Below are 133,111 nucleotides of genomic sequence, written 5' to 3' on the forward strand. Positions count from 1 at the left end.
CGGCCAAATTCTCAAAAGAAATTTCCTCCCGGTCCCTGTTAGATGATGAGTCTACCCAGCAGGAGAACATGGAGATATGGGGTGAAGGGAATCTAGTTTATGATAACCTACATGTGCCCTCTACCTAGATGTCTGATGGTTCTGGACATGATGGTGAAAGCCTCGACAGTTAGGAGAGGGATAATTCGGAATCTGACTTTGAAGAGAAGGTTAAAAGATTTCTCCAATCTGGACAAACTGAGGACCCTTCCTAGGCTACTAGAAGAAGTGAATGGAGGAAAATCCCATCCTCAAGATGGAACGAGGAGGCCGGCTTCATGCCACAGCCACCCAGATCCTCGAAAAAGAAGGGGACCACAAGCTTGACACCAGAAGATACTTCTACAACCCCTCTTCTTTTAAATGACTGGAATGACTTGCAATTAATTAATAATTGCAAAGCGTGTGGTATTTCATTTGATTCTTCGCATCATAGAGATAAATGCTTATTATATTTATGCATGCTCGAGTCAACTAGATCGTCCACCTCAAACCCTGTCGTAGGACCCTCTAGGTTAGGGGCCGCCTCTAGCTCTATTTAGTTTCTTCATGAATATTATCAACTGGAATGTTAGAGGTTAAGGAAGTCCCTCCAAGCGCTTCCTAGTTAAAGATTTTCTTAACATTCACCATGCTGATATTTGTTGTATTCAAGAATCAAAACTAAGCTCTATCGATCCGTCCGTCTAGAGGTCGATTGGTGGCTCCCGACTTGATCAATTTTGTCTCACCCCCGCTTTAGAATCAGCAGGGGGGATGATCATTAGGTGGAACAATAGTTTGTATGAGGGTCGTTTGGCTTTCCAAGGCAATTTTTGTCCCTCAGTGGAATTTAGGAGTAAATCTAATGGCATCCACTGGTTTTGTACCACTGTCTACGGACCAAATTCTAGTCATTTAAAATCAGATTTTTGGAATGAAATTAGACTTTGCCTTCTAGGGGATGGTGTCCCGTGGGTCATCTGTGGGGATTTTAACTCTATTTTCTCCCCTGGAGACAAATCTAATGGCGGCCCTAATATGGATGATATCAGGCAAGCACAATTACTAATAAGGGATCTTCACTTAGTCGAGCCTCCATTCTTTGGGAAAAGATTTACATGGACCAATGGTTAAGCCAATCCAATTTGGATTAAGCTTGATCGCTTCTTAGTAAACCTAGACTGGAATTCTCTTTTCCCTAAAACGTCTCAACATTGTCTTCCTAGACTGGGCTCTGACCATGTCCCCATTAGACTTGAATCAAGGGATCATACCTCTGTTTAGCGTCCATTCCACTTTGAACGAACTTGGTGTTCAGTGGAACTTTTTCAGGAGCATATCCGCCACTAGTGTAGCTCCTCTCAGTTCCAAGGTTGTGGTGCTTATATTCTGGCCAAGAAGATTGCCAATCTTAGAAATCATCTTAGGCACTGGGCCATGATGGACTTTGGATTGATAAAGCTCAAAAAGCTAGCTTTATTGCACGAGATCGAACTTCTGGATACTTTAAAAGAAACGCGCCCTCTCACTGATGTGGAATTTTCCAAGGACTCTTCCTTGAGATCTGATTTAGCTCAAATTCTTAAACATGAGGAGATTTACTGGAAGCAACGAGCAAGGGTTTCCTAGCTCCAAGAGAGGGACGAAAATACTAGATTTTTCCATTCAATTGCCAATGATCAATGTAACAGGAATTTTATTCCTTGGATCACCCATAATAATGTCTAGGTATGTGATAGAAAAGTATTAGGGATTCTTTCACTAATTTTTATTAGAATCTTTGTGGCTCTACTCAAGACTTCCATTTCAAAATTAACTGGGTGCATTATCTGGGGCCCAAATTTAATCATGATCTTTCCTCGCTTGAATCTTCCTTCTCTCAGGATGAAATTAGAAGAGCGGTATTTGATCTTAATGCTGATAAAGCTCCTGGTCCGGACAGATTCCCTATCTTTTTCTTCCAAAAATATTGGAATATCGTCAAGACTGACATTTTCAAACTTTGTGATGATGGGGGAGGGAGAGAGAGCCAATTTAGAGAGAATCAATTGGGCTAACATTGCTTTTATCCCCAAAAACCAAAGTCCTGAAAATCCCTCGCACTTTCGACCGATAAGTTTGATTAATTCCTCCCTCAAAATCATCTCCAAAATCTTAGAAAACAGATTGAGATCTAAGATTGATACCCTGGTTGATGAGACCCAGTCGGCATTTATAAAGGGGAGATGTATCACTGATAACATTGTTACTGCTAATGAGCTCATCTTCTACATGCAAAAGCATAGGCTCTCAGGATTAATTCTCAAAGTTAATTTCGCAAAAGCTTTTGACATGGTGGATTGGGGTTTCCTGTTGGAACTCTTAAAGGCTAGGGGCTTTAGTGATAAATGTATTGGATGGATTAATGCTATCCTTGTTTCATCCAAAGCTAAATTCCTTATTAACGGTTGCCCAAGTGGTTATCTTAAATACAGTAGAGGACTTAGACAGGGGGACCCCCTTTCGCCTCTCCTTTTTGCCCTAGCGGTTGATGTTCTTAGCACAATGTTTAATAATGCTCTTAGTGCTGGTATTCTCCATGGGGTGGTCCTTGGAGACTCAGGAATAAAGATGCGTCATCTGCAATACGCTAATGATCTTCTCATTTTAACAAATGGGGGTGTTGAAGACCTGTGTATCATCAAACTTATTCTCTACACTTTTGAAGGAATCTCGGGGCTCAGTGTAAATTCGGACAAAACTTGCCTCTACACCTCTCAAAGAAATCTCACACCCCACTTTGCCCAGTCTAGAACGATCCATTGTAGCACAGGTTCCCTACCGATTACTTATCTTGGCATCCCAATCTCTGGGGTAAGGCCAAGAAAACAAGATTGGGAAATCCTGCTCAACAAAATTCGTTCTCGGCTCGCCTCTTAGAAAACTAAATTAATATCTTTAGGGGAAAGGCTCACACTGGTTAACTTTGCGCTTACGGTTATCCATACCTACTGGATGTCAATATTTAAGCTCTCTTCTTGGGTTGCTAAGAATATTGACAAGATTCACAGAGACTTCCTCTGGTCGGGCCCTAACATTCACCAGAGTAAAATCAGACTAGTTTCCTGGGATAGACTATGTCGATCGAGAGAGCAAGGAGGGTGGGGAATTCTTAACTTGCAAACCTTTAACACCACCCTATTGAGAAAATGGTGGTGGAAGATTGCCTAGGGGTACACTGGTGTGGGGAGGACATTCTTCGTGAAAATTATTTCCGAATTTCCCCAATGTGGAACCTTTATCACAAGCAATGCAGTAGGAGATCTTTCTTTTGGAATGGCATCTTACAAGCCCTCCCTGCGTTTAGGAAAAATTTATCCTCTCTTGTCTGTAATAGGGCTACCACACTTTTTTTGTTAGAAAACTGGGCTGAGGGACGCGCTCCTGCGGATATATGGCCCAATCTGTTCCAACTTGCCTAATTTAAGGAGGATTCGATTAGGGATTTTATCATTAGAGGCCTGGAATTCCTCTGAGTGACTTCCCTTATTGGAACAACCTTATCAGTAACACCATGGCGCGCATCTCAAATGGGAAGGATGAAAAATGTTGGACTCTTACTGCAAATGGCAGATTCACTGTATAATCCTTCTACAATTTCTTGAATAATGGTGGTCTGCGATGTAACAAAACACCTGTCATTTTGAAGGGAGTTTGGCCAAAAAAAAAAATTAACCTTTTCAACTGGTTAGCTTGGGATAACAGGATTCTAACACTTGAGAATTTAGCCCTGCGTAGATGTAATTCTCTTCAATCTACCACTTGTGTGTTGTGTCATGCGGCAGTAGAAACTGCTGATCACCTCCTTCTTCTTTACCCCTTCTCCCTGCATATCTGGAGCTACTTTGGGCAGCTCTTTGGGGATTGTTGTCCTCCTAGGTCTCTTAAGGACCTTTGGGGAGACTAGAGGAGCAGGATGCCTAAATCTCGGTTTCTTTTTTTGGGACATGCTTGCGAGAGCTATTATTTGGAATATCTGGATTGAAAGAAATGCACGCATTTACAATTCTAATTGTCTTCTATTTGTCTCCATTATCTTAAAAATTGAATGCATGTTAATTTCTTGGTTCAATGCAGCTCCTGAGTCAAAAAAAAGATGAAGCTTGATGAACCAGTGTCAAAGATTAAAAGGAGTCTGGATTTTCTGAGCACAAGAGAGTCGGGGCAGGTCGCCCAGTTGTCGTACCCATCTTCCCCGGGTGAGATCTAGCTCTTGCTTTGTTTGTACCTCCCAAAAGGATCCCTCCTTTAGGGTTTTTTTTTTCTCTTCTTATGCTTTTTGGTCTGTTGTTTTCTTCCCTTACTACCACTGGTGGTTATTTTTTGTAGAGCTTCGGCTCCTTCTTTCTTTAATGAACGTGGTTTATCCACTTTTTCATAATATTTTAATATTATTTAGCACTAAGGGTAAAATATTAATTTTATCATATCTCCTTTTTTTCTAATTACCAATAAATTTTATTTTATTTTATTTTATTCATTTTTTTTAAAAAAAATTATTTTAACCAAACACACAGTTTTTGTTATTATTATTATTTTATTTTCATTATCATTTCTTGTTCATTTCATTTTCATTTTTATGCAGCAAACCAAACCGACGCTGCGCTTATTATTGAAACAACTAAAAAGTTATTGAAAAGATAGGCACAGTATCAGAGAAAAAAACAAAAAAAATGCAGATGCCAATTCTCTACTATTCTCATCCGCACAATTACAAATTTTATTTAATTAATTAGTTTATTTATTGTAAAGGTTGATAGACGATTAGATTCTCTCTCTCTCATGACCACATTTGAGTGGTACACCTGTTTCCATGTGCAATCCGTGAGACACAGGGCACTACCGCATGAGAAAAGAAAATCTGTTATTAAATTTTTTAAGGTATAATCATCAAAATAATTTATGTATTTTTCTCTTATTTTTTTGTCCCTCTATTCAAAAATATTTCTGATTAATACTCATAATTAGTCTTTTTAGTTGGGCTATTTTTAAAAATAGAGAGACTAGTTAAGAGCATTTCTAATTAAATGAACACATTTTTCGGGAATATTTCTGAGTAGAGGGATAAAAAAAAAATAAAAAAGTAGAGAGACCAATTAGAGTATTATACTTTTTTTATAAAAATAAATAAATTATAACTTAAATTAATAAAAGAAAACACTCGCTATCGAAAGTAAATCTTAAAGAAGTCGGTGTTGAACATCTGGCCATTTTCCATCAAATATATCTCTTTTTGTTTTCATCTAGTTGTAATCTTTTGCTTTTATAAAATATATGATTTTTTTATAAAAACTGCAAAATATATAATTTATTTATTTTAAAAAAATGCAAAATATCGAAATCACACTATTGCCCCAAGAACTGACCTCTCTCCCCCTTGATATATATCTATACTCATTGGTTCCAAGTCTATCCTCATTGGTTTCAAGCCTGGAACAAGTTAATCAACTAAAAGAGAAGAATGGCAAGCCATAATTACCTTCTTTCCTATTCTAACCATTATGCTCCAATGAGCATGATGATCAGAATACCATTCGCTGCTGTAAATAATGGCTCACTTGTTACTCGTAGAGCTGCCACCAATTGCTCGTTCACCACCGCCACTACCCCCTCGCCAGAGCCACCTTTAAGGCGGTCTGCTAATTACCAGCCGAACCAGTGGGATTACAACTCCATCACGTCACTAGACAGTGACTATGATCAAGTGATCATCACTGCTGAATAATAATTTCTTCTTATATGTTCTTGCATGCGTACGTGCATGATGCTATTGTTCTTGTAATAATTTATGTGAAATTTATACAGGTTAAGGCACTTACAACAATATTGTTTGCAAAGATGAAGGAGGAGGTGAGATCTTTAATCAAGCAAGAGAACGAGTTCGTAGCGCGGCTTGAGTTGATTGATGATATTGAACATCTTGGTTTGGAACATCACTTTGGAGAAGAGATAATGGATGTACTTACTTCCATATCTGCTAAGAGTGATCATAACTTAGTGGTCATGAAGGAAGACCTCCACGCCACGGCTCTGTTATTCAGATTGCTTAGGCAGCATGGTCTTCATGTCTCTCAAGGTATATATACACATTGAAAACAAGCTCCACATGCAGGTTGTTTTCTTAAATATATATATCTGTGGGTTGGTTAACTTGTTTTGGGTGATCATGTTTTCATGCATGCACAGATGTATTCAGTCATTTCAAAGATGAGAAAGGGAGTTTCAGAGTGTCTCTTCTTGAGAAGGATGTGCAGGGATTGTTGAGTTTATATGAAGCTTCATTTCTTGGTTTTAATGGAGAGGAAACACTAGAAGAGGCAAGGGATTTCACTACTAAACATCTTGTTAATCTTATCCCATGCATGCATCCACACATGAAGGAGAAAGTGCAACGCTCAATGGAACTTCCATTACATTGGAGGATGCGGAGGTTGGAGGCGAGATGGTATATTGACCAATATAAGACATCAGAGAACATGAATCCAGTTTTGCTTCAATTTGCCAAGCTTGATTTCAACCTGGTGCAGAGCACACACCATAAGGAACTGAAGAAAATGATAGAGTGAGTGTGACAATTATTCATTTTGTTTATATATCTTATAATTTATCTATAATTAACTTTGCTTTGTGTTTAATATTAATCAGGTGGTGGAAAAAATTGGGGCTTGGAGAGAGATTAAGCTTTGCAAGGGACAGGTTGGTGGAGTGTTTCTTTTGTGCGGTTGGAATTGTGTTTGGGCCACAACACGGGTTCTGTAGAGAAGAAATCACAAAAGTCATGGCTCTGATAACAACATTGGATGACGTTTATGACGTTTATGGATCATTGGATGAACTTCAGCTCTTCACTAAGGCAGTAGAAAGGTGGCAGTGTGATGGAAGTGAAGAGCTGCCAGAGTACATGAAGATATGCTATAATTCTCTCTACAACACTGCAGAGGAATTGGCTAATAAAATTCAGAAACTCGAGGGATGGGATTGTATGCCATATATTGGAAAAGCTGTAAGTCCTTAAATTCTTCTTCTAACAAAAGCAGAGAGCTAGTGATTGACTTGATTGTTTTTTTTCCTTGTACTACAGTGGGCAGATCTATTCAAAGCTTTCTTAAGAGAAGCAGAGTGGCATTACAGTGGTTATAAACCAAGGCTTGAAGAGTACCTTAACAACGGTTGGATATCAGTGTCAGGGCATGTTATATTGGTACATGTGTTCTTGTTATCAGATCGACGAGGAAAAACAAAGGAAGGATTGCAACACCTGATGAACTATCCAAATCTCATCAAGTCTTCCTCCATGATCTTTAGACTTGGCAATGATATAGCAACATCGGCGGTAAGCATGGGATGAACGAACTTAAAAGATTTCAACTTAATGCGCATGATAATTAACACATTTAATTCAATGAAATTGCAGGCAGAGTTAGCAAGAGGTGATACTCCAACATCCATGCACTGCTATATGAGCGAGTACAACACGACTGAAGACCAAGCACGTAGAGAAATATGGAATCTAATTAGTAAATCATGGAAAGATCTCAATGAAGGGCTTAGTGATTGCAGTCCACTATCACTGTTCTTTGGTAAGACGGCCATGAATCTTGCAAGGGTGATGCATTGTGTATATCAGCATGGTGATAGCCATGGGGCTCCAGATCAGGACAAGGAGAACCAAATCAAATCTCTCTTCTGCGAGCCTATGAAGCTCGAGTAACACATTTCCTTGTACGAACATAAGACACTTAATAATCATTTAATACTCTAGCTTTATATTAATAAGACAAATACATGAAGATAAATCAATAAGTGTATCTCTGTTTACTTTGTACCTCTTCACCTCCGGTGAGAAATGACTCTTCTCCTGTACCTCTGTTTTATCTTTGTACTATTGTTTTTTTAATAAATCTGTGATTTATCCATATTTTCTTAAAAAAAATGTATCTCTGTTTGTATGTCGTCACCCTCCGGTGCCTATGTCATCTCTTAGTTAATATTATCTCTTGCCTCTGGAAGTGTAATGTCTTTGTTTGTGTTCTCATTCCTTGTAATCATTTTTTTTTAAATTATTGTCATAGGTGGTAGTTATTTTTAAAAAATCACTTTTACAAGAAAAGTATGGTTACCAACAACTATTTGTGTGCTATGTCATGCCGTAAATGGATTAGCAAAACATTGGTTCTTTTTATGCCTCATGGTTGATCGCATAAGGAAATGTTTTACATGGATATTTAGTTTATCTAAGCCCCTTTGACTCTTTGAAGCAATGGTTGGATTTAGACGATTATTTTGAGAGAACATTGTAGACCGTGTTGGTAGGAGGCACTGTTGAAACCTACTGTTTTCTTCTTCTTTTTCTCGGCTTTTTGATGGTTTGTTGTCATCCTTATTTCTGCTTTTGTTTCCATTTTGATGAAGCCATTTTAGCTATTCTAATTTTTTTCATTGTTGTTTCAGATTCCACCACTGATCGATTGTTACATTTTTTTTTTTTTGTGTTTTTCTTGTCACCATTAGTCTTTTTAATGATTTATTTTAAATAAAAATAAAAATAAAAATTGTAATCTATTTCTTTTTTTTGTTTTTTTTTAAAAAGTGGATAAACCACGTTCATTAGAAAAAAAAAAGTACAAGAACAGAGGAACAAACATGAGTCAAGGCTCGAAACATCCACCACTAGGAGTGGTAAGACCAATACAAAAGAAAAAAAAAAACACAAACACGCCCCTAAAAGTACAGACCTTTAGGGGGAAATACATCAAAGAACTAAATCTCAGGCGGGACCAAGGAGAGTTAAGAGTTTAATCCCTCATTAAATATTTGTTATAGAATACAACTCATCCACATTTATTTATATATATAAAAACTTGTGAACTGTATTGCTTCCGTCATTATTTTTTTTATTTTTTATTTTAAATAAAATAGATAAATTATAAATTTATTAAAAAAAAATACTGCCCACATTTTTATCATGTGAGTGAAAGAATTCTCCAACAAATTATGTAAAATAATTTTAAAAGTCCTTACTAAGGGAAGTTGTACACGTCCTTTTCGAAACACAGACAAATGTACAAAACATATGACTCACGGAAGAACTGACAAATCCATGAAAAAGAAGGATCACTTGCCCTTGCAACACCTGAATCATGCATGCCTGCGCTAGAGGCCAAAATTTTTAGAAAGGATTTTATTTATTTATTATTTAAGCAATTAACACAATTCACTTGACACACGCTAAATGCTCACCCAGACCTAGGAAGGCAATTAAACCCTCAATCTTCTATGTAACAACTAATGAGAGACACCATACCAGTCATTTAGTTGAAGGAAATCCTCTCACACAAAAATACAAGTGGACTAATAAATTATAAATAGATTATTTTAAAATTAATAAATTATAAAACAATATAATAATATAGTGTGATTTATTATTTAAAGTTTGGGAGAAGCTCTGGCTTATTATTTAGGAGAAAAAAAAGTTAAGATCTGGTAATCTCTGATTTAAGAGATAAAATCCCACTTAATATATATCACCGGTTCATTAAATTTTAATTATATATAGTGTTAACAATAAAATGATTAAAATAATAATTTATTTTAAAAATATTGATGTGATGATGAGAACAGTAAAATATATCATACTTGGATCTATGTAATTAGACTTAAAGTTTGCTCTCACTTCTTTCTTTTTAATAAATCGTGGTTTTATCCACCTTATTCAAAAATTAGCTTAAGCTCCATAACATGGATGATATAGAAAACACCCATAGAGATTGAACGTGCATTAATAAATGTAAATTAGTAATTTTAAAAATCATAATTAAATTAAAAAATTAAAAGATGAGTCAATTTGAAATCCAACAAGCTTGGTTGGTGGATGGGAAATTGAAGGTTTTGAGCCAGAAGATGTCCCAAAATAATAGATGAATCACATTAATTAAAAAAAAAAGTTACAATAACCCCATTAAACTGGTGAGAAAAGACCTCACAGATCCATTCCTATAAAAATAACTTCAGCCATTTTAGATGCAAATACGCACATGAGGCCGTCACATACACCTTTTAATGCTAGATGACCCATATGAATTAGATGGTGACGTGTGAGGCCAACATAGGATGTATGCGAGATAATTCTTATGAAGACAGTGACATGTGAGGACAAAATATATAGTATGTATGAACATGGTGTGTTACGTTAGGCGAAAATAATAGACGTGGATATCTTACGTTGTCGGATGTTATATTTCACCGAATTAATAAATTTTTTGGGGTCGAGAAGTCATTGCAATTGGTGGAATTTTTTATTTAACTATTCTTAAATAGAAGGCGTTTGTGATCTATTATTATAAAAAAATAAAAATTAAAAAAAAATGAGCAAATTCATTTGCTAGCCAGTGAAATCACAAGTTAGGTTCTCTTTGATTGTCCTTGTTTGGCATGGAGGATATTTTAATTCACAGTTGTGCATATGTCCATAACTGTGGCGTTTGTAGCATTTTTAAAAAATTAATAAAAATTTAAAAAAAAACAAAAAACAAAAAAATAGGAATGGTGTTCAAAGAGGTTATATTCGATATCGCAGAGGACTTTGGCAGGGGACCCTTTATCCCCTCTTGTTTTTGTCCTCGCAATTGACGTTCTCAGCTTCATGTTTAACAATGCTCTAAACTCTGGTATATTGCATGGCGTGCCACTTAGGGATACTGGAATTAAAATGTGCCACTTGCAGTATGCTGATGATCTACTCATTCTTACATCTGGTGGGGGAGAGGACCTTCGTATCATCAAGCTCATTCTCTACATTTTTGAAGGTTTATCGGGCTTTAAAGTTAACTCTGAGAAAACTTGTTTAATTGCCACCCAAAGAAACCTCGAACCCCATATTGCTCTTACTAGAACAATTCACTGCAACCCTGGCTCCCTTCCATTCACTTATCTTGGGATTCCTATCTCTGGGAGACAACCATGTAGACAAGATTGGGACATTCTTTTAAGCAAAATCCGTTCTAGACTTGCTTCTTGGAAATCCATATTACTTTCCATGGGTGGTAGACTAACTTTGGTGAACTCTGTTCTAACTGCTATCCCCACCTACTGGATGTCTATTTTTAAGCTTCCAGTTTGGGTGATCAAGAGCATTGACAAGATTAGAAGGGATTTTATGTGGTTTGGACCAGATATCCAACACAGCAAAATCAGACTGGTTAACTGGGCAAGACTATGCAGATCACCTTAGTAAGGTGGTTGGGGGATTTTGAACCTTCAAACTTTTAACAACACCCTCCTGAGAAAATGGTGCTGGAAGATCAGCTCCGGGAGTCATTCGTGTGGGGAGGATATCATTCGCGAAAATTACTTTAAAAGTACCCCCACATGGAACTTACACCACAAGCAATATAGACATAGATCTTTCTTCTGGAATGGTATCTTGCACACGCTACCGGCATTTAAAAAAAAAAAAATTCTATCTCTATTGTCAAAAACGGGTCCTCCACTCTGTTTTGGCTTAACAACTGGGTCGAGGGATGTGCACTTGCTGACATTTGTCCTCACCTTTTCCTTTTAGCTCAGCCTAAGGAAGAAACTATTGTAGATTTTATGAATAGAGGGCCTGATCCAATTGTTTATAACTTGTCTACGGTGAGCATCGTACTCAACACTCTCCATTCCCAACCCTTTTCTGGGATTGATGAAAGGCGCTGAAAACTAACTTCAAATGGAAGGTTCTCAGTCAAAACCCTTTATAACTTCTTGAATGATGGAGGTGTCTGTTGCCATAAGACCAATGTCATCCTTAAAGGAGATTGCCCCAAAAAAATTAATCTCTTCAACTGGCTAGCGTGGGATAATAAAATCTTGACTCTAGACAACCTTGCCTTGCGTAGATGTAATGTTTTGCCTACGACTACTTGTGTTTTGTGCCATGCGGATGTCGAGACTACTGAGCACCTCTTGCTACACTGCCCTTTGGCTACTCATATTTGGACCTTCTTCCCTAATTTATTAGGTATCCGCCACACTCCTAGGTCTCTCCTCAACCTATGGGGTGGTTGGCGACGCTTCTTTCCTAAATTCCTGCTCTCTTTCTGGGATTTTCTTGTGAGGGTCATCAGTTGGAACATTTGGCTTGAAAGAAATTCACGCATTTTCACTGCTAAATGTCTTTCGACTGTTGCTCTGATTCTTAAAATTGAGCGTATGGTTCTCTTGTGGTTTTCTGCAGCTGCAGAAGCTAAGAGGGCAAAGATTGAGGAACCGTTGGCAAAGGTTAAGCGAAGCCTCGAGTTTCTAACTACCAACGTTGCGGAGCATGAGGCTCCTTTAGAGCGCCCCCCAGTTCAGGCGAGATCTAGTCTTCCGGATGTTTGTACCCCTCTTGGATCCTATTCCTGTAGGGGTTGTTCTCGTCGCTTTCTCCTTTGTTGTATCTCTGTTGTTTTAGTCTCTGTTCACCACTCCTTGTGGTTTCTTCTTTTGTAGAGCCTCGGCTCTGTCTTTATCCCCCTTTTGTACTGGTCCCTTTTTTTCTTAATGAATGTGGTTCATCCACATTTTTTTTTTAAAAAAAAAGGAATAGAGGTTGGGATAAAATTAGGTTTATATCCTTAATACGTATAAATAAATGATATTAATATGTAAATTAGTGAATAATGTTTAATGATAATTTTTTTATTATTTATAAAAAATTTCAAGATCATCCTTCAAAATAATTATTATAATCAAATATTTAAATTGACACTTTTATTATTATTTATTTTAAATTAAATCTTCACGAAAGACAAAGGCGTCATTTCACTATCAATTGTTAATTGTCACTCTGTTCCTCCAACTTTGAAGTAGTAGAATTTTTTGACGGTAGATTGTAAAAAATCTCATTCTATGTGATATCCATTATTTATTTTTTTTATTTTTTTATTTTTTTTTAAAAATGAATGAACCACAATCACTTAGGTAGTATTTGGATGGGGGTAATAGTTCCTTCCTTGTAGGATACATTACCTATTTCTATGTTTGGCCCATTTTTTAGGGTAGTAATTAACCCCCATGGGTAATGATCCATTCCCCCTAAATTGGGGGGAATGAAAATTGATTGACTCGGTTTTATACCTGGGGGGTCGGCTGACCCTGATTAACTCGGTTTTATCTGCTATTCCAACCTACTGGATGTCAATTTACAAGTTTCACTGTTGGGTCCTTAAAAGCATTGATAAGATTAGGAGGGACTTTTTGTGGTCTGGCCCTGATATCCATCATCCCAAGATTAGGTTGGTTAAATGGGCAAGACTATGTTGACCGAGAGAGCAGGGAGGTTGGGGTTCTAGACTTAGCTACCTTCAACATGGCCCTCCTGGGGAAGTGGTGGTGGAAGCTTGGGTCTGGCGGCAGATGGTGCGGTGATGTTGTTTTTCATGTAAACTATTTCAGAAGGAATCCCTGTTGGAATCTGTTTCACAAGCAACCTAAGCGGAGGTCTTTTCTTTAGAATGGCTTTCTTCAATCCTTGCCGGCCTTTAGGATGAATCTGACCGCCACGGTGAAAGATGGGTCCACCACTTTGTTTTGGTTGGATAACTGGCTAGAGGGTCGGGCACCGGTAGAGTTATGGCCTCATAGTTTCTTACTGGCCTCGGAGAAGGAAGGAACGGTGAGGGATTTGGTTGGTAGAGAGGATTGGCTTCCTCGGGGTGATTACCCCTCTTTGAGTAGTTTACTTACGGGCTTGGCCAACCATACGAAGCCGGGAGAGGATCTAAAGCGGTGGAGATTATCCTCAAATGGGGTGTTCTCGGTTAAGTCTTTTTATTCCTTCTTGGTTGATGGGGGATTCGATGTCCCTGGACGCCCGTCATCTTGAAGGGAAGCTGTCCGAGAAAAGTTAACCTATTCAATTGGTTAGCCTGGGAGGATAAGATTCTCTCCTTGGAAAATTTAGCTTTTAGAAGATGTAATTAGCTATCGTCGACCACTTGTGTGATGTGCCACTCTAATGTTGAGTCAACTAATCATCTCCTTCTCCAGTGCCCTGTTGCTTTACATGTGTGGGGTTTCGTTGGACACCTGTTTGATGTCCGATCAAATCCTTCTTCCATGAGAGACCTGTGGGGTAATTGGCGAAAAAAATATTAAGAGGCCTCTATCCACCTTTTGGGATCTCTTGATTAGGGCCATCACTTGGAATATTTGGATCGAAAGAAATGCACGCATTTTCTCATCCTCTTGTGCTTCGAATGCTACAATTATTGTGAAAATTGTTCATATGTTTCTTATGTGGTTGAATGCAGTTCCTGAAGCTAAAAAGGCTAAGCTGAAGAGCCCATGAAGAAAATCAAGAGGAGTCTGGAATTTGTGGCGACGAGGGAGGTGGAGCTCAATGTCCCTCCGGAGCATATCTCTTCTACGGGAGAAGTGTAGCACTGGTGTTCTGTGGGGGGCTCTCATTGTTGTATGCTTGTGGTGGCTTTGTTTTGGTTCTCTCCCACTGCTGGTAGGTCTGGATTTCAGTGTTGTTGTCTCTTTTGTAACCTTGGCTTTTTAATGAATGTGGTTCATCCACTTTTATCAAAAAAATAAAATAAAATAAAATAAAATAAAATAAAAAAATTGATAGAGGGTAATGGGTATAAAATACCCATTTTACCCCTACACTATATATTAATATATTAATATTAAAGTAATTAAAATTTAAATATAATAATCATATAATTATATTAAATAAATAAATATATTTAATATAAAATGCATTAATATTAAAATAATTAATAGCTAATTATAATAATCATATAATAATTATAATAAATATTTATTTTAAATATAAATGTATTAAATATTTAAATAATTAATATTTAATTATAATAATCATATAATAATTTTATTAAATAAATATTTATTTCAAATATAAATCATAAAATAAATAAGTAATTTAAATAATTAATTATAATCATTAAAATTTATTTAAAATATTTTATTAACAACAAAATTGATTTATTTATATTAAGAGCATAAAAGTAATTTTACATCATATTTTTTCAATTCCCAACAAATTACTCTTCTACTTTTTCCATTCCCAATGAATTACCTTTCCAACCAAACACTTTTTTCATTACTATCCCTTACGTATTCCTTTCCCTTCTCCTTCATTACTTTATTCCCTCTCATTCTATTACGGCAATCCAAGCGCACACTTAGAAGAAAAAGGCCAACCAAACATTGGAAAGTCTTTCCTTTGATAAAATTCCCAGGAAACTAACCATTGTCCCACCTACCAAACACACCTTTTAATACCCATTCTTTGTGGAATTCATTCCCATTTTAATAATACATTTAAATATAATAAAGGAAATATTATCATAGTTCTAATTCCAATAATACCCATTCTCTAAATTAAAATGACTTCTTGATCTTCGTAATTCAGGAAAGCCTCCGGAACTAATACTAAGATAGGGATAGTTGTAAATAGAAAAAGAGTATTTCGTCATAAAATTCCAAATTACCTCATGATCCGCTGTTTTTTAATAAATTATAATTTGTATAATACATGGAAGTCTCCGGAAGCAATACAAGGAGGGATGGTTAACTTGAAAAAAAGTGTTCCATCCTAAAATTCCAAAATCTAGAACCATCCCCATGATTTGATTTGAAAAAAAAATTGGGGAGACAAATTGTTTCTTTCTCCAACATGTGAACAAGCGAGTGCATCCAGAAAACACACACTCACAAATAAAATTAATAAAATAAAAAATAGAAGAATAAAAAAAAATTAACAAAAGCTGCATAACATCAAAACTGATAATATTGTCAACCATCGGATAAATTTCTAAATGGTATGTACATTAAAGTGTAAGCGAGGAGGCCATGGGCTCAAATCTCTCCCCAACAAGATCGCTTCGTGAAAGTGTCTCATACACTCGCTCAACGGATTTCTATACTATTCTCATACATCAGACATCCGGCTCCAAAGATCGCTTAAGATCGATATATTTATAAAAAGTGCCATTGCTCTATTATTCAAAAATTACAAATCAATTTGCCACAGAATTGATCACACTTTTTTTAAAAAAAAAAATAAAAATAAATCACATTCATTAAAATGATCACACACACATTACATACCCTCATCAGCTCCCAAGCCAGCCTTAAGTCACTCAACTAAATGAGAAGATTGGCAAGCCATAATTACATTCTTGCCTATTCTAGCCTTTATGCTCTAATGAGCAAGAAGAGAATCTGAGAATGTCATTAACTGCAGTAGATAATGCCTCACTTGTTAAATGCAAGGCCATTGATCCCTCGTTCACCGCAGTCATCGTCACGTCACCAGAACCACCTTTAAGGCGGTCAACTAATTACCAGCCGAACAAGTGGGATTACAACTCCATCAAGTCATTAGACAGTGGCTAATGTTCATGTGATCACTGCTGAACAATTTGGTCTTATTTTTTTTTTATTTTTATTTTTATTTTTTTTTGGGGAAAGGAGCTCTATGAGCTATTTTATTGATAACAAAAAAGAGTTTACAAAGAGTTCAATATTACAGACCCAGAAAACAGGAAATAACAAGAACTAACAATACAAACCAATAAAAAACAAAACAAAGAACACAGGAAAAAATTAACAACTCACTCCAAATCTACTAATGCAATTCATTAGCCACTTAGGCAGATCCTTACCTTGATGGAAGAGAGAAATATTATGATGATCCAAACCATGAAGAGCAATAGAACTAGTTGCCTGGTTCCAACATCTTGGGATAGTATTCATCTTAGGATCTCCAAAATGAGCAAGCAACTCCTTGACTGCAAAAACTTGCCAATTCAACCTCCAGCAATCAATAAAAAAGCCCTGCTTGAAAGCTTCAACCAGGATTTCATTCGACGCTAAAATAGTCTTGATGTTTGTCCCTCCACTGCGACAGCAATGTAGTCCAAAGCAAAGAGCCATCAATTCAGCTTCCAATTCTGAGGCAGCAGGACACCAGCAGCTCCCCGCCATGATGAACTTAGCTTGGTGATCATAAACCAGGAAACCACAGCCAGCCGATGAAGTCTCTTCATTATAAATTACTGTAGAAAACAAAGTTGGACTATCAGTAATAGATATATTATAATTAATAAAGGTCTTACCGATATAAGATGAGGATGAGTAATGATACTCCCTGGCATGACCAATCGCCTGAGAAGAAACTACTCCAGAATTGAAAGGAGTAATGCTAAACACTTTATTACATCTGGCTTTCCATAAAGTGACTGATTTCTCAATCTTATTTACCATATTTGAAAAATAAGAGAGTGCCAATTTTTTTGGTGAAATAAGAATACCTAAGTAAGTGAAGGGAAAAGAACCAATCTTATAGCCCAAAATGCTAGAAATGCTATGTTTGAGTCTGCAATTAAAACGGGAAGGGAAGATAATCTCTGATTTAGCGATGTTCACTTTTTGGCCAGTTAGGTTACCATAAATGGACAGACACACTTTCACATATCGGGAGGCTTTCCTAGAGGCCTGAGTAATGAGAATTAAATCATCTGCATACATTAAGTGGTTGAAATTATGACTAAGTCTAGAGTTAAAACCTGGAATCATATTGTTAGTCATAGCAAAATTCAACATGGAAGTCAGGTTCTGAGCAACAAGAATGAACAAATAAGATGAAAGTGGGTCACCCTGTCTAAGGCCTCTAGTGGACTTAAACCAACTAGTAGAGGACCTATTAATGAGGAGAGCAAAGGACACTTTACTAATACAAGCATAAATCCAGTTAATCCATCTGCCAGGGAAATTCATTTTAGTTAAGGTTGCAAGAATTGCATTCCAACTCAGGGAGTCATATGCTTTCTCAATATCTAACTTAATCAACATCCTAGGGAGGGAAGATATATCTCTATCAAGAGAGTGGGCCACTTCTTGAAGAGTAATGATGTTATCAAAAGGGGTCCGACCACTAACAAAGCCACATTGCTCCTTACCAATCAAATTTGGGAGAACTCTTTTTAATCTATTAGCAAGAATCTTAGAGATGATTTTATAACACACATTGCACAGTGAAATAGGTCTATAATCCGTGGCATACTTAGGGTTAGGTTTTTTAGGAATAAGAGTAATAAAAGTCCTACCCAACTGTTAGGCATAGTTGAATGCTCAAAGAAATGCTTAATCGATGTAAAAAGAGTATCACCTATCTCATGCCAATAAAAACGATAGAATTCTGCATTTAACCCATCTGGACCTGGACTTTTACCAGTGGGAAGAGAGAGCAAAGCCTCATGAACTTCGTTAAGAGTGATGTCTTTAATCAAAAGCTCCCCTTCAGAGTTTGAAATTTGGGGAAGATCCGAGGGAAGAGCCTGTAAAATTCCCTGAAAATCACTAGTAGAGCTATTATGCCAGAGATCTGTAAAGTAATTGATAAAAACCTGATTTATATCCCTTTGATCTAGAAATACATTACCATCAGAGTCCATAATATGAGTAATGGAATTAACATGACTGCGAAATCTAACAGAGTTATGAAAGAAGGAAGAATTGTTATCACCACAGTGTACCCACATTAACCTTGCCCTCTGTGCCCACTTGATGCTATTTTGCCTTTGCAAAGCTGAGAGTTTATTATACATGTTAGAAAGAGACTGAATGGAAGAATCTTCCAACTCACCCGTATCATCCTTGAGTTCAGCTTCAAAAATTGCACTCTCCAGTTTATTAATATTAGTTTCCAGAGGATCAAGACCTTTGGATTTCCACTCTAAAAGCAAGGATCTAGTACGTGCAATTAAATGAGAGACAGTATGCATAGGATTAGATCGGGACTTAAAGAGCCAAGCTTTCCTGACCACAGAATGACAGCCAATGTAATTTAACAAGTAATTATCAAAACGAAAAATTCTTTTTTTAGTTAAATTACGAGGGAAAATCGAAAGAAGCAAAGGTGAGTGATCAGAAAGAAAACGCGGGAGATGTTTAACTAAACACGATTCAAAATGATTTAATCAGAGCGAGTTAGCAAGACACCGATCAAGGCTTGCCCACCGTCTGGCTAGTCCACGGCGATTGTTACACCAAGTGAATTGAGAACCTACATACTCAATATCCAGAAGATTATTAGAGGTAATAAAATCCGAAAAAACACTAGCCTTGCGACTATAATAATAATGGGAACCACCTCTATGCTCATCCTGTGTAGTAACCGCATTAAAATCCCCCATAATAATCCAAGGCAAGTTCAGAGAATTCAAACCTGATAGTTCTCTCCAAAGAATATATTGACCCTGCAGAGTATTGGAATTATAAACCGTGGAAATAATTCAAGTATTGGAGTTACCTGTAGTGACGACTAGGTGAAGAACAAATTTAGTTTTAACCAAGGGGGTAACAGACCCAATATTTTTGTCCCAAATTACTATTATACCCCCTGAGTAACCCTCGGCGACGATCGCTGCCCATTTCCACTTGGATTTTAATCTATTGCAAAAACGATCCAATCTATCATCGTTGGCTCTTGTTTCAACTAAGCAGAATATAGATGGATTAAACTTCTTCAGGAGGTGAAGAACTCTGAAGACAGTATTCCTACTTGATATGCCCCTGCAGTTCCAACAAATCATCTTAGTAGCTTCCGTAATCATAATCAAACTATGGTAAAAGCGAAGACAAATAAAACCATGAACAAATTTGGTCTTATTAGTTCTTAAGTGATTGATACTGTTGTTGATTTTTGTACTATTATAATGTGCAAAGTTTATGCAGTTTAAGACAATGCAACAGAACCACTAGAGAAGCTGAAGGAGGAGGTGAGATGCTTATTAATCAATCAAGAGAACAAATTGGCCGGCTAGACTTCAGTTGATTGATGATGTGGAACGACTCGGTCTGGGCCATCACTTTGAAGAAGTAATCATGCATGCACTGACTTCCATATCTGACAAGAGTGATCAAGTTTTAAAAGTCATGAAAGAAGACCTCCATGCCATAGCTCTCTTCTTTAAATTGCTTAGGCAGCATGGACTTGATGTCTCTCAAGGTATAAATACACATTGAAAACTAGCTCCATATATACGCAGGTTGTTTTCTTAAATATATGTGCTGGTTAACTGATTTAATTTGGTGATCATGGTTTCATGCATTCACAGATATATTCAGTCATTTCAAAGATGAGAAGGGGAGTTTTAGGGTGTCCCTTCAGAATGATGTTCAGGGGTTGTTGAGTTTGTATGAAGCTTCATTTCAGGGTTTTGATGGAGAGAAAACACTGGAGGAAGCAAGGGATTTCACTACTGAACATCTTGTTAATCTAAATCCATGCACGCATCCACACTTGAAGCACAAAATAGAAAGTTCATTGGAATTTCCATTACATTGGAGGACTCCAAGGTTGGAGGCGAGATGGTATATTGACCAATATAAGAACTCAGAAAACATGAATCCAAGTTTGCTTCAACTTGCCAAGCTTGACTTCAACCTGGTCCAGAGCACACACCAGAAAGAACTCAAGAAAATGATAAAGTGAGTGTGATAATTAACTTTGCTAATAATCTTTCTAATTCATATAAAATTAACTCTGTTTCATGTTTAATTAGTTGGTGGAAAGTGTTGGGACCTGGAGAGAGAACAAGCTTTGCAAGGGACAGGCTAGTAGAGTGTTTCTTTTATGCAGTTGGAATTGTGTTTGATCCACAGCATGGGTTCTGTAGAGAAGAACTCACAAAAATTATGACTTTGATAATTGGATGATGTTTATGATGTTTATGGATTATTGGATGAACTTCAGCTCTTTACTAGGGCAGTTGAAAGGTGGGATTGTGACGGGAGTGAAGACCTTCCAGAGTACATGAAGATATTGTATAATTCTATCTATAACAGTACAGAGGAATTGGCTAATAAAATTCAGAAAATTAAGGGACGGGATGCTATGCCTTATATTATTCTCATACTGTATATATATTGTACATCCGGGTTCCAGTACTGTTTGGTACTGTTTATATTCATAAAAAAGGGGCTTGTCGTCTATTATTCAAAAAAAAAAAAATATTGGAACAGCGGTAAATCCTCGATTTCTTTTTGTAATCAAAGCAGAGAGCTAGTAATTGAATTTTTTTTTGTACTACAGTGGGCAGATCTATGCAAAGCTTTCTTATAGGAAGCAGAGTGGCATTACAGTGGTTATATTTATTCAAAAAAAAAAAAAATTACAGTGGTTATAAACCAAGCCTTGAGGAGTACCTTAACAATGGTTGGATGTCACCGTCAGGGAAGGTTATATTGGTACATGTGTTCTTGACATCACAACAGGGGAAGACAAAGGAAGGATTGCAGCACTTGATGAACTACCCAAATCTCATCAAGTCTTCGTCCATGATTTTTAGACTTTTGAATGATATAGCGACATCTGCAGTAAGCATGGGATGAATGAACTTAAAAGCTTTCAGCTTTATGCGCATGACTATTAATGAGTTTATTTCTGTAAAATTGCAGGCAGAGTTAGAGAGAGGTGATACGCCGACATCCATACACTGCTACATGATTGAGTACAACATGACTGAAGATCAAGCACGTAAAAAAGTATGGAATCTGATTGACAAATCATGGAAAGAACTCAATGAAGGGCTTGCCAATTGCAGTCCACTATCACTGTTCTTTGCGCCTATAAAGCTTGAGGAACACATTTCCTTATATGATCATGCTCATTTAACTTGGGTTTGACTATCAGCTAGCATGCATGTCTTTATAATGTAAATGCCATAATTAGTTTCAAAAATCTAATTAATGTAATTTTTATTAAATAAAAAGTATATACATTGCAATATTCTCCTGCTAAGCATCAAAGAAAGGGTACAATTCATATCTAATGTTACAACTCCCACCCATAAGTCTTCCGTCCTGCTTCCCATAAGAACAACTAGGAAGCTCACCAATAGCATTCTCAAGGCACTTCTTGCAATCTCCTCCAGAGAGGTCTCTTGTACACTGAACCAAACCATGAAGCTTCTCTGATTCTCCAATCTTTATCTCTCCGGTGGCATACAGTAATGGTGAAAGATGAGCTGCCAGTGCTAATCTATGCATCAACTCAGTAACTTTCATATTAAATGCCACAGAGTTAACGGATGCATTGAGAGTGTTAGTCATGCAGAACTCGTTGCTATTGTCTAATTCACCAAAGAATTTATTATTCGAGTAGCGAAAGAGGCAGCCATCAAACCATATGGTGGCTTCCTTTTTGAAAGGACACAGTTTTCGGACATGGCCTTCTGCAGCACGGATGCATGTCGAGCAGGCTACAATCTTGAGATCACCACGGCAAAGAACAAGACCATTAACTTGATTCTGGCCCTCACCAACTGATTCAAGACCGAAACCAATTGCCGGAGCTCGGTTAGCAAGAGTATACATCAACTTGTTTAAGTTGTGTTTGAAGGTCTGGGAAGCAGAATAGTCATTAGAGCTTGAGCATATACTAAAGAGAGGATCAATGCTGATGACACAAGGTAGTAGAAGAAGAGCTAATGAGAGGAAGAGTTTGGGATTACGATAATGCATGATGTGTAGAAATTGGAGGTGAAAAGCCGAAAGGAGTTGAACGTGTGGTTATATAAGTTCATAGTAGAATTGTTTTCCTCTCATAAAAGAAAAATAAATGTAGAGCTTTTTCAACGCAGCAGTTGGAAACTTTCTTGCTGAGGGCTTTGGTCTAATTCAATGGTTAGATGCAAAGGCTTATTGAAACTTTCAGCGGAGTTCTAGAATGAAACTTTCTGGTTGAATCAGGCCATGGGAAAGTACTATGATTTTTGGAATAGAGTACTATGACTTTGGTATGAAGTCAATATTTGCAAGCAAATGCGGTTGCCCTTTGTTGACTAAATTATTTTCCTTGTTTTACCATTTTTTTTTTTGAAAAAATGGATAAACCATGAATGTATTGCAAAAGGGAAAACCGAAATACAAAACACACACAATACAACAACCTGGTTACTAGGAGTGAAACCCAGGACAGAAAGAAACAAATAGAACAACAACTAAAGGAAAAAAAAGGAGGAACAAAAATCATCCACGAACTGGATGGAGAGGAATAGAAGGAGCTCAGACTAAGGAGGCGCCATCGATGGAGAGTCATTTGGCTCACTTGTTGGAGCTGAAGGTACAGGGAGGACTGGGATCCTGGCTCCCGCAAAAATGAGACTGCACTTGATTGAGGTGAATGACTCCTCAAGTTTAGATCTGGTCGAATTAGAGGCTGCATTGATCCAAGTAATAAGTAAACAATCAATTTTACAAATAAGGGCACACACATCAACAACAACAAAAGTAAAGATGTGACTATTGCACTCAACCCAAATAACCCAACAAATAGCCCTTGTAAGGAGAATATTTAGTGGCTTAGAGTTATGCAACCACCCCCACCCAACCAAAACCCACATAATCCAAAGAGGTCCAAGCCTCATGAAGGGTGGTGGGAGCCACTAAATGGAAAAGTGGAAAAACACAACGAAGTGGGCTCAAATCCTAGCAGAGTACAAACAATGAATCATAAGGTGATCTACTCTTTCCTCCTAGAGGACACAATTGTTAGTAGAAATTCTATTGCAACCTTGGTGAGCCAAATTTTCCTGAGATAAAATTTGTTGTTTAGAGCCAACTAGGAAAAAGCTTTAACTTTAAGCGGGCAAGGACCCTCCCAATGGGTTTTGCCAAAGGAGCAATGAGCACTGCCATCATTGAGGAAATTGTAGAAAGATTTCACCAAGAAGCCCTTATCGCTCCATCTCCATGATTTAACATCTCTTCCTTAGGATAATCCATTAAGCAAAGGCAGTCTCAATGGAAGGAGATCCACCAAATTTGGATCCGGTTATGAAAGAAAGAAGTTTGCGATTGAGCTGAGGGGATCCTTGCATTGGGTGAAAAGATCATGCCATTTGTATTAAAGCGTGGATCCCTCAAACCACTGATCAAACCATAATGAGGTGTCTTTCCCGTATTTGATGGAAACGTCAATGCTAGAAAGGAAAGTAGCTCTACAGTTAAGGAGACCTTTCCCAAAAAAAAAAAAAAAGGATTTAATCCTTGGAGTAGCGTGAAAGAGAGAAATCGATCCTCCATTTGGCGCATAATTGAAGGTAATGATCTTGGACCAACAGGGATTAATATAAGTGGAGAATTTCCACCACCATTTTTCCAATAGAGCCTGATTAAAATATGCTAAATTAGGAATGCCCCATCCACCTTAGTCTTTAGATTTACAAATTTGTGTCCATGCTACTAACTGGCACTTGGGTTTGGAGATATCCCAACCACTCCATAAGAAATCACTCCTGATGCTTTCTATATTCTGACACACCCATTTGGGTTGCTCAAAGATAGACATCCAGTAGGTAGGCAAAGTAGAAAAAACCACGTTGATCAGAATGATACGTCCCCCGAGAGAAATAGAGCGATTTTCCAAGCCACAAGATAATTGTTAATAGAATGTGTAAGTTAATGCCAATCTTGCTTGTGGGGTTGTTTGTCTAAGAAAAGGACACCAAGGTAGACAATTAGGAACTGGTCCACTGAACAGTTGAGAGTTAAGGCGTCACTCTTTGCAAGAAGAGTACCAAGGGCAGTTACATATAAGAAATTTTTCTGAAAATTGACCGTCAACCCTAATAGTCCTTCAAAACAGAACAGGATTAATTTGAAAATTCTAAGGTCTTCTGGGCCCATGGTTATGAGCAGCAGAAGATCATCAATATACTGAAGATAACACATACTACCATGAACACCAAGGGGAACCCCTGATAGAACACCAGTAGAAAGCGCATAAGATCATATAGCACTAAGAACATCCGCGACTAAGACAAAAAAAAAGGGGGGAGAGTGAGTCGTCTTGTTGGAGACCACGCTGATAACGGCCATAACCTGACGATGAATTATTGATGAGAATATTGGCCTTGGAAGTAACCAGGATGGAATGGATCTAGGAAATTCAAGGAGAGCCAAAACCCCTAACAACTAGAATGTCCAAGAGGAACCCCCAATCCACCATATCAAAGGCTTTAGAGAAGTCCACTTTAAAAATTTGGCTATTCAGGTTACGCTTTTGGATACTAAAGATCAGTTCCTCTGCAACAACAATGTTGTCAATGATACTTAGACCCTTAATGAAGGTGTATTAGACGTTGTCGACTAAGGAATTAATCACATGACTAAGTACGGTTGCCAGAATCTTACAAATGATTTTCAAAGGGATGTTGATTAGGCTAATTGGGTGGAAGTCCCAAATCTTAGTGCGCCATTCATCTTGTGAATGAGGGCAATATTAACCTTGTTGATTCATTCCAAATTCGTCTTCCCTTTAAAAAAATCAAGATAGAGGCGGGTCAAATCTGGTTGGATCGTATCCCAATGTTTTTGGAAGAACGCTAGAGGGAAGCCATTAGGGCCCGGAGCTTTATCAACCCTCAGATCGAAAGTCACTCTTTTAATTTCTTCTAGCAAAAATGGGACTTCTAAAACACTGAGGTCGATATGAGTTTTAAAATTAAAGAGATAGGACCAATCAACTAAAAAATGGAAGTCCCTTTTAGCTCCAAACTGCAGATGGAAGTGATTGGTGAAAGTTACCCCAATATCCTTATCTCTCTTTAGCAATCCACCTGTCGAGTGAATAGTGTGGTAATTTGGTCCATTTTTCCTTGCTTGTTACCTTGTTATCTTGGTCATTTTAGTCGTTTTCTCATTGTCTTTGGTTTGGGGCATCTTGCCTAGTGGTTGGCGATGTGTTTAGGGTTAAAAAGTGGTTTTCAGGGTGAGCACAGTCGTGCTCAACCCGTGTTGGTCGCCCTGATTTTCTCAGGAGAATCCCAGCATTGAAACTTTGAATTTCAGCTCCGAAACGCCCATGTCAGGAGCAATCAAACCGTGTTCTTTCTTTAGATCAGTGCTACAGTGTTTTGCTATAGTACCCGTGCCAGCTCTAGCACGCCAATAACCTGGGAAAATCAGGAGGAGGAACACGGTCGTGTTCAGACCGTGTTCCACTTGATATATAGGGTGTTCATCTCTTTAAAGCCCCGTTTGAGCCTGTTTCTTCACTTATCCTCCCTTAAACCTTCCCATTCTCTCCTACTCTCTTCTTCCGCCATTCTTAGGGTTTAATGGGTGATTTTGGTGGAATTTGTGGGATTGTTCTTGGATCCTAAAGAGTGATCATCCCTTGACTCAAGGTAAGTCATTTTCCTTGCTTGTTCTTCCTTGTTCTTTGGATGAGTATAGATAGGGTTTTGTTGTGGATTCAAGTGGGAGTTTGATTCTTTCACCTTTTCTTGCTCTTTGATAATAAAAGCTTGAGAGGAGTATTGGTGTTGGTTTGTAAGACCTTGTTATCGAGAAACCCTTGAACCTTCTTCTTCCTTGATTTTGGAGTTACTGTAGCACAGAACCAAATTTGGCTTTTCTTGCTTTCCTTATTGGTTTTAAGGGTTATGAGAGATCTATTATTGTTAGATATTTTAGCTAGCAAGTTTAGAAAACCCTAGAAGCGATCATTTCCCCATTTTGAGCATTTTTCCTTCATTTCAATTGATCTAGTTGTTGATGTTGTTCGGTTATTTGTTTGGTTTATTTAATTGCTTCTAGTAGGAGAAACTTCAAGCAAGGGGAAAGAACTGGTAGAGAAGTAACACCGGAGGTTCCTGGCTCGCCAAGTTTGTGAGTGGGATTTACTAAAGTTTGGACTATGATTCACGCATGTTTAATTAATAATTAAGTTGCTTGCCTTTGAATGATAGACCCCATATTACTAAATCTCTTTAAAAGTTTTACCTGGAGTTTAGAAATCATGGTGATTTATGATTTGGCTTATTGCATGGGTATTTGCAAAGTGTATATATATTGTTGTGGTTTGGAAACCCTATGTCTTGAAATATATGTTTCAAATTATACATTTTTAAGAGATTTGACGTTCTTGTTATGATGACCAAAAAGGCATGTGAAAACTGAGTTAAATTTTATTGTGATGATGAAATCCTTGAAGTATATTTTCAAAAGATACTTTTGTATGATGTTCTTGATGAAAATGATTTCATGGCAAACGTTGTAATCAAGCTATTCACTCTTGGAGTAAGAATTGCAATTGTGAACACTTGTGATCTCTTAAATGAGAATTTTGTTACCATGTTGATGTATACTAAGCCAACGGGCTGGTTTATAATTTAAATATTTTTTTATGGTGACATGGGAGCCAAGCTCCAGTACTTACGGTAGTAAGAAGTGGATGGTTTCCACAGGCCGACCTAGTAGAGGTGGCTTGGAAAACCGTCAAACCGGTTATGCCATTTCAGGTGAGAGCGTAGAGCTTGACTTGGATATAGTTGGGTTGTTCAGAGTCACCACACGAACTTCCCAGTGGCCAATTCCAAGATACGCTCATCTTGGTAGCTCCAGACCTAACCAAGGCCACGGTTAATGATGGAGAGTTTTTGAGGCCATTTGGATACTATTGATTAATGTGATTGTTGATTTATTTATTTCTAAGCATTTTGGCTCCTGAAGCTATCAAAAAGACGGTGTGAATATTAGACTGCATAATTGAATATATTTCTTGATGGTTTCAAAGGGGTTTTATTTTGCATTTTATTGAGAAAGAGTATACTCTTATGTGATAATTGTTATTAAAGTAATTTTATACTTATTAACAGTTGAGACATTTTTTTTATGATATTTTATTTTCATATGATAATGCTGGAGTTATAGTCCCATGTTTAGCCCCTCACTGAGTAACCTAGTTACTCACCCTCTCTTTCTTCCTCCCAGGTGATAGCACAGTGTAAGGGTGAAGGCGTGAAGTGCTTGGCAAGAGTTGTATCTGTCTTCCCATTTTGTGTTGTGTATGTTGCTTATTCCTTTGCATGTATTATCAGGGATCCACAATGTGTTATCGAACCCTATTACATCTTTCCTTATTTGAAATACTTTGATATGTCAGTCTGGTTTAGGACACTCAGGAGATGGTATACTTTGTGTTTTTGGACTTGTTGTTGTTGTCATTGTTGTTGTTGCTACCTTTATTATAGTGTGGTTATTTATACTTATTACCTGGGTGTCAATCCATTGAACCTGGGGAAAATTATTGTTGTAAGTATTTATTGTAAAGTTATTCCTTGTGATTATTGTGGTATTGTGCAGGGAACAAGTTAGCCTTACGGCAATCTAGGGTTGAGACGGGTGTTTGAACTCCCCTGGGTTGTCGTGGCGGTATGTCACGTGTGGTACCCGCGGGACGGGGGTGTGACAAATAGGGATAACACATGGCCGACCGGCACTTAGCTTCTTTGTCCCAAGGTGCTCCAGGGTCTGTTCATGTTGTGTTTCTTTGTTTCATTTTGCATATTGTAACTATTTCTTCCTATTATTGTGTTTGTTTTTATGTTGTTGTTGTAGTTTGTTTGTAATAGTTTTTTTAATGAATGTGGTTTATTCATTTTTATAAAAATTATGATAATGATAATAATAATAATAATAAGTTAGGTAGAATGTCCTAGTGATATCCACTTTGTAAAAAAAAAGTTCAAAGAGGTCGACTTTTTTTTTTGGTAAAAGATGGATAAACCACTAGCATTAAAGAAAAGAATGGACAATTGAGAGGTTACAGAGGGAACAAAGAGGAGGATGAGAGGACAAAGGACAAACAGAGGAAAGGAGCATAGATATAGGGATCCACTAAGGGGGGAACAAAATCACATACAACACAAATTACCCTAAGAGCATAAGGGCAGGGTGAGAATGCCAATAGAAGAGCTAGCTTGTGTCCTGGGCATAAACCTCATTGTTGATAGCACTTGCATCATTGGCCATGGTAAGGGACTCTATGAACTCTAGACTGTGTTGCACAATTGCCATGAAATTCTCCATCTTTGATTGCTTTCCTTTGGTATTTCAGAAGAAACACTAGGCCCATTTTTTTTCTTGGTTGAGCTGGGTGGTTGAGCTAGGTATCCAACTTCCTTGTTCGACCTTGAAGATGGCTTTTTCTATCTTTCACTGTGCCTGGTACCTGGTTTGTCCCTTGGTGGAAATAGGGTCTTCAGAGCGAAAATCTCGCATCAATTTTCTAATGGTTCTCTCAATTAAACTCTGATTTAGAGTCCTCAATCACAAAGTTGTCCTCTTCCTAGTCTTCGAGTGGTTCCCGTACCTCAACCTCCATGGAAGGGTCCCCTATAGTAAACTTGAAAGGGTCAATCTTCCAGGGGAAGTCTCCTATGGTTTCCTCCAACAGGTGATTGCTCTCTAAGTCCTCAAAGGGATCCCCACTTGAGTTTCTAGATATAAGTTTAGGTCTTTGAGTTTATCAGCATGCTTCTTTGGTCATCGAGTAAAAGCCTGAGACAAAATGCCCTTGATTGCCCTCCAGGTCCGAGTAAAATTACACTCTTTTGCTGGTTGGCAAGAAAATAAATTAACTCTTACCAACCTTGCCAAGAAAGGCTGCAATGTTCAAAACGCCACTAACACTTGTGTTTTATGTCATAAAAACTCAGAAACAGTGGACTGCCTTCTACTTCATTATGAATTCTCTGGACGTATTTGGAGTTTTTTTAAACATATTCTTAACTTCCAATCTCTCCCATATTCCCTCACAAAGGTTTGGACTACTTGGATTCCATCTTTAAAAGCTTGCCAGCGTGCTATCAGGGACATTCTTTCTAGAGCAATTTTCTGGAACATTTGGCTCGAAAGCAACCATCTTATTTTTAACTATAATGTTCTTCATCCAGTTTCTGTTATGTTTCAAATTATTCACTTGCTACTTGCTTCGATTTCCGCAGCTGGAGACCAACCTCCCAGTGATTTTATCCAGAATATTAAACGCTTTCTTGGCTTCTTAAGTGCTAGGTCAGCAGATTTTGCTATTTGTAGTCTCTAGATGTGCATCATCTCTGGTGATGTTCTCATAGTCTCCTTTTGTGTTATGCTTTTTTCTCTATTTCTGCTATTCTTTGTCTTTTCTTCTCTCTTTTGTGCTTGTTTCTATTTTCTTTTGTTTGGTACTCGTTTGGTTTTTAATAAATTTGTGATTCATCCACTTTATTTTTAAAAAAAAAAAAAAATACCCTTGTGGAGGTCTTGGGCAAATGGGTTTTGGAACCATCACAAAATCATCCTCAGACCTAGATAAGCCATCAACAATGTTCTCGGATAAATTAGAGAGGATACATTAACATTGTCATTCAAGGGTGAAGTAGCCCCATTAATTAGCCCAATTTCAATAGATTTCACGGGCCATTTAACAATTGCAGTTCGCTGAAGTTAATCTTGACTAACTGGCTGAACCAATTACGGTTCAAGTTCAAACTGTGGTAGTCTTAGAGACTAAGACAACCATATGCGATCAGATTGGGCTCGGTTGCAGGTTGGTTTGGATTTGACGGGAGCTGATCTGGTTTAATCGGATGCTTGGGCTCAGCAGTCTGGTTTGGCCCAGACATTTGAGTTTGAGACCGATCCGATTCAATCAAAACCTTTGAGTTAGCGTTAGTTGAATTGGATCCCTTGCCCCCACTCCGCAGCTCCACACAGGTCCTCTCCCCAGAAGTATGCTTGGTATTTGAAAAGTAATGTCCACGTGGTCAACAGTGAAATTAATGTCCGCGTGGAAAAACTCTAGTTACGAAGGGTCACAACTCACAAGTCTTGCTAGAGGACTTGTGCTATTATACGAGTCTCTTATGGAAATTGAATGCAAACCACCTCAAGACGGAATGCAAGCCAGACCTTTAATTTGTAGTCATCTTCTTCTTCCCATAAGTGAACACAATGAGCAAAGATACAATGCCTTCTTGCTGCTTCCTTCTCATCGCCATCATCTTCTCGTGCATCCCACATATTTTTCTCTCTGATGCTGCTCAAATTTGCTCTTCTGATTCGAACTACACAAGCAACAGCACTTTCGAAACCAGCCTCAATCTTCTCTTCACCTCCCTCATCTCCAACACTCCGGCCACTGGCTTCTACAATGACACTAAAGGTGACGCAACAGAGCATGCCTACGGCCTAGCGCTATGCAGAGGCGATGTCTCCATCGATGTTTGCAACAATTGTGTGAATTCATCAGTGCAACAAATAATCCAACTATGCCCACAACAGAAGAGTGCGATTATCTGGTTAGACAATTGCATCCTAAGATACTCCAACCAGAGCTTCTTCTCCTCTGTTGACACTTCAGTGAAGTATTTTATTTGGAATACCGGCAATGCGTCTGAACCTGAAAGGTTTAACAAATTGCTTGGGCAACTCATGTACGGCCTTGCTGTGAAAGCCTCTGGATCAACCCGTTTGTTTGCTATTGGCTCCGTTGACTTCACAAGCTTAGAAAAGATCTATGGGTTGCTAATGTGCACTAGGGACTTGTCCAAGGAAGACTGCAACATGTGTCTTAGCAGTTATATCCCACAAATTCAGAATTTGGGCAATGGGCACCAACAAGGTGGGGTCCTTCTTGGAATGAGTTGTTATCTGAGGTTTGAAGTGTATCCCTTCTACAATTTCTCTGCAATCACTGCAGACACTTCTCCGCCAGTTTCTTCTCCACCCGGTAAATCTTGCTTAATTAAAGCTTTTCATGTACCAATCACAAAACATTTTCCCTAATTCACCATCCATTCCTCATTGCAGATGCAATTGTAAGAACATCCCCACCTGTTTCTTCAGTGCCAGGTGCAGTAAGCAGCCACTGCTTTTGAGGCATTCAAGAATCACATAACATAAAGAACTGTTATATACCTTTCATGCAGGGAAAAGTAACAAAACAGCAACAGTTATTGCAGCTATTGCAATTCCTGCAGTTGCTGCAGTTGTGCTCCTGCCAGTCACCTGCTTTTGCCTGCGTAAAAGATGGGTGAACAAAAAGAGAGCAAAAAAAATCAATGGTGAGTTCTCCAAATTGTCTGCCTTGTACCTGATTCTTTTTGGTAAGCAAGAATTATTTTAAAAAAACTATATGAGCCAAGCTGCCATTAAACAAAAGAACTAACAGATGGCCACCAAAAAACCACAAGAAAGTATTCAAGGGTCATAGCAAACAAAATTTTTTTCCCTCCAATCTGATATTCTGATGTTTAGAAATTTTTTTGTTTCAATCCATGTTTTGTATCCAGCCAAACACCGTCCTGTTGTACTAGATGGACGAGATGAACAAGAGCTCCCAGATGCAGAATCTTTATTATTTGATTTAGTTACACTCAAGGAAGCCACTGATGACTTTTCTGAAGCTAACAAGCTGGGACAGGGTGGATTTGGACCTGTTTATAAGGTCAAAGTCTCTGCTCAAGGCTTTTCTTTCTGTTTTTTTTTTCTTCTTTTGAAGGATAGTTTTTTGTGTGAAAATGTTTTATACTGAATCATTGATTTGAAACAGGGAGTTCTGGATGATGGACAGCAGATAGCTGTGAAAAGACTTTCAGGGAATTCATCTCAAGGACTAATTGAGCTGAAGAATGAGGTGTTTTTGGTCGCTAAACTTCAACACAGGAATCTTGTCAGGCTTTTGGGTTGCTGCTTACAAGAACAGGAGAGGCTACTTGTTTATGAGTACCTTCCTAATACCAGCCTGGACAAATTCTTGTTTGGTACTCACAAGGCACTTTTCAGTTTCAACATATTGGCATATTTTATCTCTAAATAATTACTACAGTTCTCATATAAACATTTGGTTTTATACAGATTCTGTAAGAAGGAGACAACTGGACTGGAGAAGCAGATACAAGATCATCGAAGGCATTGCACGGGGGCTTCTTTATCTTCATGAAGATTCACGTCTCAAGATAATACACCGAGACTTGAAAGCAAGTAACATTTTGTTAGATGGCGATATGAATCCCAAAATTTCAGATTTCGGTCTCGCTAAGCTGTTTGATATTGATGAAACACAAGGAAACACCAGCCAAATAGCTGGAACATAGTAAGTGCAGTGCATACTAATCATGGTATTTATAGGGCATCCCAGAGTATTAAAAAGCATGATTTGACATGCAGTGGATACATGCCTCCGGAGTATGTTCGGCAAGGCGTGTTCTCAACTAAATTAGATGTTTATAGTTATGGAGTGTTGGTTCTGGAGATCGTGACAGGTCGGAAGAACAGTGGCTTCCAAGCATCTGAGAATGCTCCTGATCTTCTGACTTATGTAAGTACTGACACCATCACTTAATTAACATTGTAAAGAACAAATATGGATAACTGTTTGGCTTGTGAATTGAAAAGGTGTGGCAGCACTGGACTGGAGGAACGCCATTGGACTTGAAGGACCAGAGCTTAGATGGTGATGATTTCAGAACTGAAGAAATGCTGAGATGCGTACACATTGGATTGCTTTGTGTCCATGAAGATCCAACACAGAGGCCAAGCATGACATCCATTGTTCTCATGCTCAATAGTTACTCTTCTTCTCTTCCAGCACCTTCTCCTCCTACTTACTACTTTCCAAGCTACATGATGAACAGGGTTCAGCCAATGATAGATGAATCTTCTTCTCAGAAAAGTGAGAAAACTGGGATCAACTCTGTGAATGATGCATCCATTACTGAAATGGACCCACGCTAGTGGTTTTAAAGCCGTAAGTTCTTGTAGTCTAAGACAGCGAGTGTGACAAAAACTTTTTTTTTCCCTAAAAATCTTAGCCTTTCCTTTACTCATGATGGCTCTGCTTCATGTAAGCAAGCATTTGTTTTTTTATAAATAAATATGAATAAACCACTAATTCAAGTGTAGGCAAACATTGTTAATTATTGGATAGCCCAATGATATAATACTGATAGTCAAAGAGATGCTTTGTATGTTGAGACAACTATTCTTGGTGCAACTCCTTATCTATCTGTCCTTTTAAAAATCCCTTATAAATGGGTGACACTTGTTACCTATTGGTAAAAATGTTTAGCCAAGCATTCAATGGATTAGTTTTTGTATGCTTGCTTTGATGCCATCAAGGTATTTAATTAACATAGTCTGAGTCCACTTTAAAACTATTGTTGCCATTTCAAGCTTAGTGTATTTTTAAATGAACTGGATAAAGCACACCTGAATTAATAAAAGACAAGGTATAATAAAGAGGGTACATAGAGGGAAAAAAAAAGGAAAAACATAAATTGAGAAACAACATAGTCGAGGATGAACGGAGACGTTCGTCTCACCTTTAATCCGAATGGCGGACGGGTCCTCGTGCCTTTATGCTTCTCCCCTCCTCCCTTGGAGGATGATAGGGAATCTTTCTACCCCTTTGATGACGAGGAGGAAGATGAGGGTGTGTTTTCTTTGCTCTGGGATTCGATGTTTGGGGTGGAGTGGTCATCATCGGCGCCGGGTGCAGATGGTCTGCAAGGGGTAGAAGGAGATAGTGGTGGGCCATTGGTTTCACGACCGTGTGAGACGGTGGTTCTTCACTCCAGTTCAAGCGAGCGGAACTGGCGAAATCCACCAGTGGGCTGTGTTTCAATAGGGGTTGTAGGAGATGTGGTTCCTATTCCTGGGAAGTGTGCAGCGGTGGAGCTTGGCTCCCACGATGGTGGGCTAGATGCTGGTCCAGTTGAGGCTATGGTAGAGCGAGGCTCCCACACCGGAGTGGAGCTTGGCTCCGGCGATAGAGGGCTGGATGCGGTTCTAGTTGAGGCTATGGTAGAGCGGGGCTCCCACGCCGAAAAGATGCTTGGCTCCCGCGATGGGAGGCAGGATGCCAGTCCAGTTGGGGTTGTGGTGGAGCGAGTCTCCCACGGCAGTGTGAATTTGCGATGGAGGCCACATATTGGAATGAATCTGCGACAATTTCAGTTGCTGAGATGTCAAACTAGAGGTCGGACCAAAGTTCGGAGAAGGGCCGGTGGTCGGGAGGTTGAGAACTCTGGCTTGCTTGCGACAGCAGGTTGTGATAGGGTCGGACAGGGAAAGATGGATGACGGCGGGGCTTTGGGTTTGTTGGGGAAGCCGCCGGTGGTGGTTGAGCTCCGCTCCCACGACGACGACTCAGGGCTGTCTTGCGATCAGCCGAAGGTGGTGGAGCGTTGCTTCCACTGGGCTGGAGATGTGCTTTTGGGGTGCCGGTCGGGTGGTGGCGCCGGTCGGACCTTTGGTAGGAAGCGGGCTCGGTCCCCCGTGCGAAATCGATCAGAGCAAAGTGATGGGGCGCGATCACAGATCTCGAAGCACCTACGTGTCGAGAATGAGAAACCTCGGTTGTTGGTTGATTCGAATTCTGTGAGGGTGACAAGTGGCGCCCAGCAATTTGCCGAGGTTTATGATCACGAGATCTTGTGGTCACAGGTTGCTCACGTGGTGGTTGTAGGTTTTGTTGACCCATTACCAGTTGTTATTGGGCTGAGTTTAATGTTGGGCCAAGCTGATGTTAGAGTTAATTTCATTCAAGTTTTTGAAGATTCTTTTCTGATTTTGGTTCCACTTCTCAAAATGGTTGAGCCATTTGTTGACTTTGTTCCAACGGAGTGGTTGCATGCACTGGAGGGCAGGGAGGCTCTCTCGGTGGTGGTGGATCTTGGCTACCATGCCGCTTTGTTTAACAAAGTTAGGAAGGAGAAGCTCGAGCTGAGTGATGGCTCGATGTGTACCATTCAACACAATTTGGAGTGCTTTGGTCCTAACTCGGAGGAGGCTTGTGGCACACCCTGGTTGTTTGAGCTCCGGGTGGACATTATCAAAAGACCGATAGTGTTCTATGGGGAAAACCTGATTCAGGAAGAAGGCTAGTAGTTCCCTGTCTCCTCTCCATCCGGTGGGAGCCGCTTTTCGCCGGCTTATCTTTCCTTTGTTTTTTTATGTTCTTTGTCTTTTTCCACGTCTAGTGGATGTTTTGTATTAGTGCTTTTTTAATTAATGCATGTGGTTTATCCACCTTTTCATTGAGAAACAACAAAACATCCCTTTAAGGTAGGCGAAGGAAAACATCAAACGAAACAAATACAAAACCCGCAATAGAACGGCTGCCCTCCTAGTAGAGAAGTGGTCTATTACTTGGGAGGCACCACCAAACAACATTGGCTCAAGTCACCGAGCATTTTTAATGGAAGATGTCTTCTTTGGGTTGTCTGTATCACTCTCAAAGGATCTCAAAAATCAAGGTCCCTATTTACAGTTGAAACTATATCTCCTTAAACAGAAGATGTCTTTCCTAACTCAGCTCAATATATAGTTGCCTTCAATTTTTTAACTGATTGAACTTTCACCTTGATCTTCAATATGAGTACAAAATATTGGTCACGTGTTTCGAACAGCCTTGCGCAAATCAAATTAATTATTAATGTAATATTGTACATGTTATAGCACTTAGCAAAAAAATTTTGCATAATGTAATTTTTTTAAAAATATATATATTTTTAAATAATTTTGGTAGGTCATAAAAATTTAATATAGATTTTTTTAGAGAAATATCAACAAGCTATTAGATGAGAGTTCCTGTGGTTTGGGCCGGATATTGATCACCCTAAGTGTCGTCTAGTTGGTTGGAAGAATTTATGCCGGTCGCGTGATCAGGGGGATGGGGTGTTTTGGACTTGCGTGTTTTTAATTCGGCGTTATTGGGGAAGTGGTGGTGGAAATTTTTGATGGACACTAATTGGTGCGGGGCGGCAGTTGTGCAATTCAACTATGGGTTAGTCAGATGGCATCTTTTCCCCAGGATGACGGGTAGGATGTCTTTCTTTCGGAAAGGGGTTCTTGATTGTCTACCGGCGTTTAGAGGGTGCATCGAGCGCTGCATCAATTCGCGTTAGACAACTCTTTTTTGGAAGGATCGTTGGCTTAATGGCGTTGCTCCTAGAAATTTGTGGCCGGAGGAATTTCGTCGCAGTAACCTACCTAATGGCATTGTTTGGGAGCTGTCCTTCCTACTTGAGGGCTTGCCATTTTCTGCTAGCGCCTGTGCCTCACAGGTTAAGAAGCTTTTGCAGGTGCATAGGGGGGATAGGTGTGATAAGAAAAGTTGGACACTAACGGGTAATGGTCTTTTTTGGTTAAATCCTTCTATAATTTTCTTAGTGACGGCGGGGCAGATGTCCAGCTGCGGGGTTCTTTTGGCGCAAGACCTGTTCTTAAAAGATCAATCTTCTTAACTGGCTTGTGTGGAAGAACAAGGCCCTCACCTTGGAGAATTTAGTGCGGAGAAAATGTAATAAATTGCCTACTGCTACTTGTGTCTTCTGTCACTCAGCGATTGAAATGGCGGATCATCTCTTCCTGCACTGCTCTTACTCTAGAAGGATTTGGGACTATTTTGTTATATGGTTTAAGTTGCCTGAGCCACCTTCCTCGGTGAGCGATCTCTGGGTCGCGTGGAGGTGGATTGTGCAACCTTCGTTCAGGATTTTTGGGGATTTATTAGTGAAAGCACTTGTGTGGATTGTATGGCTGGCTAGAAATGATATTATCTTTAATGCCAATGTTGTGCCTATGCATATTCTCATTATCAAAATTGATCGATTGTTATTATCCTGGTACTCTAACTGTGCAGAGGGAGACAAGGGGAAGCTTGATGAGGCCATGGGGAGTGTCCGTCGTAGTCTGGAGTTTCTTGGTCTGTTCTGAGGGGGTTCTGAGGAGCCTCTGGCCGAGGAAGCGCCGGCTCTGCAAATGATCTAGCTTCTAGCAAGGCTGCTGTGTTACAGGGTTGAGAGGAGGCCTCATTCCTCCTTTTTCCTTGTGCTTCTTGTGTTTTTTGTTGTTGGTTTTTTTTCTTTTGGTGTTTTATGTACCACATCTAGTGATTTGTTGTTCTCTCCTCCTCTGTTGGGGGATGGTCTGTATTCTGTACTCGCTTTGGTTTAATTAAAGTGGTTTATCCACCTTTAAAAAAAAAAAATATCAACAAGCCACAACAACTCTTTTCCAAGTACTTAAGGATCTTTGGCCAACACTATTCAATGACTGTTCCTAACCATGGATTTCCCTTAGACATTTCTCGTACCTTCGCAACTCAGCTGAAAGTTTTTTTCATTCCGCAACACGACAAGATTTATCCACTATATTAAACTTAATTCCAGACTGTTCTCATGATCAGACATGATTCCATTACCTGGACATTGGAAAAGAACGACATTTATTTTTAGACTGTGTCTATTCACTCCGTATTTGGTCCTACTTCTCCAACATTCTTGATCTACAATCTCTACCTTCCATAGTTTTAAGCATCTGAACCTTATGGTTACCTTCATTACATTCAAACATTAGATTGCTGTGGGACCTACTTTCTAGAGCAATTATCTGGAATATCTGGCTGGAACGAAACAACCGCATCTTTCAAAACACTGCATTACCTTTTCTCAAAGTATTATTCAAAATTACTAATATGCTGCTTGCTTGGTTTTCTACAGCTTCTTTACCCCACCAGCAAATCCTCAATGAAGCCTTCAAGAAGATAAAACACTCCCATGGACCGCAGATAACACCGACAATCTTGACATTCCATTGATTCAGGAGTAATCTACTCCTTGCAGCTCGGACTGTCCTGTGACTCCAGACGGATTTCTTCGCTTTCCCAGCTGCCTTATTTGTTTACTTGTATTTCCTTTTCTGAGTTCTTCACTGCTAGTGAGAACTCTTTGCTTTGTTTTCCCTATTGGTTGTACTTTTGGTGTGCTACTCTTCTTTTTTCAATAAAGTAGTGGTTTAATCCACTTTTCTCAAAAACTCTCCTAGGGTTCTCTTGTATTTAGTGGTAATATAGATTTGCTTATACATGCAATATTGTATTTTCAATTAAAAATTAATGCTTTAAAAATTTTATTCTATGCTATTAGATGTCATCTCATACGATTATTTTACTTGGTAGATTAATATGTTTGGGCGGCTTACAATGAGATGAGCGGTCTCCATGAGCTCTTGAATCAAAAAGGGCCGAGGTGAAAGATTCAGTTCAACAGTGAAATGCAGCCTATGAGATTCTGTGCTACTCAAGCAAACTACTTGGACAAAGGCACATCATCATACAAGGCATGCATGTTGGTGTTTTGCTAATGTGCCAATCTGGAAATTTTTTTTTTTTTAAAGTGGATAAACCACATTAATTATGCAAAAGAAAGAAATAACATCTGCCATCATTGGCGGTTTGATCCAATAACAAAAACAACAAACCCACTAGACGAAGATTCAGTTCAATAGTGAAATGCAGCCTATGAGATTCTGTGCTACTCAAGCAAACTACTTGGACAAAGGCACATCATCATACAAGGCATGCATGTTGGTGTTTTGCTGATGTGCCAATCAGGAAAAATTTTTTTTTTTTCAAAAAACGGATAAACCACATTTATTTCGCAAAGGAAAGAAATAACATCTGTCATCATTGGTGGTTTGATCCAACAACAAAAACAACAAACCCACTAGACGTGGACACAAAAGATACAACCAAAATTAAAACGATTAGACCACCCAGCGTCCAACAAAACTCTTCGGTAACCCCATCACCGAGAGCAGCCCATTGGTGGTATAGTCACGATGTCCCTAGAACACCAAATTGTGGCGAAGTGTAGAAGTATGCTCATCTAACTTCGCTTGTTGGGTAGCAAGGACTGCAGAGAACTAAGAAAGCAAAACATGTGCAATTCTCAAAGTAACTGAGTGTGAAGAAGACCAAGAAGTAGCATTAAAAATGCAATCAATCCTAGTTAGCCAAACATTCCACACAACAGCTTTAACGCTAGGGCCACCAAGAAAGCACTGATCAGGTTGAAGCCTGAATACCAGACACCCCAAACATCTGCCATAGATAGTGGGGTTGCAAATAGACCAAAAAGCTGCAGAAAGACACTTCAAATTGACCTCGTAAACTAACAATAAAGGAACAGATGATCCATTGATTCACTAGCAGAATGACTGTCACACCCCAACCCACGGGTCTCACAGGTGACATAAAGCCAAAATAAGCCAAGGGAGGTCAAATCCTGCCTCAACCTTGGGTCATCATAAGGCCAACCTATTATCTGTACAAAATCACTATAACTACTGGGGAAAACTCAACAATATATTGATATAACAATTCTCTTTTCCCTAACTCACCATCTATTCTTTAAGCAGACCAAACAGAAAGTAGAGACACTGCCAAAATAACTGCGGCTATTGGAACTCCTTCAATTGCTGCAGTCCTGTTCCTCTCAGTAGCCTTCTTTTGCCTGGTTAAGAGAAGGGCGAGAAAGAGAAGTGTAAGAAAAATCCAAGGTAAGTTAACCCAAGATTTCCAAGTGTCCAGCTGTTTCTATTTAGAAATTAAGAGGCATGTCTTTAATCGGTTATGCTAGACGAAGGAGAAATGCAGGAGCTTGGAAGCTTGGATTCTTTCTTCTTTGATTTGGCTGCACTCAAGGAGGCTACCGATGACTTCTCTGAAGCTAACAAGCTGGGAGAAGGTGGATTTGGGCCTGTTTATAAGGTCAAAGTCTATGCTTAAGACTAAACAAGGGATAATTTCAATGCCGAATGTCCTATACTGAATCAATTGTTTGAAAATTTAAACACGGGGTGCTGAATGATGGACAGGAAATAGCTGTGAAAAGACTTTCAGAGAATTCATCTCAAGGACTAGTTGAGATGAAGAATGAGGTGGTTTTGGTGGCTAAACTTCAGCACAGGAACCTTGTGAGGCTTTTGGGATGCTGTTTAGAAGAAAAAGAGAGGCTAGTTGTTTATGAGTACATTCCAAATACTAGCCTGGACAAATTCCTGTTTGGTATTTACAAGGCACTTTCAGTTTCAATATGTTCACAAGTTTTATCTCAAAATATTTAGTGCAGTTTACCATATAAATAAAATTTTGATTTATATAGATCCTATAAAATATACACAACTTGATTGGACAAGGAGATACAAGATAATTGAAAGCATTGGACGAGGGCTTCTTTATCTGCATGAAGATTCACGTCGCACTGTAATCCACCGAGACTTGAAAGCAAGCAACATCCTGTTAGATGGGGATATGAATCCGAAAATTTCAGATTTCGGCCTCGCTAAGCTCTTCAATGCTGATGAAACACAAGGAAAAACTAGTCGAATAGCTGGGACATAGTAAGTGTACATTAATCATGGCTTCTATTAAACTCCCCATACATTGAACTAATTAAAGCATGATTTTGAACATCATTTAATTTATCTAATGTGCAGTGGATACATGGCACCAGAATATGCTCTGCATGGTGTGTTCTCAACTAAATCGGATGTTTATAGTTATGGAATTTTGGTTTTGGAGATAATAACTGGTAAGAAGAACTGTGGCTTCCAAGCATCTGGTAGCGCTCCTGATCTTCCAACTAATGTAAGTACTAAGTACATCAATTAGTTAACAGTATTGATAACAAATATGACTAACTTTTATGCTTGTTAACTAACAAGGTATGGCAGCACTGGAACAGAGGGACATCACTGGAGCTGATGAAGGAGAGTGTAGGAGGTGATCAGTTCAGAGCTGAACAAGTGCTGAGATGCATACACATAGGGTTGCTTTGCGTTCAGGAAGATCCAAAACAGAGGCCAAGCATGGCATCCCTTGTTCTCATGCTCAATAGTTACTCTACTTCTCTTCCAGCACCTTCTCCTCCTACTTTCTACTTTCCAAGCAACATGATGAACAGGGTTCAACCAGGGATGGATGAAGGTTCTGCTCAGAAGGCCGGAAACTCTGTGAATCCTGCCTCCATTGATGAAATTGAACCTTGCTAGTGAAGCAAATTAAGATGTATGAATTATGCATGAATATGGCTATTCTTTCAAGAAGAATACATAAACCATTAAAAATAAAAATGAAACTAATAATAATAATAATTATTATGGATGTTATAGTTGTGATGGTTTCATGCTTGCTGAAGGAGGTTATGAATGAATTGTTTCAACTGGTTGACAAAAGACCTCATGATCTAGGTGGTGTTGGCATCCTAGGAATTTGCTGATAGGCTTGCCAGCCTGTTTGGAAACTTGAAAATTTTTCTATAATAGTCGTATTAATTAAATACAAGGGCGCGTTATGGTAGGAGCTTGATTGATTAATGAAGAAACCAAACAAATAACAGGTGTTTCTGAACAGAAAAAAATTCTGTATTCAGGCTAGAAAAATTCTGTATTCAGGTTAGAAAAGTCAACTTCCCTGGTTCTCTGCAGCTCCAGAGGGTTTGAGATCGATGCTGGAGGATTCTATTTCCTCTATTCGCCGCAGTTTAGAGTTCACGGGACCTCAGTCTGAGGGGACAGTAGTGTCTGCTACGACTGAGGAGGCAGTGGATGAGATTGTGGGGTAGTTGATTTGTGTTATTTCTGGGTCAGGAGGAGACCCGTTGTTCCTCCCTTTTGTTATTTCCTTTTGTTCCACAGCTAGTGGACTTCTTTTGTATTTTGTTCGACTTTTTTTATGAATGCTTATGGTTTATCCATTTTTTCAAAAAAAAAAAAAATTTAGCTCACCCAAATGAAAGGTTATAAAGTTTAATTTTTTTTTATGTGTGTGGTCTAACACGTTGCTCGTCTGATATATATATATTTTTTTAAAAATAAATAAACCACTCATTCATTATAAAACGTAAACTAATATACCTTCCTTTGTTTGTTAAAAAATAAAAATAATAATAATAATAATAAATAAATAAATAAATACAGTTGTTCACCTTGATGGAAAGAATAGAATGGCAACGAAGTGAAGCCACCTATCATCACCATGACCGTGCACACAGTGTTTATCATCCAAGCAGCTCTGCTTCTCATCTTCTCCACCAACACCCATTCCCAGAATGCCCCCATCCTCATCAACTGTCCCACCACCGCCAACTACACAAAACCAAGCCCCTTCGCCACCAACCTCGCCCTCCTCCTCACCAACCTCACTGCCACCACCGCCAACTCCCCCACCCTCTTCTCCACCTCCTTCATCGGTTCCACGTATGGTCTAGCCCAGTGCCGTCCAGACGCCTCCTCCTCCGACTGCACCACCTGTCTCAACCGCTCCGCTTCCTCCTTCTCCTCCTACTGCCCCTCCGGCCTCTCCGCCGCCATCCGCTTCGACCTCTGCCTTCTCCGCTACTCCGACCACCCCTTCTTCTCCCATCCGGCCAACGATGACTTCTATTATCTCCATAACATCAACAACGCCTCCAATCCCACCATCTTCACTAGTCGAGTCAACGATCTCATGGACCAGATCACATCCAATGCTTATCAAAGTTCATCAAGATTCGGGGCAAACACGTCCAACTTCTTGGATTCCGGCGATATATACGGCATGGTTCAGTGCACGCGCGACCTCTCAGACAGTGACTGCGCCAAGTGTTTGAATCAGGCTGTCGGAGTTGTGCGTGGCTACTGTTCAGGCAACATCGGGTGCCAGGCTCTCAGCATGAGCTGCACCGCCAGGTACGAGACCTATCCATTCTTCAATGTTTCTCGGTTGGCACCCTCGCCGGCTCCGCCACCGGCACCTTCATTGCCGGAGAATAACAACAATACCATTAGTCCTGGTGAGTATCACATGCTATACTTAAATTTATGCTAATCACTAACAAACTATAAGCACATATCAGTTTCATTTCATTTGTGTTGTTATGTATAGCTCCAACAGATTTTGGTTCTGATGGTACGACTCCTGGTAACTCTCCCAACGGAAGGAAGACAAGAAATACAGTGAGATTGGTGGTAGTTATTGTCATTCCTCTAGTTGCTGCGCTTGTGCTTCTTTCAGGAGCAGTCTTTTGGTTGCAGAGAAGAAGAGTGAGCAAGAGGATTGTGAAGAGAGCACCGAGTGAGTTATATCACTATGAAAGAACATCTCTGAAGAGTAATTAATGAAGGATAAATATGATTTTGATTGATTGATTAATTCTTTTTCACTAGGTGTTGAAGAACAGGAATTCAGAAGCACAGAGTCTCTGTTAATAGATTTGGCTACGCTCAAGAGTGCTACTGATAACTTCTCCGAGATCAATAAACTTGGAGAAGGTGGATTTGGACCAGTTTATAAGGTAAATTTCTATGCAAAATAAGAAATATATATATGTGTGTGTGTGTGTGTGTGTGTGTGTGTATTTTAGGATGATGCTAATTTATTGATTAAAACAGGGAGTGCTGGTGGATGGGCAGGAAATAGCTGTGAAGAGACTCTCAAGGGCATCATCTCAAGGACTCTTAGAGCTAAGGAATGAGGTTATTTTGGTTGCTAAGCTTCAGCACAGGAACCTTGTAAGGCTTTTGGGTTGCTGTTTAGAAGAGGAAGAGAAGCTACTTGTCTATGAGTACCTTCCTAATACCAGCCTTGATACAATTTTATTTGGTAAAAACTTCAGTTTCAAGTTGTATGTTTACATTACAATTTTTTGTGCGCCTGAACTAGATTATATTGTTTGTTTTGATGGATGTATAGATCCCATAAGATGCAAACAACTGGATTGGACTAGGCGATACAATATCATCAAAGGCATCAGTAGAGGGCTTCTATACCTTCATGAAGATTCACGCCTTAGAATAATACACCGAGACCTCAAAGCGAGCAACATCTTATTAGATCAGGACATGAATCCTAAAATCTCAGACTTTGGACTTGCAAAACTTTTTGGTGTAGATGAAACGCAGAACACTAGTCGTATTGCTGGTACATAGTAAGTATATGCAAACCTAGACAATGCAATGCCACACAAAGCATCAAAAGTAAAAGTTGACTATCCTATTGCTTTGTGCAGTGGTTACATGGCACCAGAATATGTTCTGCATGGGCTGTTTTCAACTAAATCAGATGTTTATAGTTATGGAGTTTTAGTGTTGGAGATTATAACTGGTAAGAGGAACTTTGGGTTCCAAGCATCTGGGCATGCCCCTGATCTTCTAAGTTATGTAAGTAGTTAACAATCAACTTTCTTGCATGCATACATACATAGGTGCTTCAATTACTTGATTTGATATTCTCTTGTGAATTGTAGGTGTGGCAACACTGGCGAGGAGGGACGGTACTAGAGTTGAAAGATAAAAATCTAAGTGATGGATTCCAGTTGGAAGAAGTATTAAGATGCACCCACATTGGATTGCTTTGTGTACAAGAGGAAGCGAACCAGAGACCAAACATGGCATCCATTGTTCTCATGCTCAGTAGTTACTCTGTTTCTCTTCCAGCTCCTTCTCCTCCTGCTTTTTATTACAGAAGCAGCATGAATGAAGAGCTTTCTGAGAACTCTTACAGAGAGACAAGACGTTCCACTACGGGCTCTACAAATGGTGTCTCTGTTTCTCAGATGGAACCTCGGTAGTGGAAAAGAGACCATTGATGGATCAGAGTTGTTGTAATGGTTTGTTATGTAAAATAGGTTCATGTGCCAAGATTATTATTTTTCTTTTGGTTGATTTCGAATTAATAATGTTTTTGAATAAAAAGTGGATAAACCACCGATTTATTAAAATGAGAACAAAAAGTACAAAAGTGCTAAATCCTCTCACCGTAAGTGAGGGGAAAAAGTCTGAGAGGAGAAAGCAAAGAGGCAAAAAGTGAGGGAAGTCTAATCAGTGCGAAGACACCGTCCCCAGCATCTCGAGCCCTAATTAGAAGTAGTAGAAGTAACTATGCCGGAGCGAGTCTTGGTCGAGATCGCCCAGAGGGATTTGAGGCTCTAGCGCTAAAAAAAGTTGAGCGAGCGCTTGATTGATTGTGAAGCTTCATTGAGGCTTTGTTGATGTCCGTCATTTACCGTTGAGAACCGGGAAAAGAAGCATGTTAGCAGCTTTTATAAATAATATTGAGATGCGAAGATGCAATCAATTGAAAGATCGCGAATATTTCTTTCAAGCCGGATATTCCACAGATTGCACGGGACGTGAGGTCCCAGAGGATTCGGTGCTCGAGGGGCTAAGGATGGTATCCAAATGGTCCACAGAGAGGGGATTGTCTGTGGAAGAGAGTTTGCTTCTAGAATTTGTGAAAAGAGTGCCCAGATGCGGCGTGAATCCAGTGTATAGTTTTCAATCATAAGTCTATCTGCATTCATGTTAGTGTCAGCGGATGAATAATTACTCCTCTGTATTCTCAGTTTATTTTAATAAGTCAAGCTTCATTTTTACTTAACTAAACCCATATGTTTGACTTTAAAAAGTCCAAATAATTAGTTAAATAAACTATGATATTTGGAAGCATACTCAACCCTTTCTTGCGTGCTTTAAAAACTTTTCTTTTGGGTTTTTACAAGCGCGACGAGTGCTTCCCATAAAAGTTGTTTAAGAGACATATGAATATAATAGTATTGTTATACTATTTTATAGTATATACAGTATATAATAGTTTAATCAACCAATGTTAGATAGATACAACAATATATATATATATATATATTAAAAGGTGGATAAACCATTTCAATTAAAACAAGCAAGAACAACAATAACTCTCCACTAACCAAGAGTGGAGAAAGCAAAAGAATAACAAAGAACAAAATACCAGTCCACTAAATGTGGAACAATGACCAAAGACCAAACCAAACAAAAAACAAAATATAACATCAAAAGAGGAAACAATGGGCTTCCTTGAAACCCCAACACAGAAAAACAAGATCTAGCCTGTGATTTGGTCCTACGCCTCCTTGGCCATTGTAGCACCACTAATCTCCTTCGAATGCTGGCCTAAGAACTCCAGACTGCGTTTGATAGTAGAAATGGACTCTTCAAACTTCAGCCTTAGACCCTCTATAACCGATGAGAACCAAGATAATATCATTCTATCACATTTCAAAACAATACCAAGAGCAGGCAAACATTAGCAAACAAAAGAACACTGAAGAAACATGTGGTCGACAGATTCAATCCCTGAATGACACATCACACAAGTTGTTGTCGGAAGCCTGTTACATCTTGGCTTCTCTAGATTTTTAAGGAAAAAAATCTTATTCTTCCATACCACCCAATTGAAGATATTAATTTTCATGGGCAATTACTTCGCCAAATGCACCTAGAAAACATGCAACGCATGCCCCCGTCATTCAGAAAATTATAAAATGAAGGCCCATTTGCCGTGAGAGTCCACCACCTCTTATCCCTGGTAGCCCCCAAATTATATAAAAGCCTATCATGATAAGGTACCTGTTAGGATTTTTCGTGAAAGGGACTTCAACTAACAGAGGAGCCAATTCCCGAATAGTGACATTCTGATGCTGATTATCTCTAAATTCATCCAGCCACAAAAACATAGGGGCCCTACCATTAAGTCATCGGTCTTTTCAGAAGAGTGTCTCTGTTTCCGAATTAACTCCTTGAGTGATGCACCCCTAAGCTCCGATAGACAACTTGACACCCCTTCCACATACAACAATATTGTTACAGTGTAAAGTATATACACCGTATTATAATAGTACTGTTGATTGGAGATTCAATTCTACTCATTCATCATCCAATGTAACAACCTAGTGGTTATTTTTTTAATATATGGTTTACTTTTTTTTTTTTAAAAAAGATGGATAAACCAGAAGCATACTTCATTTAAAAAAAAAACATTCCACATGAGGTGGAAGCAGACATGGTACAATAAAAAGAACAACAACGAACAAAAGAGAAACAAGGAACAAATATAAAGATTGGAAATAAGACAACAACCCCTAACCAAGCCAAGGATATAGCTGCGAACAACCCAACAGAGCCCGCACTCTACTCTACTGATCTCTCATCACCGATTCCTATAAGCTTCCATTGAATTTCAGATTATGCTTAATTGTAGTAACCGTTTCTTCCAACCTAGCTTTCTTAGCTTTTGGAGTTAACAACAATTCATGACAAAAACATATGAATGGTCTTGACAATAATTGAAGAAAGTGCAAAGAATTTGTTATGAAAAAATTCCGTTCCAACTAACCCTAAAAAAAAACATATATGGTTTACCAACTTAAAAAACAAACATTTTTTTTTGAAGTAATCCAAAAAAAACCCCATAAAACATTTTTTTAATGAACCATAAGTCAAACGGCGTCGCTGGTAATATTTTCTGGTGAACGGAGTTCTCTCATAATGGAAATCCCGGGGGTAACTGGAGTTCACAAAGCCAACTCCATCATCTCCATCGCCATGCCGGCTCTGCAATCATTGTTCATCCTCCAAGCTCTCCTAGTCCTACATCTCCTCCTCCTCCTCCTTCTCATCTTTCCCTCCAAAACCCTGTCCCAGAACAACCCCATCCTAGTCAACTGTTCCACCGCTGCCAACTACACCATCCCCAGCCCCTTCGCCACCAACCTCAGCCTCCTCCTCCCCAACCTCATCGCCGCCGCTGCCAACTCCTCCATCCTGTTCTCCACGGCCACCGTCGGTTCCACCTTCGGCCTCGCCCAGTGCCGCCCTGACGCTTCCCCCTTCGACTGCAACACTTGTCTCAACCGCTCTGTGGCCATTTTCTCCTCCCAATGCCCTTTCCGCCGGTCCGCCACCGTCCGCTTCGACCTATGCATCCTCCGCTACTCCGACTACCCCTTCTCTAAGCTCGCCGACAACGGCTTCGTCGTCTTATTAAATGAAGACAACGCCACCGACCTAACGGTCTTTTCTCGACGATTAGACGATCTAATGGACGAGATCTCATCCAAGGCCTCCCGCAACACTTCGAGATTCGGAGTAGGCTTGGTTAGCGTCTTCAGTTTTGAGGAATATATATACGGGATGGTACAGTGTACCCGTGACTTATCCGACGGTGACTGTTCACTGTGCCTGAATCGCACGGTCGGGATTTTGCGTCGCCATTGTTATTGGCGAATTGGGTGCCAGTGCGTCAGTTTGAGCTGCATCGCCAGGTTCGAGACCCAGCCCTTCTTCTCGCTTTCCTTGCTACCACCGGCGCCGGCGCCGGCGCCATCCATGCCGGTGCCGCTTGCCACTGGTGGGAGTCCAAGCACTGGAAATGTTGGTAAGAGCTTTATTATTAGTTCTCACTGTTTGAAAGTTGAAAGACGTATGGTTTTGATTGAATCTCAATGAAGAAAAAGTAACTTTTATCCCCAAAGTTATATTAAGATATTCTTCCTTTTTGTGTAGGAAAAAGTAGCAGCAATAGTAAAAAGGTTGTTCTTGTTATTGTAATTCCTGTGGTTGCTGCTTTTCTGTTTGTCTTTGCAATTTGCTTTTATCTGCGGAAGAGGGTATTAGTCAGGAAAGGCAAAGGTGAGTTTTTTCTTTAATCATGAATTTTTACCATAAGGTTGAAAACATGAGCTTCAAATGTTTATCTATGCACCAAAATTTGTTTATTTTTGCAGATGGAGGGGATGAACCAGAGTTCAGAAGTGCAGATTCTATATCGTTTGATTTGGACACCCTTAGAGATGCCACAAGTAATTTCTCTGAGGAGAATAAGCTTGGGGAGGGTGGTTTTGGATCTGTTTATAAGGTAAACTAGAATAGTTTTGGTAATTAATTGGAGTAATGATAAGTGTTTTACTTGATGGACCAGAGGAAGATTCAAAGTTTACTGAATGCAGGGCGCATTGAAGGATGGACAGGAAATAGCTGTGAAACGACTCTCAACAACATCAGGCCAAGGATTTGTAGAGCTTAAGAATGAGGTGTTTTTGATTGCTAAGCTTCAGCACAGAAACCTCGTAAGGCTGTTGGGTTGTTGCTTAGAAGAACAGGAGAAGCTTCTTGTCTATGAGTACCTGCCAAATGCAAGCCTTGACAAACATTTGTTTGGTATGTTCCATTTGTATTATTCTTTTTTTTTTAATTTTTTTATATCTTTGATTATAATTTGATGGAACAGATCCTGTAAGGTGTGGATTACTGGACTGGACAAAACGATACAAGATCATCGAAGGCATTAGTCGGGGTCTTCTTTATCTTCACGAGGATTCACGACTTAGAATTATACATCTAGACCTGAAAGCAAGCAACATCTTGTTAGATGAGGATATGAATCCTAAAATCTCTGACTTCGGCTTTGCAAAGCTTTTTGATGTAGATGAAACACAAGGAAGGACTACAAGAATTGCAGGGACTTAGTAAGCAATATTCCTCTCCACTTCCATTTTAGAGAAAAATGATATATACATACTCTTCAAGTTGAAAATTGAAGGTCACATTGACATGCAGTGGGTACATGGCACCAGAATATGCTGTGCGTGGAAATTTCTCAATCAAGTCAGATGAGGTTTACAAAGAGTTAAGGATTACAAACCAAACAAAACAACAAAAACACAGAAACAAAGCAAAGCAGAAATACAACAAAAACTAAACAGAAAAACCAGCAGCATCAAAAATCTTCATCAACCAATGGGGAAGATCAAGACCAGAGTGAAAGAGGGACAACTGATGAGCAGGACGACCAAAGTTGGCAATCCTGAATGCAACCTGCAGCCAAGGACGAGGGACAATGCAGAGACGAGGAGATCCAAGCAAAATGTGGAGATGGTTAATACGATTGATCCAGTGGCGGTATCTCCAGGAGCAAACGAAATTACGGGAGGATAACAGGTCCAGGATGCAGGAATTGGAGACGAAGATACACTGAACCTGGAAAGAATGCTCATAAGCTTGCTGAACAGCTGAGTGAAGAATGCTCAAGTCGGCAGCAATCTGGGAGTCCGCAGAGTCAGAAGACCGACCTGCAAGCAAAATTTTGGCATTAGAAGAAGCTAAAAAGAAGGCACCACGACAAACCTGGGTATGTTCATTCCAAGCCGATGCAGCAAAAAGAGTAGGACCATCAAGGCTGCAAAAATTGCTAACCAAAACATTTCTGCACACAGAATTGCCAATATAATTCATAACATTGGTATAAGAAATGGCTCTGTGAGCAATATGAACAAAATTTGGAGAAATGTTTCTAAATATTGCATCACATCTAGCCTTCCAGACAAACCAAGCTGTCATAGCAATCAGAGCAATACACCTAGAAGGCAGATGGTAATGAAGGAGCCAGCTCCCAGAGATAAACCCATCCGGAAAAACAATCTGTTTGGATATAAGTGAAGAAATATGATTCCAAAGGCCCTGAATTTTACAGCATTGGGAAAACAGATGCTCAGAGGTTTCAACAGCCAGATTGCAGAATACACACATTCTTCTGGGACCCAAATTAATATCATAAAGAAATTCTGCAGTAGCAATTCTACCATGAAAAACAAGCCACAGAAAATGCCTGACCCTAGGCATGACCTTCAGACGCCATAGTTTCCTCCACCCATCCCAGCCAAAAGCATTTGAGGGATTTGAATTTAGAAAATGGTACACACTAGATGCAATTCTGTGAGACTGGGCAGAAGGAGCCCAGACCCAAATGTTATGCCCAAGAGGATCAATGTGGCCCAAATTATCTCTGATCTCACCAGCATGAGACCCAAACAAATGCACAAGACAATTGAAATTCCAAACATTATCAGAACATAAATCAGTGCAAGTCATAGTTTCCAAATTAATATGCATATTGATAAAAGTAGGTTTGAAAGCAAGGGGTGTCTCAAAACACCAAGGGTCATAAAGCAGAGATGTACAGGCAAGATTAACAGATCTAATCCAACAAAAAGGTTTAATAACAGCAGCAGTATGGCAGAGACCTTTAAAAAACCAAGAACAATTACGAGGCACACAATCCCTCCAATGATTAAAATGACCATATTTAAGATGCACAATATTAACCCAAATATCATCAACCGAGTTAAGAAGTTTGAACACATGCTTGGCTTTAAGCGAATGCTTAGCAATAAGAAGGTTACGAAGAGCAAGGCCCCCCTCAGATTTAGATTCGGTGATACAACTCCAAGAAACCGCGTGGATGCCCTTTCCATTGCCACCCTTGTGCCAAAAGAAGTGCCTAATAACCTTGGTGATCTCCTTAAGGATGGAATCAGGAATGGGAAGGATAGATAAGTAATATGTTGGAATAGCAAGAAGAGAAGAGTTAATGAGGGTGGTTTTGGCTGCCATAGAAAGTTTAAGATGCTTCCACCTAGACACAGTACGGGAGATCCTATCAACCAAGGGCTTGAAGCAAGAAACATTAAGCTTTTTTGGAGAGATCAAGATGCCAAGATAATTTAGTGGAAAGGAAGCAATACTAAAGTTCAGGATTGATTTAATGCTTCTGGCCACACGAAAGTTAAACCAGGAGGGAAGATAAATAGCAGACTTGGAAACATTAGCCCTTTGACCTGTCAGATTAGCATAAATATCCAAGGATAATTTGATGTTTCTAGCAGCAAACCGAGAGGCTCTAGTGATAATGACCAAATCATCTGCATACATGAGATGGTTGAAATTAGAAGCTAAGTTTGGATGAAAACCAGGAATCAAGCCAGACGAAAGGGCCCGATTAAGAATTGAGGAAAGATTTTGAGAGACTAGGATGAACAGATATGAAGAGATAGGGTCCCCTTGCCGGACTCCACGGGAGGTGGAGATCCAATCAGAAGGGGAGCCATTGACAAGGATAGAGAAGGAGGTCGACTTAAGACAAGATTCAATCCAGGAGATCCATTTAACAGGAAACTTCATTTTCGCAAGGGTGGCAAGAATTGCACTCCAACTAATCGTGTCATATGCTTTCTCAATATCAATTTTAGTAATCATCCTAGGGGGGCTAATATAATCCTGCTCCATCGAATGAACAATCTCATGCAAAGCAATGATATTATCAAAAGAGCACCGACCAGGGATAAAGCCAACTTGTTCACGACTAATGAGCTTAGGCAGAACAGACTTAAGGTGATTAGCAAGAATTTTGGTCACGATTTTGTAACAAACATTACAAAGAGAAATGGGACGAAAATCAGAAACAAACCTGGGATGCTCCATCTTAGGTATAAGGGAGATGTATGCCCGACCCCACGAGGCCAGCATCACAGAGCAGTCAAAGAAATGAGAAATGGCACCATAAAGGCGATCACCAATCTCTGGCCAAAAAAACTTGTAAAATTCAGCATTGAAACCATCAGGGCCTGGGGACTTACCAGCAGGAAGCTCCCGAATGACAGCAAAGACCTCATCCCGAGAGATGGGCTGAGTAAGCGCCAACCCCTCAATATCACTAAGGTAAGGGAGGTCGTCAGGAAGAGCGTTATAGATATCAATCACATTATTGTTGGAAGAATCAGACCAGAGGCTAGTATAAAAGTTAACAAACAGAGAGTTAATATTATGCCGATCTGAGACATTGTTACCAGCCGGGTCACAAATCTGAGAAATGAAATTATGATGAGAGCGAAGACGAACAGAATTATGAAAATAAGCCGTGTTTTGATCACCATCCCTAAGCCAGAGTAAATGGGCACGCTGGGCCCATCTCGACGAGTTAAGGTGTTGAAGAAGAGCAAACCTGTGGTAATTCTCAAGAAGTCTAGCCGTATCCACCATGTCAGAGGAATCCTCCTCTTCCAAAGAACGAATAGCAGCATCAGACTCCCTGAGAGCAACATCCAACGGAGTGAGACCAGAAGATTTCCAGTTAGAAATATTATACCGAGCTCGAGAAAGTAAATGAGTAAAGGATTGCATCGGATTGCCGTTGGGCGAGCAAGACCAAGCCTTACGGACAGCCTCAATACAACCAATATACTCAAGCCAGTAATTGTTAAATCTAAAGATACTTCTCCGTCGGGGAGCCAAAAGAGACACATAAAGAAGGAGTGGAGCATGATCAGAAGAGACACGAGGTAAGTGAGTAAGAGAGTAAGAAGAAAAAAGAGAAAACCAGGCGGAGTTAACCAAACTCCTATCTAAACGAGCCCAGCGTCTGGAGAGCCCCACTTGATTGTTACACCAAGTAAACCTACAGCCAGAAAAATTGAGATCAAACAGGTTATTACCATCCAAAAAATCAGAAAATAAAGAAGCTTTGCGTGAATAGTAACGAAAGGAGCCCCCCCGGTGCTCATTATGACCAACGATGGTGTTGAAGTCACCAATAATAAGCCAGGGAAGACCCAAAACTGCGAGTCTAGACAACTCATTCCAAAGAGCGCGCTGCGGAGCAAGTCGATTAAAATTATAAACCACAGAAACAATCCAACTAGAGATGAAATTAGAGGAAATAACAAGATGAAGAGCCCTGCGGAAAATGGCCACAGGAGAAACCTGGCCAAGATTCCTGTCCCAAAGAACGATAATGCCTCCAGAAAACCCATCAGCCAGCAGAGCAACCCACTCCCACTTTCTGCCAAACCTAGCGCAAAAGCGATCAACTCTGGCATCATTGGCGCGGGTTTCAACTAAGCAAACAATAGCAGGACGATGAGACCGAATCAAGTTAAGAATCCGAAGATAGGTACTTCTAGAAGAGATTCCCCTACAATTCCAGCAAATAATCTTAGAATTCATCAATAAACAAAAATTAATGAGAAGGAGATAGAATATAAGAGAGAAAACTTCCATAGAGGCAAGAAGGAGAAACAGAAAGGATGAAAAAACTTAGGAGCAAGGATCTCCTAGCTCCAATCTGCCCTTCTTAAGAGAAGAACCAGCTACATGAGAGCTTTTGCGGATAAGGTTATCCCGTCTAGACTCCTCTTGGTACTGAACAAGGGTCATGGAATCATCAGGTTCCTCCTCGTCATCAGACATCTCCTCAGCCGAACCATCAGTATCTTCACCATCACCAGAGTCACTCCCATCAGAGTTACCCCCATTCAAGGCAGAGAAAACACGGTCCACTGCAAGGGAATGAGGATTCTCCGGGGAAGAAGGGGGTGGGATGGAAGAAGGCAAGACCGACGAACGAATGACAGGAGGGGGCGACCCAGAACGCATGATGGGGACCGAAGGGCCTAGGGAAGTGGGGGTCTCAGTAGGGTAAGGGCTCACAAGGGTATTGGGAACCGCAAGAGCATTTGAACGTTGTTCTCTTTTTGAAAAAGCAGTCAAACAGTCAGAGGGCCCTGCCAGGTTAGGGTTTCCCGAAGGCATAATGTTAGACATTGCAATAGTCGAGGCTAATGGTGCAAGGGAATCCTCCATCAGGACAGGAGAATCCACCATCTGAACGCCATCAGTGTTGTAATAGTGAAAGCGGGAGGCTCGAGAAGCAGAAGACCCACCACGCCCACGACTTTTCATGCCAACCCAAGTGCCTCGGGATGGGACGTTACTGGGCAGAACAGGGATCGAGGTCTCCTCGGCTGCCGCGCCATCAGAAGTCGGACTGGGGCGAGACCCCGTTCCGCGATTCCGGGCACGACCACGCCGGCGGGAGACGATCATCCAGGAACCGAACTCTGAGTCCTCCGAAGGGATTGAAGATTCTTGCAGACCTCCTGGGTTATCAGACGGAGTGGAATCCATCTCCATACCCTCGTTAGCAGTTACCTCGGTTCGAAGCGAGCTGACCGCCGGCCCTCGAGGAACTCGAGGGGGTGGAGGAGCTCGATCAAGACCGGCAAATGCTTGGTGAGAGCAAGAGTTAGATCCGTGTCCGATGACACCGCAGGAGTAGCAGAACGTAGGGAGCCTCTCATAAAGAACAACAACGAAAACACGATGTGAATCGTCCCCGACCCAAAAACCCCGGCAAAGAGGTTTGGAGAGGTCAATCTCAACACAAACCCTAGCGAACTTAGATCTTGAGAGGGACAATGTAAGATCATCAACTTTAACCAGGTTACCGAGATGAGCAACAATAGTGTCGAGCGACTCACCATCCCAAAGCTCAATCGGCAGGTTATGAAGTTGAATCCAGACCACGGCTGTGGACAGCTTGGCGAAAGCCGGTTCGAAGAACGGCTGCCACGGCGTCAGTTGAAGAGTTAAACCATTTAACGTCCAAGGACCATCGGAAAGCAGGCGTAATGAAATCTCATGGGATGCACACCGAATGAGCAAAAACCCATTAGGTAGATCTGAGACTTGAACATCACCAATGGCAGCCCACATGCCCGTCAAAGCCTTTTTAACCTGATCAAAAGGAGGCGACTTGCCAAAGAGCTTCCCAAACAGAGCATTCTGGAATTTCTCATGAGCCCGAGACAGGGATACTCCATCAAGCTTAACAAAAGATGAGGAGGAGTTCTTCAATTTCTCAAGAAGTTGTGGATTATGAAGCGGGGAAGGAACAGAAGCACGCAGGGATGAGGAGGCGATCTGAGCCCAGGATTGAGACTGTTGCAGAAGGTGGGAAGGAGAAGGGAAAGGGGGTTTTCCCCCGCTTGCCATGGCGTGATTGTCACTGGTTGGAGAAACAACAGCTTTGAAGGATCTGGGAATGCTCCTAACCTTCTAAACTACGTAGGAACCAATCCACTTGTATCAATTGCTTATTTATCCATGAAAAGAAATGCACGTTTTAAATTTGATGTTACTTCATCTATAAAAGGTTTGGCGGTATTGGAATGAAGGGAGAGCATTAGAATTGAAGGAAAAGAAGCTAGGTGACTGCATCAAGGTGGAAGAAGTGCTGAGATGTATTCACATTGGATTGCTCTGTGTCCAAGAGGATCCAACAAAGAGGCCTAGCATGGCAACAGTGGTTGTCATGCTGAGGAGTTACTCCATCTCTCTTCCAACACCTTCAACTCCTGCATTCTTCCTGCCAACCACAACAAACAGAGAGGCAAACATGCTAGAAACCGGACATACTAATCAAGAAGCAGGACGGTCAAGGTCCATCTCTGCAAACCAGCTCTCAATTTCAATAGTGGAACCACGGTAGATTACAGGTGAAAGGCCATAGTCTTTATATACAAAAATTGCACATGTATTTGTATGGTTTTATAACCGAAATTAACATATTTATATTTTAAGGTAGTGTTTGGAGTAAGAGAATGATGCTGAAGGAATTGCAATGAGAAAGCCATTTTGAGGTAAAATTTCTGCACATTTTTATTTTCGTGTTTGGCATGGTTTTAGAAGATAAATGATTATTTTTTTTAATAAAATAGATAAACCACAGATTTATTGAAAGAAATGGAACAAAAATAAAGTCACTCAAATAAAAGAGCAAACATGCAAACACAAACAACAAAAGACAGAAAAAAAAAGAAGAAAAACACACAACAAAAGAGGCTAGGAGTGCATCACTAGGGGTAATATACACCTAAGAACCAGCACCAAGACTACAAAGATAACAAAGAAGAGACAAGAGGAGAGGTCGCAACTGAGTTGACGAAGTACACTCAGAGGTAAAAAAGGTCAACTCAAGCTAACTGAAGGAATCATTCCTATGCCGGTTGTTGAGTTGTGGTACTTGTGTTGTTAATTGGTCTTGAGTTCTGGAAGTTGTGTGAGCGCTTAAAGTTCTTGATATAATCACTGGGGAACTGCTAATGCTAGTCCCTAACTGCAAAAATCCAGGTGAAAACCAAGTGAATAGTTTTAGAAATAATATGAAAATGTGAAAGGACAAGAGAATTAAAAATGTGATTATTTCTTTCAAGCCAAATGTCCCAAAAAATTGCTCTTGAAAGAAGATCCTAAAGAGCTCGGTCAGGAGCTTCTATGGAATTAATCCAAGTTGTCCAAATCTTTTAAAGGGTGTGTGAGTGTAACTGTCAATTTAGAATTTGCATGAAAAACGCCCATATATGCTTAGAGAATTTGCATTTGAGTAAGAGTTGAACTGCCGATTCTAAGTCTTTATCGTATAAGACACAAGTCTTAGTGGAGCTTTGGAAGTTGCAGCGTTTCTTGGTAAGATTACTAAGAGTTAGGATTTTATCCTCGTGTGCTAGTCAACAAAAGAGTATTATTTTACTTGAGCAGCTCATTTTTCAAAATTGAGGATGTAGACTACTGTGGAAAAATATATATGCATTTTTTATTGAAATTTTTTTTTTTGAGAAAACAAATTCATGTTTAGCTAAATGCTTTTTTTTTAACAACCAATCTTCTATATATATTATGTTATTTTATAATTGTATTTATTTAAAAAAATAGAATAAACCAAACCTTTATTAAAGTGATATGTTTATATATATATATATATTTATATATATATATATATATATATTTGATAAAGTAGATAAATCGTATTTATTAGAATAAAGAGAAAAGTACAACACAGTTAAGAAGACAAAAGGTGTCTTATGACTAGTCCCAATAGAGGTATGACCAATGGGGATAGGAGCAACAAAAACAAATAATAGAACAAAAATACATAGTCTATTAGATGCAGAACACATTAAAAGAAAAAAACATAACACAAACATAACTACTTCTAGAGAAGAGAAGAGGTCACTAGGAGTCTCAAGGTTTAAGCACTAGAAGGTACTACTCAGTAGTTAGCGCTAATCTCAACCATCAAGGGCTCCTCAGCTCAAATCTCTTAGGGTCTGCAAACCCTAGGCTTCTCTTTACTACATGTATTGACTCCTCCAGCTTTTGCCTATTTTGGTTAGGGATTATAGACACTCAAAGAATAAACAAATGAGATAATTTGAACATCATAGAAATAGAAGTACAAAAGCATTCATCAAATATTTTCTTATTTCTTTTAAGCCAAACACTCCAAATTAATGCCCTAGTTAAAATATCCCAAATTAATTTTGCCCCTCCTCTAAGGTTTTTCCTCCAAAGATTCCACATATATGAAGGACACCCTATCAAAATAATTACATTTTCAAAACATTACACGAGCCCATTATCTAAAAAAGTATTTTGGTCGTAAAGTTGTTGTAAAATAAAAAGTTATCAGTAGTTGATTCTTAGATATATTATTAAGTATTTTTAATGACGAAAATGCTTTTGAAGAATTTTCAGTAATATTTGTATTCATAATCAAAATTCCCTTATATTAACATATGAATTTATTTTATATTTTTTTAAAAAATATTATGATAAAGAGTTATGAATAAAGAGTTATAAATCATATAATTTATATGATTATTAATATTTGATTGTAATAATTATGATAGCTCTCAATAATTAATCAACTTAAAAAAATTACCGTGTCATAGTCAAGAAGGAAAGGAACTAAATGTTAGTTTTTTTATTCCATTAGATGGGGGACAAGCAAAGCACGTGAATGAAACTGACAAGTGACAATCATAATTCTGACCTTCATCCTCATTCCCAATTTTGTTCTTTCCTCCACTGTACTATCACACCAACCATTACCTTATTATAGTATATATTTATCTTGAGTCCTTGACTGAAGAGGTCCAAATCCGTGGTCTGTCACGGTATTGCCATAGCCTCCATACCGCTATGTCTGTCAACCCATAGTCAATAAATAAATAAATAAATAATAAAAAAAACCATAGTCTGGCTGCTCTGACGAGTCAACAAAGTCAACCTAGATCCATCTTCATGACAAGGCATGGCAGCTGGATGAGCTTACGATGCATCATCCATGGCTTTCCAAGCCTTGCTCTTCCTCCTCTTCCTTCTCTGCCCCTTGGTAAAGCTTTCCCAGGGGAATCCCACGCTGTATCGCTGCTCTACTGACTCCAACTACACAACCCCAAGCACCTTTGCCACCAACCTCGCCCTCCTCCTCCCCAACCTCATCGCCACCACCGCCAACTCCTCCATCCTCTTCTCCACTGCCTCCAGAGACTCAATCTACGGCCTTGCCCAATGCCAGCTCGGCTCATCCCCTTCCGGCTGCGCCTCCTGTCTCAACAACTCCGCCACCGACTTCAGTACCCTCTGCCCCTCGGGCAGGTCCGCCGGCATCCGCTACGACGGCTGTCTCCTCCGCTACTCTGACACCCGCTTCTTCTCCCAGCTCTCCAATGACGCCTTCCATTACCGCACAAGCGGCAAAACCGTTTCAGATCCGGCGGGTTTCAGCAGCAGTGTAAATGATCTAATGAACGGGATCTCATCAAAGGCCGCGCACACTGAATCGAGGTTCATGGTAGGGATGACCAACTTCTCCGGTCTTATATACGGTATGGCTCAGTGTACTAGCGATCTCTCGGCTAATGATTGTGCAAATTGCTTGAATTTTGCTCTCGGTGTTATGCGACTCCACGCTTATGGGAAAGTTGGAAGCTTGGTTGCTAGTTTGAGCTGCATCATCAGGTACGAGACATACCCTTTCTTCTCTCTTTTACAGCTGGCGGCGCCACCGCCGCCGCCGCCATCCTTAGTAAAGTCGCCTCCTGTGAATGATACAACCGGTAGTGGTGGTGAGTGTTACTTTTAATTGGTTGTTGTGTAATTTTTCTAAACGCAGGCTATTGTGAACAGGTAATATAATGATTTAGGAGGATTGAGTTTATTAACTACTATAAAATTATTCTAACCCTGGTTAGACAAGAAGAAATCAATGCCTTAGAGATTCTAGTGTTTTCAAGTTCATCCAGACTAATTTTATCTGATCATCTAATTCAATCAATCGATGTTTATTTCTTATAATGTCATTAAATTTCTTGATCTTTCTCATGCATCAACAACATATTCCATTAGATAAGTTTACACCATTTCTGATATAACTATGAATCTAAAGAACTCATTAAACTCTGGAAATTTATAATGATGTATACAATCTCATAAATATCTCTATCTTATGATTTGTTTGGTATTTTAATCAAAATTTAATTCAATTATCACCTCTTGGTCTCAAATTGAATTATCAATCATGCAATTATTGATCAAGCAATCAGAAGCATTAAGTATAGATTAAAATATCCAACATAACTTTGAAACAAGTATCAATTAAATTAAACAAAAGACGAATCTAGGTTTTCATAGTTCAGCCACGTCATAGCCCTAGAAAAAGGTATTTACAACATGATAAATGCAAAGCTTGACATATTAACAAGGTTCGTAATCAAATAAACAAAAAATAAAAAATAAAAATTAAAGCTTGGAAATCAATCTATTCTTCGCCGAATCTTCACTCCCAATCTTTTGTTCTCCGAAATTCTTCTCCTCCTTTCGTCTCAAACCCTAAGCCCCTTTTATAACTTGAATATTGCGTTAGCACTTAGGCCTTATATACTAACACCTAGACATAAGACTTTGTTTACTCTTTATTGAAACTTGCTCTACTTTTATCCAATTTTTGTGCTTTTAATGTGATTTTCTTTCAAATCATTCTCATTCTTTACTACAATGCAATAACAATAAAATTTGGAGTAAAATTGATTCAAAATAATTCACATTTCATTCGTCACGAGCTAAAAAAAATCTATATAATTGAGTGAAAATTATACTCATCATTGGCATCTGTTGGTGAGCTTATGAACCATGGATTAGTGAGAGTTATCTTCCTTTTTATTGAATTTTGATTTGATATTTTCTTCATTTTGCGCAGGAAAAAGTAGCAATACTACAACCATTGTTCTTGTTGTTGTATTTGTATTGGTTGCTGGAATTGTTATCTTCTCTGGTGTTTGCATTTATTTGAGGAGACGCAAGAGGAAACCGAACAGAAGATGGACTGGTATGTTGTTCTAATTTTATTTCTAGCATGCTACTTATATATCTAAATATGTAAAAATCAAATCTTTAGCAGATGGAGGAGATGACTCGGAATTCATTAGTGCTGAATCTCTATCATTTGATTTGGCCACTCTCCGAGATGCCACAAGTAACTTTTCTGATGAGAATGAGCTTGGAAGGGGTGGATTTGGAGTAGTTTATAAGGTAGGTGACAATACATTGCTTTACTTAGAACATGATTCGTTTTAGACTTAAACTTAAATAAGAGGAATAACATGGACTTTGCTAAATGTAGGGAGTGCTAAGAGATGGGCAAGAAATAGCTGTAAAACGGCTTTCATTGACTTCAGTCCAAGGACTTGTGGAGTTGAAGAATGAGGTGGTTTTGGTTGCTAAGCTTCAGCATAGACACCTTGTAAGGCTGCTAGGTTGTTGCTTAGAAGAGAAGGAGAAGCTTCTTGTCTATGAATACCTTCCCAATGCAAGCCTGGACAAATTTTTATTTGGTATGCTCCATTATTCTCAACATGAAGCTTGTCTCCCTTTTAATATACCAATAGCCTCTTATCCAATAAAATTAATTTAAATAAATTTCTAAGATGTTTAATACTGTATTAAGCTATGCTGAATAGTTAATATTATTGACTTGACTTCTTTCTATACTCAGTTAAATTGTTTTTGAATCTTGTTCATTATATATGTTTTTCGCATTCCTATGACTGAATTAGTGAATGAAGCAATATTCAGTGTCCAACATTCCTTTACCAAATGCTGGAGATGTTGACAAACGGTATTTTCTTTTAATGCAAAGTAGCCTCCTGTCTCATCTGCAACTGTTTTCCATGCTGATATGAACATCTGTAAAGCAGAAATCAAATTTGTGACTAGTTTCTACATTTTCAAAGTTTCAACATTATCCATGATTACCAATTGGAGATGGTTTTGATAGCAACCAATATAGGTTCAGCATAATTATTAATGCATGATCAATTAAACCAACAAAACTTCATGTCTGAATGCTATCACTCTCAGTACGTACTTTCAAGTCTTCTGGTTTCAACAAGGGGTGCTTATCACTCACGTTACTGTGTGCAACAAAAAATTTGTCAATGTTTGTATTCTGTCTTTATCTTCTTAATGTTGACACATTGAAAGGTTGACGGGTGTACTGCAGTTTTTATTTTCAAAGAATTGTAGTTTATCTATTTTTATTAAAAAAAAAAAAATTGACTGGATACAACTTATTGGAACAGATCCTGTAAGGCGTCAACAACTTGATTGGGCAAGGCGGTACAGGATTATCGAGGGCATAAGTAGGGGGCTTCTATATCTACATGAAGATTCCCGGCTTAGAATTATCCACCGTGATTTGAAAGCAGGAAACATCTTGTTAGATGGGGATATGGACCCAAAAATTTGTGACTTTGGCTTTGCAAAGCTTTTCGATATAGATGAAACACATGCAAACACTAATCGAATCGCTGGGACATAGTGAGTACCAAATAATGATCAAACTTTTGAGAACCTTTCAATACAAATCTTTGAGTTGAAAAAGGTTATTCTATCATTTGCAGTGGATACATGGCACCAGAATATGCAATGCACGGAAACTTCTCAGTTAAATCAGATGTTTACAGTTATGGTGTGATGGTATTGGAGATTGTGACTGGTCGAAAGAACAGAGGCTTTGAAGAATCTGGGAATGCTGCTCACCTACTAAGCTATGTAAGCACCAATACCAGTTATATCTGCATTTATACAGAAATTTAGCAGAATGCTGCATAACAAGTTTATCTTGATCCGTTGGATCATTGTCTTATTAAACAGGCATGGCGGCTTTGGAACGATGGAAGGGGATTAGAGTTGAAGGACCCCATTCTAGGTGATAGAATCCAGGTGGATGAAGTACTGAGATGCATCCATATTGGTTTGCTTTGCGTCCAGGAAGACCCGCAAGACAGGCCTACCATGGGAACAGTGGTTCTTATGCTTCGGAGTTTCTTATTCCCTCTTCCAGAGCCTTTTACTCCTGCATTCTTCATCGGAAACCTTGAAGGCAGCCAGCCAAATGTAAATTTGAGAGATTTGGATCTTAATCAGCTCGATAATGGACAATCTAATCAAGAACAGAGGCACCGGATGGTTGGCTCTGCAAATAATCTCACTATTTCTCAACCAGAAGGAAGATAGTGGCAGGTAGGCATGGCTGTTTTCTTGCCTTGTCATACAACAGATTTGCCTAGTAAAATGTTTTTGACTGAATCATTGTACTTTGACGCAACTCTATTATTTTGAAGTCTGTAATGGCTGATTGAGAATATACGTTTGCTGCTTTTCTATAATGCTTCTCAACAACGTGATGTTGAGAAATCTGTAAACTAGTTCTGTTCGAGCTTGTCTATGTTTCCACACTTGGGCATTAATAATAAAACACACATGGAAGTTTTGTTCTCCGAATGTATTATTTTATTTTTTTATTTTTTTATTTTTTATTTTTTTATTTTTTTATTTTAATGTATGTGATTTATTTATTTTTTAAAAAATATAAATTAATTTTAATAAATAAATATATAATTTTAATGAAATAAAATTCCTAAATAAGGGGACATCTCTTTTAGTTGACGAGATCGGCAGCTAGACAAAGATGAAGGGAAGCCAAGAGTGCTTCTCTAGCAATTTGGTTGTTTATTATTATTATTATTTTTTTTACTCCATGTAGAGATGAAATTAAAAATGTTATTGCCTCTGTTTGTATTGGTGTGGTGAGCACCTCTGGTGGTCCCTTCCTTTTTCGTTGTTGTGTGTTTTTCGTTGTTGCCTTTTGTAGGCCTTGTTGTGTTTAGTGTTCCGTATTTTTTTTTATCTATAAATTGTGATTTATCTATTTTTAAAAAAAAAATTAAAAATGTTATGCAATAGGCCAATGGAGGATAAGAAGAACATTATACAAAGAAGTTTGAAAAGAAAAAGATATAGGCCAAATTATGCAAACATAGTTACATGGAGACTAGCATTTTGCTTTGGTTATTTCTTCTCGGAGATAATTTAAAATTTTAAAATTATTATGAGTTAAAATAGTATATTGTAAAACTGTTTATTTAGGTTGAGTTATATTTATTTATTTTATAAGGTGTATTAACCACATTTATTAAAATAAAAAAGTATGAACAGGCGAGGACCTAAGAATCCTCTGATGATGGCCCCCTGTAGATCTCTTCCACTCGAGGACCTAAGAACTCTAGGTTTCTCCGAATACTAGACTTAGAGTCTTCTAACTTCGCTTGGGAGCCCTCTGCCGCTACTGAGAACCAGAATAAGAACATATGATTAATCTTCAGGATAAGAGTATGAAGTATGAACAGACATCACAATAGCGTTAAAGATACAACCATTTTTAGCAAGCAAAATATTCTACACAAGGGCCTTAACAACAAGATCCCCCATATCCTTATTCAAAGGAGCCATTGAGGACCGCCAAGATCTCCAGACAGATCTCATGCTCTTGAGATGTATGATGTTCTAATTTATTATTTCTTTTATATATATAGTAGGATTTTGAGAATGCCTACAAGAAAGAGAGTTAAAAACTCAATCTAAGGTAGGAAAGAGAGTCGAAAGTTCATCCATTGAGATGTATGATGTTCTAATTTTTGTTTATACAGTCAATAAAATATAATTTTACATATTTGTTCTGTTTCTCCAAAAGTGCAAAAAAAACAAGATTGCCAAACAACCACTGCATGGGAAGATATAAATGGAATACTTGAGTCGGCACTACTGTGCAAATACTACATTAATAATGTAGCAGTACTTTATTCATTGTTGATTGATCTCATGTGAGGTTGTCATTTCTCTCCCCTCCAAACAGGGGGGATTTATTAGTTCGGTTTAGTCCCTGAAAATCTTCTAGGCATACAAGTGATAAAACTTAAATTATATCATGTAATATTTAACTAAGTTAATAAATTTTTAAGGGGTTAATTAACCTACTATAATTTGTGCTATTGTTCCCATGTATACTTTGATAATTTCTTTGGGAAGAAAAACCAAATAAAAATAAACAAAGACTGTCGATGTCAAGGTTCATCCTTGCAACCCACCTCTCCATTTCAACAGTGTGGGTCTGGCCACGCCCATGCTCAGGGGAGGGATAAGGGGCCAATATACCCCTCTCTCTCTTTCTCTTTTGAGGAGGGATACTACGGGGATACCACATCACCTGGTATTCCTATCCAATTAAATTTTGCCACATCATTTTTTAACTTTTAAAAGTTTAAAAAATTTATTCAAATCAAATTTTATTTTATTTTATTTTTGTAAAAAAAACCTCATCCCCATCCAATTATATGATCTAGAGGTAAGAAAACCCTAAATCTTCAAATCACTCCTAGCCAATGCCTCAAATTGTTGTGTCGTCCTCATCTCCGACGCCCCTCACTTGACCCACGAGTTATTCTTTGGCCTCTTAGAACTTCAAACCTAAAGTTTGTGCCGCCATTTGTCTCTCTGGTACCGTTCATCTCTCTAATGCCCCTCTCCGGTAAAAAAAAATAATAATAAAAAGTGTCAATTTATTGTTCACACTAGCCGACTTTTGTCTCTCGGGTACCATTTATCTCTTTAATGGCCCTCTAACACCCCTCTCTAATAAAAAATAAAATAAAAATTATCGGTTTATTATTCACACCAACCAGGGGCGGAACCAGAGGGGAGCGGGGGCTTCAGCCCCCCGGCTCCGGTGAAGTTGTTTTCCGGCACCGATGAAATTAGGCTTTTATATAAATTAATATTAGATAATATTTTGTTTGTATATAATTGTCATTTAATCTCGATGTGCTAGAGTGGTTGGTGAGAATTTGATGGTTAGAGCCCACCCAGGATCAATTCCTATGAGTTGCAATGTTGAACTTTTGATATTCTTATTAATTAAAAACAAGTATTTTTATTTTTTTAAAAATTACTGAAAATTTTAAAAAAATAAGAAAAAAATTAAATTGATAATGAGGGATTGAAATTTCAAATTTTCAATAAAAATTTATATTAATAAAATTTATAAAAAACAATTAATAATTAAAAAATTAAGTTGATAATGGGTTGCAATATTAAGTTTTTGATACTTTTACTAATTAAAAACAAGTTTTCTTATTTTCAAAATGTTGCTTAAATTTTAAATTTTAAAAAAATTTAAGGTAAAAATTAAATTGATAATGAGGCATCGAAATTTCAAATTTTTCAATAAAAAAATTTATGAATAATATTAATAAAATTTATAAAAATAATTTAATAATTTTTAAAAAAATTAAGTTGATAATGGGTTGTCCCTGTTAAGTTTTTTTGATAGGTTTTACTAATTAACAAGTTTTTCTTATTTTTTTAAAAAGTTGCCAAAAATTTTTAAATTTTATAAAAAAATTTAGGGGAAAAATTAAGTTGATAATGTGGCATTCAAATTTCAAATTTTTCAATAAAAAGTTTCTGAATAATATTAATAAAAATTTATAAAAAAATAATTTAATAATTTTTAAAAAAATTAAGTTGATGATGTGGCATGGCAAAATATAAATTAGTTGTTATAATATAATACTATACATGTTAGAGTGCATGAATGATTGTTTAGTTGCTTTAGTTGAACATAATTGTTTTTTTAGTCGTAGACATCATAACAACAATAAGTAGTTTCAAATTATAGCTTAATGTTCTTTTTCACTATAGGTATATTCAAATCGTAGTTATATTATTGAACTATTTTTATTGTAGATAATTATTTTATTTGATAATTTTTTTACACTTTCACTTTAGCCCCCCTACCGGTAAGTTCTGGTTCCGCCACTGACACCAACCGCCCTTCTTCCGTCTCATTTGTTCTTTACACCGCCATGGCGCCATCCATCACTTCATCTCTCTTATGCTTCTCTCCGGTAAAAATAAATAAAATAAAAACTGATTTAAATAAAATTTTTAAAATTTTAAAAGTTAAAAAATAAAATGGCAAAAATAATTGGATGGGGATGCTAGCAGTGGTATCCCCGTTTCCAAGAATACCTCCCCACCAATTCGAGTCGACCATGGGCGGCTGGCTGTGTGAGTCAAGAGTCCACGTAGGATCCATCTTCATGAGATGTGATGCCATGGCAGCTTCATCATCCATCCATGGCTCTGCAACCCTCCTTGTTCCTCCTCCTCCTCCTCCTCCTCCTCCTCCTCTTCCCCTTTGTAAAGCTTTCTCAGGGGATCCCCACTCGCTGCTCCACTGACTCCAACTACACAACCCCAAGCGCCTTCGCCACCAACCTCGCCCTCCTCCTCCCAGACCTCATCGCCACCACTACCAACTCCTCCATCCTCTTCTCCACTGCCTCCAGAGGTTCCACCTACGGCCTGGCCCAATGCCGGCTCGGCTCATCCCCCTCCGACTGCACCTCCTGTCTCACCATCTCCGCCACCAACTTCAGTACCTTCTGCCCCTCGGCAGGTCCGCCGGCATCCGTTACGATGCCTGTCTCCTCCGCTACTCCGACACTCGCTTCTTCTCCCAGCTCTCCAACGATAGTTTCGAATCCCGAACAAACGGCCAAGTGGCTACGGATCCGGTCGGTTTCGGCCGCCGTGTAATCGATCTAATGAACGAGATCTCATCAAAGGCCCCGAGAACCCCAGCTAGATTTGCGGCAGGCACCACCAACTTCTCCGGTGGTATATACGGTATGGTTCAGTGTACTGCCGATCTCTCAGTCGATGATTGTGAGAAATGCTTGAATGGTACTCTCAATGTTTTTCGAGGCTTTCCTTATGGAAGAGTTGGGAGCATGGTTGCTAGTTTGAGCTGCATCGCCCGGTACGAGACCTATCTTTTCTTCTCTCTTTCACTGCTGTCAGCGCCATCGCCATCGCCATCGCTGCCTCCCTCATCATCTGGGGTAAATGATGCGATCCTAAACTCCGGTAGTGGTGGTGAGTGTTAGCTTTAATTGGCATTCGTTGATAGTTTATGATCCAACCAGAGATTAATGAGAGTTTTTTTTTTCTTTTTAATGTTTTGATATTGTTTTATTTTGTGCAGGAAAAAATAGCAATACTACGACCATTGTTCTTGTTGTTGTTTTCGTGGTGGTTGCCGGAATTGTTTTCTTCTCTGGTGTTTGTATTTATTTGAGGAGGAGGAGAAGGAGGAGGAGAAGCAGGAGGAAACCAATCAGACAGTCGCCAGGTAAGTTGTTCTATTTTTATTTCTAGCATGCTACTTATATTTTGAAAGATTGTAAACATCAAAACCTTAGCAGATGGAGGAGATGAATCAGAATTTGTGAGTGATGAATCTATAGTGTTTGATTTGGCAACTCTCCGAGATGCTACAAGTGACTTTTCCGAGGAGAATAAGCTTGGAACAGGTGGATTTGGTGTAGTTTATAAGGTAGGTGACAATGGATTGCTTAATTTAGAATGTGATTGGTGTTTGATGTTTAAACATGGGCTTTGCTAATTGCAGGGAGTGTTAAGAGATGGGAAAGAAATAGCTGTTAAACGGCTTTCAGCGACATCAAGGCAAGGATTTGTGGAATTGAAGAATGAGGTGATTTTGGTTGCTAAGCTTCAGCACAGACACCTTGTAAGGCTGCTGGGTTGTTGCTTAGAACAGCAGGAGAAGCTTCTTATCTATGAGTACCTACTTAACGCAAGCCTGGACAAATTTTTGTTTGGTATGCTCCATTACTCTCAGCATGAACCTTATGTCCCTTTTAATATACCAGTATTCCTAGCCTCTAATCCAATGAAAATTAATGCTAATAAATTACTGATATGTTTGGTACTGTATCACCATATGTTTTATTATGTCAGTCAAATTGTTTGTTGTTTTCTTAAAACTAAATTACTGAATGAGGAAATATTCCATGTCCAAGTCCAATGTTTCTTTCCTAAATGATGAAGATGTTGACAAACCTTAATAACTTTTAATGTGAGTAGCCTCCTGTCGCATCTGCTATGTTTTTCATGCTGATATGAACATCTATCTATAAAGCAGAAATAAAATTTGTGGTTAGTTTCCACATCGTCGAAGTTTCAACATTATCCATGATGACCAATGGGAAACAGTTTTGATGCCAACCAATATAGGTTCAACACATAACCATCATTGCATGAATGAAATGGACCAAATTTTCTTGTCTCAATTCTGTCACTCGATCTCAGTAATTTCAAGTGATTTGGACACCTAAGTTGCTTCCTGCAACAAAAAATTTGTCAATATTTGAATTGTCTGTCTTTATTCCCTTAATGTTGACACATTGATGTTGATTGGGTCGTAATTCCATGGAATAGATCCCGGAAGATGTCAACAACTCGATTGGGCAAGGCGGTACAAGATCATTGAAGGCATAAGTGGAGGGCTTCTATATCTTCATGAAGATTCCCGCCTTAGAATTATTCATCGTGACCTGAAAGCAGGAAACATCTTGTTAGATGGAGACATGAACCCTAAGATTTCTGACTTTGGCTTTGCAAAGCTTTTTGATATAGATGAAACAGAAGGAAACACTAATCGAATCGCTGGGACATAGTGAGTGCCATCAAGCATGTGTTCATAAAAATAATGATTAAAATTTTCGGAACACCTTCAATACAAATCTTTGAGTTAAACTTTTTTTTTTTTGGCAGTGGATACATGGCACCAGAATATGCAATGCATGGGCATTTCTCAGTTAAATCAGATGTTTACAGTTATGGTGTTATAGTCTTGGAGATTGTGACTGGTCGAAGGAGCAGTGGCTATGAAGAATCTGCGAATGCTGCTCACCTTCTAAGCTATGTAAGCACCAATCCAGTTACATGCATTGATAATGTAATCTAGCAGAGTGCTGCATAGCAAATTTATCTTGATCCATTATTGAGAGAATAATTGATCATTTTCTTATCAAACAGGCATGGCGGCTTTGGAACGAAGGAAGGGCATTAGAGTTGAAGGACTCCAGTCTAGGTGATAGAATCCAGGCTGATGAAGTGCTGAGATGCATCCATATTGGTTTGCTTTGCGTCCAGGAAGACCCAAAAGACAGGCCTACAATGGGAACAGTGGTTCTCATGCTCAGGAGTTACTCATTTCCTCTTCCAAAACCTTCTACTCCTGCATTTTTCATTCGAAACCGCACAAGCAATCAGCCAAATGTGGATTTGAGAGACATGGATCTTAATCAGGTCAACAATAGACAATGTAATCAAGAACAGAGGCACCCGACGGTTGATTCTGTAAATAATCTCTCTATTACTCAACTAGAAGGACGATAATAGCAGGGAGGTATGAATGCTTTTCATGAGTCTGACAGATTTGCCCAGTAAAATGTTTTAAGTGTGAAAAGTTTTACTTTGATGCAAATATATTCTGTTGAATTCTGTAACAATTTATTGAGAATTTTTGTGTGTTACTCTTTTATAATGCATATAAATGATTCAAGATTGCCATGGCATGTATTTTTGTTTTTATAAGTATTAATTTCATTCAGAAAAATGTCAGACATGGTATGTTTAGTAATATTGCCCTATGGTGAATGGTTAAAATATATCTAATCTTATTTGGGTCAACGTTGCAGTTGATAAGAATAAGTTGCTTAGGGATAACTATTTCTAATAGAATATATTTGGTGTAGTTTATAAACCATAAAGGCAGCTTGTGAAAGTTACAGAATAATAAAAAATTGAAGGCAATGGCTAGGTCTCAAGAAGTGGTTGAGCACATGATGGTGAGAAATGTCTATGCATCCACTTTTTTAGATGCCTCATGCCAGAACCTTTCAACAATTTGGCACAAATGATAAACACAAACTCAAGCACATAAATAGAGGTGACACCTTTGGTCATTGATGAGGATCATAAATCAGTAGTTTGAAATAGATGGAGAAAACCTACTGTTATCCTTCCCCCACCTTCTCCAGCAATTCAGTTGTATATCAGTTCTCATTTAACTCCATGTATTTTATTTTAATTTTTTTTAATTCTCTAACTTGTTTTATACTTTTATTGTGTTTTCCAACGAGGAGAGCAATTCATTCTTCAAAATATTTATTTAAATAATAAAGTATTATTATCATCTAATCAACAGGATCATTATGCACTGTTCTTTGGCCCCACACGACAACATCTCGGAAGTCACCGGTTTGATTACACGGTGAAAGACATATATATATTTTTTTTCCATTAAAGTTAATAACACTATTGCTCATGCTTAATAATCAAAATACCGCAACTTAACTTTAATCACAAGAGGAAAAAGTCTTAGTCGTTGGTGAACAAAGACTATTACTGTTTCTACGTTGAAAATTAGAAAGACCGCGTGCGATGCAAATCGTGTCAAACCATCCGTCTTGAAAGTCAAGTCAACTCCTTCTCTATGAGATGGATGGCCTTCCTGTCCACCGGAGCTCAGGAGCTTCTTCATGCATGGCCATGGCTCTGCAACAAGTGCTTCTCCTCCTCCTCCTCGGTCTCTTCCTCATTGTAACCCATTCCCAGAATGACCCCACATTCGTTGACTGTCCCACAGACTCAAACTACACAACCCCAAGCACCTTCGCCACCAACCTAGCCCTTCTCCTCCCCAACCTCACCATCACCGCCTCCAACTCCCCCACCCTCTTCTCCACCTCCTTCATCGGCTCTACCTACGGCCTTGCTCAATGCCGCCCCGATGCCTCCTCCGACGACTGCGCCACCTGCCTCAACCGCTCCGCCATTTCCTTCTCCGCCAAGTGTCCCTCCCGTAGCAACGCCGCCATCCGCTTCGACCTCTGCCTCCTCCGCTACTCCAGTAGCAACTTCTTCTCCCTGCTCGACGATAGCCTCGTCTGGTCCCTAGTTAACGTAGGTAACGCCTCCGATCCCACAGTCTTCAACCGACGTTTAGACAATCTAATGGACGAGATCTTGCCGGAGGCGTCCCAAACCACGTCGAGGTTCAGTGTGGGCACGAACTTGTCGGACTCTGAGGATATTTACGCAATGCTACAGTGCACTCGTGACCTTTCTGCCGGTAGTTGTGAGCAGTGCTTAAATCAAGTCATCAAGAGTATGCGCTCCTATTGTTCTGGAAAAATCGGGTGCCAGATCCTCACGGTGAGCTGCTTCGTCAGGTACGAGACCCAGTCTTTCTTCTCTTCTTCTCTGTTGTCGCCTCCGCCCCCGCCCCCAGCGTCCTCTCCCCCGCCACCTCCTGCAAACGGTGGTACTCAGAGCACTGAAAGTGGTGGTAAGATGACTACTTGTATCATTGACTGTATTGGTGCAGGTGGTGTTGCCAGTTTTGAATCTTTTGATTGATGTTTAATGTTACATTTGGTATTCAGGAAATGGCAGCAATACCACAACCATAGTTCTTGCTACTGTCATTCCTTTAGTTGCTTTAATTCTTTTCTCCTTTGCTCTTTTCAAATTTTTGCGGCGGAGGAAACCAGTTAGGAAAGCACAGAGTAAGTTTTGCTGAAATTAATCAACTTCATTCATTCTTTCAGGCATATTGATCTCAAACTACAATTTATTTGTATTTTTATCAGCTGGAGGAGTCCGAGGAGGAGATGAACAAGAATTTAGGAGTGCAGAGTCTCTATTGTTTGATTTGAGTACCATCAGAGAAGCTACAGATGACTTTTCTGATGACAATAAGCTCGGAGAAGGTGGATTTGGACCCGTTTACAAGGTAAAACTTAGTGGTCAAATACTATATATATATATATATATATATATATATATATATATATATATATATATATATCTGACTATCTTTATTTCAAGCATTTGAACAGAGGAAAATATGAATATTACTACATGCAGGGAATGCTGAGGGATGGGCAGGAAATAGCTGTGAAACGACTAGCGAGGACATCAACTCAAGGATTTGTGGAATTAAAGAACGAGGTCCTTTTGGTTGCTAAGCTTCAGCACAAAAACCTTGTAAGGTTGTTGGGCTGTTGCCTGGAAGAAGGGGAGAAGCTTCTTGTCTATGAGTACCTTCGAAATGCAAGCCTGGACAAATTTTTATTTGGTATGTTCCATTTTCAACATGCTGATCTCATACAAATTAAAATTAAAAGCTACCTGTAAATTGTTGGGATATTTCAATTCTGCATGATAATACTCTGAATTGTCAACTGTACCTTCTAGAAGAGTCAAAATTGGTTGCGAAGAAGAAAATTTAAACAAGATTGTCTTCATTTTGACATATTAAATGTTGATGAGCTTTTTAATTTTTTGAAATAGATCCCACAATGCGTGGGCAACTAGATTGGACAAGGCGATACAAGATCATCGAAGGCATAGGTCGAGGGCTTCTTTATCTGCATGAAGATTCACGCCTTAGAATTATTCATCGAGACTTGAAAGCCAGTAACATCTTGTTGGATGAGGACATAACCCCTAAAATTTCAGACTTTGGCTTTGCAAAGCTTTTTGGTATAGATGAAACGCAAGGAAATACTAGTCGAATTGCTGGGACATAGTGAGTTCTTATCAACTGCGTCCTCATGAATAATAACATCAAATCTTCAGTCTTGTCCAATACCAAAACAATATGTTGTTCTAATTGAAAATGATTCCTTAATGTTCTGCAGCGGATACATGGCACCAGAATATGCAATGCATGGACTATTCTCAGTTAAATCGGATGTTTACAGTTACGGTGTGATGGTATTGGAAATCGTGACTGGTCGAAAGAACAGTGTCTTTCAGGAATCTGGGAATGCTCCTGACCTTATAACCACTGTAAGCATCCATTTGATCAGGAATCTAGCAAATGCTTCATAACAAATTTTATCTTATTACGGTATTGATGGAAAATACATGCTGTTTTGTTGGAAAATGAATAGGCATGGCGGCGTTGGAATCAAGGAAAGGGATTAGAGTTGATAGACCCCAGTCTAGGTGATAAAATCAGGGCCGAGGAAGTTCTGAGATGCATCCACATTGGATTGCTTTGCATCCAGGAAGAACCTACAGAGAGGCCTACCATGGCATCAGTGGTCCTCATGCTCAGAAGTTACTCTCTTTCTCTTCCAAGACCTTCTACTCCTGCTTTCTTTATGCAAAGTTACACTACCAGTGAGTCAAATAAGCTGTCAAGAGAAACAGATCCCATTTTTCTTGAAAATGAACATGCTAATGAAGGACGCAACCGTCCAAGGTTAATCTCTTCAAATGATCTCTCAATTTCTGAAACGGAAGCGCGGTAGTGGTGGAGAATTATTATCGATGGTTATAACACTATAGATTAGTTGAGTATGATGCTTTTACAGGCAAAAATTTCAATTACTTTGACCAACGACTAAACTGTATTTTGTTGAACTCAGTACGCCATGTGGCTGATGTTACAGTTGATTGAAAATTTGTGTATGCTTTTCTTCCGTATTTTATAAATTAATTTAATTGTCTGCAAGCTTTTGCGTGTCTTCGGTAATTCTTCTTTCAGTCATGAAAAAGATGCACATAATTGGTTCTGAAGAAATGAATGGAAGCACTGAGCGTTGTCAACGGTAGTAACAGCATTATATAGGAAACGGTGGTGTGTGTCCTTTCCTCAGTGGTTAGTTGTAAAAATAACATGGAAACAGACAATAGTGAGACCAGACTAGACAACCAGTGAATGCGAAACATTACCTCAGTTGCAAGTGATGAGACCGTAATGTACATGCCTGCTCGATTCTCACTATGGTTGAGCATCACTGATAGAGACGAACACGACTCTAGGGTCGCTTTTTGTCTCACTCAGTGAGTGCGAAAGCTTTATGTCCCTCGACTCACTAAACATAAAGATTTAGTCGCAATGAACGAGCATTTGCTCGTCACGAGTATCTCTGTAGGTGAAACGCTCAGTGCTTCTCACCCAGTTAGGTGATAAAGCTACTCTCACACAAAGAGTAAGTAAAAGTGAGACCGTACATATATGGATATTGAAATTATTCATATACAATTATTACTTACACTCATACACTCTTAAAAATATATGCTTACAAGTGATTTAGTCTTCCAACCCACTTTTAAAAATATATATTTATTACTAATAAAAATATATAGTTATCAACAATTCAAACTTTTATCACTACAAGGTTACTTGAGGGCAAAGCCAGAGTCTAGCGGAAAAGTCTAAAATGTCGTTCCTATGCTATTTTGAGTTGGTCAAATTTTCAGAGGGAGTTTGACAAGGAGTACTACACTCATTTTCATAGAGACCAGAAAAGGTAGGAGTTCATGCAGTTGAACCAGGGTAGCATATCTGTGACAGAGTATGAGACAAAGTTAAAGGATCTAGCAAACTTTGTACCTAAACTGGTAGGTTCTGAGGAAGTTCTGTGTTTGAAGTTTGAGGCCGGATTGAACCTCAGCGTCTGGGAGAGGATGTCAGTCACAGGAAACCAGAGCTTTAAGGAAGTAGTGCAGTTGGCCCTTTGAGTAGAAAAGTTGGTTCTGAAAGGTAGATAAGTTAGAGAAAGCATCAATAAGAGAAGAGGTGCAAAAATGAGTCAACCCCTCAAAGAAGAGCAGAGGTGAGAGTTCTTCTAATGGTGCACCTTCAGTTGGTTTCTTCAGAGTTCTATCGGCCCAGACCAGTGGACAGCAGAGTTCAGTAACCTCAGGCAGTGTGTCAGGTACAGGATCAGCAAGAACTATGCGACAGTGTTGGAATTTTCATAAGTTCCATGAAGGACGGTGTCGAGAACCATGTAGATGTTATCAGTGTGGACAAGTGGATCACATCAGGACGCAGTGTCCACTGTTGACCCATGGGAACCCTGTTCTAGGACTTAATCCAGGTTATCCTACTCAGTCTAGAAGTTCATAGTCTGCGGCTCAGGCACAGACCACCGCTACTAGATCCTTAGCAGCGAGCAACACACCTCAATCAGGAGGATCACATTCACAGACTATATCTCAAACCAGGATCTTTGCCTTGACTAATGAAGAGCCCAAGTGTGAAGCAGATATGATCACAGGTACAATATCTATCTTTTGTTTGATGCATGTGTATTGTTAGACTCTGAGTCATAGAGGTCTTTGTCAGGTAAGAAGAAAATTTCGAGGGCGAAATTTTCTTAAAGGGGGTAGAATGATATAACCAAGTTTTACTTAGATTGAACTAGCCCATTTCTATAGATTTTTCAGTCCAATACTATAGCGGTCTGGTTCTATAGCATCACGGTCCTGTAGCGGTCTGTTACTGTAGCAACTTGTTGCTGTAGCAGCACGAATTTTTACTCTAAAAGCCTTTCTTCCTTTGTTCTTCTTCTTCTTCTTCCCTAGTTTGGCCAAACCCTTCTCTCATTCTAATTTTTTTTTCCGGCGAGGTTTTCCGGCGAACCAAGTGTCTTTTTCCTTCCTCCCTTACTCTTGAACTTGGTAAACTTGGATTTAATGCTTTATACCATATTTTCTTCTTGTATTTCCTTGTTTTTAGATTTTTTTTTTAAAAAAACCTAGATTTCTCCATGGTTTTAGTTGTTTATTTGCTCAAATTGAAGTCATTGACTTGTTGTTCATGTATGAGAATGCTTGTGAAGAAATTTTTATTTTAGTGTTGTAAATTTGGAGAAAATCATAGTGTAATGGCCGGTTTTATTGTAGCACCGACCATCTTTAGTTGTTTCTTTGATTTCTTTGGATTAGACCTAGTTTTCAACCAAACCTAGGATCGAATTAGGGTTGTTTATTAGATAACTTAGAGTTTTTCTTGTTTGATTTGTTTGTTGCTAATTATTGTTGTGTTTTGTCATGCTTTGGCAAGGAGAAGAAGTTTTGCCTCGAGGCAAAGATTTAGCCGAGGAGTAGCTTGCGAGGAAGACAAATTGCCCATTCGGTGAGTGGAATTGTTTAGAGCTTTATTAGAAGAATGCCGATAGGTAGAGATAAATATTTATCTATATATATATATGCACATATCATGTTTTAAGTAACTTTTATTGATTTATATTTGTTTGGTATTTTGGTGAATGATAATTATTATTGAGAAAGATCTTCGATGTCTCGTTTGACATTTGATTTGTTATTGTTGGATTTGTGATTGATATATATATCCATGAGTTTGTAAAATCCTTATTTTGTATGAAACTTGGGATTTGTTGTGAAAATCTTTGATTTTTGTGAAATCTAAGGCTTGAAACAAATTTTTAATTGTTGAAAGGAAAGGATTCCTATGTTGTTTCTTGTGTTGGGATTTGTAAATTAAATTGTGTTAAAAGCTAGAGCTTTACTTGTGTTTTTATCTTGTCCTCGTACAAATGGTCGAGGTGTTGTTGATTGATAAATATGGATGGCTTTTATACTCCAAGTGAAGTTGTGTTTATTGTGGTGATTATATGGTGATATCCTACTGCAGTAGGCGGTCTCCACGGCCAGCCTGTTAAGGTGGTGTGCTGACCGGCTGATTACTACGAGGGCCAATTTAGGTGGGAGTGTAGAGCTCTGACTGGATATTCATCAGGTAGCCGGAGTAACCAACTGGTGAACTGATGGGTCAATGTCAAGGGTATGAGTACCTTGGCTGCTCTGAACCAAGCCATGGCCACGACAAAGGTTTAGAGAGTTTTTTAGACCACGTTATACTGGGTGAGTGTTGGGTATTGTGCTTATTTATTTCAAAACCATGACATTTGGTTGATTTTACTTGTATTTGAAACCATATTTTGTGATTTTTGTGTTATAAACCCTAGTTGGGGTAAAAAGGGTTTTCTTGGTATTATTATGTTATTTTAATTTTTTTGAAGACTTCTATTATATGTAGTAATGTTTCTAAACTAGTATTGTTTTGGTAAACCATTTATCTTGATGATTTATTATTATTATTGCTATTGGTGTATTTTCTGCTAAAGTTGTGCTAACCTCCCCTCACTGAGTAACTTTAGTTACTCATCCCTCTTTTTTCTTCCTAGTCTGTTGTAGGTAGTAGGTGTGACTGTGTGGCAGCGTACTGGGCATTTACTACTTTATATCTTATGTTGTATTTTCCTTCAGTTCATGTATGTTATTGTTGTCATAGAACATGTTGTATGACTTATGGATCCACTAGTGCGTAGAAAACCTTGTTGCATGGTTTAGTATCGGAATAACTCTTAAACTTTTGTATATTAGCATTCCCTACTGTTGTTAGTGTTGTTTCCCTGTGTATTTCTGTACCTTTATATTTTCTGTATCTTACTGTTGTTGTTGTTGTTGTTGTTGTTGTTGTTGTTGTTATTGTTGTTGTTGTTATTGTTGTTGTTGTTGTTACTATTGTTGTGTAACATTGTTCCTCTCTGCTCTATATCTGCGATAGATATTGTTGAATTCCAGGTGTATTGAGTGACGGGGTATCCCTCCTCGGGATTGTTGTGGTGATTGTCACGTCCCGTGGGCCCATGGGTCGGGGCATGACATTGAGACCTCTCAGTCACACTATAAAACTAGTTACCACTAGATTAATCTACGCTTCCTACCAGTGGAACTAGTTATCTAAAAAAAATATTTTGGGTCATTTAACCAATTGGCCCTCCTTTTTTTTTATTTAACCAAATGGCCAAAATGGCCCTAGGACCATCACATCACCCACAAGGGTGATGTGATATGCTGACTGGGCTGCTGACGTGGCATTTTTAAATAAAAAATCTTGATTTTTTTTATTTTAACCACTGAATTGTTTTATAATCAATAAGTTGGCTTATTCTTGGGTTTTTTAACCAAATTTTTTTTAAAAAAATTATTCATTTTTTACAATTTATTAAACTTTTAAATAATTTTTTTAAAAATATATAAGTGTGTGTGTTTTTTTTTAATTTAAATCCCTTATTTGTTTTATAATTAACAAATTATCTTTTCCCTTTGATTATTTAACCCAAATTTTATTTTAAAAAATATATACTTTTTTAATTTATTAAAAAAAATAATTTTAAAGAATATATATTTGAATATGAAGACACAAATTTTAAAATTATAACTTTTAAAATTATTTAACTCTTAATGAAATAACTTTTTAAGCAATATATAAGTGTGTTTTTTTATATGGAGCAAGGGGCAAATGTAGCCTCAGTTGATTGCACACAGTTTGAGGAAGTTCCAGGTATGGCACCAATAGATGATGTAGATCCACATATATAATACAAATAAAAAAAACACACTTATATAATGCTTAAAAAGTTATTCCATTAAGAGTTAAATAATTTTAAAAGTTATAATTTAAAATTTGTGCTTTCATATTCAAATATATTCTTTAAAATTAATTTTTTTAATAAATTAAAAAAGTACATAATTTTTTTAAATAAAATTTGGGTTAAATAATCAAAAGAAAAAGATAATTTGTTAATTATAAAACAAATAAGGGATTTAAATTAAAAAAAAACATACTTATATATTTTTAAAAATTTATTTAAAAGTTTAATAAATTTTAAAAAATGAATAATTTTTTTAAAAAAAATTTGGTTAAAAAAACCCAAGAATAAGCCAACTTATTGATTATAAAACAATTTAGGGGTTAAAATGAAAAAAATCTAGATTTTTTATTGTGAAAATTGCTAAAAACACCCTCAAAATTTGCAATATGCACAGATTCTCCCCCTAAATTTGACTATCCATAAAAACCCCTTCCTTTTGAATACAATGATTTTTTAAACCCCCAAGCATCTAATAGTGATTGATAGAGTTAATTTGGAATTTTTTGGACGAAATTGTCCCTTGCGTGGGATGTTGTGGTAAGTGTGACACGGTTTGACTATAATGCCCTTGGGTGCAATGAGTTTCTATTTAAAACATGAGGCTTCTATTTAAAATATCAATGTTTCTGTTTAAAAAATGAGTTTTCTGTTTAAAAAAAATGAGTTTTCTCTTTAAGAAATGAGATTTCTGTTTAACAAATGATTTTTTTGGGGTGTACTTATCACCCCCAAAATCTCTTTATTGCAGTTGGGCTGGGCCATTGAGGCAAAGCATGCGGCCCACAATCACAATCACGGTGCATCTCGTCCGGTTAGTTTCAATCAGAAAAGTTCCTATTCTTTCCGAATCTTAAGATTCGCGCTTGAATCCACCCCCAAACGACGACCCTTCAAATTTTGAACCCTAGAATTTTGATCTCCACCTCGATCTTGATCTCAATCTTGCCGGAGAAAAAGGTGATGTTTATGTAAAAAATTGCATGTCCTGATTCAAATCGAATAAAAATTTAAAAAAGAAATTATTACACACAGTCTAATCATAATCGAATTGGGACAACAAATGGTTAAAATAAATAAATTTCATTATATTTGGATATATTCAAGATAAGTGCAGAAGACATTTTTGAGATAATTTAAAATGTTTAAATCACAAGATCAGCCGAGAGCACAGATCTCAAGGCGATCTAAAATATTTAAATCACAAGATCAGCCGAGAGCATAGATCTCGAGATGATCTAAAATATTCAAATCACAAGATCAGCCGAGAGCACAGATCTCGAGGCAAAAATGCCAAATTACAAAATTGCCTTTGAGAACATATCTCGAGCCATTAATGCAAAAATACAATATATATATATATATATACATATCCTTGAGGACATATCTCGAGGTAAAATGAAAATTTAAAAAGAAAATTTTTAAAGAAAAAAATTGCCATTGAGAACATATCTCGTGGCATAAATGCAAAATTACATAATTGCCCTTGAGAGCATATCTCGAGGCATAAATGCAAATTATAAAATTGACCTTGAGAGCACATATCTCGAGGCAATCGCAGATCTTAGGATAGCCAAACATATATCCCGAGGCAATCCTAAATTTCATAAAGCCTGAAAAAACAGATCTCGAGGCGATTTGAGAAAGTACAAATACCGAGACATCCAAATACATATCCCGAGGCAAATTGAATTTTTAAAAAAATAATAATAATTAAAAAAAATTATTATTAAAAAAATTTAATTTAAAAAAAATTTAAAAAAATTAATTAAAAATTTTTAAATTTTTTTAAATAAAAATCTTATCCTCTTTAGGGCATCCCACGTGAAAAAGGAGCACAAAAAAAAGAAATGAAAAATGATAACAAAAATTCAAATTTCGAATTGAAATTAATAAAATAAACCAAAAATAACAAAAATATATATATATAATAAAAATATAACAATAAAAAAATAATAATAATAAAATAAAATAAATTTAAAAAAATAAATAAAAATAATAATAATTATAATAATAAATAATAATAATAAAATTTAATTAATTAGATTAATTAATTAAAATATAAAAAAAATTATAAAAAAATAATATTAAAAAAATTATTAAATTTCAAATTTCGAATTTAAAATTAATTAAAAAAATAATAATAATAACAAAATAAAAGAAAATAATAATAATAATAATATAATAATAATATATATAAATTGAAAAAAAATTGGTCACTTCGTAGAGAAGGTTGGTTGAAAAGATAAGTTTTTAATTAAAAAATATATATATTAATTAATTACAGTTTTAAAATTTTGAATTTTTGATTTAGTTTTATCTCTATCCTGACTTGGTTAGGATTTGACGGAGGAGAGGATAAGATCTAAGTTTTTTCTTTAAGTGGGGGAAGGATCGGCGAAGGAGAGGAACGGAGAAAGAAAGAAGAAAAGAAAAAAACAAAAAAGAAAGAAGGTTTTCTTCTCGTCCCCATACTATATATATAATATATAAAAAAAAAGAAGAAAAAGGATTTCCATCGCTGCTGCCGCCTCTCGTCACTGCTACCGCCGCCCATTACCTGTCATCGCTGCGCCCTGCCGTCGTTGCTGTTCACCGCCGTGGCATGCTTGAGTGGCTGAAATAATGCCGCCAAGCATGCCACTGCTGCCGCTCGTCACTGTTGTTGCTGTTGTTGCCCGCCGTGTCCATCGTTGATGCCGCCGGCATGATCGAACGACTGAGATAATGCCGTTGATCATGCCGGATGTATCCGCCGCCTCTGCTGTCTTATGCTTGCCGTCGTTTGATGCTCTTGCCGCTGCTATGATTTGCTGTCCACCGTCGTCACCGCTGCTGTTGCACACCGCTTTGGCTGCTTGAGTGGCTGAGATAATGCCGTCAATCATGTCATCTGCCTGCTGCTCGTGCTGCTGCTCCTTCTTAGTCTTCAGTGCCGTCAGTATACTCAGTATCTCGAAATGGATCCCGAACTTACTATAAGACCAAGAGAATCCCAAAAGGGTGGCCTCCATCATTGTCTCTGCCTTCTTCTTTGTTGCCTCGTCCTTCTCTGCCTCGTCTACAAAGCCCTCCAAGACTGTTGGTGGGGACCCTGAAAGCCTGGATGTCCGTGTTGGCCTGCAGGTCAAAGCTAATGCTCAGGTTGCTCCCAAGATCAACGAGACTAAGATAAGCTTGAAAACCGATACTCAAAAGTGTGAGGATAAGGCTTTCTATTTGGCCTTGAGGATATTCTACAACTAATTACTATCACGACAATTTTCTTGACAACAGAGAAGCAGTGTACCCTCCTTGATTGGAAACCAAAGAGGTCTGACATGCTTACAGATGCATTTAGCCTTGGGAGAATGGTTAATGATGGGCTTGTCTTTAAGCAAAACTTTTCTATACGGTCTTATGAGGTTTCGATTGCGCTCCATCAATAACGTCTGTGAACTACAAGGAGTAGCTCATAGTATTGGTGGACTCCATGCTCCGAGAGGGTATGTTGGATGAGCAGTTCATGAAGTTGCTCACATTGCAAGATGAGACCGGTCCTGGCCTTGTTACGGAGGTGGTCACCATGTTTTGAGACTATCATTTATCAGGTTGTGATCCAAAATGTGGATCCTCTTGTTCAGTAGTTGCACCGTTGGAGTCCGAAGATGAAACTGGCTTGTGTTCAATATCGTCAGCCAAGTAATGGCACTGGCGTTGATCGCATGGCATCATACAAATGATGTAATTGTTGGAATGTTTTATTGGTGATGCTTATATGCAATTACTTCAAATCTCTTATTCATAAATACTGCCAGTACGTTAAACATTAAGCCATGTTTGCTCTTTTGATAACAAATAATTTTTTTTTTAAAAAAAGCAGGTTTATTAGGAAAAATAAATAAATAAATAAATAAATGGTTTCCACTATGCAAGAGATACACATGGAAATAAAAAAAATTGTAGGCATGTATACGTACATTGGGAAGCATGTATTAAAAAAAAATATATGAAATGAAATGCTTCTAAGTTGTTAGCATGTGAAAGCTCATGGTTTATATATATATATATATATATATATATAAAAAGGGAATGAAAAATAAGAAGTATGCACAGGTGTGCATATTCACGGTTAAAAAAAAAGAAAGCATGGGTCGTGTGAGACAAAATTATGTGATTTGCATGTAAAAATCCAAAAATAAATAAATAATAAAAATATAATACAATTATGGGCATATAAAAGATATCCAAAAAGACAAAGGGGTTTTGCTACTGAATCGCAAGTTCACGATGAACAAAAAATGATTAAAAAATATAAATATTACATGGGAAGTACGTAATGCACTTTCTTGGTTTTTTTAAGTAGAATATCTGAAAAACTCAATGAGTGGAGGATCATTAATTTCTTTGTCATAAATTCAATGGTGAATGGCCCACCATAAAAGAGACACTTGCAAAAATAAAAAGAAATATATATATATATATATAATAAAAAAAATAAAAATGAAAAAAATGCACCTGGAACGAATAACATGCATAAAAAAATAATAATAATAAAAAAATTGAAAAGCATGCATTTTCATGATTTAAAGAGGCGGGCCCACCACGGATGAACATGGTTCAGGTTTTTTTTAAATAATAATAAAATAAAAAAATAAAAAATATATATATATATTTAGAAGCCCATGATTACGTGACTCATGCATGACAAGAGGTGCACATTGAGTTGAAAAATAAATAATAATAATAATAATAATAATGAAAAATAAAAAAATAAAAAAATAAAAATAAAAATTGCATGCATACATGCAGGCTCACACATTTAGAAGCCCATGATCTAAAACCATCCATCCTAAGGACTTATGATATGCATGCATATACATGCAAGTGGGATCCACCATTTAAATGATGAGTATGGGGTAAAAAAAAAAGCATATAATAATAGAAAGCATACTATTGCCTCATGACTCAAAAAAAATAAAAAAATAAATAATAAAAAAAATAAAAAAAATTTATATGATAATAAAAAAATGATGAAATAATCGGCTCACTCTTTGAGCATAAGGTAAACTTAGAGTTTCACCACGCACGTTGAATGAAAAGACATGTATGTTTAAGTGCATACATATTTGTTAGAAAACATATACATGGGCGCTAAGGTGTTAGAAGGAACCCAAGAGCACCTCTTTAGTATTATCTAAGGTACCTTGAGATAAAAAGAAGAAAAGCAAAGAATGACAAGATTACTTGAAGCAATAACAAGAATGATCAAGGAAACGGCAGATTTTAGGAAATGAGACATAATTTATGAGAAGGATATTACAAAATGACATACGGTGCAGTGATAAAAGCATAGGCAATGGTTAATTTCAAGGCAATAATGAGATATATATCTCAAAATGGCAACAAAGGCAGCAATGCACGATGACAAGCAAACTGTAGTGAGCAACGCAAATGACAAGGCACGAGCAAATGCAATAAAAAAAATAATACATAAAAATATATATATATAAGTGATGTAATAAATATGTTTATATAATAAAATAACAAATTTCATAATTCGCAAATTTTCTTGCTTTTATTTGTACTTTTTGCCCTTAATCGGAGGTTCCTAAGATTTGTAATCTAGGGTAATTAATAATAGAGGCTTGCCTCTATTAGGAATGAAAGAACCCACACAAAACAAATATGATATTTGTGCTTCGATATATCGTCTGGTGTCTTTTCATGATGCCAGATGCATATTTTCGATCCCACAGGTGCAACCTTTTAATGCCTTCGCTCGACGACGAGGAGCGTGCAGTCTTCCTCGAGGTCGACGACGAAGAAGATGAAAGCGACGAGGTCGACGACAGCGAAGATGATGAAGACGAAGATGAAGACGGCGAGATTGAACCCTCGTTGGCGCCCGCTCTCCCTCCTCGTTCCCGTCGCACCGACTTAGGCACCATGGATCCAAACCCCGGAATGATCCCTAACCCTAACCCTATTGCTATCCATGTTGCGGTCTCCGCAGCCGAGAATGGTTCCGTTCAAGTTCAGCCCGTCTTATTCGACGTAGCCACTGAGGACCTCACCACTCCGACCATTGAGGAACGTCGTCTCGTCCCCTGTCAGATAGGAAGCAGCTGTGATAACTCGAGGTGGCTTTTTCAGCGGCTCTGGACGGATGAGGATGAACTGGTGATCCTCAAAGGGTTTCTCGAATTCGTCTCTCAGCGCGGCACAATTGAAGCTTCCCATCAGCATGATATTGGTCCATTCTACGAGAAGATCAAGACCCAGCTTCAACTTGAATTCACAAAGAATCAGTTGATCGAGAAGCTTCGGCGAGATAAGCGACGATGAGATACTCAATGTCCCTACTCAATGAGGTTTCTATTTAAAAAATGAGGTCTTTGTTTAAAAAATGAGCTCTCTATTTAAGAAATGAGTTTTCTGTTTAAAAAATGAGTTCTCTATTTAAGAAATGAGTACATGCATTACTCTTCATGCTAACCTAAATTCTTTTGTTTGTAGTTATAATGTAATCATGCTAACCTAAATTTTTTGTCACAAACTTATTAAATTTTTAATGTAAATATCGTTATCTCCATATAATAAAGAACGATTGTCTTTATACTTGTTTGTCTTTGTTTAACTATCGATGTTTCTGTTTAATATATTGCGTTTACGTTTAAAAAAGTGCTTAAATATCGTTGTTTCTATTTAAATATGTACGAGTGGCCAAGATTAATTGGTTTTTATATCCAGGATTAATTTTTCACATAAATGTTGGTTTTTCTGTTTAAATATTAATGTTTCTGTTTAAGAAATGAGGTTTTTGTTTAAGAAATGAGGTTTCTATTTAAAGAAATGAGCTCTCTATTTAAGAAATGAATTCTCTGTTTAAGAAATGAGTTCTCTGTTTAAAAAATGAGCTCTCTGTTTAAGAAATGAGTACATGCAAAAAAGAATAAAAAAATGTATGAAAAAAGGTTTAAGGGCAATGATGGAATTTCATAATACAGGGGCAAAAAGAAAGTGAAACAATAAAGGAAGGGATGTCTGAGGTATGCAAAACTCACAGGGGCTGTTTGAAAAATTTTGAAATTCTCGAGGGGTAAACAGTAATTTTTTCTTTTTATTTTAAAATGCCACATCAGCAGCCTAGTCAGCATATTACATCACCCATGTGGGTGATGTGATGGTCCTAGGGCCATTTTGAAAAATATAAGGGCCTTAGGGCCATTTGGTTAAATAAAAAAAAAAAGGGGCCAATTGGTTAAATGGCCCAAATATTTTGGTTGTAAAATTATTACAAAATAAAAAGTTATCAGTAGTTGATACCTAGGTATATTTAGTAAATATTTTTTATGACCAAAACTGTTCTTGAGGAATTTTCATGTGTAATGTTTTTATTCATAATCAAAATTCCCTTATATTAGCATATGATTTAATTTTTTTTAAAATCTTATGACAAATAGTTATAAATCATATAATTTATATGATTATTAATATTTGATAATTGTGGTTTTATAATAATTACGATAGCTTTCAATAATTAATCAACTTTTAAAAGAAATTACTGTCATAGTCAAGAAGGAAAGGAAAATTAAATTTAAACCATAATAATTCTGACCCTCATCTTCATTCCCAATTTTGTTCTTTTTCCCTTTGTACAATCACACCAGCCATTACCTTATTATAGTATATATTTATCTTGCATGAATAGGTCCAAGTCAGTGGTCTACCACGGTTATCGCTATGCGTGTCAAGTATAGTCTGGCGGCTCTCAAGACTCAAGAGTCAACCAAGTCAACGTGGATCCATCTTCATAACACGGCATGGCAACTGGGTGAGCTTACGATGCGTCATCCATGGCTCTCCAAACCTTGCTGCTCCTCCTCCTCCTCTTCCCCTTTGCGAAGCTTTCTCAGGGGCGGCCCACACTTCATCGCTGCTCAACTGACTCCAACTACACAACCCCAAGCGCCTTCGCTACCAACCTCGCCCTCCTCCTCTCCGACCTCATTGCTACCACCGCCAACTCCCCCATCCTCTTCTCCACTGCCTCCAGAGCCTCCATCTTTGGCCTAGCCCAATGCCAGGTCGGCTCATTCCCCTCTGACTGCGCATCCTGTCTCACAAACTCCGCCAACGACTTCACTACCCTCTGCCCCTCGGGCAGGTCTGCCGGCATCCGCTACGACAGCTGTCTCCTTCGCTACTCTGACACCCCTTTCTTCTCCCAGCTCTCCAGTGACGACTACCACTACCGCACAAACGGCAAAAAAGCTTCAGATCAGGCGGGTTTCAGCAGCAGTGTAAACGATCTAATGAACAGGATCTCATCAAAGGCCGCGCACACCGAATCGAGGTTCATGGTTGGGATGAGCAACTTCTCCGGTCTTTTATACGGTATGGCTCAGTGTACTCGGGATCTCTCGTCCGAAGATTGTGCGAAATGCTTGAATTTAGCTCTAGCTGTTATGCGACTCGAATCTTTTGGGAAAATTGGGAGCTTGGTTGCCAGTTTGAGCTGCATCATCAGGTATGAGACATACCCTTTCTTCTCTCTTTTTTTGCTGGCGGTGCCGCCACCATCACCACTGCAGCCTCCGCCATCCTCAGGGAAATCGCCTCCTGTGAATGATACAACCGGCAGTGGAGGTGAGTGTTAGCTTTAATTGATTGTTGTGCAAAATCTTTAGCGCAAGCTAGGATAACAATTAATATAATATTCGCTCTATTTTTTTTTTCAATTAAATAAAATTTATAAAATAGATGAAATTAATTAGTAATCTAAAATTTATAAAAATTATATTAAATTACAATGTTATCCTTATTTAAAATATACTTTCAAATATGTATAGTTGAATATAATTTATTAGAAGTTGCATAATTACATTAGATATTAAAAATAAAATTAATAAAATAATATCAATTTTTCACAAAATTTTTAAAATGGAGTAATAAGAAAGTATCCTTCCACTAGAAGGATAGAGTTTATTAACTATCAAAATTATTATAAGGCTAGTTCTACTTGATTAATGAAATTAAAAAGATTTAATATAGAATAATCTAATTCTAGGAATGGAGAGAGAGAGAGAGTTAAACAAAGAGAAATCAATGTTCTATGTTTTTTGAGTTCATCTAAACTGTAATTCCACCTAGATCATTTAGTTAAATCAATTGATTTTATTTCTTATGTTGTAATTAAATTTCTTTAAATTACCTTTCTATCTTTTTTAAGCATCAAAAACATTTTTCATTAGATAAGTTAATATCATCTCTAAGATAATTATGATTCTAAAGAACTCATTAAACTCTGAAAATTTATAATGATGCATACAATCTCATAAATATCTCTATCTTATGATGATTGTATGATATTTTAAGTAAGACCTAATCTAATTATCACCTTTTCGTCTCAAATCGGATTAGCAATCATGCAATTGTTGATCAAGCAATCATAAGCATTAGGTATAAATTAAAATATTCAGCATATTCTTGAAACAAGCATCAAGGAGATTCTAAACATAAATTTAGGCTTTCATAGTTCAGCTACATCGTAGTCCTAGAAAAAGCTATCTAAAACATGATAAATGCAAAGCTCGATAATATCAACACGGTTCATAATCAAATAAACAAAGAATAACTAAAACTAAAGCTTTGAAATCAATCCTCACTCTGAAAACCTTTTGTTCTCCAAAATTTTCCTCCTTTTTTGATGGAACAAAGATGATCTTAATGCACACAAGACACCACAGACGTAGGTTTTTGATGAAATGCCTTACATAAAGCTCCAAGTGAAAAAGAGGAAAAACAAAGGTTTTTGTTAGTGCAATCGCACTATTTATTAGCATGATTTGACACCTAGACCAAGTGACGTGGCAACCAAGATGACAAAGCATAATTGATGACATGGAAAGCATGGTGACATGGCAAGAAGACTTGGGTTGCAAGGTAAATCATCTTGAAGATCATGGTGGAGCTATTTTTAGTAAGTCTACAACATGGGGCCAAATTATCTTAAAGATCTTGGTGGAATTATTCTTGGTAACATGTTCAATTTGAAGACAAGATCATATCAAGACTATATTTAGGTGATTTGATTGAAGACTAGATATGATGGAGCTTATTTGAAGAAATATCTATTCATGGTATGAATGAAGAAGATATGATTTGAAGAATCCTTGATGATTGAATTGATTGATTGAAGATCTATTATTGGGAAGATTTGAAGACCAAATTTGGGTGAATTAAAGATTAAGTTTAGAGAATCTTTGAAGACCAAATTAGGAAGATTAAAGACTAAGTTTGGCAAGTTTCATAAAGACGCACAAGGACGTGCGCCCCTTGCGAGGGGACTACGTGATGAGGAACTGAGGAGGTAGGCTAGTTGCCGGCAGTTGGGATTGGGAGATTTGGCTACATCGACTTAGACTAAGCATGACCGGGAGGTTGATGGGTCTTGAGGTCGTCCGCAACGTAACCAGAACTCAGTCAAGTCAGCAGTCACGGCCATGTTGCAATTCATGTTACAACAGGAGTTGCAACAACTAATTTCAGCAAGTTTTTAAATTAGTAGCCGTGGAGATTCTAAAAGAGGTATGTGCTATATTTGGGACATTAAGGCGTCTATATAAGCTACTTTGCTCGTAGATTGTAGTGTGACTCTTGGAGGAGAGTGGGTGAGCATTGAGCAATCTAGAGAGGGTAGTGATCTTCATTATTGACAAGTGTTTGTACTAATCTATTTTTATCTCTTTTAGTGGATTGTTTATCTCCAGGCTTGGCCCCCCAAACGTAGGCAGGTGAACGCCGAAATGGGTTACCAACGTTGTGTGTTTCCTTGTTTTTGTTTGTGTGTCTCTTTCTCTGTTGATTTGTGTGAGACTTCTATGTGTGCTTGAATGCTACCTAATACCCACAAACCACACCGGAGGAACTAACAGTTTTGATAGTGAGAAGACTAGTTAAGATCACAAGCCAACCAATGAGTGCCTAGCACTCACACTTAATTTATATTCAAAAGAAACATGGTCCAAAAGTCACAACAGACATTCCCAAGCATGCCATTAGTCAGTGCCATACTAAGGCTTACCATTGGTCATTACTAAGACACTAAAGATACTCTAACACCAAGATATACGGAGCAATTAATGCTTTACCAAAAAGACATACCACCCAGCAATAACACAGTACACTTGCATCCATGCTTGTATGTGAACAGGACCCATGCACTCCTCCATGCTCCACCACTCCGCCAGTTACCATCGCCGGTGAGGCCTTACTACCCATGCTACCCATCAACCTCCAAGATCCCCCTTGATTAAAGAATACAACCCCAACTGACTTAGCATAACAACATGCTTGTCAACTAACAATGGTTTAGTTAATATATCAGCTAGTTGGTCTTCCGTGGAGTAATGATGTAGTGAGATGACCCCTTCGGTAACCAAACTTCGTATGAAGTGGAAATGTACATCTATGTGTTTAGTTCTTCTGTAATGAGTTGGATTTTTTGCCACAGCAATTAGACTGATTATCCACCCATAGCTTCGTTGGTTTTGTAATCACATTCCAGCAATCTTGTAGGATTCTTCTAAGCCACACAACTTGGCAAACTACTGTAGTAGTGGCAACATATTCGTCCTCAGTCATAGACAATGCCATGATTTCCTGTTTCTTGGAACCCCATGATATCACACTTCTTCCCATCTAGAAAAACAGGCCAGTTGTGCTCTTGCGATCCACCATAGAACCTCCCTAATCGTTGTTGGAAAAGGCTTCTAGTTCCTCAACATCACCATGAGAATAACACATCAAGTCTCTTTGTTCCGACGAGATACTTCACCACTCACTTGGCAGCACATAGATGAATTTTTTTTCTGGGACGACTCATGAAAAACGATAGAAAATTCACTAAAAACATTTATCGGTCCGAGTATGTGTAACATAAAGCAACCTCCCTATAATGCTCCTAAATACCTATGGATCAGGACATTCTTCACTTTAATCATCTTGTAGTTTCTCATTCACAGCTAATGGTGTCAACACAGGCTTGCACTGCTGCATGTTCAGTGTACTCAATAATTCCTCAATGTATTTACTTTGAATAATAAAGATGCCATCTGAATTCTGTTTTACATAAATACCAAAAAAGAAGTTCAACACTCCCATATCTATCATACTAAAAGTGATCATCATTTCCCTCTTGAATTCTCCGAGTAACTAAGGAACTTGTATAAACAATGTCATCAATATACAGACTAATCAACAGAATGTCACCATCCTTGCATTCCTTCATGTAGAATGTGTTTACTTTCGATTCTACTGAACCCTTGTGATCTGAAATCCTAATCAATCTTTGAGTACCAAGCCCTAGGTGCCTATTTCAACCCATACAAGGTTTTCTTCAATTTACACACTAGTTGTTCTTGCCCTTTAACAACATATCTCTCTGGTTGTGCAACAAACACTTCCTCCTGGATCTCACTATTCAGAAAAGCAGACTCTATATCAAGGTGATACACTGCCCATCTTACATGTTTTGCACGAGCCAATATCAATCTCACCGTCTCTAACCAAGCCATTAGAGAAAACACTTCATCATAATCAATGCCTTGCTATTGAGAATACCCCTTGGCCATCACTCTTGCCATAAGCTTCTATACTTTGCCGTTTGCATCATACTTCGTCGCATACATCCATTTTAGACTAACAATATTCTTTATGGTGGGCAATTTGCATAAATCCCATGTATTGTTGCTCTTGATTTACTTCATTTTAGCATCCATAGACTTCTACCATTGCTTACTTTTCACTGTTTCTCTGTAATCAACCAGATAACCAACATGTAGAGCAAACATGCATGCATTGTAAACATCTGTCAGGAGTTTTGTTCTTCTTGGTGGATACTCGTTAATAGATGCAACTTGAGAGTGAGTCGAGTCTTTGATTGGACTAGGACTGTAGAGCCTCACATTATCACTTGCCTCTCTTGCCGAGCTCTCAAAATTTGAGGTACTATGTGAGATATTTACAGGATCTTCAGGAATACCTTCAGCTTCAATTTCAGGTGCATTGTTGTGAGGTACCTCCCAATTCCAACAAGAGCTTTTATAGAAAACAACATCTCTACTCACAATAATCCTGCAAGTTACCGGATTATATAATCTATAAGCTTTACATTGTGATGAATACCTAATGAGAATACACTTCTCGGACTTCTCATCAAGCTTATGCAGCTTGTGAGAGGTGATGAGTGCAAGGCCAATGGACCTGAACACTCTCAGATGATTCACTGTTGGCTTGACACCATGCCAGGCCTCTTATGGGGTTTTATCATGTAGAGCATGCGTAGGAGATCGAGTGATCAAGTAAACTGTAGTCGATACTGTTTCTCCCTAGAACTTAATTCCAAAGCCACTGCAATACTTCTGGAATTCTAATGAGGAGAATTCTCCCCTCCGATCCCTCATAACAATAGTTCTAGAAGTACTGAAAAGCTTCACTTCTTTTGAGAAGATACATCCAGCACAACTTGCAGTAATCATCGACAAGGAGAAAGAAATATTTGTTAGCACCTAAAGATTACTCACTCATAGGTCCACAGAGGTCCATATGCACCAATTGAAGAACCGAGTTAGCCCTCCGAGAAACTCCTCCACTTGAAAAGCTGGACCTTGATTGTGAGAGACCGGCCCACCTAAGTGAGACCCGGAACAGAACTCAATCATAAGCCAGGTATTGTTTTGCATCAATTGGTGAGAGGTGCTCACTATAAGTGAGACAAAAGGCTTAGGTCGCGGGTTCGACTCCGGGGGAGTGCGAATATTTGCGACTAAGCAAAACAATACCTGACTTGTGATTGAGTTCTGTTCCGGGTCTCACTTAGGTGGGCCAGTCTCTCACATTGATTGCTTCGATACAACATAGTCTTCACACTGTGAATTGAGCTTAAGTTTTGGCATTCCAATCACCATTCTCTTCTGTGCCATGGAATTCAAACTTTTATAATTCAAATACCCGAGATGAAAATGCCAAAGTTTAGTTGAGGATCGACTTGTCACAACTACATTCAATCTTCCAATACACAAGACATCTACAGGGAACATATTGTTCCTTGATCTTTGAATTGTAATCACCTAGTTCTTGGTTTGATTGTTAGTTATAATGCAATTATCATTGTTAAACATGATAGAGGATCCCTAAGTGATAAATTGACCTACACTTAATTAAGAGGTTGTGAGCCAAATCTGGTACAAACTGCACTCCTTGCAGTAGCTTTTACTCACCCAACTAAGTATTGATACTCATTGTGCCTACTCCCTGCACCATCATCTCTTTCTCATTGCCAAGCCTCACGCTCACCTTCTGAGACTCGTCCAAGTTGATAAACAAACTCCTATTACCTGTTATATGATTTGAGCACTCACTATCAACTAATCCCACTGAAGATGCTATTGTTTCCATTGAGCTGCTGGCCATGAAAATGTTATTGACCTCTCCTTCTTCTGCAACTAGATTGGCATCTTATTGCTTGTTTTTTTACCCAACAATCAGCCTTTTCATGCCCAAACTTTTTGTAGTGAAAGCACTAAATGTGGCTCTTGTTTTCAAAGCTTCTTCCTCGACCACCTCTGCTTCTTCCCCTCCCTCAAGTGAAGGGCTTGCCACGACCTTTGCCATCACCCCAAAGGCTTCCTGGAGTACTGTCTTTCTTGTTGCGACTTTGTGCTTGTGGATTCACCCCATTGGCCGTAACTACAACACTAAAGATACTCTCATTGGCCAGATATAACACCAAGAGATATGGAGCAACTAATGCTCTTTATTACAACCAAAAAGACACAGACCACCAACAATACCACAGTACACTTGCATCCATGCTTGTACATGAACAGGACCAATGCACTCCTCCATGCTCAACCCCACTCCGCCAACAACCTCCATCAGCAAGGCCACCCATGCTATTAATCAACCTTCAACACTTTCGTCTCAAACCCTAATCCCTTTCATAACTTTAATATTGGGGTAGTGTCTAGACGCCAAGAGTGTAGCGCTTAGGCACTAGACTTTCTTTTTTGCTCATTTACAATTTATTGAAATTTGCTCCTCTCTTTTCCAATTTTTGTGTTTTTAATATGTTTTTTCTAAATCATTCTTTTACTTTCCTACAATGCAATAACAATAAGGTTAGGAGTAAAATTGATTCAAAATAATTCACATTTTATTCATCATGAATTAAAAGAGTCTATATAATTGAGTGAAAATTATACTCATCATTGGCATCTGCTGTTAATCTGATGAACCATAGATTAGTGAGACTTCTCTTTCTTTTTATTGAATTTTGATTTGATATTTTCTTTATTTTGTGAAGGAAAAAGTAGCAAAACTACAACTATTGTTCTTGTCGTCATATTTGTATTGGTTGCTGGAATTATTTTCTTCTCTGGTGTTTTCATTTATTTGAGGAGGAGAATCAAGAGGAAACCAATCAGAAGATGGACGGGTATGCATGTTGTTCTAATTTTATTTCTAACATGCTACTTATATATCTAACTATGTAAAAATCAAATCTTTAGCAGACGGAGGAGATGACTCAGAATTCATAAGTGCTGAATCTTTATCAATTGATTTCGCCACTCTCCGAGATGCCACAAATAACTTTTCTAATGAGAATGAGCTTGGGAGTGGCGGATTTGGAGTAGTTTATAAGGTAGGTGGCAATGCATTGCTTAACTTGGGACATGATTTGTGTGTAGTGTTTAGACTTAAACTTAAACAAGAGGATATAACATGGACTTTGCTAAATGTAGGGAGTTCTAAGAGATGGGCAAGAAATAGCTGTAAAACGACTTTCATTGACATCAGGCCAAGGACTTGTGGAGTTGAAGAATGAGGTGGTTTTGGTTGCTAGGCTTCAGCATAGACACCTTGTAAGGCTGCTGGGTTGTTGCTTAGAAGAGGAGAAGCTTCTTGTCTATGAGTACCTTCCCAATGCAAGCCTGGACAAATTTTTGTTTGGTATGCTCCATTATTCTCAACATGAAGCTTTTCTCCCTTTTAATATACCAATAGCCTCTTATCCAATAAAATTAATTTAAATAAATTTCTAAGATGTTTTGTACTGTATTTAGCTATGCTGAATAGTTAATATTATTGACTTGACTTCTTTCTATATATACTCCGTTAAATTGTTTTTGAATCTTGTTCATTATATATGTTTTTCGCATTCCTATGACTGAATTAGTGAATGAGAAATATTCAGTGTCCAACGTTTCTTTACCAAATGCTGGAGACGTTGACAAACGGTAATTTCTTTTAATGCAAAATAGCCTCCTGTCTCATCTGCAAGTGTTTTCCATGCTATTATGAACATCTGTAAAGCAGAAATAAAATTTGTGACTAGTTTCAACATTATATTATCTATGATGACCAATTGGAGACAGTTTTGATGTCAACCAATTAATATAGGTTGGAGACGTTGAAATTAAGTACTGATCACACTCAGTACTAATTTCAAGTCATTTGGGTGTCAACAAGTGGTGCTTATCACTCATGTTACTATGCGCAACAAAAAATTTGTCAATATTTGAATTGTCTGTTTTATCTTCTTACTGTTAACGCATTGAAAGGTTGACAGGGTGTGCTGCAGTTTTTATTTTCAATGAATCATGGTTTACCTATTTTTATAAAAAAAAAAATTGACGGGGTGCAACTTATTGGAACAGATCCTGTAAGGTGTCAACAACTTGATTGGGCAAGGCGGTACAAGATCATCGAGGGCATAAGTCGAGGGCTTCTATATCTTCATGAAGATTCCCGGCTTAGAATTATCCACCGTGATTTGAAAGCAGGAAACATCTTGTTAGATGGGGACATGAACCCTAAAATTTGTGATTTTGGCTTTGCAAAGCTTTTTGATATAGATGAAACACATGCAAACACTAATCGAATCGCTGGGACATAGTGAGTACCAGCACCCTGTGCTCATAAATAATAATGATCAAACTTTTGAAAACCCCCTCAATGCAAATCTTTTGAGTTGAAAAAGGTTCTTCTATCATTTGCAGTGGATACATGGCACCGGAATACGCAATGCACGGAATCTTCTCAGTTAAATCAGATGTTTACAGTTATGGTGTGATGGTTTTGGAGATTGTTACTGGTCGAAAGAACCGTGGCTTTGAAGAATCAGGGAATGCTGCTCACCTACTAAGCTATGTAAGCACCAATATCCAGTTATATCTGCATTTATACAGTAATTTTGCAGAATGCTGCATAACAAGTTTAATTATCTTGATCCGTTGGATCATTGTCTTATTAAACAGGCATGGCGGCTTTGGAACGATGGAAGGGGATTAGAGTTAAAGGACCCCATTCTAGGTGATAGAATCCAGGTGGATGAAGTACTGAGATGCATTCATATTGGTTTGCTTTGCGTCCAGGAAGACCCGCAAGACAGGCCTACCATGGGAACAGTGGTTCTCATGCTCAAGAGTTACTCATTTCCTCTACCAGAGCCTTTTACTCCTGCATTCTTTATTGGAAACCTCGGAGACACCCAGGCAAATGTGGACTTGAGAGACATGGATCTCAATCACCTCAACAATGGACAATCTAATCAAGAACAGAGGCACTGGATGGTTGGCTCTGCAAATAATCTCACTATTTCTCAATTAGAAGGAAGATAGTGGTGGGGAGGCGTGGCTGGTTGCCTTGTCATACTACAGATTTGCCAAGTAAAATGTTTTAGACTGTGAATCATTGTACTTTGATGCAACTCTATTATTTTGAATTCTATAACGGCTGATTGAGAATTTATGTTTGGTGCTCTTCCAACATGATGCTGAGAAATCTGTAAACTAACTGTGTTCAAGCATATGTCTCAATGTGTTGGCACTTGGGCATTAATAATAAAACACACACGGAAGTATGGGTCTTCCAATGTATTTTTTTTAATGCGTGTGGTTTATCCACTCGGTAGATAGTGTACTTAACAGTAACTTTGCTATAATATTCCTTGTTAGCAGAAGTCTATGTGTGGACAATGTGCACCTGCATAGAGCCTACATAGGGTTAGCCGTAGGGTGTGCCGGTTAGTGTGTGGTCACACAAGGACCACATGGTGAACAGTACTATCACTACATTATTGTGAATAGTATCATTACTACAATACTTCTGCTTAAAATTTTTATTGTTACATTGCCAGGATCCGGGACAATTTATAAGATAAATTTCTGCGCAAAAACGAGAAAAATATTTATGTGTATGTATTAGTATGATGCTAATTTATTGATTGAAACAGGGAGTGCTGGTGGATGTGGATGTGTAGGAAATAGCTGTGAAAAGACCCTCAGGGGCATCATCTCAAGGACTCGTAGAGCTGAGGAATGAGGTTGTTTTGGTCGCTAAGCTTCAGCACCCAACCTTTTCAGGCTTTTGGGTTGTTGTTTAGAAGTGGAAGAGAAGCTACTTGTTTATGAGTACCTTCCTAATACTAGTCTTGATACAATTTTATTTGGTAAAAACTTAAGTTTCAAGTTGTATGTTTATTGCGGTTAAGCGCAGGATGGTTTTTGTAGGACCCAGGATCCTTAACTCCTGACACCGATTCAGCCAGCTCCGGTAAACGAACTAGATGACCCCCCTGATGGGGCTAATTTATTAAAATATTTTTTATTTTTAAATTATTTCTTTAAATGCGCATTTCCGTAATTATTTATGGAAATGCGCATTTTATATTTTTTTATTATTTTTTTTAAACAGCCGGTCCCATTGTAATTTTTTTAATATTTAAATTTATAAAAAAACAGAGGGGCCCGTTATTTTTTTAATATTAAGTTTTTATTTTTTTAAAAACTGCGGGTCCCAAATAGTTTTTTTAAATTAAAAAAAGCATTTTACATTCAAACCCTTATAATTTTTCATTAATTTATACCTTATTTTTCATAATTCTACTTATGTTATTTTTACTTTTCCACTAATTATAACTAGATTTGTTAATAATTTAAATAAATAATTTTTAATATTTTTCAACATAATAAAAATTTTAAATATTTAAAAAAATTCACATGTAAAAATTACTTCATAATCTAAACCAAACTCGACTGATATTTTTGAATGAACTAAAAACAATTACATATATTATAAAAATAATTCAATAAACATTATGAGCATCTACTTGGACCCAGGGTAGCGTTCGAACAATTTCGACGATTATGACGCTTTATTACGACATAAAGCCCATGAAGCTTTTGGTTGATCGCGATTCTCTTATGTCCATTTCATTACAATTCTACTTTGGATTTTGGACGTCCCGAGGGTCTGTCTGCATTGTAAGATCAGGATATAAACGTTTTAATTCGGTAATTCGGTAAATAATTATAGGAATACGTAATTCGGTAAATAATTAAAAAAATGTTTTAATAAAAAAAGCAAAAAGAAAAAGAAAAAGAGGAAGCCTATATGAAAGTCAACTAGTTAACACGGATAGAAAAAACATCACCGAGTCCAGTTGATCAAAATTAGAGTAACTAGCAAACCGTAGTGGAAGCTTTATTCTTTCGTCGAGAGTTCCTACGGGCCTGAGTCGGGTGTTCCTCTCGACCGAGGTTGTCTCCTCGTTCGATTATAATGAGAATATGAATTTTTGCTAGATTTAATGTAAAAATAACATTGCGAGAAAATAAAAAAACTACAATGACAAAAATTTTAAAGAAGAGCTTCTATATTGATAATTTTTAACTATAGAAAATCTTTGTGTTTTTAGAAAAGGAATTTGGAGGGTTTATATAGGTATCACTCTAACAAATGGATGGATGGTAAGATCGATTTCATCCAGATGGCTCTCGTGAGATGTGGTAGAGTCTTGAATTCTGCTGACAATTCATCCCAACAACCCCTTATGATGAAAAATATTAAAATTATTTATTTAAATTATTAATGACTGGTTACTGATTAGTGAAAGTAAAAAAATAACGTAGTAGAAGTGAGAAAAAAATAAGTTATAAGAAAAAAATTAATAAAAAAATTATAAGGGTTTGAATGTAAAAATGTTTTTTTAATTTAAAAATTATCGGGACCCATGAGTTCTTAAAAAAATAAAAAAACTTAATATTAAAAAAATAACGGGCCCCTCTGTTTTTTAAAAAATTAAATTTAAATATTAAAAAAATTACGAGTGGGACCAGTTTGTTTATAATAAAAAAATATAAAATGCGCATTTCCGTAAATAATTACGGAAATGCGGATTTAAGGAAATAATTTAAAAATAAACAATATTTTAATAAATTAGCCCCCTGATGGCGCCCCAGTAGCTTGATCCCCTGCGTCTCATCATCCATCTCTCGGATGATACCTCCTTCTCTCTCTCCCAGTCTTTTTGTGTTCCCCTGACCTTCACCTATGGTGTCCAGGTCTCTTTATTTTGTTTTCATGTCTGGTCCCTGTACTTTGGCTTCTTTTCAATAATGAGTTCGTGGTTTATCTATTTTTTTTTCAAAAAACAAAAAAAGTTGTATGTTTATATTAAATCTTTGTGTGCCTGAACTAGATTAGGTTTTTTTTTTTGTGTTTTGATGGATGTATAGATCCCATGATGGTGTAACATGGTGCCTAATGATTTTAGGATTTTAAATTTAAATCTTTAAAGTAGTTTTTATTTAGTATTTTTAATTATCTTAGATTTATTAGTTTGTTTGTTTAGCTAGTATTTTGTAACTATTTTAGTTTTATTTACTGTGAAAGGAGAATCGATCTATTGAAATTTATCTTCTTGTTTATTCTATTTGAGTGAGTTCTTAAATTAAAATTGTGTATCCACTGCGTCACATGAGATGCAAACAACTAGATTGACTACAAAAAAAGTTACTGTTTAAAACAGAACATTACAAACATAATTTATTTCGTTTCTACTTGCAACTGATTAGCAACGGACAAACAATTAATAAATATTATTAATAAATATTATTTTTGTAAATTAATATTTTATTTATTGAATTAATATTTATTTAAATTTATTTAATATTATTTAAATTAATATTTTATTTCTTGAATTAATAAATCAGAACATATTTTTGTAAAAATATAAAAATTAATCAATTTAATTAAATCAATCAAATTATTTTGATTAATTTATCAACTAATTTGTTATGCGCGGCTAAAATTGAATTCAAACCTTTTTTAATATTTTTTTTTGTTTGAAAAGATGGATAAACCACTTGCATTACTAGAAAAGAGACCAAATACAAAAAATTCACTAGACGTGGACAGATACAAAGAACATCACAACAATAACATAAAGATAAATCGGCGACACATAACTCCCACCGGTAGGAGAGAAGACATGAACAACTAGCCTAGAACCAAAACGGGTCCTCCCCACCAACCTTTGTTGGGCCCAGGCCCACTGATCAGATTAGGGCCAACCTTCAGCCCAAACTTCCCTTTGCTAACTTTGCTTAACTCCCCCACCACTAGAAGTGACCCAATGCCAATTAGAAGTGGAATCAAACTCACTTCACAAGACCAAGAAAGGCCCTTAAACCAAACTGAAAATTAGGCCAGCATCAGCATGGCCCAATAATACTCTAAGCCCAAAAACAAATGCATGAAAGAAGGTGGACCACTAAAAACCTCATCGGGCACATGGCTACCTTAGACTCCCAAATCCCAAGATAATTAACCTCAACCAAATGCTGAGCACCACCTGTCGTCCAAGGACGCCTACACACGACATGTCGTTGCATCGAGCTCCACGCACACTCCTCATTCCAACAATCTGATCACCATCTCTTTGAGAACCGAGCCCTCATCCAACTCTTAGTCCCACCAACTTCGGCCAACGTCGCCTGAGCAAAGCTCGCTAGGAGCAGCACCTCTAACCCTAACCTCCCGACCACCAGCACCATATCGAACTTTGAATAAACCCCTGATTCGACATCTTGGCAACTGGGAGTGCCGCTGATGCCAACCAGCATGTGTGCTCCGCCGCAAACCCATCTTGTCGTGGGAGCTCCGCTTCACTACAGTCATAACTGCCCCCCCATCTCAAAGACCAAGCATTATTCCGGCATGAGAGCCCCGCTCCACCACCGCCTCACCTATATCCCCATCTTAATGACCAAGTTCAACTCCCGCTAGGGACCCCCACTCCACCACAGCCTCAACAGGACCCCCGTCTTGGTGACCAAGCAGTATCTTATGGTGGGAGCCTCAGCTCGATGACCAAGCTCCACACCGGCGTGGGAGCTCCGCTCCACCACCACCACCACTGGAATGGCCTCCACCCCCACCCCCCCTAAAAACTGGAAGGCCATCTTGGTGACCCAGCTTCATTTCGGCGTGGAATCTCCGCTCCACCACAGCCATAATCTCTCCTCCTATTCTGTAACCTAGCTCCACTTTGGCGTGAGAGCTCCGCTCCACCACAGCCACAACAGGAATGACCTCCACACCCCCTCACGGGAGCCACGCTCCACCGCCTCAACACCCGCTCGCTCCACCCTAAGTAACGACTCCAAGGGTGCAACAAAAGCACCAACATCTCCTTCCTCCTCATCATCCTCAAAGTGAGGAGGGGAACCACTGGGACAGGAGCCAAGCTCCATCACTCCCAGCCTAACGTGAGGACCAAGCACCACCAAGGCTGGCAACTCCCCCGTGTCCCCGAATGTTGGGTCAAAAAACACTGACAGCACTCCCTCAACTTCCTCTTCGACGTCAAAGGGCCAAGGAAGCTCCCCCTCCTCCTCTGCCTCCGCATGGGGAAGAAGGAGACTAGCACGTACACTGGCCGGCCATCAGGATCAAATGTGAGGCGGACGTCTCCGCTCATCTCTGCACTTTTTTTCCTCTCCCTACTCTTACTCGTCTTTAGTGTTTGCCCTCTTTTAATTTGCATTTCGCCCCTATGCCTTTCGATATCTGATTCTGCCCCTACCTGTACCGGTCCATGCAATAGCTTAACGGGTGAAAATCTATTATCAACATTTAACGTATTTATATATTTATAGTTTCATTTTGGTGCATTTCCATCGTGGACTCGTGTGGCGTATCTCATACGGGTAAACCACGGGCGGCTGCCTGTCTGAGTCAAGAGTCCACGTGGGATCCATCTTCATGAGAAGCCATGGCTGCAGCTTCATCATCCATCCATGGCTCTGCAATTCTCCTTGCTCCTCTTCCTGCTCCTCCTTTTCCTCTTCCCCTTTGCGAAGCTTTCTCAGGGTATCCCCACTCGCTGCTCCCCTGACTCCAACTACACAACCCCAAGCACCTTCGCCACCAACCTCGCCCTCCTCCTCCCCGACCTCATTGCCAGCACCGCCAACTCCTCCATCCTCTTCTCCACTGCCTCCAGAGGCTCCATCTACGGCCTGGGCCAATGCCAACTCGGCTCATCCCCCTCCGACTGCGCCTCCTGTCTCACCATCTCCGCCAGCAACTTCAGTACCTCCTGCCCCTCGGGCAGGTCCGCCGGTGTCCGCTCCGACGCCTGTCTCCTCCGCTACTCCGACACTCGCTTCTTCTCCCAGCTCTCCAACGATAGCTTCGAATCCCAAATAGACGGCCAAGTGGCTATGGAACCGCTCGCTTTCGGCGGCCGTGAAGACGATCTAATGAACGAGATCTCATCAAAGGCCCCGAGAACCCCAGCTAGATTTGCGGCAGGCATGACCAACTTCTCCGGTGGTATATATGGTATGGTTCAGTGTACTGCCGATCTCTCAGTCGATGATTGTGAGAAATGCTTGAATGGTACTCTCAATGTTTTGCGAGACTATGCTTATGGAAGAGTTGGGAGCTTGGTTGCTAGTTTGAGCTGCATCGCCAGGTACGAGACCTATCGTTTCTTCCCTCTTTCACTGCTGTCGACGCCATCGCCGCCGCCCTCATCATCTGGGGTAAATGATGCGATCCTAAACTCCGGTACTGGTGGTGAGTGTCAGCTTTAATTGGCATTTGTTCACAGCTTATGATAGAACCAGAGATTAATGAGAGTTTCCCTTCTATTTAATGATTTGATATTGTTTTATTTTGCTCAGGAAAAAATAGCAATACTACGACAATTGTTCTTGTTGTTGTATCCGTGGTGGTTGCCGGAATTGTTATCTTATCTGGTGTTTGCATTTATTTGAGGAGGAGAGGCAGGAGGAAACCAATCAGACGATCACCGGGTAAGTTGTTCTATTTTTGTTTCTAGCATGCTGCTGATATTTCTAAACATTGTAAAAATCAATACTTTAGCAGTTGGAGGAGATGATGAATCTATAGGGTTTGATTTGGCAACTCTCCAAGATGCTACAAATAACTTCTCCGAGGAGAATAGGCTTGGAACAGGTGGATTTGGTGTAGTTTATAAGGTAGGTGACAATGGATTGCTTCATTGAGAATATGATTGGTGTTTGATGTTTAAACATAGACTTTGCTAAATGTAGGGAGTGTTAAGAGATGGAAAAGAAATAGCTGTTAAACGGCTTTCAGCTGCATCAAGGCAAGGATTTGTGGAGTTGAAGAATGAGGTGATTTTGGTTGCTAAGCTTCAGCACAGACACCTTGTAAGGCTGCTGGGTTGTTGCTTAGAACAGCAGGAGAAGCTTCTAATCTATGAGTACCTATCTAACACAAGCCTGGACAAATTTTTGTTTGGTATGCTAGCTCCATTACTCTCAACATGAACCTTAGGTCCCTTTTAATATATACCAGTATTGTTAGCCTCTAATCTAATGAAAATTAATGCTAATAAATTACTGATATGTTTGGTACTGTATCACCATATGTTTTATTATGTCAGTCAAATTGTTTGTTGTATCTTGTTTGTTGTTATTTGTTTTCTTAAAACTAAATTACTGAACGAGGAAATATTCCATGTCCAAGTCCATCGTTTCTTGACAAACCGTGATAACTTTTAATGTGAGTAGCCTCCTGTCTCATCTGCAATGTTTTCCATGCTGGCATGAACATCTAGAAAGAAGAAATAAAATTTGTTACTAGTTTCTAACATCAAAGTTTTAACATTATCCATGATGACCAATGGGAAACAGTTTTGATGCCAACCAATATAGGTTCAGCATGACCATCATTGCATAAACGAAATGAACTAAATTTTCTTGTCTCCATTCTGCCATTCTCAGTAATTTCAACTGATTTGGATATCAACAAGGGGCACCTAAGTTGCTTCCTGCAACGAAAAGATTGCCAATATTTGAGTTGTCTGTCTTTATTCCGTTAATGTTGACACATTGATGTTGATTGGGTCGTAATGCCTTGAAATAGATCCAGGAAGATGTCAACAACTTGATTGGGCAAGGCGGTACAAGATCATTGAAGGCATAAGTGGAGGGCTTCTATATCTTCATGAAGATTCCCGCCTTAGAATTATTCACCGTGACTTGAAAGCAGGAAACATCTTGTTAGATGGAGACATGAACCCTAAAATTTCTGACTTTGGTTTTGCAAAGCTTTTTGATATAGATGAAACAGAAGGAAACACTAATCGAATCGCCGGGACATAGTGAGTTGCATCAAGAATGCTTCATAAATAGTAATGATTAAAATTTTCAGAATACCTTCAATACAAATATTTGAGTGTTTTTTTTTTTTTTGCAGTGGATACATGGCACCAGAATATGCAATGCATGGGCATTTCTCAGTTAAATCAGATGTTTACAGTTATGGTGTTATAGTATTGGAGATTGTGACTGGTCGAAGAAGCAGTGGCTACGAAGAATCTGCAAATGCTGCTCACTTTCTAAATTATGTAAGCACCAATCCAGTTACATGCATTGATACTGTAATTTATCTTGATCCATTATTAAGAGAATAATTGATCATTTTCTTATCAAGCATGTATGGCGGCTTTTTAATGATGGAAGGGCATTAGAGTTGAAGGACTCCAGTCTAGGTGATAGAATCCAAGCTGATGAAGTACTGAGATGCATCCATATTGGTTTGCTTTGCGTCCAGGAAGACCCAAAAAGACAGGCCTACAATGGGAACAGTGGTTCTCATGCTCAGGAGTTACTCATTTCCTCTTCCAAAACCTTCTACTCCTGCATTTTTCATTCGAAACCGCACAAGCAGTCAGCCAAATATGGATTTGAGAGACATGGATCTCAATCAGGTCAACTATAGACAATGTAATAAAGAACAGAGGCACCCAACGGTTGATTCTGTAAATAATCTCTCTATTACTCAACTAGAAGGACGATAGTAGCAGGGAGGCGCGAATGCTTTTCATATGACAGATTTGCCTATTAAAATGTTTCAAGTGTGAAAAGTTTTATTTTGATGCAAATATGTTCTATTGAATTATGTACAATTGATTGAGAATTTTTGTGTGCTACTCTTTTATAATGCGTATATTGATTCAAGATTGCCATGCATGTATTTTCTTTGATAGTGTTAATTTCATTCAGAAAAATGTCGGACATGTATGCTTAGTAATATTGCCCTTTGGTGAATGATTAAAAGATGTTTGATCTTATCTGGGCCAACAATGCAGTTGATTAGAATGAGTTGTTTAGGGATTAACTATTTCTAATTGTATATATTGATGTAGTTTATAAGCCATAAAGGTAGCTTGTGAAAGTTACAGGATAATAAAAATTAAGGCAATGGATAGAGGTTCCAAGAAGTGGTCGACCACATGCTGGTGAGAAATCTTTAAACATACCCTGTTTTAGATGCCAGAACCTTTTCAACAATTTGACACCTTTGGTCATTGATGATGTTCATAAATCAGTAGCTTGAAAAGATGGAGGGAAGCCAAGAGTTACCTTTCCCCTTCTCCAGCAATTCAGTTGTTTATCAGATTTTTTTTTAACTCCATATTTTTATTTTTTATTTTTATTTCTCCAGCTTGTTTTATACTGTTATTATGTTTTCCAGCGAGGAGAGCAATACATTCTCCAAAATATTATTATCATCTAATCACAGGATCATTATGCACGGTTCTTTGGCCCACACGCAACTGAGTCAAAAGTTACCGGTTTGATTTGGTTAAGTGTGACCATCACGACTTGAACCCTCAATCATGTTGGAAAACTTTTTACATAGAAGTTGATGACACTATTGCTCATGCTTAATGATCAAAATACGGCAACTTAACATTTTTGTGGCAAAAACAGAGTTCAAAGAACTCAAACAAAAGAAAAACCAAAAACACACAGCTAAAAAGAAAGATAGAAATCCAAACAGATGTCCTTAAGTCACCGCGGACGATCCCGTCCTTGAGCAAAGAGGGAGATTTGAGGATTGATGCTCCCAAAGTGAGCAAGACGATCGGCAATGATGTTAAAATCTCGGTTAAAATGCTCAAAGGAGAAACTGGTCCAATGTTGGATTAAAGTCTTGATGTCATTGATTGTGTTGGAGAGTCACCAAGCGGTGATGTTGTTAAATCGTTAAGTAAGCAAATAGCATTTCTATAATCAGTGTCAAGAATGTCCGGCACCCAACCGTTCAAGCAACATTGACGCAAAGCAAGGTTGATGGCCTTCAGTTCAGCTTCAAGGGGAGAAGAGCAAACCTTACCAGCAGCACCTGCAAGCAATACAGAGTGGAAATTAGAGTATACAATGAAACCAAAACCAGCATTACCTGACAGATGATCCCATGTAGCGTCCATGGACATGAGGATAGATAGCTCAGAAGGTCGAAGTTAGGAAAACCCTTGGCATTGAAGAAATTCTGAACAAAGGACCAGGCTTTATCGGGAATTGCTAGCAAATTTAGCTCAAGTTGATTAAATATGTAGTTGCAACTAGTGGTCCAGATTAACCAGGCAACTGTGGCCAAAACCGCTCTGACAAAGTCACAGCTAGTTTGGCAATCGAAATTTGAGGTAAGCTAGGAACCATGAGCAAGTTGATTAATAAAATTATAATTCATTCCCAGTCTACGAAAGACAATGTTCCAGCAGAGGATACTACAACGGCAATACCAAAGGAGTGTTCAATAGTTTCAGGGTGAAGAGACAAAAAAAAGGGCAAACAAAGACTTTTGTTTCTAAGTTGAAAAACCACATGCATATTATGTCAAATCATCTGTCTTGAAAGTCAACTCTGTATTGAGATGGATGGCTAAAGATGGCAATTTGTACTATACCCAATGAGTATACTTGTATCTATATCGAGTCAAACTGGGTACAAGTACGGGTAAGGATATTACCCGTTATTTTTTAAGCTAGTACGAGTCAAGTAAGAGTATACCCCTACCTTACCCTGCACTCTCACTCGCTGCAAGAGAGCTGCAGTTTTTACCCTGCATCTGCTACTCCTTTACCCCTCATATATATATATATATATAATTTTTTATCAAGCTAAACATTTACCCACAATTTATCCAAGATACAATTTTATTGTGATTAATTTGAAAATAATACTTTAAATTTTTTCTTAATATATTATTTTAAATTTTATTTAAATTTTATATTTATATTTAATATAGCATAATATTTTTTGGATAAAAATATTAAGAATCACAATTAAATTAAAAAAATTAAACATTATAAAATTAATATAAAAAATAATGTTATAATAATTTATTCTATAAATTATAAAAACATTCTGAAAAATAAGATAAATAAAAACAAATAGTTATGAAAATTACTTATAATATTTTTTATATCCAAAATCTCACTAGATATTTATAAAATTTGGAACTATATAAAATATAAATAGTAGATATTTAAAAAAATTTAAAACTATAACCAAGATAGTTAAACATAAACAAAAAAAATATTGAATTATCATTGAGTATTAAATAAACGCCATTAAAAATCAACAAACCTGTTATTTTATATAAATTAATTTATTACATATAACTTTTATGTGATTATATAATTTAAGATAAACAAATATATATCAATTTGTAATTTTGAATTTATAGACATGTGTTTAAACATTGTATTATTATTATTATTATTATTTAAATTTATATTTAAATTTATATTTAAATTTAATTCAATAATTTTAACAACTAGTAAGCGGGTACTCTGTGAGTATACTCGTACCCTGTAAGTAAAAATATGAGATACGGGTAATGGCATAGGTATAAGATAGGAGTTATGGGTATGGGTAAAGATTTTGGCATACCCTATCTATACTCTACCCATTGTCATCTCTATCGATGGCCTTCCTGTCCACAGGAGCTCAAAGAGCTTCTTCATCCATGCCCATGGCTCTGCAACAAGTGCTTCTCCTCTTCCTCCTCGATCTCGTACCCATCGTAACCCATTCCCAAAGTGACCCCACATTTGTTTACTGTCCCACAGACTCAAACTACGCAACCCCAAGCATCTTCGCCACCGACCTCGCCCTTCTCCTCCCCAACCTTACCACCAGCACTTCCAACTCCTCCACCCTCTTCTTCACCTCCTTCATCGGCTCTACCTACGGGCTTGCTCAATGCTGCCCGGACGCCTCCTCCTCCGATTGCACCACCTGCCTCAACTGCTCCGCCACTTCTCCACCTACTGCCCCTCCGGCAACAATGCCGCCATCCGCGTCGACCTCTGCCTCCTCCGCTACTCCAGCAACAACTTCTAATCCATACCCAGCTTCGATGTCATTGTCATGAGAAAAAAGCCCCAAGAACGCCTTCGAACCATCAATCTTCAATCAACATTTAGGCGATTTAATGGATAAGATCTCCCCAGAGGCGTCCCAAACCACGTCGAGGTTCAGTCTGGGTACCAACTTGTCGAACTCTGAGGATATTTACTCAATGCTACAGTGCACTCATGACCTGTCCGTTGGTAGTTGTGAGCAGAGCTTAAATCAAGTCATCCAGCGTATGCGCAACTATTGTTCTGGAAAAATCGGCTGCCAAATCCTCACGGTGAGTTGCTTGGTCAGGTACGAGACCTCGTTTTTCTTCTCTTCTTCTCTGTTGTCGCCTCCGCTCTCACCCCCAGCGGCGTCTTCCCCGCCAGCTACTGCAAACGGTGGTACTCAGAACATTGAGAGTGGTGGTAAGATAACTATTTGTATCATTGAGTGTACTGGTGCAGGTGGTGTGGCCAGTTTTGATTGATGTTTGTTACATTTGTTATTCAGGAAATGGCAGCAATACCACAACCATAGTTCTTGCTACTGTCATTCCTATAGTTGCTTTAATTCTTTTCTCCTTTGCTCTTTTCAAATTTTTGCGAAGGAAACCAGTTAGGAAAGCACATAGTAAGTTTTGCTGAAAATAATCACTTTTTTTTTAAAAAAAAAAGGTGAATGAACCACTAATTAATTAAAAAGAAAATACATTACATACCCAACCGACAACAGAACAGACCAAAATCCCTCACACCACAAGATGTGAACAAGGGCAAAACAAAACAACCAACCGCCTGAGGAAACATAATTCCTCACAAAACAAGATACAAGTAAAAGGGAGAACTAGCCCGTGACAAGATCTGGTGCCTCCTCGGCAGGTGGGTCACCACCCACCAATTGACTCCTCGAACCCAGGAACTCGAGGCTGCGCTTGACCTTGGACATGGAATCATCAAGTTTCTCCTTAGCAGAATCTGCAAGAGCATCGAACCACGAAAGTAGCATGCGATTAATATTGATGATAATGTAGTGAACAGGAAGAATTTTAGCATTAAAAATTCTATCATTTCTTGCGAGTGAAATATTCCAAGTTAAAGCCTTGATCAGAAAGTCCACAACAAGCCTGACATCCAGTCTCACGGAGGATCTCCAAGAGGACCAAATGAGGTGTAAAGAAATTGGAGGTTCAGGCACCGAAAGCAACCTACAAAAGAACCCCCACACCTCCCTTGCCAAAGAGCACTGAAGAAACAGATGGTCAACCGACTCTATGTTGGAATGACACATCACGCATGTAGCAGTCGGAAGATTGTTGCACCTTCTAACTTCCAAATTTTCCAATGATAGAACCTTATTCTTCCAGGCCAGCCAATTGAAGATATTGATTTTCTTTGGACAATTACTTTTCCAAATGAACTTGGCCACATTACAACGCAGACCCCCATCATTAAGGAAATTATAGAAGGATTTCACCGTGAACTGCCCATTCCTATTTAGTGACCACCACTTTTTGTCGGCCTCAACTCTGCTACGTGTCCTGCGCTGTTCCCGGATAACCGTAACGTCCACATCCTCGCTGAAAGGTTGCGCATCCAACAGATACTCTAACTCATTGAAAGATGCATTTTGTTGCGGACAGTCGACAAAGAGATTCTGCCAAACGAACATCCGGGCCTCCCATTGAGCCACCGGTCCTTATAGAAGAGAGTTCCGGTACCCGAATAAATTTCACTTTTAAAACAACATCAGAGAGCAGAAAGAACACTCATCACCCCCTTCCAAAAGAAAGACACCCTCCCCCTGAGGCAAGGGAACAGGTTCCAACTCGAGCCACCATAATTGAAGCAGATAACATCCTTGGCTCCCCACTTGGGATCATTGGTGAACTTCCACCACCACTTCCCCAATAGAGCTTGATTAAAATTAAGCAAATCAAGGATGCCCCACCCCCCTTGATCATGAGCACGGCAGATGGCCTTCCACTTCACAAGTTTGTACTTCAGATTATCAATGTTGGGCCCCGATCACAAAAAGTCCCGACGAATCCTATCAATCGCTTTAATAACCCAGCTGGGTAGCCTGAAGATCGACAGCCAATAGGTTGGGAGCGCAGACAATACCGAATTGACCAACGTTACCTTCCAAGAAGATAATCTTCTTCTAATTTTCCAGATGATCCCCTCCCAATCCTGCTTGCGTGGTCTCCTACCCGAGATAGGGATACCCAAGTACTCATCGGCAGCTTCCCAGAAGCGCGGCTAAGGGTTGCAGCAGCCGCAGCATTCAGTAAAAAGTTCAAATTGCTAGAATAGAGACACGTCTTGTCGAAATTAGCATGAAGCCCATACATTCCTTCAAAAAGAAATAGAATCAGCTTAACGATCCGGAGATCCTCTAAACCGCCAATAGTCAGTATCAGAAGATCGTCTGCATACTAAAGATTGCACCTACTTTTGAAAGGACCCAAAGGTACCCCAATCAAAATCTTGGAATCCAACGCATGATTGAACATCTCACTTAGAACATCTGAAACCAGGACAAATAACTACGGGGAAAGGGGATCCCCTTGTCGCAAACCTATATGATAACGAATGTAGCCATTTGGCGAACCGTTGATTAGCACATTAGCCTTCGAAGATACAAGAATTGTTTCAATCCAATTCATCCAGCGCTCCCCGAAACCTCTAGCTTTTAGGAGCTCCAAAAGGAAATCCCAATTCACTAAGTCAAACGCTTTAGCGAAGTCAACCTTCAAGATAAACCCATCTCTTTTGCATGCTAAAGATGAGTTCCTCCGCAACAACGATATTATCGAGAATACAACGACCCTTCAAGAACGCCGATTGAGCGTTATCCACAAGAATGTCCATCACTTTGCTTAACCGTGTCGCTAAAAGCTTGGAAATGATTTTAAGGGTCGAGTTAATGAGACTGATAGGCCTATAATCCCCCGATAGCTTAGCCCAGTTAATCCTTTCCAAGTTCGCTCTACCAAAATAGGAACTTGACGAAATTGCTCTTGTGAAACGTGGGAGCATTCTATGCTTTTGAAGTAGCCATTTACTTGGTGGGAAGAACGGACAAAAGGTGGTAGCCCAAAGTTTTCACTACACAACAAAGAGATGCCTGCCAATACCCATTTCAATCAGCAGAACCTTCAAACTAAACAAGAAATATTCTAAAGATCCCTTTAACAACTTCATTCATTCTTTCATTTTAATCTCAAACTACAATTTATTTATTTATTAATTTGATCAGTTGAAGGAGTCCAAGGAGAAGATGGACAAGAATTTAGGAGTGCAGAGTCTCTATTGTTTGATTTGAGTACTATCAGAGAAGCTACAGATGACTTTTCTGATGACAATAAGCTCGGAGAAGGTGGATTTGGACCCGTTTACAAGGTAAAACTTAGTGGTCAAATACAAATATATATATATATATATATATATATATATATATATATATATATATATATCTGACTATCTCTATTTCAAGCATTTGAACAGAGGAAAATATGAATTTTACTACATGCAGGGAATGCTGAGGGATGGGCAGGAAATAGCTGTGAAACGACTAGCAACGACATCAACTCAAGGACTTGTGGAATTAAAGAACGAGGTCATTTTGGTTGCTAAGCTTCAGCACAAAAACCTTGTGAGGTTGTTGGGTTGTTGCCTGGAAGAAGGGGAGAAGCTTCTTGTCTATGAGTACCTTCGAAATGCAAGCCTGGACAAATTTTTATTTGGTATGTTCCATTTTCAACATGCTGATCTCATACAAATTAAAATTAAAATTAAAAGCTACTTGTAAATTGTTGGGATATTTCAATTCTGCATGACAATACTCTGAATTGTCATCCGTACCTTTTAGAAGAGTCAAAATTGGTCATACAGAAGAAAATTTAAACAAGATTGTTTCATTTTGACATATTAAATGTTGATATGCTTTTTAATTTTTTGAAATAGATCCCACAAAGCGTGGGCAACTAGATTGGACAAGGCGATACAAGATCATTGAAGGCATAGGTCGAGGGCTTCTTTATCTGCATGAAGATTCACGCCTTAGAATTATTCATCGAGACTTGAAAGCCAGTAACATCTTGTTGGATGAGGACATGACCCCTAAAATTTCAGACTTTGGCTTTGCAAAGCTTTTTGGTATAGATGAAACGCAAGGAAATACTAGTCGAATTGCTGGGACATAGTGAGTTCTTATCAACTACGTCCTCATGAATAATAACATCAAATCTTCAGTCTTGTCCAATACTAAAACAATATGTTGTTCTAATTGAAAATGATTCCTTAATGTTCTGCAGTGGATACATGGCACCAGAATACGCAATGCATGGACTATTCTCAGTTAAATCGGATGTTTACAGTTACGGTGTGATGGTATTGGAGATCGTGACTGGTCTAAAGAACAGTATCTTTCAGGAATCTGGGAGTGCTCCTGACCTTATAACCACTGTAAGCATCCATTTGATCAGGAATCTAGCAAATGCTTCATAGTAAATTTTATCTTATTACGGTATTGATGGAAAATACATGCCGTTTTGTTGGAAACTAAATAGGTATGGCGGCGTTGGAATGAAGGAAAGGGATTAGAGTTGATAGACCCCAGTCTGGGTGATAAAATCAGGGCCGAGGAAGTTCTGAGATGCATCCACATTGGATTGCTTTGCATCCAGGAAGAACCTACAGAGAGGCCTACCATGGCATCAGTGGTCCTCATGCTCAGAAGTTACTCTCTTTCTCTTCCAAGACCTTCTACTCCTGCTTTCTTCATGCAAAGTTACACTACCAGCTAGTCAAATAAGCTATCAAGAGAAGCAGATCCCATTTTTCTCGAAAATGAACATGCTAATGTGGAGAATTATTATCGAAGGTTATAACACTATAGATTAGTTGAGTATGATGATTTTACAGGCAAAAATTTCAATTACTATGACCAACGACTAAACTGTATTTTGTTGAACTCAGTACGCCATGTGGCAGATGTTTCAGTTGATTGAAAATTTGTGTATGCTTTTCTTCCGTGTATTTTTAAGGGTCCTTTGGATCACATAATAATAATGGGAAAAGTAATAGTAATAATAATGATAATGTAAATGAGAATGAAAAAAGTTATTTGATTAGAAAAAATAAATATTGAAAATGAGAAAAGTGAGATAGGGAATTATATGTAAATTACTTTAATGCACTCAATATAAATAATAATATCTTATATACAAAATAATTACATATAAATAAATATTTATATCTTATAATCTTTATAATTAATTATTTAAAATAAATAATTTTTTTACCAATATCCACTTTAATTATTAGAATTAATTATTTTACATAATTATTATTGTTCAAATTATTTTATATGAATAATTAAAATTAATATTTCATTTTAACCAAGTTTATTTTAACAAGTATTGCTCATATGAAATTATTAATATAATTAAATATTTTATATGTAATAGATAAGATTATAAAACAACCATGCCAAAAATGACAATCTCTACCTCAATCCAAACATTACCTCCAATTTGCAAGGTAATGACAAGAGTTTGTTCAAGGCCATCACATGCCCTTCTCCTTCGGATTCTAACCATGGTTGGAGGCATCCAAACATGGGTTTAGATGGGTGAGGGTAATGTTTTCCATATCTAGGGTTACTTTACCCCCATCCAGATGGATTGTAATTTAATTGTCTGCAAGCTTATGCGTGCCTTCGGTAATTCTTCTTCCAGTCATAAAAAAGGTGCACATAATTGGTTCAGATGAATGGAAGCACTGAGCATTGTCCATGAGTAACATCATTATATAGGAAACGGTGGTGCAATTTTTTTCCTTGCTCAGCGGTTAGGTTGTTAAAAAATAGCAATAATATGCACAAACTAGACAAAGAGTGAGTAAAAGTGAGATCGTACATATGTGGATATTAAAATTATTCATATACAATCATTATTCACACTTTTAAAAATATATGTTTATAAATAATTCAAACTTCCAAAGCACTTTGAAAAATATATATTTATTAGTAATAAAATATATTTATTAATAATTAAAATTTTTTTTTTTATAAAAGTGGATAAACCACAAATTTATTGAAAATAAAACACTGCGAAAAAGTACAGTACAGATAGAAAGGGAAGTACAGAAACTCTCACCAGAGGTGAGGCACAAGTACTACAAGATACATAACAAGGAAAACAAAGAACGAGAAGATAAAATGCACTATGAAGCCGAAGCCACCATGAGGGTGCAGTCAGCAGAAAGTCGGCAGTGGAGAACTCTGACTCTAGAGCGTGATTAGGATGCGAGATCGCCCGAGAAATGTTGGATTCCTCTAGCGATGAAGTTGATTGAGCTGATTTTACCGAGTAGCCACAACCAAAGACCCTGGCTTTGGTTAACATCGGTCGCTGAAAACCAGGAAAGTAGCATATTAGCAATTTTAAACATTAAAGAGTGAGCAGGTGTTGCAGACAATTGAAAAATGTGATTGTTACGCTCTAGCCAAATATAATAATTCAAATTTTTATCATTGAGAAGATTTTTATATTTATTTTTATTTTTATTTTTTCAAAAACAAGTTACAGATAAGGGAAGAAAAGAGAAAAAAACAAACAAACAAAGCAACTAAAATAATTAAAAGAAAAGATTGTGAAGCTTGCAAGAGTTTTCAACCCACAGGGGATGATCACGACCCTGAGAAAATAGGGATAATTAAGGATTTAGTCTTCCAAAGAGAGAAAGAACATCTGCAATTGCATAGTTTTCTCGGAAACATAATCAAGACAAAAGTTGGTCCAAGTCCTAATAATGTCGTTACTTGATCACTGGAAAAAGGGACCCACAGATAACTTTTGAAAAATGGATAAACCATTCATTGATAAAAAGGAGGCATACTAACCCCAGAAGCTTTGGGAAAAAACCAAATAGAACCAACAGTCCACTAGCTGTGGAACAACAAAAGAGCTAGAGTGACAACAAAAGAAACAAGGAAGAAAACATCCTTCTAAAAAACCCTCTTCATAGCAGCACTACCCCACACCATGATCCTGCATCTCAGCTTCCCCATGAGTGTCATCACCAGACTCCAGAGAGCGAGACTCGAGGAAATCCAGGCTGCGTCGGATGACAGAGATGGGATCTGCTTGTTTCTCTATAGTACCCTCCGCAACTGCAGTAAACCAAGACAAAAGCATATGATCAATTAATACGATGATGTCATGAACAGACAAAACACGGGCATTAAAAATACAATCATTTCTAGCCAGCCAAAGATTCCAAACACAAGCTTTGACAATAAGATCGCCAAACTCCCTGAGTGCCGATCTCACTGAAGCTCTCCAGGAAACCCACAAGTCCACCATTGAGTCTGGTGGCTCATGTAACTGCAATAGCCACACAAAATACTTCCACACCTGTTCTGCAACACTACACTTGAGAAAATGATGATCAACCGACTCGATCTCCGCATTACACATCACGCAAGTGGCCGTCGGAAGCCTGTTACAACGTCGCTTCTCAAGATTTTCCAAAAAAAGGACCTTGTTTTTCCACACAAGCAGTTGCAAAGGTTAATTTTCCTCGGGCAGGTGATGCTCTAGAACCATCTTGCTGCCGAACAACGAGTGCCACCATCATTTAAACGGTTGTAGAAGGACTTGACCAAGAAAATGCCATTGGATGTAAGAAACCACCTTTTAGTGTCCCTGCAACAGTGATAGGGTATTGGAGCTGGTTTCGAACGCCAATAACATCCGGATCGTCTGCAAAAGGCGCATCGTACAAAAAGGCACAGAGGTCCTTCACTAAACCGTTCGGACAAAGGCAGTTACGAAAATCCTTTGGCCGTAAATTCAAAGGCGCCCTACCATTCAACCATCTGTCTTTTCAACCATCTGTCTTTCCAAAAGAGAGTTTCCGAGCCCGGGTGAACATCATGCAAGATACACCTGCGAAGAGCAGGGAGATTCTGACTTGGTAAGAAGTCAACCGGCTCGCTTCTTCCATCCACAATTCAACCCCACTATCTGTTTATCATGAGGTCGCCGGCCCATTCGCCGAAGCTCACCGAGCTTCATCCATGGCTCTGCAAGAGCTTCTTCTTCTTCTCGTCCTCCTCATCCTCTTTCCCATCACAACCCTTTCTCAAAGATCCCCCATGTTCATTCTCTGTTCCACTGACTCAAACTACACAAAACCAAGCCCCTTCGCCACCAACCTCGCCTCCCTCCTCTCTAACCTCACCGTCACCACCTCCAAGTCCTCAAACCGCTTCTCCGCCTCCTCCCTCGGCTTCATCCACGGCCTTGCTCAATGCCGCATCGACGCCAACTCCTCCGTCTGCGCCTCCTGCCTCAACTACTCCGCCAACGCGTTCTCCACCTACTGCCCCTTCGGCAGCTCCGCCGCCCTCCGCTTCGACTTCGCCTCCTCCGTTACTCCAATATCAGCTTCTTCTCCCAAGTCGAGCTTCGATATCTTGTACTATCTGAAGAACCCCAGAAACTCCTCAGACCCCATAGTCTTCAATCAACGTTTAGACAATCTAATGAGCGCTGTCTCACCGGAAGCATCCCAATCGACGTTGAGATTCAGTGTGGGCACGACCAACTTGTCGGACTTTGAGGACTATTTACGTCATGCTAGAGTGCACTCGAGACCTTTCCGCTGATAGTTGTGGACAGTGCTTGGATCAAGTGATCGAATATCTGCAAACCTATTGTTCTGGAGCAATCGGTTGCCAGATGCTCGCTGTGAGTTGCACCGCCAGGTACGAGACCTACCGCTTCTACTCTCTTTCTGTGGTGCCACCGCCACCAGCGGCGTTTACTTTACCGCCCCCTCCGGCGTCTCCTCCACCGCCTCCGGCCAGTGGTAAAAACCGGAGCATTGAAAGTGGCGGTGAGTTAAAGAATCTAAATTTGTCTGATGTTACTGTAATCATTGGATGGTTTTATTTATATTTTACATTTCTGGGCAGGAAAAGGCAGCAATAGTACACTTATTGTTCTTGTTGTTGTTATTCCTTTGGCTGTGGCAATTCTTTTCTTTGCTGTTTGCATTTGTTTGCGGAGGAAATCAGTCAGGACAGCACAAAGTAAGTTTTCTTGAAAATTATCAGCTTCATTTGTTTGGCTATGCACCAAAAATTAATGATTTTATCGGTTGGAGGAGTTGTAGGAGATGATCTGGGATCGACTAGTGCAGAATCTCTATTGTTTGACTTGCCTACAATTAGAGAAGCCACAGATAACTTTTCTGATGAGAATAAGCTTGGAAAAGGTGGATTTGGAACAGTTTACAAGGTAATTCAATGTTGAAATAGAGCAGTGGATGTGATTATTAATTTTTAGCTTTTTAAACAGAGGAAAATTATGAATTTTACTAAATGTAGGGAACGCTGAGAGATGGACAGGAAATAGCTGTGAAACAACTTTACAAGGATATCGACGCAAGGATTTGTGGAGTTAAAGAATGAGGTTCTTTTTGGTTTGCATAAGCTTCACAAAAACCTTGTAAGGCTTTTGGGCTGGTGCAGTAAAAACAATAGAGAAGATTCTTGTCTATGAGTACCTTCAAAATGCAAGCCTGGACAAATTTTTATTTGGTATGCTCCATTTTGCTGCTGCTGCTGCTGATTAATTGTCGGGATGTTCATACTGCATCATCTTAATTACTTCTGAATGGTCAAAACTTCATCAACTATCCAATGTTCATAATCTATTCCATTAAGAAGATTCAAAAACTCAAATTTGTTTGCTGAACCCTTTTTTGTGCCATAAGTATTTATGACACCTGTTGTCTGGTTTAAAATATTTGTAGTTAAGGCAATTACTCAATTATTTACCATCTTGCCGCTTCTTCTTCTGTTTGTTTTTGTGGAAAAGTCACATTTTGAACATTAACCTCTGGTTGGGCAGCGAATGAAATATTAAATCTTTTGTTCCATGGGTGCTTGCCATCTAGCATTAGCTCAATGTTAACCTTATATATGTTATGCAAAAGAAATTGGCAATCCTTATCTTCTTTATACACTAGCATGTAGCATGCTGCATCATTAACAAGGATATGTTTACCTATTGACTGAGAAGTAGCTTCTATAGGAATGACAGTTAGGCCATGTATGACTTTTCATTTCCCTCTAGTTCTCTTCATTCTGGCATATCTAAATGTTGATTGACTTCTAATTTGTTGAAATAGATCCCATAAAGTGTCAGCAACTAGACTGGCCAAGGCGGTATAGGGATCATTGAAGACATAGGTCGAGGGCCTTCTTTATCTTCATGAAGATTCGCGCCTTAGGATAATTCATCGAGACTTGAAGCCCAGCAATATCTTGTTGGATGAGGACATGAATCCTAAAATTGCAGACTTTGGCTTTGCAAAAGCTTTTTCGACATGGATGAAACACAAGGGAAAGCTAGTCGAGTGCTGGGACATTGTGAGTTCCTAAGAAATCTGTTCTTATGATTAATAGTACTAAATTTTCAGTCTTCTCCAAAACAGGAAAAATATGTTCTTTGAGTTGAACAAGGTTTCTTGATGGTTTGCAGAGGATACATGGCACCAGAATATGCATTGTATGGACTACTCTCAGTTAAATTGGATGTTTACAGTTACGGCGTGATGGTATTGGAGATTGTGACTGGTCAAAAGAATGGCAGCTTTCAAAAAAATTCTGAGACTGCTATTAACCTTCTAAGCACTGTAAGTGTGTATTTTTGTATTCACAAATTCATAACCAATGTATCTTAATGCGATGTTCATAAAAATACATATCATTTTGTTGGTAAATAGGTATGGCGGTATTGGAATGAAGGCAAGGGATTGGAGTTGAAGGACTCCAGTCTAGGTGAGGAAGTCAGTAACGAGGAAGTACTGAGATGCATCCATATTGGATTGCTTTGTGTCCAGGAGGACCCAAAAGAGAGGCCTACCATGGCATTAGTTGTTCTCATGCTCAATAGTTACTCTGTTTATCTTCCAAGACCTTCTACTCCTGGTTTCTTGACGCAAAGCAGTGAGATTTCTGGCATGTTGTCAAGAGAAAAGAATTCCACTTTGCAAGAAAATGGAAAGCCAAATGAAGAACCTTATTCTTCAAGGTCAATCTCTTTAAATGGTCTCTCAATTTCTGAAGTGGAAGGACGATAGTTATCAATCGTTAAGTTGTAGTTACTTTGGCAGAACTGTATTTTGTTGAACTCAGTAGTACACCATGTGGGAGATGCTACAATTAATTGTAAATATATCTATACAATTCTTCTATATTGCCTTTATTAATCCAATTGTGCCCAAGCATTCTTTTCTTAAAAGTTGTAGTAATGAAAAGTTTGTGCATTCCTTTGAATACCAACTAATTGGTAAAAAATGGCTGGGGTTACAAGCACTCTGTAAACAGTCAAGACGAGAAGAAAATTTGTTTGTCCATCTCAGGGACTCATTTGGAGTCATATATTATGAGAACTCTATATGGAGTTCAGGTTCAAGTGTCCATTATTGGAAATATGTTTTTGTGAGGACTAGGAATGCTAATCTATTTGTCGATACAGTTAGATTGACGAGCTATGTTGTTGTAATGCAAGATTTACTGGTGACAGCGATGACCATTTTCATGCTAAGATAGTCCACGAATGAAGCTGGAATGCTCAAGAGTTACCATGCCAGCATATAGTAAGATAGCTTATCATGATATATAAGCTAATCAGTGTTAACTATTTCTTGGTTAAATTTAAGCAAATGGAAAAGCAGTGAGCATTGTCCCATGCAGTAATAGACTAATAGGTAATGTTGGGAATCTTACGAGATAAGAAAATAAAAATGCAATGACCGAGTCTTCAGAAGTAGTCAAAGGCAATATACTGTGAATTTTCTAGCATTTTTGGACAACTTTCAACTAAAGCCTTCCCCTGCACGTGGTATTAAAGAAAACTTCTCAAACAAGGACCCCATCAATTAATAACCTCTCCTGCTTTTAATCTTGTGATGGAAGGAAAGGACTAAAACTAGCTATAAATCAGAGGTGACCTCCATTGATAGTCACACACACACACACACACAGACAGATGGAGGGAAGCCAAGACTTGTCCTATCCCCTTCTCCAGCCATTCAGTTGTGTATCAATTTCAGCAACCCCAATAGACCTCAGCTTCGAATTCAGTGGCAATCAAACACCCGAAGAGTTTGTGATCAGGGTGAACAAATATCTCCAGCTCCATGAGTCCCATAAAAAGATCAACAAGTTCCGTGTTTTCTTCTGTGCATTTGAAAAGTTTTTGGCTGATATTGAGAAATGGATAGCATTTTGCAACATCAAGAGGAGTTGAGGGAGCTTGATCTGGACTTCTCAGTGGGATATGAACCTTATAATGGCTTCACCAATGGAGGGAAGTCATTCAAACTGCCAGATTTCCTGTTTCATTGTAAATCACTAACATATCTCAGTTTAAGATGCTGTGATTTTAACCCTCCTTCAGGCTTCACTGGCTTTCCTCAGCTCTGGTCACTCTCCTTGAAAGACATGGTTGTCACTGATGACACAGTGACTAACATGTTAGCTGTTTGCTTGAACCTTGAATGCTTGAGGCTTGACAACTGCTCAACTCTGGAGCGGATCAACATCTCTGGGCCTAACCTCCAAGTGAAGAATTTAACTATTCTCAGCTGTTATGATGCCTATGGGATACTGATCTCTGCTCCTATGCTCCAGTCTTTTTATTTACCACGGAGAATGTAATTTCAGTGATGTCATAACGCCTTCATTAGTGGATGCTTTCATCTCTTCTCTTGGTATGGAAAGCTGTGAACCTGAACATGACTATGCGAAGTTGTTAAATGATATCAACCATGTCAGGATCCTAACCATATGCACTGGAGCGTTGATGGTACTCTTTCTCCCGCTCATGAACATTTTGTTTTTCTTGATGACTTGATGATCTAACTAGAGCGATCGATGATACAGCACCTCACAATTTACGACGAATATAGCGACATAGATTTGCAAGTTTCCTTACCAAATCTGCAGGAATTGCAGCTCCTCATGGCTTGTATTAGCATTGAGTATCTCACTTGCATCTATGGCTTCTTCAGGCTATGTCCCTCCCTAATGTGGAAAAAAATTATTTATACAAGTAGGCATCATCCTATCTTTGTAAACTCATTTTAATTGCTCTTTTTATGGTTGATTTCAAACTCTCATCATTTTTATAAATATAAATGACATGAGTTTTCAATTTCAGCTTCCTAAGTTCCATGAAAATGAATATCGTTCAAGTACTCCAGAGCCGGTGGTGGAAGAGCCAAGTGCTGTTACTCTCAACCATCTGAAGGTGATCAAGATGAACAACTTCAAAGGTTGCAAGAGTGAAATGAGACTGGTTAGATTTCTTTTGGAGAAGGCAACTGTCTTGGAGGTTTTGTTGTTAGTGGTTCCGAAGAAACCTGGCATGGAAGAAGATAATTCTTCATCATCAGGAACACATTACTATGTGGACAGAAGGGAAATGGAGATGATACATGGGCAACTGGTTTCATTCCCAAAATCATCCCCTGGAGGCAAAATAGTTCTGTGTGAATACGATGAGGATGATCAAGGGATAACTCCAACACACACTGAATATTTTTGGGAATATTTCTAATTTATTTAGTTATCGTCAGTTGTGATATTACTACTAGTTCATGAAAACAAAACGAGGACGAGGCGATTGCTTCTGGGAGCCCTGTCCTGTTCTTCTCCCTTATCCTACTTTCTGTGGAGGGAAACATTGGCATGTGTGACGTCCTTTGTTTTTAATCCTTGTCTACTTCGGTTGAAGGTGGAATCTTTTACTATTTCTTATTTAGTTGTAGGGTAAACTACATGTTTAGTCACTAAACTATTCGTGTTTTCCTAATCTAGTCACTAAACTAAAAATTTCAATTGGGTCACTAACGCTAGCGATTTTCTTCCAATCAGTCACTCACTCAACGCCGTTACCTTTATGATGAGTGGCTACCACTTTACTTAACACGTGTCGGACTTTTTCTTGGGTTGTTGACTGGCCACATCATCATCATCATCATACTTTTCCCTTTGCTTTCCATGGTTTCACTGAACTAAAGAGTCTTGAAGCTACATTTCCTTCATCATTTCCTCCATTGCTTCTCTAAAACCCTAAGGAGATGTCGTCCAAATCGGAAATCATGTCTTCACATAGAGCGGTGGCCAAAGCGATGACACTGCAAATATGAGATAAATCAGCCCAAAGAACATCTTATGGTGGCAACATCTTCCGTGGTTCTTCGACTGGGTAAAACGGCAGCGAGATGTTGTGAATTCATGGGTGTCGAGGAAATGCAGAACTATAACTACTCAACAATACTTGCCAACCTACTGAGAGAGTGTGTAGACATTACACTCAAATAGTTTGGAGGGACTCAAATAGAATTGGGTGTGCTCATGCCAATTGTAACAATGGTGGCATATTCATCATCTATAATCATAAACCTCCAGGGAATGTTAGTGGACGTTGACCTTATTGAAGGCTTGCATGCATGCACATGTGAATATGAAAATAATATTTCTACAAACACTATATCTGAGATATGATCACTTCCCATGAGAAAATGAGAATGAGAACGAGATGAGAAGGTACGCAAAGATGGAGATCTCGCCGGAGGTTGGAGAAGTGAGAACGAGGGCAAGGGCGATGGCTCTCAAGGCTGCTGTGGCGGCAACGGCGAAGAAATGGAAAACGATGGTGCGCAGTGGCTATCGTGGGGCCGGAAGGGGTCCAAATCTTGTACCTTCAGCTACGGAGCCATAGTTTGATGATGATGAGGCGGGTGGTGAGGTTGACGGTGCATTATGATCACCAGCAAGGTGGTGGTGAAGTGGACTGCGTTTCAGAGAAGTGAAGGAGATCATGATGAATATGATGAGATCTCCATCGTTCTCGTTTTATTAGCCGAAGATCATGTTCTCTACTTATCTCCAATGCCATCGCTTTTGCTACCGTCTATGCAAAGCCATGATCACTAGTTGGACAACATCTTCTTAGGGTTTCAGAGAAACGATGGAGGAAACAATAATGGAAAATTGGCCTCAAGCTCTCTGGTTCAGTAAAACCATGCATGGAAAACAAAGGGGAAGTATGATGCTATGTGGTCAGTCAAAGCGTCACTTGAAGTTCATTATTGAAGTGGAATGCCACATCAACAACCCAAGAAAAAAATCTAACACGTGTCTGGTGAGGTGGCATGCAAGCTCAGCATCAGGGTAACGGCGTTGAGGCGAGTGACTTAATTGGAAGGAAATGCTAACGTTAGTGACCCAATTGAAATTTTTTTTAGTTTAGTGACTAGATTAGGAAAACACAAATAGTTTAGTGACTAAACATGTAGTTTACCTTGTCTACTTCGGTTGAAGGTGGAATCTTTTACTATTTCTTATTTAGTTGTAACTGGATTTCTTAATAAAATTAAGATGTTTATCCAATTTTTTTTCTTAAAAAAAAAATAAAACTAGTTCATGTATGATGTTCATTTGTTAGTTTCCAAGTGACCAATGAATTTGAGAAGGAGATTGGAGCAATTTAACATGTAATTTTTTTTAATAAAGTGGATAAATCACAAATTTATTAAAATAAAAAGAGTACGGAGAAATACATCGTCTGAAACAACAAGAAAAACTAGAAATAACAACAGTTTGAAATCCTCATCAGAGATGAGGAAAACAACGAACAGAACAAAATAAAAGTAGAGAAGAACGACAAGAGTAAGGTAATAGGCTGGATCGACGAAGACTACCGTCTGCAGACATAGGCTTGCCCAACAACAAATAGAGAAGAATTACTTCGGATCAGTAATGTGCGTCGAATCGCCGATATGATCTGTATGTCTGGTGCTCAGGAAGTTGAGAGAGTGCTTGATTCTCTGGGAGGCCTCTGAAGTTTCCTGCTGATGAGACTTGATATCTGTTGAAAGCCAAGAGAGTAGCATATTAGTAGACTTGTAAATTATAGAGAAGACAGGTGAACAATTATGATTAAAGATGTGATTGTTTCGTTCCAACAATCTTCTTTCATTTTTGCACAACTAAAGCCTTCCCCTGCAAGGAGCATAAGAAGACTTCTCAAACAAACTTATTCAACCAATAACCTCTCCCACTTTTATTCTTGTGTTGAAAGGAAAGGATCCACAAATAGGGATGACAACGGGTAGGGTATGGATAGGGTATGCCAAAACCCTTACCCATACCCGTAACCCCTACCCCATACCCGTACCCTTACCCGTACCCTTCAGGGTAAAAAAAATCATACCCTTACCCTTACCCGCAGGGTACCCGCTTACCTATTGTTCAAATTATCGAATTAAATTTAAATAATAATAAAAATAAATTAATTATACATTATATTACAATCTTTAAACACATGTCCATAAATTCAAAATTACAAGTTGATATATATTTGTTTATCTTAAATTATATAATCACATAAAAATGACGTCTATTTAGGACTCAATGATAACTCTATCTTTTGTTTTATTCATGTTTAACCATCTTGGTTTTTGTTTAAAATTGTTTCATATATCTATTACTTATATTGTATATAGCTTCAAATTTTATAAATATCTAGTAAAATTTTCAATATAAAAAACATTATAAGTAATCCTTATAAGTTATATCCAATTGATTTTTTATTAGTATCTTATTTTTCAGGATGTTCTTATAATTTATAGAATAAATTATTATAACATTATTTTTTATATTGGTTTATTTTTTAATTTAATTATGATTCTTAATATATATATCTAAAATTCAATTTTGTTAATATTATCAAATATAAATATAGAAATTAAATAAAATTTAAAATAATATATTAAGAGAAAATTTGAAGTATTATTTTCAAATTAATCACCATGAAAATAGATATTGAGTAAATTGTGAGTAAATGTTTAGTTTAATAAAAAAAATTATATATATATATATATATATATATATATATATGAGGAGGAGTAAGGAATGCAGTCTTGGCTTTTACCCGTACCTCTCTTCAACGGGTAAGGAGTGAGATGCGGGTGAGGGTGAGGGGCATGCCTTACCCGACCCTGCACTCAGCTCAAAAACTAGCGGGTATCACTGCACGTCTTCGGGTCAAAGAGGGTAACCCTCTTTGACCGGAGTACGTAGCAGATACTCCCGTCGGAGTGAGATCAAATTGCCATCTCTACACACAAACTAGGTATAAATAGAGGTGACCTCCATTGATAGCCACACACAAACATACAGAGAGGGAGAGAGAGATGGAGGGAAGCCAAGAGTTGTCCTATCCTCTTCTCCAGCCATTCAGTCTTCTACCAATTTCAGCCACCCCAGGAGACTTCGACATAGAATTCGGTAGCAATCAAACACCTGTAGAGTTTATGATCAGTGTGAACCAATATCTCCAATTCCATGATTCCAATAGAAAGATCAACAAGTTCCGTGTTTTCTTCTGTGCATTCAAAATGTTCCTGGCTGATATCGATCGAGAAGTGGGTAGCATTTGCAATATCTAGAGGAGTTGAGGAGCTTGATCTGGACTTCTCACTGGGATATGAAACTTATAATGGCTTCTCCAATGGAGGGAAGCCATTCAAACTGCCAGATTTCCTGTTTCATTGTAAATCACTAACATATCTCAGTTTAAGATGACACAGTGACTAACATGTTACCTGCTTGCTTGAACCTTGAATGCTTGAGGCTTGACACCTGCTCAACTCTGGAGCTGATCAACATCTCTGCGCCTAACCTCCAACTGAAGAATTTAACTATTCTCAACTTTTATGATGCTTGCGAGACACTGATTTCTGCTCCTAAGCTCCAGTCTTTTATCTACCATGGAGAATGCAATTTCAATGCTGTCAAGACGCCTTCATTAGTCAATGCGTTCATCTCTTCACTTGGCATGGAATACACGGAACCTGAACATGACTATGTAAAGTTGTTATATGATATCAGCCATGTCAGGATCTTGACAATATGCACTGCCACGTTGATGGTACTCTTCTTCTACTAATAAACATTTTTGCTTCTTTTTTTCTTGATGACTTGATGATCTAAGAAGAACGATTGATGTTTCAGTGCTTCACAACTAGAGATGAATATGCCAACATGGATTTGCAAGAGTGCTTCACAATTAACAACGAATATGACAACATGGATTTGCAAGTTTCCTTACCAAATCTGCAGGAATTGCAGCTCCTCATGGAGTGTATTAGCAGTGAGGATCTCACTTATGTCTATGGCTTCTTCAGGATATGTCCCTCCCCTAATGTGGAAAAATTATTTATACAAGTAAGCATCCTAGCATTGTAAAACTTAGTTTAATTTCTCTTTTCATGGTTAATTTTAAACTCTAGTCATTTTTATAAATATAAATGACTTGGGTTTTTAATTTCAGCTTCCTAAGTTCCATGAAAATGAATATCATTCAAGTACTCAAGAACCAGTGGTGGAAGAACCAAGTGCTATTACTTTCAACCATCTGAAGGTGATCAAGATGAACAACTAGCTTCAAAGGTTGCAAGAGTGAAATAAGATTGGTTAAATTTCTTTTGGAGAAGGCAATTGTCCTGGTGGATTTGCTCTTAGTAGTTCCAAAGAAACCTTGTATGGAGGAACATAATTCTTCGTCATCAGGTACACATTACTATGTGGACAGAAGGGAAATGGAGATGATACATGAGCAACTGGTATCCTTCCCAAAATCATCCCCTGGAGCCAAAGTAGTTCTCTGTGAATACGATGAGGATGATCAAGCAATAATCCCGGCACACACCGAATATTATTGGGATCATTTTTAAGTTTTATGGTTACTGTCAGTTTACAAGGTAATTTAATTTTGAAATAGGTCAGTGGATGTGATTATTTCTAGTGTTTAGACACAGGAAAATATGAATTTTACTAAATGCAGGGATTGCTGAGGGATGGATGGCAAATAGCTGTGAAACGATATCGTCGCAAGGATTTGTGGAGTTGAAGAATGGGGTTCTTTTTGTTGCTAAGTGTAATGATTGCAAATGAACTAACCCCTTTTAGTCTCACATCGACTATAAGATGGACTCTTTGTGTGCATATAAGTGGTGAGCATCCTTCACCACTAGGCCGGTCTTTTGGTGACACGCTCTCCTCACCACTTGTGTGCATAACACTAAGCTTCAGCACAAAAACCTTGTGAGGCTTGTGGTTGCTAAGTTTATTGTTTTAGTTGTTTATGAGTACCTTAAAAACGCAAGACAGGATAAGTTTTTATTTGGTTGGCTCCATTTTCCGCATGCTTTCATATGTAGTTCTGCTGCTGCTAAATTGTTGAGATGTTAAATACTGCATCACCATTTTGGCTGGGGACTATTAGAAAATTCCTCTTCTGTGTCCACTAGTTTTTGGAAAGAGAGCTCATAGAGCTATTATATTAAATAAAAAAGAGAGAATACAAAAAGTTCAAATATAAACCAGAAAACCAGAACAAACAAACAACAGAAAGAACAATAAAGACCTAAAAAGATTACAAGGTGATTCCAAGTCTAATAAAATGCTTCATTAGCCAGTAAGGAAGGTCCCTGCCTTGGTGAAAGAGAGTAAGATCGTGCGTCTTGACACCAAGGAGAGAAGATGAGAAGCAGCAGCTAACCAGGCAACAGGAATGATGTGGATGGATGGCTGACCCAGCACAAAAATATAATCAGAGATGCTATTGATCAATGCATTGAGCCGCCACACCGAATTAGCCTGCCTATCCACAATGATGTTATACAGACCAGGGCTAGCGATGAAGATCGTCTTAACATGTATTCCAGATGCAAACAAACTCCCCAATGCCGCAACAAGAGCAAGCGCCTCCGCTTCAAGAATCGATTCGGCGTGATTGAGACCACATCCAGCACACACAAACTGGAAATTAAAATCAGTAACATAGAAGCCAGCTCCAAACTTAGCAGCATCACAAGAACTCACAGAATGAACAAATAAAAATGGAGTATCAAAGGCAATGAAATTGTTCAAAATAAGCTTTTTACTAAATTGAGAAGGAAATGCAAGAGAGTACTCCCTGACATGCTGGATGGCTTTAATAGGTATATGCTGAAAATCAGGAGCTTCATTTCTGAACACAAGATTGCATCTGGCCTTCCACAATAACCAATAGACAGTGGCAATGACCGATTGTCCATACACTAGCTCTTCTTTCTCTTTCTCTTTCTCTTCAGTCAGGCAGCATTGTTTTGTATCTTTTTACGTTCGCTATCTTTGCTCCTTTAGCCTAGTTTTGTCTCGTAGTGGATGGGTTTTTTTTTTGGGTCATTGTACCTCTCAATAGTCGCATTTGTACTCTTCTTTTATTTTTATGTTTTTTTAAAGAATAAATCACATCTCATTAAAATAAATAAATAAATATATATTTATTTTTTTAATTCTTAATGCATCTTCTTTTTATCCATGTTTAAAAAGACCGAGAGAGACTCCTACTTAGCCCGTCGCAGATGTAATCTCCTTCAGTCTACTATTTGCGTTTTGTGTCATGGGACAATGAGACTGCCAATCATCTCCTTCTCCTTTGCCCTTTTGCAATGCATATCTGAAACTATTTTTTACATCTTTTTGGGGCCCATCAGTCTCCTATAACCCTGAAAGACTTGTGGGGAATTGGAGGAAAACGGTGGTAAAACCCCTATCAACGTTGTGGGATTTGCTTGTGAGGGCAATCACTTGGCACATTTGGCTTGAAAGAAATGCACGCATTTTCACTTCCACTTGTCTGTCGCCTGACTCAGTTATCCTGAAGATTGATCGTATTTTGTTATTTTGGTTCAATGCAGCTCCTGAATCAAAGAAGGCGAAGATTAAGGAACCTATGGCCAAGATCAAGAGGAGTCTGGATTTCCTGGTTACAAGAGACTATGTTCAGGATCTCCCGACATCGAGACCCCCTTCTCCTGGCGAGGATTAGTTGTTTCACTCTTTTGTACCCCTAAAGGATCTTCTTTCCTTTAGGCTTCTCCCTCTTCCTTATCTTTTCTGGTTGTACTGGTCTCTTCCTCTTCCCACTCCTGGTGGGTGTTTTTGTAGAACCTTGGCTCCTGTTACTGTTTTTTGAGCTTTTAATGAATGTGGTTTATCCATTTTTTCAAAAAGACTGAGTCAAAGATTCAAATTTATTTGCTATTTTTGTTTTTGACAAGTATTTACAACAACTACTATCAGGTTTAAAATATTTGTAGTTAAGGCAATAACTCAATTATTTGAACCATTATCCTCAGATTGAAAAGAAAAATAAAATATTAACTCTTTTATTTTACGGTGATGGCCATCTAGCTTTAGAGCATCTCTAATAGCATGAAAACATGCTCTTAATGAACTCAAGTCTTTAAGCACTTATTAAGAAGGTTCAGTGGCCATTGAGCACTCAACCGGTGGAGCTCATTAATTTTTTTAAAAAATATTTTTTAAAAAAAAATTCAAATAAAGCATGGGTTCATGTATTAACTTTTAAAATTTAAATGTTGGGATGCAAGGGCTAATTTTTTTATTTTTAAATTTTTAAAATTTTATTTTATCAACACCTTTATTTTAAGACAAAACTTACATTTTTCTGCACTTCTTTATCTTTGAATTTTTAACTATAAGTACACCATCAACTTCGATCAGATTTGGTAGACAAAATTATATCTCAAAATAAATATTTAAAATAATAAAAATATATGAATAATAATAAATTATTTTATTATTTTGAGAAAATTTAATTAATTTGTGGAAGATAAAAAATAATTTATCAAAATGATAAAGAATTAAAGAAACAACTTATATAACTTCAAAAATACTAAAAGTGTCACGTAATTAAAGCCATTAATAAAAAATTTAAAAATATTAATTTTCGTCTTTGTTTATTCCGAAGTGGTGCTAAGTATGCTTTACTAAATCTGATCGAAGTTGATGGTGTATTTATAGTTGAAAATTCAAAAATGAAGAAGTGGAGAAAAATGCAAGTTTTGTCTGAAAATGTAGGTGTAGATAAAATAAAATTTTAAATATATTATTTAATTATTTTATTAATAATATTTAAGGTTTTATTAAATATATGTTTTATAATAAAATATATAATGTAAATAATCAAAAGATGAATGAAATTATTGTGATTTCTATTGTATAGTATAATTATTATTGGGATATTTTAATAGGTTGATGAGGTGGTGTTGATATCAAACTCTAAGATAATATAACAATTAAAGTTGCTTGAAATCAAAGTTAGTATTCGGTCTAAATTTCAGCCCAACTATTCAGCCTAAATAGCATTTTTCTAAAACAAAATATAAACAAGAGTGATGTTAGTAAGGACAGTGTGCAAACGACATCGTCACAAGCTGGCCATGTGGCACTAACTACCTGGAGAGCGTTGGAGGATGGGCGGAGACGTGCATCTCACTTTCGACCCAGAGGGTCGGGCGATCTTTGTGTCTTTGCATCTCTCCCCCACCCATTTTGTGGAGGATGGCGAGGAGGACGAAGAGGGTGAGTTCGCTTCATCGTTGGACGCGCTGTTTGGGAAGAAGCAGGCGTCATCGGTGCTGGGCTTGGAAGCGCTTCTTAAGGATGAAGAAGGCGGAGGGAAGGACAACTTGGAGCTGACTGAGGTTGTAGATGGTTTGGCTTTCTCTCATGGGAAACGTGCAGTGGTGGAGCTTGGCTCTCGCGAGGTGGGATTGGAAGTGGGTCTAGTGATGGATGTGGTGGAGCTTGGGCTCCATGATGGCGGACTGGATAACGGGCCTCTTAAGCAGTTGGTGGAGCGGAGCTCCCACATCTTGGACGTAAGGCTCGGAGACACAGTGGAGATACCGGCCACAGTTGAAATTGGCGCCTGCCCTGGTGGTTTGAGTGAACTTGGGACGATGGAGCTTGGCTCTCATAATAGTGGCTCGCCGATGATGGGGCAAAAGGAGAATGCGACTCGTGCGGTGAAGGTTGAGCTGAGCTCCCACACCGGTGCGAGGACGGCAGGGGTGGAGCTTAGCTCCCCCACCGGTGGTTACAGGCTAAATAGGCAGAAGGATGCAGAGAATTGGGTGGCGATGGTTGAGCTGCGCTCCCTCGCCGGCAAGAAGAAGACAGGGGTGGAGAATAGTCTGATGGAAAACACGACTCGGGTGGCGTCGGTTGAATTGCATTCCCACGCAGCCGTGAGGAAGACCGGGGTGGAGCTTGGCTCTCCCATCGTTGGAAAGCGGGTTGCGGCTGAGCGTGGCTCCACTGCCGCCGGGACGGTTATCATTGCCGCTGGGACGGTGACGGTGCTGCAGCCATCGAGGTCATCACAGGTATCCGGTGGCCGGATGGTCTTGAGGGGAAGAACCATCGGGCGAGAGCCTTCTCGGTTCGTTGAACTTCAAAGGATATGGACAAAAGGCTTGAGAGGACGACGTGTTGAGCATGGGATGGCTCGTGTGTTGGCCGAGGCATGTTGCAGTTCTGCTGGCGCGTTTGGAGAGGGAGTTCAGGCTGTGATGTCCGAGGTTTTGGGATGTGTGGAGGTAGGTCTGTTCCCCTCGGGAATGGCGAGCAATCCCTCCTTGGTGTCACCATTTCATTGGTCTAAATACTTGGGTGTTGGGCTCTCATTGGTTGGGGATCCTTCCTGGTTTAAACCATCTTCAATGTGGACCATGTTATTAATGCTATGTGGGTGGGCGGTAATCCGATCGACTGATTGGAGGGACTCCATATTGGAATTGGGCCGGGTGGGCCCAACGTTGGTGTTTGCACTGGTTGGGGCCCTGTATTCATCTTTTGGTAGGTCCAGGAACAACATTGTGTATTTGGAAGTCTTTGCCACTAGCGTCCGTTGCTCTCTGGAGATAATAAAGCCTCATGTCGACATCCCCGGTGGTCGACAATTCAGTGTGAGATGTCCAGAGCTTTTGGGGGTATAGGCTTTTGCTTGTACATTTCAGTCGGCGGGAGTGCTTTTTCATCGTCACCTTATCTTTTCCTCTCCCTCGTTGTTTCCGTATTTGTTTGTGTTTTTCACATCTAGTGGATATGTTGTACCCTTTATCTTCTTTTTAATATTAATGGTTTATCTATCTTTAGTGTGTAAGGTTCCTAATAGGC

General features: G+C 38.5%; 7 protein-coding genes and 4 pseudogenes across 12 annotated transcripts; 10 read left to right on the top strand and 1 right to left on the bottom strand.

Moving 5' to 3' along the window:
* Positions 1-5,483: 5,483 nt before the first annotated feature.
* LOC120254316 (alpha-terpineol synthase, chloroplastic-like) lies at positions 5,484-7,976 on the top strand. The gene is made up of 6 exons (XM_039262437.1): positions 5,484-5,764; positions 5,866-6,136; positions 6,247-6,622; positions 6,706-7,063; positions 7,142-7,393; positions 7,475-7,976. Exons 1-6 carry the CDS (start codon positions 5,522-5,524, stop codon positions 7,769-7,771), a joined length of 1,797 nt encoding a protein of 598 aa, XP_039118371.1. The 5' UTR covers positions 5,484-5,521; the 3' UTR covers positions 7,772-7,976.
* A 13,882-nt stretch (positions 7,977-21,858) lies between these two features.
* Positions 21,859-22,579, bottom strand: LOC120254326 (cysteine-rich repeat secretory protein 38-like). The gene has a single exon (XM_039262449.1). The coding sequence runs from the start codon at positions 22,435-22,437 to the stop codon at positions 21,859-21,861; it is 579 nt and encodes a 192-aa protein (XP_039118383.1). The 5' UTR covers positions 22,438-22,579.
* Positions 22,580-30,809: 8,230 nt separating this feature from the next.
* On the top strand, positions 30,810-33,842 carry LOC120254319 (putative receptor-like protein kinase At4g00960). Its single transcript, XM_039262440.1, has 8 exons — positions 30,810-31,621; positions 31,702-31,743; positions 31,821-31,955; positions 32,184-32,338; positions 32,444-32,654; positions 32,749-32,986; positions 33,061-33,211; positions 33,289-33,842. The coding sequence occupies exons 1-8, from the start codon at positions 30,844-30,846 to the stop codon at positions 33,625-33,627; spliced, it is 2,049 nt and encodes a 682-aa protein (XP_039118374.1). The 5' UTR covers positions 30,810-30,843; the 3' UTR covers positions 33,628-33,842.
* A 2,989-nt stretch (positions 33,843-36,831) lies between these two features.
* On the top strand, positions 36,832-41,730 carry LOC120254313 (annotated as a pseudogene).
* Positions 41,731-42,715: 985 nt separating this feature from the next.
* Positions 42,716-50,230, top strand: LOC120254314 (cysteine-rich receptor-like protein kinase 6). Its single transcript, XM_039262435.1, has 13 exons — positions 42,716-43,511; positions 43,604-43,792; positions 43,885-44,012; positions 44,110-44,320; positions 44,411-44,645; positions 44,727-44,814; positions 44,964-45,283; positions 47,970-48,907; positions 49,036-49,161; positions 49,263-49,387; positions 49,479-49,689; positions 49,760-49,997; positions 50,089-50,230. Exons 1-13 carry the CDS (start codon positions 42,716-42,718, stop codon positions 50,228-50,230), a joined length of 3,747 nt encoding a protein of 1,248 aa, XP_039118369.1.
* Positions 50,231-59,202: 8,972 nt separating this feature from the next.
* LOC120254320 (putative receptor-like protein kinase At4g00960) lies at positions 59,203-97,351 on the top strand. Of its 5 annotated transcripts, none has more exons than XM_039262444.1 (7): positions 59,203-60,053; positions 61,184-61,312; positions 61,382-61,515; positions 61,607-61,817; positions 96,164-96,401; positions 96,506-96,656; positions 96,764-97,343. In XM_039262444.1, the coding sequence occupies exons 1-7, from the start codon at positions 59,270-59,272 to the stop codon at positions 97,124-97,126; spliced, it is 2,010 nt and encodes a 669-aa protein (XP_039118378.1). In that variant the 5' UTR covers positions 59,203-59,269; the 3' UTR covers positions 97,127-97,343. The 5 variants fall into 5 exon arrangements, with proteins under 5 accessions (XP_039118378.1, XP_039118377.1, XP_039118379.1 ...); XM_039262443.1 differs by lacking the exons at positions 96,164-96,401; positions 96,506-96,656; positions 96,764-97,343 and adding exons at positions 62,565-62,802; positions 62,886-63,036; positions 63,139-63,764; XM_039262445.1 differs by lacking the exons at positions 96,164-96,401; positions 96,506-96,656; positions 96,764-97,343 and adding exons at positions 62,565-62,802; positions 62,886-63,036; positions 63,139-63,764 and having other exon boundaries at positions 61,385-61,515.
* LOC120254323 (putative receptor-like protein kinase At4g00960) lies at positions 67,368-70,762 on the top strand. The gene is made up of 7 exons (XM_039262447.1): positions 67,368-68,262; positions 68,372-68,518; positions 68,592-68,722; positions 68,798-69,008; positions 69,628-69,865; positions 69,964-70,114; positions 70,228-70,762. The coding sequence occupies exons 1-7, from the start codon at positions 67,698-67,700 to the stop codon at positions 70,588-70,590; spliced, it is 1,806 nt and encodes a 601-aa protein (XP_039118381.1). The 5' UTR covers positions 67,368-67,697; the 3' UTR covers positions 70,591-70,762.
* LOC120254318 (putative receptor-like protein kinase At4g00960) lies at positions 71,646-74,735 on the top strand. Of its 2 annotated transcripts, none has more exons than XM_039262438.1 (7): positions 71,646-72,544; positions 72,642-72,764; positions 72,849-72,991; positions 73,126-73,336; positions 73,552-73,789; positions 73,902-74,052; positions 74,157-74,735. In XM_039262438.1, exons 1-7 carry the CDS (start codon positions 71,695-71,697, stop codon positions 74,517-74,519), a joined length of 2,079 nt encoding a protein of 692 aa, XP_039118372.1. In that variant the 5' UTR covers positions 71,646-71,694; the 3' UTR covers positions 74,520-74,735. The 2 variants fall into 2 exon arrangements, with proteins under 2 accessions (XP_039118372.1, XP_039118373.1); XM_039262439.1 differs by having other exon boundaries at positions 72,750-72,764.
* Positions 97,352-101,775: 4,424 nt separating the features above from the next.
* LOC120254322 lies at positions 101,776-105,810 on the top strand (annotated as a pseudogene).
* Positions 105,811-109,113: 3,303 nt separating this feature from the next.
* LOC120254315 lies at positions 109,114-120,269 on the top strand (annotated as a pseudogene).
* A 6,000-nt stretch (positions 120,270-126,269) lies between these two features.
* LOC120254324 lies at positions 126,270-128,349 on the top strand (annotated as a pseudogene).
* The last annotated feature ends 4,762 nt before the right edge of the window (positions 128,350-133,111 follow it).

The sequence above is a fragment of the Dioscorea cayenensis genome, unplaced genomic scaffold, assembly GCF_009730915.1.
Source record: "Dioscorea cayenensis subsp. rotundata cultivar TDr96_F1 unplaced genomic scaffold, TDr96_F1_v2_PseudoChromosome.rev07_lg8_w22 25.fasta BLBR01000417.1, whole genome shotgun sequence".
Taxonomy (NCBI): Eukaryota; Viridiplantae; Streptophyta; class Magnoliopsida; order Dioscoreales; family Dioscoreaceae; genus Dioscorea; species Dioscorea cayenensis.

What these genes read in the sequence shown, in the direction of transcription:
- LOC120254320 (XM_039262441.1), top strand. Translation starts at nt 87,299, where the DNA reads ATGGCTCTCCAAACCTTGCTGCTCCTCCTCCTCCTCTTCCCCTTTGCG. An exon ending in GATTTGGAGTAGTTTATAAG is followed by an intron (nt 95,149 to 95,248) that starts GTAGGTGGCAAT and finishes TGCTAAATGTAG; the next exon opens with GGAGTTCTAAGAGATGGGCA. An exon ending in AATCGAATCGCTGGGACATA is followed by an intron (nt 96,402 to 96,505) that starts GTGAGTACCAGC and finishes TATCATTTGCAG; the next exon opens with TGGATACATGGCACCGGAAT.
- LOC120254323 (XM_039262447.1), top strand. Translation starts at nt 67,698, where the DNA reads ATGCCGGCTCGGCTCATCCCCCTCCGACTGCACCTCCTGTCTCACCAT. An exon ending in ACCAATCAGACAGTCGCCAG is followed by an intron (nt 68,519 to 68,591) that starts GTAAGTTGTTCT and finishes AAACCTTAGCAG; the next exon opens with ATGGAGGAGATGAATCAGAA. An exon ending in AATCGAATCGCTGGGACATA is followed by an intron (nt 69,866 to 69,963) that starts GTGAGTGCCATC and finishes TTTTTTTGGCAG; the next exon opens with TGGATACATGGCACCAGAAT.
- LOC120254326 (XM_039262449.1), bottom strand. Translation starts at nt 22,437, where the DNA reads ATGTATACTCTTGCTAACCGAGCTCCGGCAATTGGTTTCGGTCTTGAA.
- LOC120254316 (XM_039262437.1), top strand. Translation starts at nt 5,522, where the DNA reads ATGGCAAGCCATAATTACCTTCTTTCCTATTCTAACCATTATGCTCCA. An exon ending in TGCCATATATTGGAAAAGCT is followed by an intron (nt 7,064 to 7,141) that starts GTAAGTCCTTAA and finishes CTTGTACTACAG; the next exon opens with TGGGCAGATCTATTCAAAGC. An exon ending in ATGATATAGCAACATCGGCG is followed by an intron (nt 7,394 to 7,474) that starts GTAAGCATGGGA and finishes ATGAAATTGCAG; the next exon opens with GCAGAGTTAGCAAGAGGTGA.
- LOC120254314 (XM_039262435.1), top strand. Translation starts at nt 42,716, where the DNA reads ATGACCGTGCACACAGTGTTTATCATCCAAGCAGCTCTGCTTCTCATC. An exon ending in GATTTGGACCAGTTTATAAG is followed by an intron (nt 44,013 to 44,109) that starts GTAAATTTCTAT and finishes TGATTAAAACAG; the next exon opens with GGAGTGCTGGTGGATGGGCA. An exon ending in CCTTGACAAACATTTGTTTG is followed by an intron (nt 49,690 to 49,759) that starts GTATGTTCCATT and finishes TTGATGGAACAG; the next exon opens with ATCCTGTAAGGTGTGGATTA.
- LOC120254318 (XM_039262438.1), top strand. Translation starts at nt 71,695, where the DNA reads ATGGATGGCCTTCCTGTCCACCGGAGCTCAGGAGCTTCTTCATGCATG. An exon ending in ACCAGTTAGGAAAGCACAGA is followed by an intron (nt 72,765 to 72,848) that starts GTAAGTTTTGCT and finishes TATTTTTATCAG; the next exon opens with CTGGAGGAGTCCGAGGAGGA. An exon ending in CCTGGACAAATTTTTATTTG is followed by an intron (nt 73,337 to 73,551) that starts GTATGTTCCATT and finishes TTTTTGAAATAG; the next exon opens with ATCCCACAATGCGTGGGCAA.
- LOC120254319 (XM_039262440.1), top strand. Translation starts at nt 30,844, where the DNA reads ATGAGCAAAGATACAATGCCTTCTTGCTGCTTCCTTCTCATCGCCATC. An exon ending in CCTGGACAAATTCTTGTTTG is followed by an intron (nt 32,655 to 32,748) that starts GTACTCACAAGG and finishes GGTTTTATACAG; the next exon opens with ATTCTGTAAGAAGGAGACAA. An exon ending in CTCCTGATCTTCTGACTTAT is followed by an intron (nt 33,212 to 33,288) that starts GTAAGTACTGAC and finishes TGAATTGAAAAG; the next exon opens with GTGTGGCAGCACTGGACTGG.